Source organism: Miniopterus schreibersii (assembly GCF_964146895.1).
Source record: "Miniopterus schreibersii genome assembly, chromosome: 4".
Taxonomy (NCBI): Eukaryota; Metazoa; Chordata; class Mammalia; order Chiroptera; family Miniopteridae; genus Miniopterus; species Miniopterus schreibersii.
In genome coordinates, this window is record NC_138105.1 from 62,284,122 (window position 1) to 62,413,584 (window position 129,463).

General features: G+C 46.5%; 1 protein-coding gene across 3 annotated transcripts; it reads left to right on the top strand.

Annotated features, from left to right (window-relative positions):
• Positions 1–5,720: 5,720 nt before the first annotated feature.
• On the top strand, positions 5,721–102,671 carry SCARA5 (scavenger receptor class A member 5). Of its 3 annotated transcripts, XM_081135677.1 has the most exons (10): positions 5,741–6,087; positions 12,755–12,872; positions 36,600–36,728; positions 67,615–68,289; positions 77,714–77,794; positions 80,322–80,420; positions 82,602–82,658; positions 96,842–97,036; positions 100,549–100,702; positions 101,972–102,671. In XM_081135677.1, the coding sequence occupies exons 2-9, from the start codon at positions 12,761–12,763 to the stop codon at positions 100,683–100,685; spliced, it is 1,485 nt and encodes a 494-aa protein (XP_080991803.1). In that variant the 5' UTR covers positions 5,741–6,087; positions 12,755–12,760; the 3' UTR covers positions 100,686–100,702; positions 101,972–102,671. The 3 variants fall into 3 exon arrangements, with proteins under 3 accessions (XP_080991801.1, XP_080991802.1, XP_080991803.1); XM_081135675.1 differs by having other exon boundaries at positions 5,721–6,087; positions 100,549–102,671; XM_081135676.1 differs by having other exon boundaries at positions 5,735–5,824; positions 100,549–102,671.
• The last annotated feature ends 26,792 nt before the right edge of the window (positions 102,672–129,463 follow it).

Sequence of the window (129,463 nt, forward strand, 5' to 3'; positions counted from 1 at the left end):
AGAATTTTATACCTAGAGAAACTATCAGTCAAGGGTGAAGGTAACATAAAGGCATTTTCAGACATGCAAGGCCTTTATAAATGCATTCCACCGTTAATGTGCTTCACCCAAACAAGGAAGTATGTTAAAAAAGAGAAAGGCAGGATAGTAAGAAAGCAGAGGCTCCCACCTAAGACAGGATTAAGGTAAAGAAATATCTCTACATAATAGGCATGAAGCAAATCAGAAAATTTGGGAGAGATGTCTACAGAAATAGAAATAGATAGAATATCTGATGTATTTGAATATATATCAAGAGGAGATGGATGCCAATGGTGTAAGGGGTGGGGGAATTGGGAAAGAGTGAAACTACACAAACAGAAAATAAGACCATTAATAACTCTAGGGAAAACAAAATGCTGTAGAAGAAAATATTCTGCATGCTTGGCTGTGAATAGTATTGATATAGTCATAATAAATCAAACTGAAAAATGATTAAAATGAAAGCATGATATAGCTGTACAAGGAGGACATGGAGGGGAAAGTTAATTCTTTTCTCATTAGTGGGAATGGCTAATGCATAAAACAAACCAAAATATCAAGAAATAGTAACATAACAGTATTATTTAGAAATGTGAACATAAATATAAAAAATAACTCTTTAAGGATTGAAAATAGGTGCCTATGGGAATTAGGATATGGATATGAGAGGTTAGGAAGTCGTTGCTTCCATAAAAAGCCTTGTAGAACTATTTGATTATTTTTTAAAGATTATTAGAATATATGCATATCTTTGATAAATGTAAAATCTAAATTAAAAAAAGAAAAATCTACATTTTGCACTAGCCATGATGTGTATCCTGTGATATGTGTCCAACGCTTCAGGAGGAAAGAGAAAGAGAAATATTATATCACTTTATACTCTCTCTGATTCCCTCATTCTTTCCCTTCCTCTCCCGCCTCCCTCTTCCTCTCTTTTTCCATTTATTGTCTTCTATTTTATCTCCATCATTCTTTACCTTTTTCCCTTATTTCTTCTTTTCTCTCTTCCTGGCATTGTATATACCCAAAGTAGCTTTATTATTAATATTACTTAGTTATTGAATATAATGTTGCCTGTTCTTAGTTCTTAATATTAAAGCATGCATGGAATGTTCTTTCTTTCCCCAGCCAAAGCAATCTAAACAGCAAAATCAGTTGTAACTACTTTTTATCAAGGTGAAGAAATTTTTCATGTAAAGGCTCTCTTAGACTTGGAGAAGATATCAGAGGTCATTGGGCTCAACCAGTCACATGCTGCAGGAGACCCCCCTGCATTTCTCTGTCCAGACATTTTCCAGGCTCTGATTAAACAATGAGTGTGGGGAATATTGAGCCAACAGCCAGGACACTCAGATCTAGACAGCTCAACTGTGCCTATGAGTTTCTATATGTTGAGTGGAAGTCAGCCTCTCTCTCTCAGAAAATTAAAAAATAACCTAACCCGGCTCCCCATGACAGCTCCTGATGTATCTACAAATAGAAATCATGTCCTCTTGAGTGGTTTCTGCTTCGTGCTAATCATTGCTCTTTCCTGTGGGTTGCTGGACACTTCACCACCCTAGTCATCTGCATGAGCACCCTTTAAGCTGTGACTTCATCTTTCAATTAGAGGCACCTAGAACTGAATATACTTTACCAAGTATGAGCTCATTGATGCAGACTGCAGGATTTCTGTCACCTCCATTTTCTGTTCACCATGCTTCTATTAATGCAGATAAAATTTTGAAGTAGCTGTTTCTCTCAACTCTTGCTGGCTTACATCAATCTCAAAGTCATCTAAAATCTTAGGTTTTTTTCTTTTTTTCTTATGTGTCCCTAAAAAGCCTGGTATCCCATATCTTGTATGTGGGCAGGTGAGTTTCCCTAACATTGCTGTCTGTCTTGTATTTATCTCATGAAATCTCTTCTGAGTTTTGGCCCTAATTCTCACCCTGTTTTGACAGTTTCTTATGATTTGCTTAAATGAACATGCTTGGCTACCAGTTATAAATGCCTCATATTAAAATTACTTCATCACCCAATTCCCAAATAAAATTTATATCATCTCAGCTCCAAGAATGATCCTCTTAGAGCCCCTCACTATGTGACCCATTTCGGGTTTCCTGGGCCATTGAGTTTGACAATAGAAGAAGTTCCAGGCAAGCCCTACTTTTGGGTCTCCGGCCTGTACACATGACTGGGAGGGGGCCTGTCACCTTGACTGCCTAAAACCCTGGGCCAGTGTCAGAAAACCTGGGCTGTCTCCTGTAATCCATTATTCCCATACCTTCTGGGAAATGAATGAAAATGAACTGAGACATGGAGTCAAAGCAGATGGTTGGGCAGATTCCATGATGGATGAAGAACAGGGAACTCCACAAGGCGGAGGCTCCTGATCCCACTGTGTTGGACTCAGTGCCAGCTGTCAACAGCTGGACACTAAAGAAAGAGCCACATTGTGATTAATACACCATCTGTCAGGGACTGTCAACTCTAAAAAATAATAAAAATGGCTAACATTTGTGAAGTGTTTTGAGTTTTCAACATTCCTTTCCCTTGTAATAACTCTTAAGATGGGAAGGCCAGGAGGTAGCAACACAGTTTTATAGACATGGAAGTGAATGTTCAAAGAGGTTTGGTGACTTGCTCATACCCACAGCTCTTGGGAGAGTGGAGCTGGGAGTCCAGGCTGGGTGTCCTGGCTTGGAATCCAGTCCTCTCTGCAAGGCGTCTCTGAAGCTTACTGCCCAGGTCACCAATTAGTAAATGCTGATCTACCGCCTGCTTTGGGCCTGTCACTGGGCTAACTGCTGGGGCGCGGGGCACAGAAGAGTATAACACATGAACCTTGACTGCAGTAAGCTCAGAGCAACCTAGAGCACTTTGTTCAGGCACCTGAGCAGGTGGAACAGCCCCTGAGCACTATGGCCATCAAAAATAGAGGTGACTCAGTCAGTGGAGAAAGCTTCAGGGAGGGACAGGGCTGGGTGAACTGTGTTGGAAAGCCTGGGAAGGTAGTGGTGGAGGGTGGGTGGTGGGCAAAGTCTCAGTAGGTGGGTGTGGGTGTAGAGGGGTAAGAAGGGACTTGCCTAAGTGCCGACAGAAGGGGGTGTGAGGGTCAAGGTGAAAGAAAACAGGATGGAGAAGGTGAGCTGATGGCAACGGGCAGCCATTGACCTTGAGCAAGGAGGTGAAACCCATACTTTAGGTATCCAGTTGACATTTATGGGGCTATGCTGCAGGATGGGGAGACAATGACAAGTGGGATCCTCTCAGGAAGGTCACAAGTGGCATTGCCTTGTTTTCCTCTCAGAATGAATGGCTCCTCATCACACTCCAGTAGCATGAGACATCTTTCGCTCTTTGGCACTCAGAGGAATAAGCCTACCAGTTTTCTAAAGCTCGTTTTTGTTTAAATTGTAAACAAGTCTGTTTACTACCTTAGCTCATAATTTTTGTCAGTGTATCCTATGGAACACTAGCCCTGTTCTCTGTTCAGTTAAGAATGAAGAAGCCTTAATACTCATCCTCCTTTTGGAGAATCATAGTGCTCAGTGGCATCTTAAAGGCTCTGATAAGTCCTGAAATTAAAGAACACCTTTTGTTTTGACCAGAGAACCCTGTCTCAAGAAACTCCAGGAACATCTCATGAAACTAGTGGACTCACAGTCACTGCCTTATCCCGCTCAATCCTTGCAACTGCCCTGTGATACGGGGTTATTATCTCTATGTCCAGTGAGAATACTGAGACCGAGAAGTGTAGTGATTCGCCCAAAGGCATGCAACTAGGAATGGCCAGATTAAGGCCCAGGACTCGACACTATAAATCTGCGGCTTTGCCCCTAATTCAGCCTTACTATGTCTGAATGATCTCTTGAAGATGGTATTGTACTTCTCTTAATTAACAAAGAATACCTAATTATTTTGAGGGAAGATACAGAAACTTACGGAGGAATGACTTCAAGGTGATGAGGCATAGACACTCCCAGAGTCCTGGGCCGCCTTCTATTTGGAGAAGCTCCTTTCCTTGGATCCATCTGCCCTCCCTCAGAGGAAGCTCCGACTGGTGGGGGGTAGTGAGGCTGGTGGCTGGAGGTGGTTATGGGTTTCAGTGAAGATCCGACGGGTGCTTTGAGATAAACAATGAGATGACAAATCCGAAAACACTTACGCTATCGATCAAGCAAATTTTATAAAAACCATACAAGCTAAATTCCTCTATTGTTTTGCATGTACAATAATTAATTTTTACCAAAACTATCTCCTGAACAAGGCCTAAATTGATGAAATTCATGGTATAATTAAACAATAATTACTTTTTTAAAACAGTAAATACAAATTCAAGATTTTGAGAGATGACACGCTTTCCGCCAGCATGTTCCTACAAAGCTGAAGAACAGCAGTACAAGATAAACACTGGTCTGTGAACAGTGCATAAAAAATATTCTTGAAATATTTATATTTGACGTAGAATAGGTTAAAAACTAACAAAAATACTTATAGGCTGCTTGACCTTGGGCAAGTTACTTAGTTCCTTCGTCTCTGTAAAGTGGGAATAATAACAGTACCTACGTCACAGGGTTGTTGTCAAGGTTAAATGAGTTAACACAAGAAAAGCACTTGGAATTGCTTAGCACATGGTATATATTATAAAGGTTTCCTGCTCTCTTTCTCCTTTCCCTTCTCCCCCTTTCCATTTTCCTCTTCTCTCTCCTCCTATTATTATTATTATTACCGATATAATTATCATCATCATTGTATCATTACTATTTCCCCCCTGTAATACAGAGCCTGGCACTGGAGCTGCCTTCAGGGGCTGTCAGGAGGCGCGGTCACCGAAGGGATCCCAGGCATTTCTGACTCAGCTGTGGGTTGGCAGCTGTACTGTGAAGAGAGCTGAGCCTTGGCAAACTCTTCTCATGTACGAGATCCGGCTCTCAAGTATCGAGGCTGCATTTTTAACCAATAATCGGGAGCCTATTCATAAACGTTACCTTCAGAGCTCTGGCCTCGGGGGGCCGTCCGCATAAATGGACAGTACTGCCATGGCTCAAACTATTTTTGGAATTTCCTTAATGCGTTTCCCCATCTCCACCCCAGTCAGAATGTAATTGCTCTCTTAGTGTTTTGGTTAGCTCGCCTTTTCTAAATGTAATCAGTCATGCTTAGGGTTATAGTTATTTCTGCCTGAGCCCACCTCTCATCCTGGACGGCAACCCCCTTGAGGACAGTGAGCTCGTCTTGCTCACTCCTGTATCCCCTGCCCTTTTGCAATGTCAGTGCTCCATAAATGCTGGCTTTATTGCTGAGTCAGGTTGAGATTGACTTTGGAAATCATGGGGCATGCTTCTGATTATCCTCACTCAGGCCAATCTGTGTCCTTTGGGGGTGGATGTGACTTTAGGAAAACACAAAGTAATTCTAAGCCAAGTTTGGTGAATGCATTAAACAATGCCAATTCTGTCCTATAAATAAGTTTACAAGGCTGGTTTCCTTGTATGGCTTGTAAGCCCTTGTCCATTCTCTTAGAAGATTTCCAAAAAGTGCTTTGAGCTTGGCCCTTAGAGTAGGCACATGAAGACCAAGGCTGACTGCCCTGCTCCGGACCTAGCGGCCATGCCTGTGTGGGGCTGTAATGCCGAAGTTGGCCACCAGAGGGGGAGCGTGTTCCAGGCCCCAAGGTGGGCCTCCACAACTCCTCCAAAAACTTTGCATTTAAAGACTGCCGGCCGGAGCAGCTGCAGTTCACATCTCAGTCAGTACCTAGCAGAGCTGCCGGTGCCTCCATAGAACATCTCCTGAGCACTGCCCCTGGCTGAACAAGGTGAGGCACCAAGACAGGGACTCCCCAGCCCCAGGCCCCTGCTACGGCACAAAGGAGCCTGTGGAGAAGTGACCCTCAAGACGAGTCACTGGGCACCCCTACAGCCTCTTTCTATGACTCCATCTGGATTTGGCTGGCTGTGGGGACAAGCTCCAAAGGACCGCCTGGGTCTCAGTGTGGTGGTAGCAGCCAGCTTTCCAGCCACCATGGTGGATGCCGGGAACTGAGGGGACAGCCTCTGCAGCCTCCGTGGAGGCACCAAGGTGAGCCTTTATCACTTTGACACTTTGACACTGACTTTGTCCCGGCACTTGGGGTTGGCGTCCTGAGATGTGGCAGGTGGAGGAGGGCACGGTTTGGGGATCCTCAGGCTGTGGAGCATGGAGGTGCCAGTGGCAGCCTGTGGAGATCCAGGTGGGAAGGTCCCAGTGGCAGCCTGTGGAGATCCGGGTGGGAAGGTCCCAGAGGCAGCCTGTGGAGATCCACAGGCCCTTGTCCAGCTGCCTGGGCTGGCGAGTGTGAGTCTGCGCTTGGGGTGCCAGAGGAAGCTATTGCCTTAGTGACAACTATTCCTGGCTTGCATCACTGCTCCAGAGCCTATTCAGGGAGCATATGGTATAGGTAACACGTGCCCAGGAGTGGAATATGTGAAGGGAGAGCTTATTTATAAAACATCTATACCTCTCCAGCTTTGGGTTATGATTTAGGTTAACTAAGTACAGTTAGGGGAGGAAAGGGCTTAAAACCTCCTTAGTGATTCTCTCCAGAGAGGGCCACATTAAAGCTAGGCAATGCAAAGAAAAGCTATGATCCCTGCAGAATTAGGTGTTGGACCCCAGAGACACCGTCTTTGCAGCAACAAGTAAGGCTCATGCCACCCCCTTGACAGGAAGAATTGATTGAGTCCTTCTGCTGCCCAGAGAGGGACTTTGAGAGTCGGGGTCTGGATCTTAGCTCTGATCTGCATTCAAAATCGCCTTTTCAAAGGGCCCCCAAACAGCATTGTTTCTGGCACTGTCAAGGCAGGAGGGAGGCCTCAGGAACCTGCAGACCCTCCTACCTGGCTACTTGGCAGAATCAGAAGATGCTGGGGGGTGCTGGTTCTCACCAGCCTCAGCCACCAGCTTCCTGTGTGCCCTTGTTCATAAAGCCCTTCCACGTTCACTACCCCGCTGAAGCTCTTGAAAACTGAGTGGCTGGCAGATGTGCTTCTCCCCATCACAAAAATGATGGCCTGAGGCTGCAGGGGCTCAGCTGATTCGGCCAAGTTCCCAAGTAATAAGAAGTGGAGCCAGGATAAGACCCCATGCTTGTCGGCCTGCATGCAGTGTCTGGGGTGGGGCTGTGGATGGCTGGGAGCTTCAGCTCTAAAATGCACCCTCAAGACACTCTAAGGGGTCAGTTAAGTGTCTCTCGGCAGGGGAAGAAGCCCCCACTCTGACTTGAAACCCAGAAGTCCAGGCTCCTTGGGCTTCCGCTACAGGGCACCTAGGTGTCCACACTCTGCCTATGTTTCTGTGGCCCTCGTCCCCTCCCTCCCTCCCAGCTTTCAGAGACTCTCCTTGGCCCCAGAGCCCCTACCTGGCCGTCTTTACTGACTCATCTTGGACCCTAAAGGTGGTCACCGAAAGGGATGGATACACCCTTCCTGGACAAAGCAACCTAGTGGCTGAGCAAGTGCCCCGGTGGGAAGCATTTGCGTAGCACCTCACCCCCTCTCCAACATCCATTGGTTCTTGTCTCTTTGTGCCTCGGTTGGCTTATCTTTAAAATGGAAATGACAGACTGACACCACCTGCCCCCCTCACAGTGCTCGAGGGATGGCAGAGAAATCCCGGATGGGAAACGGTCTGTGCTTCGTGGGATGTATGCACACATGAGGGGTTTCACTCTATTATCAGTGTACTCGGCAGTTAGTTGTACCTTGCCTGAGAGCACAAACTTGGCCCAAAGGCTGTAAGACCAATGATTGAAGGGTTCAAAATAAAACTTGGGGCAGAAAGAACATTCTTAGGTCTCATTCCCAAGTAACAAACATTAGCAGAGCTGGCTGAGCATTTGCAATCTCATCTCACATCTGGCCTCCTGCTCGGCCGGCCCCTCTCCCCAACAAGCTCCCCAGGGCTCCTGCTCCACCAGCTGAGGGGTATGGGGGGAGCAGAGATGGGGCCGCCCTACAGACACATTCCAGAGAACAAGCAGTGCATCCTAGCTCTGGTTCAGGAGCCATCAGCAGAGGAGGAAGGTGAAAACGAAGGTGGGGCTACGCCAACTCAAGCCTGTCTCAGCACCTCCATGCCCAGCATGGCAGCTCTGGCTCTCTGCGACCCTGGACAGCAGCGCCTGTTGCCTTTGGCAAGGAGAGGGTTAGCACATGCAGAAGACACTGGCCTCCTGCTTTGCAGCTTTTCAGGATGCCATGGAGGCCAGAGGGAGGGGCGCTGCACACAGTGCTGTGAAACTAGGGAGGGTCCCCTGCAGCTTAGCAGCAGTGGAGCTGTGCAGGGCCCCACCTAGAGGCCCTCACTGGGTGGAGGAAGGGTATTAGGAGAGTAGCAAACTGGACACAACTGCAGCACGGAGAAGCTGGGGTGGGAGTTGTCTCAGGGCTCTGGGAAACCCTGGGGCAGGGAGGAAAGATCTTGGCTGAACCATGGGCTCTCCTCTGCTCCTCCCTCCCACAGGCTGGAAGAAAGGCCTGCAGACACTGTGAACACCCTGATTGTGTGTGCATGTGTGTGCATGCATGTGTGTATGTGTGTGCATGCATGTGTGTATGCATGTGATGCATGTGTGTTGCATGCATGCACGGGTATGCAGGAGATGTGACATCTCATTACTTGGAAAGACAAGAGCAGAATCTACTATCCATCCCTTCTAGTTGTCAGAAGGACAGTTGCTTGGCAACTGGTCATTTATGGCCTCTTCTCAGCCCTGTAGTCAGACGTCTCTGGAGGCAAAGGTGAAGTCATGAAACAGGGGTTTACTTTTGCTCTGCCAGGAAGAGCCATTCAGCTGGCTTCCCCTTCACTATCCCTGTTTATTGAAATGGTCCTGATGCCACCTTTCCCACTTGCCTCTGAAGAGGGACTCATTGGATGGCTGCTCCTTGCAACCAGCAGGCATTGTCCCCCTACTGCCACCTGCTGATCCCTGTCACCTCCTTCCAGGTGGTAGAGCCCTGGCTGGCACACGGGGCCTCAGAATTGAGTGTGCTCCACGTTGGGCCTGGGACTCATCCATCTACCCAGGGGCTTTTATCTTCCAAAGAATTCACATTTTTAAAAAATCTTTATTGTTGAAAGTATTACAGGTGTCCCATTTTCCCCCCAATTGACCCCCTCCACCTTGCTCCCACCCCCTCCCCAGGCCTTTACCCTGTCATTGTCTGTGTCCATGGGTTATGCATATATGCATATAACTTCTTTGGTTAATCTCTTCCCACCCTCCACCCCTCTTCCCTCTGAAATATGATCGTCTGTTATATGCGTCACTGTCTCTGGATCTATTTAGTTCATCAGATTCTTTTGTTCATTAGCTTCTTGTTAAAGACCCTTCAACATTTCCTGTAGTGCTGGTCTGGTGGTGATGAACTCCTTTAGCTTTTCCTTGTCTGAGAAGCTCTTTATCTGACCTTCAGTTCTAAATGATAGCTTTGCTGGGTAGAGTAATCTTGGTTGTAGTTCCATGTTTTTCATCACTTCTTTGCCTCCACATTATGGCTGCTTCCAGGTGTTCGTTTGAATATTTCTTGTCACACCCTTCTGGCCTGCAAAGTTTCTGTTGAGAAATCAGCTGACAGTCGAATGGGTGCTCCCTTGTTTCTCTTGCGGCTTTTAAGATTCTCTCTTTGTCTTTAACCTTTGGCATTTTAATGATGATGTGTCTTGCTCTGGGCCTCTTTGGGTTCCTTTGTTTAGGACCCTCTGTGCTTCCTGGACTTGTAAGTCTATGTCTTTCCCCAGGTAGTGGAAGTTTTCTGTAATTATTTTTTCAAATAGGTTTTCAATTCCTTGGTCTCTCTCCTCTCCTTCTGGCACCCCAATACAAATGTTGGGCCTCTTAAAGTTGTCCCAGAGGCTCCATATGCTATCTTCATGTTTCTGGATTCTTTTTTCTTTTTGCTCTTCTGGTTGGGTGTTTTTTGTTTTTTCATGTTCCAAATTGCTGATTTGATTCTCAGCATCTTCTACTCTACTATTGATTCCATGTAAATTATTCTTCATTTCAGTTCGTGTAGCCTTCATTTCAAATTGGTACTTTATTATGTCATCGATTTTCTCAATTATTTTTGTCATACTCTTACTAATATCCTTGAGCATCCTTATAACCATTATTCTGAACTCTGTGTCTGTTAGCTTGCTTGGATCTATTTCATTTAGTTCCTCTTCTAGAGATTTCTTCTGTTCTTTCCTTTGTGACATGTTTCTTTGCCTCCACATTATGGCTGCTTCCAGGTGTTCGTTTCTATGTATTAGGTAGAGCTGCTATGCGTCCTGGAATTTGTAGAGTGGCTTTGTGTAGTAGGTGTCCTGTAGGGTCCAGTGGCTCAGTCTCCCCAGTCACCTGAGCTGGGCCTTCTAGGTGCTCCCCTGTGTGGGCTGTGTGCACTGTCCTGTTGTAGTTGAGCCTTGGTTGCTGTTGGCGTCACTGGGAGGAACTGACCCCCAGGCCAATCGGCTGTGAGGACCAGCTGCAACTATGGCCAGAGAGCTGCTGTGCTGGAGACACCCCTATGGAGCAGGAGTTACTTCAGTGGAGCTTTGGTGTTCACCAAGTGCGCCCCTTGAGTGTGTCACTCATGGATGTGGTAGGGTTGTAATCCAGCGTGGTCAAGTCTGACCACCAGGTGCACTGTCTCTGGGGCCTCCTGGGAGGTGCAAAGTCAGCCTCTACCAGTGCCTTGCCCAGAGCCACCCAGCATGAGCTACACAGCAAACCGTAGTTGGTTGCTACTTGTGCTGGGCTTGGAGGTGTCCAGGAGAGGCCAAGCCATGAGCCAATGCCGGCTTCCGCTAGTGCCAGGCCCGGGGGCACTTATCAAGCTGTATGGGGCCTGCTGCTGCTTGTTTGAGAGATTTTTGGAAAGTCCTAAGCATGAGGCTCAAGAGGCCACTTGGACAGAAAAGCCCCTGGAAATGGCCTGGATGAGCTGCAGGTGGGGAGGGGCGGGGCCTCTGGGAATCACGGGGCCAGAGGTGGGAGTCAGGTGCTGGCGATTCAAACATGGCGCCTGCCTGCCGGCTGTGCGGGGAGGACTCGCCGAAGGAGCCATGGCCTCCGCCAGCTCTTCTTCCCGGGAGGAAGCCGCCCTCCACTTCTCACCCGGATCTCAGGCAGGTTAGTTCCTCCCCGAGTGTCCCGGGTCCTTTCAGGCTGCTGCCCGGCGCTGGGCTCAGAGGGAGCGTCCGAGTGAGTCCGTGCCGGGCCCTTTAGAGGAGCTGCTGGGGCTCCCGCGGCCTCCGCCACCCTCAGGGACAGTCCCGGCTGGGTTCACAGCTTGAAGGTGTGGGGACGTCTCTTCCCAGCCTGGAGCCCTGGCTGGGGGCCTGTGTGGGGCTGGGACCCCTCCCTCCTCCGGGAAACCCCACCGCCGAGATGCCCTCCCGGGTGTGGGCCCGCGGCCGCGTCTCCGCGATTCAGCCCCGATCCGCCCGCGTCTCCGCCCCTCCTACTGTCTCGGTGCTTCTTCAGCTCTCTGGATGTGGGGCTTCTGTTCAGCCGGATCTCAGGAGGCTCTGGGTGACGGTGGTTCTGTATTTTAGCTGTAATTCTGATGTGGCTGCGGGAGGCGGCGGGTGCAGCTGGTACCTACGCCGCCATCTTGTTTCTCCAAGAATTCACTTTTTACAAGTGGATTTTTGGGAGTCAATATTCATAGAGCCAAAGAACATCAGAACAAAGGTCAAGCTAAACTAATGGCTAAAGTAAAGAGTAATTTATAAAATCATTGAGCGTATGTGTGAGAAAAGAATATCAAGTATTTTATGTAAATAAATTCTTTGTAATTTGGCTTGAAAAAATAAATTTTCTCATTATACAAAGAATGCATCTTAGAAAACCCAGGAAATCCAGCAAACGAAAAGAGGCACGATTCCCACCAGAGTCCTATAACACACCTCGAACAACCAGGTCTCACGTGGAACAACCAGAACATCCCACAAATGGGCTGTCCTGTCACATCTGCAGGATGTGTGTATATTACTGGGGAAAATAGCAGAGCATTTTCCCCAGTCGATGGGCACGTTCCTGGGACACCATGGGTGGGACCTCAAGCCCTCATGATCCAGCCTCAGGAGGCCATTCAGGACCAGGGCCCTTCCTAGATGTGAGGCCGTCCAGGTCTTCGTGTCTGGGGGGCCCCACTGAGCCCACCTATTCCTCAGGCCCCTGTGGGAATAAATCCCTGCTGTGGTCCCACTGAACCCAGCTTCTCTAACCACCAGCCTGGCTGGGTCTTAACTTTGTACCTGCCTTTGTATCTAGTTTCCCTCGTTTCAACACAGAGTAGAAACCCAAGTCTCTCTGACATGCTCAGGGCTCCAGAGGCTCAGAAAATGCTCCATTTGAATCAGAAGAGTTGGCTCCTCCAGGCCCCACCCAGCATGGCTCTTGATGCTCTCCCAGCTCGGGTTGCCAGCCCCATCGAGAGCTGTTGAAAGAAAGAAGCCAGATCCCATGATCAGAAAGGCCAAAAGGGCCTTGGCCTTCCGAAGCACTGAGGGAACTGGGGAGGGAGAATTGGAGCCCTATGGACCCAGTAGATGTCACCTGCTGATGAGGACAGGGTCTCAGCATTCAGGTTCAGGGCCACAGGGTGGACACCTTGGTCTATGCATTCATTTCTGTTTCCACCTACAGTTTATTCTCTCTCTCCCCTGCCTCTTTCCTCCCCCTCTTCTCTTGCTGTCTCTCCCGCTGCTGCTGCAGGACAGGATGGAAAACAAAGCCATGTACCTGAACACCGTGAGCGAACGAGACACCAGCTCCATCTTCGAGGAGCCCTTTGATGGCAGGAGCCTGTCCAAGCTGAACCTATGCGAGGATGGTAAGTGCCTCTGGCTGGGTCTTGGGGTGAGAGATCTGCCCTGAGCCCCACACCCAACCTTGGCATTGCCCCAGGGTGCTGGTGACCTCTCTCCTAATATTGCACATGTTGAACTTCATGCTTTGAAAGGTTTTTCCATCTGTCTTCTCATTCATGCAGCTCAATAAATCTTTGTGATCAGCAAGATGAATACCCATTTTACAGAAGAACTAGTGGAGGCTGTGAAAAGCATTAGGGATAATTCAGCTCATCAGTCATAGAGATCTCCTGACTCCTTTTGCCTCTCTCCTCTGAGTGAGTGAGGCTGGGGTCAGACAAAGACATCTGAAACAATTAGCCTGGACCCTCTCAGGTGACGAGCCAACAATCCATTTCCACAACCCTGCTTCTGTGTATCCAGCACAGAGCTCAACACTTAGTAGGTGCTTTTAATAAATGATTGCTGCATGAATGCACACACTTCTCTTTGCATTGAGTGTAAGAGTGGAGAGCATCGTCCCTACTTCAAAGGTGAACAGAATGAAGCTCACAGAAGGGTCTGGTAAAGACTTATGATCAGCAAGATAGAGATAGTCTGTATTAGTCAGGGTTCTCCAGACAAACAGAACCGGTTTGATATATATGTACATATAGTATAAAGAAATATACATGCAGAATTGACTCATGTGATTATGGAGGCTAAGTCCCACGATCTGCAGTCTGCAGGCTGGAGACTCAGGAGAGTTGGGATGTAATTCAGTTCAAGTCAGAAGGCCTGACAACCCAAGGAGTCAATGGTGCAAATAGCAGTTTGAGGGCTAGAGAAGATGAGATGTCCCAACTCAAGCAGTCGGGAACAAAAACAAAAAGCAAATACCCCCACCTTTTGTTCTATTCGGGCCCTCAACTGATTGGATGGGGCCCACCCACATGGGGAGAGCAATCTGCTTTACTGAGTTCACCAGTTCAAAAGCTAATCTCATTCAGAAACACCCTCCAAGACATACCCGGAAATGTGTTTAACCTGGACACTGTCGTGGCACAATCAGGTTAATATATAAAGTTAACCATCACGCAGGCCTTTTTCCAAGCACAGGTTCTGTTGTGCTCCACTCTGCTGGCTCCCTCTGTTGTGAAATTACTCAAAATGAGACATGACTGTCCCTCATGCTCCAACGCTGCTTTTCTCCCACAAGATGCTAAGTGTAGGAAGGGAAGCTGGGTGGCTTAGAAAGGCAGGGATTGAGGACAGTCTCAGCAGGGAGAGGATAAAGGTAAATTTGGGCTTGTGACCAATACACCTCCTCATGCTGCCCTAGTAAACTGCCCAACATTACATCTCTTCCTCTGGATCCCAGTTAACAAACATTTTGAGAACCTATAATGTGTCAGGTTATTGGTTAGGTGCCAGGGATATTCCAAAGAGAAATCAAACCATTCTTGCCCTCAAAAGGCTTATGATCCCAGTAGAAGGGACTGGCATGGGGACCCACTATATAAAGTAGGCAAAATATGTGTGATTATTGAAGTCAAGCAGGGAGGCACCTTTCTGGAAAAGGCCTTAAAAACTGAATACAATTTTGTAAGAGAAGAGGTGGGCAGATAAAGGTATGACCAGCTGAGCTGCCCTAAGCCAGGCCACTGTTTCTGTCAAGTTAATGCCACCTGGGAAGAGGGGAAGGACTCTGGGGCACTTGGTCACTGGCCAGGGCTTAGCACGTCCCACCAGCACATCAGCAAAGGCCAAGCTGGCTATTGTATCCTTGCTCCAGCCCTCTTCCCACCAGCCCATCAGTGGGGAGGCCTGGTTTAGCAAGAGAGAACTGGGATCCAGCACAGTGGGGGTGACTAAAGGGCCACCAGGTCCAGCTTGGATGCCAGTATGGGAAGGGCAGGGTGAGGGGCCTCCAGGGTGAGAAGCCGGGGTGGGAGGAGCCACTGGGCCATCACATCCTTTTCCTCTTACCTTATCTTACTCTCCCTTTTTCTGAACCCCTAATTTTTAAAAAAAAGATTATTGAGACCAGAAGGTAACAGTAACCCCAGACACTGTGCTTTCTAGGTCCCCCAGCCATGGGGAGATCTGATCAGTGCAAGTATCCTTGGGCCTCACCTGAGGCCTAGCACCCCTTAAAATATGGACAGTAGAGGTTGGAAGGTGTGGGATCAAGGTTGACTCACCCCTCCCAGAGCTTGTGGCCTGACCAGGGTGCATCTCATCTCTGGGCCTCAGTGTTTCTATCTGCCAAATGGGGGCAGAGGGGGTGTCTCTGAAGTCCTGTTCAGTTCTAAAGTTTTGTATATAGTAACAGATTTGGTCATTGCATTCAGGGTGTGGTCCTTTTAAAACCTATGCAAGGATGTTCCAAAGAGAAACCAAACCATCCTTGCCTTCAGAGGGCATGACGCTACCCTAAGCAAAGCCAGGCAAAGGCTTCCACTTCAATGGGAGCAAAAAACCCAGGCACTGACCTGGCTGAGGAAGCTGGTTTTCATGTTGAACCTATTGGCATGCTCCCTGGGGGCTCTGCTCCCCAGAAGATTTCTCTTCCTACTGGCTCAACTCCCTCCCTCACCTCCTTTCGGTCTTTGCTCAAATTTCACCTTCCCCAGTAGGCCTTCCTGCCTCCCCTGCACTCCTGACCCCCTTTTCCCAGCTTCTCTTTTTGCTTTTTCCCATAGTTCTATGTCTTTCTAAAATTACATATATAATTTTCTTATTATGTTTATTATTCACTGTCTGTTTCTCATGGGAGGAACAGACAGGGAAAGGGCAGCATCTCTCTTGTTCACTGATGTCTCCCAGCCTGACAGGTAGTAAGTGCTCACTAAGTATTTGTTGAATGAATGAATGAATGAATGAATGAACACAGGGGTCCTTGAAATCGAGAAATGGCAAAACAAATGTATTCTAAATCTGGTTTCAGAATCATCTGCATCTCCCCCATTCTTCATTCTTGGATGCCAGGTGTGAGATTGGGGGGTGGGGGCACAAGGAACACAAAAAGACTAGAATGTTGAGGTGCAGCCAGCTATCTAAAAGCTCGTGGGTTTCTGGTTTGATTTTTTTCCTTCCCTTTCATTTTGAAGAGGAAAATTATGAGCTCTGACTTGGGGAGATTCTAGCCAGATTCGATATGTTTCCCCAGAATTTTGCTTTTCCTTGATCCTCAGCTCTGCAGAGTATAACAGGAGAGGAAAGGAAGGGTGGGGCTGGCAGGAAGCGGAGGTGTAAGTTGATAGGAAAGAAGACAGAGGGCAGAGGTGGGGAGGGAGGGAGACCCAAGCCATTAGTGGACCTTGAGTAAATTAAAACAGTACCGTCTGGTATGCCTCACAGGGGCTCCAAGTCCTTTCCAGGTTTTTTCTTTTGAAGGTAGGGAGATGGGGAGGAGAGGTGGTGCCTTCTCTTGACCCTGGGGATACTGGGATCTGGCCAAGCAAAGTTGCAAAAACGCAGCCCAGATATTGGGGTGTGACTTGGACTTTAATGCAGGTGGGCCTTTAAAGAGGTCAGGGGGTAAACATGTTATTTCACAGGCCATGTGCTGACGACTTCCCCACCCCTCTCTTCTGCTCTCCTTTCTTTTCTTGCCTTTTCTCCTCCCGCCTTGCCTTTATCCCTCCCCTTCTTTCCAATTACCAGGTGAGAAGGGAAGGTGAGGACTGTTAACTGCCTTGGTTCCTCTGTCCCCTCCATGAGAAACTGCCTTGCACCACTCCCACACCCCACTCTGTGACATCACCTCTCCTTTGCCTGTACCCCTTGGATGGGGCACCTCTCAGGACCACCCCCTTCCTTGTGTCTCAGCTTTCAGAATCCTGATTGGAGCCCCAGCCGATGGGAAGGGCAGGGACCTCCTCACCTCCATGACTACACCTGGCAATAGCATTGGTTCCACCTGCTTTGCTGGACTAACATGGAAGGAGTAACTGCAGAATCCGACCTCCAAGGTCCTTTAGCCAAGCCTCCTCTGACCTCGGTGCCCACTTACACCTCTCTTGGAACAGAAACCCAAACAAGGGCCAGCTGGGCCTGCTCACCCTCTCCCCCTTCCTCTCTCCTCTCCCCCTTCCTCCCTGTCCTCTCTCACCTTCCCCGGTCCCTTCTTTTCTCGCCTGTACAGCTGTTGGCCTCTCCAGTCTGGCGCCAGGAGGCAGAGGAGGCGGAGGCCTGGGCGGGGGTTGTGTTTGGCTGGGTCTGGCCCTTTCTGAGGGTCAGAGGGAGGTGTTAGTGTCAGAAAAATATTGCAGTCAGCTCACCCCGCAGCCTCAGACCCTCCACCACACTATAGCATCATCCACCGGCCACAAATGGAGGTTCTCCGAGGTAATGAGTTACACATGTTCCTAGCTGGCCTGGATGCCTGCTTGCTGAGTTTAGGGCCCAAGCTCCCCATTCCGGTGTTCCTTCCCTATAAAATTAAATTATTCTCCTAGGGGAACCCCCTCATCTACTTTCTCATCAATCAAATCTTCCCAGTTCATCTGGTGGAGCTGAGGGCTGCTGGGCAGCTGCCCAAGGGCAGGAGTGGATTTCCTGGGAGGGTCTCCTGGGGCCTCATGGAAGGTCACCGCCCTCTACAGGTTGGAGAACTGGGCTCTGAAGCAGGAGAGGAGCAGAGATATTAACTCATGCAGCACCAAGGTGCTCCTAGGTTCTGTCCCTGCTAAACCAGAGCAGAGAGCAAAGTGCTGCTGGATGAATGTGTGGCCACTGGGGGTGGGTCCTGGGTCTCTCTTGCCCACAGGACGGTCCTACCACAAGATGGGGAACAGCTGGGGAGGTGACAGCAGCCTGGACTTTGAAGTTTGACAGGTCTGGGCCGAATCCATAGACCATACTGGCTGTGTGGCCTTGGACTCAGGGCAGGGTCTCCTCTGCTTGCCCCTCCATTCCTACTCACCACCACCCACCTCGCTCGCTGCCTTGCCGGGGTTGGCAGTTGGGGAGCTTCCCTGAAGGGAGAAGAGAGGATGGAAGAAGGGGAGTTGAGGCATTCATTCGCCCAGCTCCTGCTCTATGGAGTCACCTTAGGCTTCTGCGTCCTTCCACCCAAGGTTATAGCTCCTTATAAGCCACCCTTCTCCACAATGGCTTTCTCCACCCTGGTTCCAGTAACTGCCCCCTGCTTGACTCTGGGGGCCAGGAGTGGTTACAGCCCAAGGACACTACTCCAGCCCGTGTGGGCATCTTGCACTCTGACCGCTCCCTTTGCTAAATCCTGGGAAGTTTCCTAGTTTGAGTGGGCCATCGGTTCCCCTGACCCTCTAATCTTCAGTGTCCCCATCTGCAAAATGGGAATATTGTTACTCACTTCCCGGAAGCAGTGGGGAAATCAGGTGACATAACCCATGTAAAGCACCTCGTGCCCAGTCGACCTCAATACACATGAATTTCAGCTCCCTGACCTTTGGGGAGTCCCTGCCAACCTTGGGAACAAGGGGAGGAAGGAGAGAGAGAGACGAGGTCATGAGCAGCTGCTGCCACCCAGGGTCTCCTGGGAAACACCCGCGCCACTTCTCAGGGACCCCTGGCCTAGGTAGCATTTTAGGGCTGGTTCTTACCTTCTGTTCAAGAAAGCAGTGTTTCAGCCCCGGCCAGTGTGGCTCAGATGGTTGAGCGTCATCCCATGCACTCAAGGGTCACCAGTTCGATTCTCTTTCTCTCTCCCTCTCCCTTCCTCTCTAAAATCAATAAAAACATATTTTCAAAAAAGAAAAGAAAGAAAATACTGTTTCAGTTAATGGACTTCCTTGTGAAGCCTTAGATACTCAAGGAAACCGAGCAAGTACTTTTAGTCCAATTTCTCAAATAGTAGAATCTTTAAGGGATTTTTTTTTAAGGGGTATTCTGGGTCCCGAGTGTTCCCGGTTCTGTGGGGTGCACGAGGCTGGCCATTCCCACACCCCTGCCCCAATTAGAGCAGTTGGCTCCCAGATGCCTTCCTGAGGTTGCTACCAGAAGGGTTGAGGGATGTGTTTTATTGTCCCCAGGTGGAGGCTGGTGTCTTGCGTAGGGGACAGGGAAGAAAGAGGAGCCCAGACACCCCCAGGGCTCCTTCCCACATTGATGGGGTAACAGGAGCCTTTTCCCCTCCCCAAGCCCTCATTGTGAAACTATGCATGTCCTGTGTGGCATCACTCCGGGGGGTGGGGGCTGTGCGGGTGGCTCTGGGGGCGATGCTGCTGGCCTGGTACACCCTGGGTGGGCTGAGAGGAGGACTCAGTGACAGCGGGACCATAGTGGGGAAAGGGCTTCAGGAGATACCCTGAGTGGAGAGGTGCCGAGTCAGGTCCTGATTATTCTTCAGTTTCACCCACTTCTCCCCACCCAAGGACCTTGCTCATCTGGCTCCTGCCCTTTGTTCCCTTGCTCATTCATTCCTTCAATTTTCCGTCTTTGTCTTTCAATAAGAAAGGAGCTTCCCAGGCACCCTGCACTGGCCACGTGCCCCCCAGGACCGCAAGGGGACATGAGACAAGGCCCGCCCTCTGCCATGCCACCATCACTCCTGCTGGCCTGTCCCCCTCTCCTCCTGCCCTCCCCACTGCTGACCAGCTTAAGGTTGGTCCAAACACAAAGCTGACCCACAGGTGGTCCAGCGTGAAGCACATTCAGGATTTGGACCACATGGTTGGTGCAGACCACATACAGCCTCACTCGCCCCAGGTACCTGTGTCCAAACTTAATATTAACATCTTGAACAGTCTCGCCCTCTCTGTGGTGGGGATGGCATTGCACAATGGCAAAAAAACCCAGGTTTCAGAGCCAGGCAGGCTGGGCTCTGACTCTGGCTCTGCTGCTTGCACTCTCACTGCGAGCCCCCGAGCAAGTTCTCAGCCTCCGCTTCCCCTCCTCTGTAATAGGTCTCTCACAGCCCTTGACAAGGGGTTGCTGCAAGGGCTGCACCAGTTATTCTACATTAAGTCCTTCCCACAGTGCCTGGTATGTACCAAGCACCCATAAATGTGAGATCTTAGCATGAGTATCGCCGCAGCCCTCGGTCTGGCTCTACCCTGGGCACACCCATGGCGGTCTAGCTCCTCCACATTCTGTTTTTTGTCTCTAGGACAGTTAGCTCCGCTCTCACCTCCTTCCTAGATTTGTTCATTCCTGGTGTCAGATGATAAGCAGCATGACTGATGCCCCTTGAGTCTGAAAGCCCTGGCTTCTCTCTGTCTCTTCCCCAGGCCTCTGGTGCAGCCTCCCTGGCCCTTGTCAGCTGTCTATTCACATTTAGGTTGCAGCTTGTGGACCTGAGTCCCCTGTGGACTCTAAGTCCTTAAGAGCAAACACTGTCCACCCTTGGGTTCATCTCATGTCCTCAACACCTAGCACTGTGTCTTTGCTTGTGGAATGACAACATATTCTTGTCCACCAGGATGAAGGAAGGCTTAGAAACATAGCTTAAGACAAATCAAAGGAAACTGTGACTTCATTTACCCAAAGATTACAGGGCTTTACCGTGCTGCTGGTGCATGCAGAATAAAAGGTCATGGTTCCTGCCCTCAAGGGGCTTAAAGTCCCCTGAAGACACAGGCATGTGAACAGACATTGCATTATAATTTGATTAATACTCTGATGTAAGTACAAGCCAAGTGCAGCTAGAGGGGAAAGGACTCCTCAGTCTGCCTTGGGGAGGAAGGAAGGCCTCCTGCAGGGATAGACATGGGAACAAAATATCAAAGGGCAGGCTGTAGCATGCCTGTTAGAAAGGGCAGGGGAAAATTTTCCAAGCCAAGGGAAGGAGCGCTCAGGCTGGGGAAGGATAGTGGTGGGAGTAGTAAACACTCACTTACCGAGCTCCTAGGCCAGGCACTGTTTTAAACATTTTACAAGTATGAGCTCATTTGATCCTCACATCAACCCAGTGAGATGAGTCTCATTTTTATACCCAAGTGACATATGAAGAAACCAAGGCACAGAGACCTGGTAACTTGCCCAAGATCACAGCGTTAGGAAGGGTTGGTGTCTCAGTCCATTCAGGCTGTTGTAACAATACCGTAGACTGGGTGGCTGATAAACAACAGACATTTATTTCTCACAGTTCTGGAGGCTGGGAAGCCCAAGATCAAGGTGCCAGAAGATTTGGTGTCTGGTGAGAGCCCGTGTTCAGCTTTATAGAAAGCTGTCTTCTCACTGTGTGCTCACATAGTGGAAGTGGAGAGGGAGCTCTCTGGGATCTCTTTTATAAAGGGACTAATCCCATTCATGAGGGCTCCACCCTCATGACCTAATCACTCCACAGAGGCCCCACCTCCTAATACCTTCACACTGGGTGTTCGGTTTCAACATATGAATTTGGTGGGACAGGAACATTCAATCTATAGCAATTGGAGTCAGATTCCCTGACTCTACAGCTCATACTCTTAGTTACATGAAGCTAAAGCCATGTCGTGGAAGGTCTCCTGTACCATCCATAGGCATCCGGGTTCTGGAGGCAAGGGGCAGGCAGCAAATGGTTTCAAGGCAGTGAAAGGACACAGTCCCATTTGCATTTTGGAATGGTTACTCTGGCTGCAGCAGGACGTTGGATTTTCTGGGAGGAAAGTCACCAGTGACCTCTGCAGAGCCATGTCTGTGGAGTGGGTGGAGAGAAGCCAGAGTGCAGTGGGTTAAATCTGACTTAAAAGAGAGGGAGAGGACCCTTGTGCCTTGAATGCGGACTCTGATTTTAAGGCTGTGAGGTTGGAAAAAGAATCAGTGGACTGGAGGAGAGGATATGGGGCTGAGTCTAGGTAGGATAATCCAGGTGAGAAATGCTGGTGCCTCAGCAGAAGTGGAAGAGGTGAGAGGGGACCCAGTTCTGGTCATATACTTTTAGATGAGAGCCTACAGGTTGGTGGGGTGTGTGAAAACAAGAAAAGAACCAGGGAAAGAGCTCTGGCTAATGCCATGCCGAGAGGTGTGAAAGGTTAGGAGATAAGGAGGAGCAGTAAAGGAGCCTCAGAGGGAGCGACCAGTGCAAGAAAAAGCAAGAGTGGTGAGCTCTGGGAGTATATTAGGAGGAAGGGGTGACCAGCTGTGCCAGCGCTGCTGGAAGGGCAAGCTGGAAGAGCAGTGAGCACTGGCCATCGGACCCAGCCATTGGAGGTCAGTGGTGACCTGGTATATTAGTCAGCTCAGGCTGTGTAACAAAATACCACACAGACTGTGTGGCTTCAACAACAGACATTATTTTCTCATAGTTCTGGAGGCTGGAAGTTCAACATCAATGTGTCATCAGGGTTGGTTTCTTCTGAGGCCTCTCTCCCTGGCTTGCAGATGGCTGCCTTCTTGCTATATCTTCATATGGTCTTTTCTCTGTGCACACGTGCCCCTGGTGTCTCTCTGTGTCCAAATTTCCTCTTCTTATAAGGGCACCCATCAAAGTAGATCAGAGCCCACTCATTTTAACTTAATCATCCTTTTAAATGCCCCATCTCCAATTCTAGTCACATTCTGAGGTCCCGGGGGTTAGGGCTTCAACATAGGGATTTGGGGGTGGGGCACAGTTCAGCCCATAAAACCTGGCAAGAGCAGTTTCAGTGAATTTGGGTGGGAGGAGGCTGATTGGAGTGGGTTCAGGAGTGAATGTGAGGAGAGGAATTGGATGCAGAGTGTACCTGCAATTCTTTTGAGAAATTTTGTACAAGAGGATAAACATGGAGGAGGAAGGAAGGACAGAGAGATTTTTTAAATATATATATTTTATTGATTTTACAGAGCGAGAAAGGGAGAGGGATAGAGAAATAGAAACATCAGTGAGAGAGCGACATCAATCGGCTGCCTCCTGCACACCCCCTAAGGGGATCTAGCCCACAACCTGGGCATGTACCCTGACCGGAATCCAACCGGGGAATCTCTTGGTTCATAGGTCAATGCTCAACCACTGAGCCACACTGGCTGGGCTGTTTTATTTTTTAAGATGGAAGAACTAGCAGTATGGTTTATGCTGATGGAGTGATTCCATATGGAAGGAAACGTTGGCCAAGCAGAATTGCTGGAGTTAGGTCCCTGAATTAGGAGAAGAAGGAATCTGCTGTGCAGTTGGGGTGTTGGCTCAGCCAAGAGCACAAACAGTTCGACTACAGTGATAAAAGGGAAGGCAAAGTGTGAGGCCCTGGACGCAGGTCAATGGTTCCATTGTGGTGGGAACTTAAGGAAGCTATTTCCTTGTTGCTTCTGTGACTTCAGTCAAATAGGAAACTGAGAGTGAAGCACAAAGAGGAGGTTTGGGACAAGCCTCTGGGAGATGAGTGTGTGGATGGACTGGGAACAGGTAGCAAGCCCGCTGGACAGCCTACTGGGCCCACTTGGGTTTAGTGGTCATGAGCTTAAAGTCAGGCCGATCAGCATGGCGGTGCGTTTTTTCCTTTCTCCAGCTGAGCTCAGCTACGTGATGGGAGTGCAGAGTGGCAGAGTTGAATCTAACCAGGGTTAGAGTGTTGCCACAGGAGTATGAGGAAGCCAGAGAGGGGCAAGGGAGTGGAGAGTGGGTGTAGAGAGTGAATAACTTATATTATAGAATGTATATCGGGCCTTGGCCGGTGGCTCGGTTGGTTGGAGTGTCATCCCGTATGCCAAAAGGTTGAAGGTTCGACTCCTGGTCAGGGCACATACGTAGATTTCTGGTTCAATCCCTGTTTGGGGCATGTACGGGAGGCAACCCAGGTGAAGGTTAAAAACAACAACAAAAAATGTACATAGGATTAGAAGGGAAGGAAGGATGTGAGGGGGAGAGATGGAGGGAAGGCAGCAGGACCCATGGTTTGGCCCTGGTGAGGTCAGGCAGTGCCAGAGTCGGAGTTCTTGAGGGAGTGCAGCAGGAGAGGTGGCTATACCATGAGACTTTGAAATCGGGGTTAAGAAAGAGTCCTGATTATTGGTAAAGCCAATAGAAATGTAATGTGAGCCCCTTGTGCAGTTTTCTAGCAGCCACGTGAAAAGGTAAACAGGCACAGATGAAACAAATTTAAAGACAGTCATACATTTTATTTAATCTAATATATCCAAAATATTATCCTTTTGATAGGTAATCACTATAAAAAATAAGGGAGGTATTTATATATATTTTTTCTCATGCTGAGCCTTCAAAATCCAGTGTGTATTTTGCATTTGGAGCCCATCCCATTTTTGGACTCATTTCAAGCGTGCCCTGCTGGAGATAAAGTCAGGAGAGGAGGTCAGAAGGACTTAGAACTGGAAACTGAAAGCTACAGTGGGGGGGGGGGGGCAGGTGTCCCTTAGAAAGGAGGAGAAATGTACAGTTTTGTGATGTGAGACCCCCAAGCTGGGGAGTTTTAGGGAGGAGAGAGAGGGAAAGTTCTGAAAGTAGCAAGAAGTAGCAAAGTAAAACACCTTCTGCACCCTTAGGCTGCTGGTATGAGCAGGAGAGCCAGAAATCCACACTTGGGAAGACAAAGGAGCAGGTTTCAGTGAGAACAAGAAAGTAAAAGAAATGTTTCGTGGGTGGGGGGGAGGTTGAAGAAATCAGGCATTTTGCGGAAGGCTGACTGGGAGGTCCAGGGGTCACTGTGGGAAGGTTTCAGCAGTTGGAAAGGGAGATGGGGGTCAAAGGGGTATATGAGGCTGTTTGGGGTTTAGGGTGGGTGATGGGGAATCCTGGGGCTTCTGTGGGCCTGATGTAAGCCAGGACTGAGGACTCTCAGTGGGTTGCTCAGGCTGATTCTGGGGCAGAAACTGATGGTGGAGCTGAGTTTGTGATAGGGGTCTTGCCAAGAGCACACAAAGTCCTACGGACCCCCACTCCCTCCAGACAGTGATATGCGGGCCCGGGGGTAGGGGAGGGGGTTGTCATAAGCACCAGGAGCTCTGGGATTCACTTTGGTTTTTGTGAGGCAAGGAGGCCAGCAGAGGTGGTGGGAGGGGTGGCTGGGTCCTTTAGAAGTGATTATAACAGAAATGATAATACACGGCTCCCCTTGATTGAGCCAGCGGCACAGCAGGCACTGTGCTCAGCGCTTCAATAAAATTTTTCCGTTAAACCTCATCATATATTATTGTCCCCAGTTTGTCCATGAGAAGAGGAAGTCTTAGGTGAAGTAAATTGACCAAGGTCACCTGGCTAGTCAGAGGCAGAGCCTGAATTCAAAGCCACACCTGCCTGCTCCTCACACCTCACCCCCTCCGTCCAGCTCGTGGCTGCTCCTCGGAGCAAGGCCCTGGAGTCCCTGGTGACCATGAGGGGCTATGAGAGTGGATTCTTGGAGTTTAGGCTTTCAGGGGTGGAGACAGTCTGGCTGATGATAAAGCTAGGGTGCAGCTGTGGGTGGGAATAAATGGCTAAAACGCAGGGGGCAGACAGAATGAATTATTCTCAAGAAGTGCCTCTGGCAGGAAATAGATAGAAAGACAAATAGGTTTGGATAGGAGCTCAATGGCAAGGTCTTAAATGGCTGCTGGGAGAAGCAGGCAACACTAACCTCAAGACGGACTTCAGGTCAGAGACATGGTCTACCCTCCTGGTGACCCTGCCCCTACCACCTCTTGGGGCTCTGGCCTGAAGTCTAAGTCCACATGCAGAGGTCAGCCCTAGGAACACAGCGATGAAGAACGGGCCCAGCCAGGTAGGACTGGCCTGGTCCCCCGCCCCGAAGACCTGACTGCTAGTTAACAGGAAGGCCCAGCCACAGAGCTGAGGGGGCCCATGATAGCACAGAGTCCCAAAGCTTGCCGGCTCCTTGGTGCCACCTCACTTCCTGCAGCCTGGCTTGAGATTCAGTTCAAATCTCAATAACCCAAGGTGTTCATAGCAGGCAGAAAAAGGTTTGTCTTTAGACAGTCCTGTTATGATGGTTACTCAACTTATCGTGGTGATCACCTTGTAAGGCCTATAAATGTAAAATCACTATGTTGTACACCTGAAACTAATACGATATTGTATTCCAACTACACTATAATAAAATAAATAGATTACTCCTCTTGGAGGCTGCAGGGAAGGGGCTGACCTCTTGCCTCCTCTCTTGACACCTCACAGAAGGTTAGAGCTTCGATCATCCACAGGTCTCCTTGGGGAGCACAGGGAATCTAACTGATGGAGGAGGGACTAGGAAAACAGGAAACTCAAAGGGGGTAGATGATAGCAATCAGATCAGGAGCGGCAGATTGAAGAAGACTAATGAGGACAGGGGGAAACTGAGGACACTCTTCCCCAGTGGAAGCCACACCTCCCAGTTTGCAGGTTTATGCCTGCTCTCCGATTGTTGCTTAACAGAGCGCTATTCACTCTTAAAAGTGTCTCTGTTTGAAAATGATCTCATAGTTTGTCCTGGAGTAAAGATGTGCTTGATGTTGTCCCCTCCCTGGGGAGTTTTATGCCAGCATCTTTGTTCTCCAGTGCCATTAGGACCTCAGGGTATTCTTCCAACTGCAGGAATGGAAGTGTAATGTCATAAGTATTCTAAACATTTCCAGGGTGTCCAGGGGAGTTGCCTTAAACCTCTAGGTGTATATTGGGGATCGGCACCTGAAGGGTGTTTACAGACTAAAGGTAAGAAGGGGCTGTTTTGCCAGTGGGTGGAGCTGAGAAGAGCCTGCCTGCTTCATGGGCACAAGGGGGGCAGCCTCAGGGACCCTTGGCTTGCTGGGTGTGCCCCTCCCCCCTTCTGCCAATGGCCCCCCTAGTAAGGCTGTTCTGTTTGTGATCGGAAATATAAAAATGGTTGCTCTTGCTACTCTATTCCTAGATAAGTTTTCAAAGTTGCAAAGTCTTATTTAGGGCCTAAATTTTAGGAGACAATGAGCCTGTATTTGGCAAAATTCCATCGCCACAGGAAACCTAGAAATGGAATAGCACCTGGATACAAAGGTAAACTGTGGTTAAGAGGAGGATGCTTCCCACCCCTTGCTCCCTGGCTGCAGTTCCTTATCGTGATAAAGCAGAGATAAAGCAACAGCCATGGGTTCTCCTCTGGGTGACCCTTAAGCAGCATCACTGGTCTTGGGACTGGGTGCCTGAGGGAGAGGGAGAGGGAGCTGCCCTTTTCTTGGCTGCCCTGCCTGGGCATAGAGATGGAGTTTGGAAGTCAGCACTGATAACCACTACATCTTGCTCAAGAATCGGTTGCTGGGTGAATGAAAACTCTCCTGTGACATTTCTTCCCCTCCTTTCCCATTATCACACCAGCATCCCTTCTCCAGACCTCGCATCTCTTCCTTCCTGCAAGGCTGCCATTAAAAAGATAGTTTCTTACTCACAGAGGCAGAGGGAGTGAGGGGAAACCATAGGCAAGAGTTTTCACTGTGGTTTCCTTGGGAAGGAACAGGTGAGGCAGGGTAAACAGGCTTGGCATTGGCTAGTTTGGATTATTTCAGGGTGCTCTGGGCACAGGGGCTGTCCCCAGTTCTGATACCTGGTGGCCCTGTGGTGAAGGAGGCAGTGGGGTTGTGAGGACTCTGGATTGATAGTTTTTCATATGAACGGCTTGTTGAAGATAAGGTCCTTTGTGATCTGGCCAGCCTGGCAGGGGCAGTCTCCCCAGAGGCAGCAAGGCCCTAAGGTGTTGAAGCATCAAATAGAAACCAGAAAAAGTGGTTAACAGAAGCCTAAACATTGGCTTGGAGTGCCCAGTAAATCTGTGTTTAGTTATTAGTCTCATTTACCTACAAACAGCCAACAGATGTTAATTGAGCACCTGCTACATGCCAGGACCTGTGGGATCCAGAGATGAATCACAGGCCCTACCCTCTGGGAGGTGACCCTCAACAAATCTGTATTTTTCTTGGTTTATGGGTGCAATTCTATTCACATTATTAGCTATATCATCATTGCCACAATTTTTCAACAAAGCTCCATACATGATAACTGTTGGTTCCAGGCCTTACCAGGTGACAGAGGTCCATCATCTTCACTCAGATCCACTGAAATACCTTCTGTGGCTCAGTCTGCTCTGCTTTCTGTGCAGAGGCCACTGAGCTGGAGGCTTCTGAGCCTGGAGGCTTCAGGGACACTTCCAGCTCATTCCCATGCAGGTGGCAGGGGTTGAGATCTTAGACTGCCTGTCTTCAAAACCAGATACCCCGATGGCCCTTCCAACTCAGTGGTAGAAGTTCCTGCCCTGAGGATGGACCAATTTATCAAACCAGGACATGGCAGGGAGGTGGCACTAGCAGCTTGGAAAGAGTAGGATATAAAAATGGAAATAGCTGAGCCCTGGCTGCCACACTGCAAACACGTCATTAGATGATTTATTTCCTCTGACAAGGAGCCAGGAGAGGAATTGGGAATTTTTTTCAGAGGCATCCAGGGCCACTCTGAGGAGAAGGGTCTTTTGGCCTTAATTTAGGCAGAACCCTTAGCCTGCTGCCACTTGAGTCTCTCTGCATTGACACAGCATTTCTTCCAATTCATGCACTGCCCGTATTGGGCAAGTATGGGCATCTTCTGCCAGCTCCAGGACCCACTTCTTCCTGGGGACTCCCTGGTTCTCCGTCCCTGCTAGGTGGCAGGGATGGGCCAGCTCACCTTGGCTGCCCTCCTCTCCCCTCCCGCCTGGCTTTGTCACCATCCTTCAACCTCAGCCTCAACATGATCTGCACAACACCCAGAGTCCCTTCCTCCTCCCCCTCTCCTCCTGCGGAAAATAAACAGGCAAGCCCTTGATAACAAATATTGCAGGGAAGTTACAAAATTACAAGATATCTCTAGAAGTGCTAGGAGAAACTGTTCTAGGTCATCATAACATCTAAAATGAATGAGCTCTGGCCATCCCTTGTTCCACCCGCACCCCTTTTTTAGAACTGGACGTAGAAGGTTCAGACTCATTTGTTCTTGCAGAAAAGACTGTCACCTCCCTTGTCCTGCACCCTTATCGGGCCGTCTGCCTGGAAGACTCGGGTACGTGATCCAACAAGGCAGAGGTGGCTGGCGGTTGCTGCGCCCCAGCGGGCGGTTCTGGACCCTCCCACGCTCGGTCGATGAAACTGCGTGTGGGTGGCTGTCCTCTGCAGTGTCCCTGCCTCGCACCCCCCTCTTCCCTTATTGAGAGAAAGTAAACAGAGGTCCCCATTAAAACCAGAAAGGGACGGCAGCTTCAAAGACAGAGGTTATTTGGGTCTATTTCAATGGACAGTGTGAGTGGTGAGTAACCAGCGTGAGGATAATGAAGTCAGCCTCCAGTGGTTAGGATCCGGGGATGGGATGAGCTCTGTGGTCCCTTCCAGAAATAAAACCGTATCTCCACCTGCTGTTTACCAGCTGTGGGATCAAAGAGAACAAAAAGAAAACGACTGTTTGTCCTTGGTAAAACTCAATTAGGTGACAATTGAATCACTGCGTCCTGGGTTTTTTTTATCTTGTATAGACCCGGGTTCTTTGGAAATAAGTAAATACTCAGATATAATTTGTGAGGTGTTGTTGTTTTTTTTAATGAGAAGAAAATAAATTCAAAGAGATTAAGAAATTGAAAAATTAGTTTGTCAAGGAAGGCTAAATTAATGAAGGGGATAGCTCATGGTCTCCCAGTTCGTATATGACAGAGGCAGGCTTTGAATCTACCTCCACAGAGCCCCAAATCCATGCTAGTCCCCCTGTGGGAGTGTTAGGGAAACTGGGACCCAGTTTCTGAGGCTCCCACCTTAGTGTGGCATTGACATTGGTGGGGTAGGGGGAACTTCTCCTGACTCATCCTCAGCTCAACTGTCTGGGACTGAGTGGTTTTCATATAAACTTTCCTTTTCTGACCTTAAATCCTTGCTCCCAAGCACCTCCCCACCCTCTGCAGACAACATTTTAGCAAAAGCTCTTTAGGGAGCAATCTTGTTCCCATAATTAACAGGAACTCTTTGCAATTTTAGCCTCTGGGAATAATAAAATAGTTTGAGATAACTCCATTTTGAACGTGTCCTATTAAAAAGAAATAAAAATTTAAAAAAATAAACCAAACTCTGATAATAGCAAGACTTTTCATTGCTTTTCCAAGAATGTGTCTTCACATTCTCTTTTGATATGACACATGCCTTGTTCCAGAGCTGTGTACCTCTGTGCCATAGAAGTGTGATTGCATCATTGGATCAAAATCAGAACGTCCAGGGGTGGGGCTCAGGCCTCAAGATGTCAAAGAAGTTCCAGCGTGTGATTATGCTTCCCAGCCAGGATTCAAGTGTCGATTCAGTCCCAATGACTTGCTCCCACAGTTTACCTATTTGGGCACTAAGTGGCAATCTGAAGTCATGGGTGAGCGAGCAAAGCCAAGATTTTGTTTATTTTTTTCAGACCAAAATTTTGCACAAAAGCATGGTTTTACAGCCAACAAAAATGTGTCAACTATTTGCGTAAGACGAATGTAAGAGATGATCTTTGCAGCAAAAATAAATGCCTTACACATGTCTTTGTTCTTGCAAAGAACATTATTGCGGTTCTGCTGTGTGCTGGTTGATGGGGTGAGAGAGATCAGTGAGACACACACTGCCCCAGAGGACCTTTTAGACGCGTGGGGCGGCCGGAGATGTAAATAGAGAGTTGTGACTAATGAAGTTACTGCTAGGTAACAAGGTGTGTGCAAGGTGTGTGCAAGGTTCTGACACGGTTTGTTCAGTGGGACTTAATCCTTAATGTTCTACCTTCTAGCATATTCTAAATCTTGAACATCTAAAAAGTTTGGTTTTGTTTCTCTATAAATAAAATCTCCTTGGAGTACATCAACTTTTTTCTTGCCATTTGTCATTGAGCTGTGATTTCATTACTTTTACTAAAGTCGGTGTTCCTCCAATGTTTCTCACTACACACAATCCAGTGGTACTCAAGAGGATGTGAAGTGATGCATGGGTGCAAATTTGTTATTTTAGTGGTGAGGTATTTATTTTAATGTGTGATAACTAAGTTTCCACTTATGATGACACTATTAAATTTCCTTCTCAAATAAATTCAAGTTTTAAAAACGTGGAGTGACAAAGAAAATAATAGCCCGGGGATACGCAGCTATGGTAAAATTGCACAGGCCAGATGCAGATGGGTGCCCAGAGGTGGGAACGCCATCTATCTGACAGCTTCCAGCCCATCAGGAAGCATGCGCTCCATGCTGAGATAAACAACATCTCCCTGCCTGGCACTGGGGACTTGTTCTGCACGTCACTTTGCTTTGCTTTTTTTAGTTTCCATTTACTCGCTTGGAGCCACTAGTTTTACCCTCTCCAGGCCTTTAGAGCCCTCTTCTCTTGGCTTTCTGATCTTCTGAGATGCCACCCTCATTTCTGGAGGCCACTGCAAGATAGAATCAAGTTTCCCTTGATTCTCTTACGTCTTGGAAGAGTTTTGTTTTTGTTTCTGTTTTGTCTTTTTATGCCATTTTCTCTCTTGATCTGGTCTTGTGTGTGGCCATATCTACAAACAACTATCTTTAATAACTAACAGCTTTGTCTGGTATTTTCTCCAGCTTCCCACATGGAGAAAGACAGTTTTCTTCTTAAAGTCACAGTTTTTCAATATATAGCTGTAAATCAGATGATAAAGCTGGAGAGGAGAGATAATGGATTTCAGCCCATCTCAAAAGATCTATCCTTCAAAGGCCTGCTGTGCTGTGGCCTCCTCTGTGCAGGTTCTGGGACCACCTCCCAACACAGAATGAATCACTGCCTCTGCAATGCGACACTTGTCTTGTACCATACCTCTCTTAAATATATATGTCACTCACACCTGTCTAATAGTTACCTGTTTGCACGTCTTCTTCCCCTCGGCTGTGAGTGTCTGAAGAGCAGTAGTCATATTTTAATTTCTTGTTCATCAAATATTTTCTGAGTGCCTACTATGTGTCAGACACTGGTCTAGGCTCTGGGAATCTGCAAGTGAACAATGCTGACAAAATCTCTCCTGCATGTGGCTTGTTATTTTTGCATTTCCTAATGTCTAACATAAATGCATTTGTTGTTAATTGCCACATAACAAATTAGCCCCAAACCAAGCAGTTTAAAACAACAAAAACTTATTGTCTTACCCAGTTTTTGAGGAAGCCATGGGTGTGCAAGGAAAGCCAAGATTTTTATTTTTTCACATCAAAATTTTGCTCAGAAATATATTTATGTATAATACAATCTGACAGGAAACTGGGAGCAGCTTAGCTAGGTAATTCTGGCTCAGCATCTCTCATGAGACTGCTGTCAAGATCTCAGACAGGGTGGAGTCATCTGAAGACTTCATTTGGCTGGAGCATCTGCTTCCAGGCTCACTCACATGGCTGTTGGCTGAAGGCCTCAGTTCCTTATCATATAGCCTCTCCGCAGAGCATTCATAACATAGCAGCTGGCTTCCCTCCAAATAATTGTTCCAAGAAAGAGAAAGAGTGAGCAAAAGGAAGTTACAGTGTCTTCTGTCTAATCTCAGAAGTGACACACCATCACTTCTGCCACAGTCCATTGGTCACACAAACCAATCCTGATGCTATGCAGAAGGAGACTACACGAGAGGTCTGGGACCATCCAGGGCCCTTGAAGGCTGCCTTCCACTGTAGGGCAATAGGTGGTGGGTGTTCAATAAACGCTTGTTAAAGTATTACCCAAACAATCCGTAGGCCAAAACCTCTACTTTTTAAAAAATAAACTTTATTTTTAAAGCAGTTTCAGGTTTACATCAAAATTAGTGGAAAGTGCAGAAAGTTCCCATATACCCAGTGTCCCCCTCCACAGCCTCCCCCACTATCAGCATCTTTCAACACAGTGGTGTATTTGTCACAATTTATGGACCTACATTGACACGGCATTATCATCCAAAGACCATAGTTTACATGAGGATTCACTCACTGTGTTGTACATTCTGTGGGGCTGGGCAAATGTATAAGGACATGTGTGCGTTATTAGAGCGCCATACGGAATCGTTTCACTGTACTCAACGTCCTCTGTGCTCCCCGGTTGTCCCTCCCCACTCCCAGTCCCCGACAGCCTCTATCTTACTGTCTTCATAGTTTTGCCTTTTCCAGAATGTCATATAGTTGGACTCAGCCAGTATTTAGCCTTTTCCGATTGACTTCTTTTACTTAGCAATACGCATTTAAGGCTTGATGGCTCATTTCTTTTACTTTTTTTTTTTTTAAACAAATAAGTGAACATGCTTTGTGCCCTGGCTTTACTGACTGTATCATTTTGGAGTGTTTTTAATCTTCCACTCAGCTTAAATAATTTGAATGGTTTACCCAGCTAACATGCTGCTGCCATATTAAATTAAAAAGTCAATAAATGTGTTTTGGACAGACTTAGTAACTTGTCTTTCCCTTAAATTGTCTTCTTTCCCTTACAGTCATATTCTGTAGCCACCTTGCCAGACCCTTCATGTTTTGCTTGTCTAATGATCCGTGGAAAATATCTATTTGAAACCCTTATTATGTTTTATTTAAAATAGATTTTGTTTAATGTACAAAGTAATCGAGTCTTGCTAAAAGAACTAAGCTCTCTCAGAGGAAGGTCTAAGTCGTGTGTGTGTGTGTGTGTGTGTGTATGTGTGTGTGTGTGTGTTAGGCAAGAAAGGGACCTATCACCAAAGGGTGCTTTCTATTAAATTGCAGCCTCAGTAGAGGGGAAGGGAAGCACTTCTTTGACGAGAATAAAATAGAGCTGTACCGCTGCGGTGCGCCCCACTCTTACAGTGAACTAGCAATGCACAGACAGAGGGCAAAGGGAGATTCCAGTTAGTGTACTGTGGGCTGTGTGATTTTCCTCTTCGCGTTCTGCCAAGATTGAAAATCAGTACAGACGTTACATAAAAGGATGGTGTTCTAATTAGTAGGATTAAAGAAAAAAAATAGTCCTTGACTTTGTGACGAGTTTAGGAAAATGTCTTCATTTCTAGAGGAACAAAGAGGGCCTTACGTTTTTGTTTTCCTCCACAAGGTGAAAAAGTTCAAGTTGAATGAAAATTAGCACTAATCTGGCGCTTTATAAATTGTGATGTAGTCAAGCTGTGACTGTATATTGTTTGCACTTAACCCTTAACCTTTAACATTCAATTTACTAAACTGACTGCCTCAAGTTCAGGCAAATTCTAGTACCTTGTGCCTCAATAAAAATGTTCCATGCAAGAAAACACATCAACTTTTTTTGAGAGAGAGAGAATGCTTTCATGTTATAGTGAGCCAGAGAAACAAGGTTCTACTGGAACTAGAACAGTGAACAGAATATAGTTTAACTTAATTAGATCTCCAAAGGAAATAAGAAGAGGGTCCCCCGGCGGCATGGCTTGGTGGTTGAGCATCGACCCATGGACCAAGACTTCACTGGTCCAATTCCTGGTTAGGGCACATGCTCAGGCTGCAGGCTCAATCCCCAGTAGGAGGCAGCTGATTGATGTTGCTCTCTCATCAATTTTTCTATCTCTCTCTCCCTCTCCCTTCCTCTCTCTCTCAAATCAATAAAAACATATTTTTTTTAAAAAAAAGGAAGAAGAGGGTCAAAGAAAGCCGATAAACAGAGAAGCCCAGGTTGGTTGGGATAAATATATGAATAATAGCGTTTAAGCACGGGTATCTCCTGACCCATCCCAGCAGTTGCTCTGCCATCATTCTCATCGTCATCGAAAGAGGAAGCTGGGCCTAGTGCAGGAGAGCTGGAACAACCATCATGATCATAACTCATATTTGTATAACAGGCAATGCTATGCCCACCATTCTGACTCTCAAAGGAAGTAGACTTTAATATGTTCCAACCAGACAGCCAGCAACTCTCACAAGAAAGAAAGAAAGAAAAAAAAAGATGAAATGATACAAGCCTACATATTTAGGAATGAAACAGGTTATAGATCCTAATGTGTGGAAAGGGGTGAAAAATTCTGGCAAAGATGTAGGGCGAGTTAGAAAGTTGTACTCTGTGAGAGTCTTAGTGGAAAATCAGGTTAACGCTTCAAAAATTGCTAATATTTAAAAGTTGACGAGAATTCGTTTTTCTTGACAACTTGCTTCAAATTATATCCAGTGTTTTATGGAAATGTCATGTTAAAAGAGCTAAGTTTTCTACTTAGCTCTTTTAACAGCAGTGTTTTCGATAAAATGGGGTAAATGAGTGGGAAAATGTTCCTCACCTGACAATACCTCTGGGGAGCCAGGGACCCAACGTAATCACCACCATTTCTCTCATGGTCACCAAACCTCCTGAAGGCCACAGAGGTGCTAGTGATACCTGAGAGGTAATAAGCAGCCCTGCAAGACCTCCCTTGTAAACCCAGAGATACCAAGGAATTGTAAACATCACACCATCTTTAAAAACATTTTCTGAGTATCAGGTATTTCAACATGTTATTGTCAACTTTTCTCTGCTCCCCACTGTCCTATAGGCACAACACACTCCAGGTGCTAACTTTGAGGATGAGCGTAATAAGGGCATGTATATTTCAAAAAACACCTTCCAGTGGTTCTTACCTGCCCTGCTGGGGACCAAGGTGGGTGAGCATCCCTTCCTTTTCACAGTCAGTTGACATAGGAGGTGAAGGTTAGTGACTGCATGGCTCTCAGAGAAGGAGAAGTCCCCCTGAAAGGTGACCAGAAGTCAGAGCACCTGGATCTCACCTACAGTTTGCCACTAACACAACATCCTCTATCCTCACCTAAGGGGTTGGGCTAAACTACTCATAAGACCCAGTAGAATGCTGATATTTTGCTGTTCCATTTGGACCAGACTCTGGTGAGCCTTGTGTAGTTTCACAGAATGAAGTTACTATGTTTTCCTGTAAATCTAAACCCAAGGTTGCAAACCAGTGGTCAGATCCAGCATGTTAATGTGTTTGGTTTATACTCCCCAGTGTTCTTTGCTTTTTGTCTTGTTTGTTGTTGTTTTAAATTAGCTGTTAACACTTAAAAACAGGGAGATTTCTCTAAATTACTTCTGGCTTGTCTTGAAAATCTGGCAACAGCCAGCCCTCATTCCTACACCATAACCTCTTCCAGGCCGGGCATGCACTGTTGGGTTCCCCAGGCCCACCTGGCCCACTTGGCTCATTTCCATCCCTTCCCGGCCACTGTGGAAGTTGGAGTTTGCAACTCCTGTTTTACATTCTCTCCATCGTCTCCAGATCACGTGGGACAATGATGTTTTATAAAAGACGCATATTCTAGCCTATTTGAGCTTTCTCTGGTGCTTGGACTGGCTCCAGGAGGGTGGGTTTGTGTGGGCACGTGAGCAGTGGACCTGCCTATCTGGCTTGTTCGAGAGCACAGAGGGTGGCCATATGATTTCACTTATATGTGGAATCTAGAGAGCAAAAAAGGGGAACAAACCAAATTGAAACAGACTCATAGCTACAGAGAACAGACTGATGGTCGCCTGGGGGGGAGGGGGGGGAGGGGCGGGGGTTGGGGAGCTGTATGAAAAAGGTAAAGGAATTCAGAAGTACAAATTGGTAGTTACAAAATAGTCACAGGGATGTAAAGTACAGCATAGCCAATATAGTCAATAATATTGTTAGTAACTATGTAGGGTGCCAGGTGGGTGCTGGAAATATGGGGGGAGCACTTTGTGAAGTATATGATTGTCTGACCACTATGCTGTACACGTGAAAATAATACAAAATAATACTGAATGTAAACTGTAATAAGAAAATAATAAAATTTTATAAAAGAGTGCAGAGAGTGGGAGGAGAGCTCGAAGCTGAAAAGCTTGTCATGGTTCTGAAGATCTCATTGTTACAGCTGTATTGCAGATGTATGAGTGGCTTGCTCCATATGGACATGTGCATGCACCAGGGAGAGATGGGACCAAGGAGAGAAAAAGCTTATGAGGTTTTCAAGTGTGCCTTTCCTTTCCCTCCTCTTCTTACCCTTGTTGTTTAGGTCCATGCCACAAACGAAGGACAGGCGGCTGCTGCACCCAGCTGGGCTCCCTGTCGGCCCTGAAGCATGCCGTCCTCGGGCTCTACCTGCTGGTCTTCCTGATCCTTGTGGGCATCTTCATCTTAGCAGGTAGGAGCACCCTTTTCTGTCCTGGCCTTGAAAGGTGTGGGAGGAGCTACGTCGGAAGTGAGAGCAGATAGGAACTGGAGCTGGAGCCTCCGCTCTTTAGTCTCACAGTCGTGAGCCCGAACGCTGCCCTTCTTGCCATGGCAACTGTGAAGGAGGAGAGGCAGTCTGCTCTTGCCCCCCAGGCACCACTCTTAGCAGCATTGCCTGTTTCATTTGGGATGACTCGTTGTCAGGGGCTATGTGAGTTTGGGAAATCTGAGTCCGGGAACAGAGCCCTGGTTGCTCTGAGTGTCTTCTGACTTTGCTTGAATTGTTGTGTGACACAGTGCTTTCTACTGGGCCTCCCTGGAGCTCTGTACTGTGGTTCACACAGAGCGGGCTGGACCTCTTGTCCTGGGGTGTGATGAAAATAGTCATGAGAGTCTTTGTTGCTGAGCCTAATCAGGGTCATGGTCAGCCTGCTGCCCTTTTGCTATTACTGGGGGTAGGGTGGGTTTGCCCCAATTCAGTCGGGCTCTTCTCCCCAGTTTCTGTCTGCAGGACAGGCTGGTGGTGATAGGCTGGAGTTTGGGGCACATTCTCTAGTCAGGAAGGAGCAGAGCATAGGCATAGGAAGGGATCAGATGGAGGACCCCATGCTATGAGCAGCCCACAGATCATCCCACCATGATGGAGATAGTGAAGGGATAGAGGCTGTGGTGGTCTCTCCTGACTCCCACCCAAAAGGAGGGACACTCAGTGCCTGCCTTTCTCAGTGGAGGTAGGTAATGCTTGACAAAGTAAGCCAACGGGTCAGTTTATTTCAACCTCACTTGTCCTACACGAGTGCCTACTTTGTGCCAGGTTCCATGCTAGGATGAGAGACACAGTTAAATAAGACCCAGGGGTTTCCTCTAAGGAACTCCCAGTCTAAGGGATGAGGCAGGGACATATAGATAGAGTCCTGCAATGGGGACTATGATGGGGACTGTATGTTGACACATGAGCTGTGGTAATCTGGAGGAGGCACACACAGCAGAAGTGTGGGTGTGGCATGTGGGGGATTGGTCAGAGGAAGGCTGCTGGCCAGGCAGAGGGAGCTTGGAGTGCTGAGGGCAGGGTCCTTGAGTTAACTCTAGTGAAGGAATCTGGAGGTTAAGCCCTTACAGATGACCCTTCACTAGCAATCCTGAGGCAGATGCTTAGGACCTCCCTGATCTGGTCTCACTTTCAGTCAAGTCAAAGCAGTCACCTGGGCTCTGTGATGGGATGTTCAGTGCTGCCTTTGCCCACACTCAGGGCAAAGGGCATCATTAGGGGTGGTGTCTGTCCCACCAATCATTAACTTGGGGGCCAGCCAACAGCAATAATGAGGGAAACTTGTGATTCATTCCAGGGATGACGTCCAGCCAGAGGATGATTTGAATATGCTCTTGGGCTGTTCAGTGAGAGATTGGGATTTGGGTTTTGTGGGCTTAGCAGCAACAACTATAACAAATTTCCATAATTTTTGGAAAGTGGTTAGCCCAGCAGGAAAACTAGGCTATGGTATCACAACTTATCTGGGGAATGGGAACTTTTCCGTGACAGAAGTTGGTCTAGAGGAGAGAGTCAGGCTGGTGGGGACCCAGGGGCAGGTCTCTGGAGGCCCGGAGGGCTGGAAGGGTGCCATTCTTGGAAGGAGAAGCCTCACAGAGGGATGAAAGTTCTCTTCTGGTGCCTCAAGAGCTGCCATGTTGAAATGACATATATTCTCTGTGGCCTCCAAGGGTAGAAATAGACAAACGGTGGATTTTATGAATAGATTTCCATTTGAAATGGAGGAGAGTTTCTAACAAGTAGTGCTGGAAGGAAAACTTTTCTCCTGGCTTGGAGTTTGAATGGGATTTATGATGATATCCTGGAAGTTTCAGAAAGGAGGGAGGAACATTTATCAACCTAATGAAAACATTGCCGCACTTTGTTGGTCGATGTGGAAACTAGAGGAGGATTTTGATCACTGTCACCTTTGAACCTGAAGTTCCTGGGTGCCAGACTGCCTGTGTGGAATAAAAATTTGGGTTGTATTAGAACTTATCTATAAAAAAAAATCATACTTTATCTCTTGGCTCTGTGGCATAGCCACTGTCACCTGCCCAGGTTCTTGTCTGGAAAATCATGGCCTCTGGGGAGGATTAGGTGAGGGTAGCCAATGAAAGAATATAGACGCCAGCTGACTCTCCCTGAAGGAGGGGACCTAGGAATGCAGTGGAAAAGTCTGGGCTTTTTCAAGGAGGCCTTGCCTGACTTTAGGTAGAAAGGAAGTTTTCTCATATCACCCTGATTGAAGACCTCCAGTGAGGCTTCCAGTATGAAGGGGAGATCCATGGTTCAGAGTAAGCCAGAGCTTGCCTGGCCTTCAGTAAATGTCCTGCTGTGGCTCTTTCCCTGTCTTGGGCAGGACATGCTCTCCAGTGTCCTGCTGAGGTCACCTTGCACAGGATGTGCTATGGGCTGAATTGTGTTGCCCCCTCCCCATTTATATATTGAAGCCCTAACCTCCAGAGTGATGGCATTTGGAGGTGGGGTCTTTGGGAAATAATTAGGTTATGAAGATGGGGCCTAATGATGGGATTAGTGCCCTTATAAGAGAGATGAGAGAGAGAGGAGAGAGCGAGATCTCCACCAAGTGAGGGTACAGTGAGAAAGAGCCATCTGCAAGCCAAGAAGAGTGCCCTCAAATCTCCCCACACCTTGATCTTAGACTTCTTAGCCTCCATTGTGACAAATAAATGTTTGTTGTCTGAGCCACCTGGTCTGTGGCATTTTGTTTTAGCAGCCCTAGCTGACTGAGACAGGAGTTCTGTTTGAACCACTCTTAGACTTCAAAACCTCCTCGTCAATAAAAAGCTCATGCATCTTACAACTGGATGACAAAATTATTCCCTGCAACCCAGTGCCATGTCTAAATATCTGATCAGTAGCATCTGATTGCAGTACAAATGCTTGCTCTTACTATTTTTCAATATTACAAAATCATAATCTAATTACACAAAAATATTACTCTATAAAACCTGGCATGGATTTTTCTCAATTCACCTCTGTATCCAAGGATTCAAAATAAAAGGCAAATACTGTACCTTGTGCTTATGCATCATCCTAGCTTCCCCTGTCAGAAGGTTAAGTCCAACCGTCGCACAAACTATTTCAACAATTGGGCTTTCTACCCACCATCTAACTGTTCATTCCTGACCAGCATCCTCTTGGGATCTTTGCTCTGACATTTCCACATCGTCACTGGTGTCTATAACCACAGCTGTCCATCACCCAAGGCGGTTGTGCCAGTCCCTCCTTTCTATCTCTTCAACCCATTTTGTTTATTACCTGGGTTTATATTCTTGTTCTGTTCCAGATTCATCTTTGGACAGCATAGACTATGGGGCCTAACTTAATGAACAAGGGAACTGAGATTGAATGATCATGTGGTTAGGAGGTCCTCAGTCTAGCACTTTCGGGAAGATGTTCTCTGATGGAGTTCAAGGGTGGGAGGAGGTTCAATCTTACCCATGACTATTCTGGGACCCCTCTGTGATGACAAAGGGTGGTAATCAGGAACCGCCTCTTCCTCGCCTTTCTTGTCATTGAGGAAATTGAATTCCCATGTTGAAATTGAAACATCAGAAAAGGGAAATGCAAACATCTGGGGGTCTAATTTGGTGGGCAGCTGAAGTATTACACCAATGTAGACCACAGACTTCGACCAGGGAGAATTCCCTGGTGAGATATGGGCTCCTCTCATTACTTAATTTAGTTGTTTCTTAACAGCAGCAGTCAGATGTCACCATCATCCTTAGTAAGTACTTCACTTACGCATGAGTATTTAGCGGGTACAGGGCAATGGAACAAACCCGGGTGTTTTAGTCCATTCGGGCTGCTATAACAAATTGCCTTAGACTAGAGGCTTAAACAACAAACATTTATTTCTCACAGTTCTGGAGACTGAGAGGCCTGAGAGCAAGGTGCTGGCAGATTTGGTGTGTGGTGAGGGTCCTCCTCCTGGTTCATAAACAGCCATCTTCTCCCTGAGCCCTCGCATGGTGGAAGAGGCAAGGGATCTCTCTGGGGTCTCTTTTATAAAGGCACTAATTCCATAATGAAGGCTCCACCCTCCTGACCTGATCACCTCCCAAAGGCCCCACCTCTTAATTCCATCACCTTTTGGGTTAGGATTTCAACATCTGAATTTGGGTGGGGCTCGAACATTCAGTCTATAGCAGGGGAATAAAAAGAATCATGAGATAGATGTGGTTCCCGCTCTGGGAGCGTTTAAAATTATAAACGCACATACACATTAGGGCAGTATGACGCCACTATGCTACGTGCCAAATTGTGCAAAGGAAAGCCTGATTCCTGAGAGCTGGAGTGCTTGGGGTGGGCTCAGCCTGGGGAGAGCTGAGCACCAAGTGATCCACAAGCTGTTCGAACTGAGCACCCCTTTCTTTGGCTACCTTGTTTCAGGCTGGTGTGTCCCTGACTCCACAATCAGAGGACAGTGTGCTCAGAGTGCATATCCATTTATATGGCAGATTACCGATCCCGTTGTGCATCTTGGGATTGAGAACAGGATGCCCTTGGCCTTGACTGGAGCACTGTCAGAAACGGTGCTGTGAAATTCCGTCCCGTGCTTGTCATAAGGAACAGTGTTTATTCCACACATATGTCAGCTAAGAGGACCCGTGGAGAGGTCATTTTCTGTCTCAGGAGAGTGCTTTCCTTGAGGAATTAGGTTGTTTTCACCTTAAGGAGCTTGTGAATCTGAGAGTAATTAAAATTGCTTTCAAGGAGGTAATTAATGCAAACGGGGAGTTAGTTGTCAGCCCACTGTAAGATGTGTGAATTTGAAGGTAATTAAAATGAAAACCTGGAGGCAGATCTGTGGTCCACCCATAGCAACTTGCGGACTTTACGGAAAGCATTTTTCTATTTGTCTCATTCCTGCCTCCTTTAGCTGACCTTACTTGTTCTGCCTTTACCTCCTTCTTGCCTACTGTCACCTTAGTGTATTTTATGTCTCCTTATAAATTACCTTAATCTTTTTTGGAATAAGAAAGGGTGTTATGCACAGTTTTGTCATTTAAAAAAACAAAAACAACTCTGCCTACTCTCTTTAATTCTGCAAGTGCGTGATATTTATTATTTATTTATTTATTTATTTATTTATTTATTTATTTATATATCTTTATTGATTTCAGAGAGACGAAGGGAGAGGGAGAGACACAGAAACATCAATGATGAGAGTCTCTGATCGGCTGCCTCCTGCACGCCCCCTGCTGGGGATTGAGCCCAAAACCCAGGCATGTGCCCTGACCGGGAATTGAACCTCGATCTCCTGGATCCTAAGTTGATCCACGCCTGGCCGGGCAGTGCATGATTTTTAAAATATATGAATGGATAAATGAATGAAAGAGACAAGGAAGCTTGGACGGGATCTTATTTGTGGGGAAAGGATGATTATTTCAGTTTTACCCAAGTATCTAAATATACATAGATATAGAATCACCATTCAAGGGCATGTGCTAATAGAAGAAGTAGTTGCATAATTAATTATATTAATACATACACCATCATATATACTGTGTTGGCATTATAGCATTCAGGGAGAATATTAAGATAGGCAAGATTACGCATTACCTTACACTGCTTAACACCGTGGACCTTTCAAGTCAGCCTGTCTGGGTTTGAATCCGCTACCCACCCCCCTGTTACCAACTGTGTGACGTCGGCCAAGCTACTTGACCTTTTTGTACTTGAGTTTCCTCATCTGAAAATGGAAGAAATAAGCATGCCTGCCTCATTGGGTTATTTTCACAGTAAGCAAGATAAAAATAGTAGCTGTTATTACTGTTGTTATTATGGTATTAGTACTACCAGTACTGTTAGTATTATTACTCCTTTTCTCTTGGCTTTCTTTGCAGTCAGTTAAGCTTGATGATGTGAACTGAGAGTTAGAAAAACTTGGGTTTAGTCCCAGCTCATCCATTAACGCTCTGTAATCTTGGGGGAAAATCACTTCTCTGTCTGAACCTTAGTACACTCATTTGTAAAATGAGCAGATTGGACTAGATCACCGTTTCTCAAACATTTTGATCATGACCTACATTAAGAAATATATTTTACCTTACAACTAATTCACACATGTTCACACATATGCACAAGGAATAGTCTTAAATGTGTGATGCACGCTGATGATTTTCTGTTCTCTTCTATTCATTCCTAAAATAGTGGTCACAACCCCTACATTTATTTCATGATTCATAAATGGGATATAAGCCATAGTCTGAAAAACAATGGGCTAAATGATAGCTCTATTATTCTATGTGTCTTTATATTCTAAGAGAATAGTTATATTATCTTTAGGATATGGGCCTGGAGGGTAAACTTCTGGATTCAAATCTGGGCTGTACCACTGAATGGTTCTATAATCTTGGGACAGTTTATTTAACCTCTCAAATTCTCAGTTTTCTCATCTATCAAATGGAATTCTAACCGTGCCTACACCATAGGGCTGTTGTGAGGGCTAAATGAATTAATACATAAAAACTCTTAGTGCCCGGCACATAAAAGTACTCAATCAATATTAGATGCTATTATTATTATCATTATTGGAATCATCAGAGATTTTGCTCTCAGAAGAACAAAGGATTAGAAACCCACTCACTTAGCCTGAGCACCTCGTGGTTTTGCTTATAAACAGAGAGTGCTCAGGGTGTTCTGTGAGGTGGGAGCGGATGCTCCCCACAGCCCACACATTTCTAATAAACACAGGGGAAGCCTAGAGACCTTGTCTGAGGGACCCCGGGCTTGCTGTGAGAGTGCAGGGCTCAGGATGTCAGGAAACAGACAGTGTTTCCAGCAATGTGGCTCCTCAGTGGAGAGAGTGGGTCAACGAGCCAGCTCTGTGGTGCTGGTCCCACTCGCGACCCTCAGGAGCTTAGCCATGGAAGGGGTCTCAGAGGACATCGTGTACAACCTCCCTCCAAGGGCAGGAACCTCGCCCCCCCTTTCTCAGCTGAGGTATTGGGTTTCTGCTGAAGAACAGCCACAAATGACAGGAACTTTTGCCTAATCTTCCTTGACTATCCCATATACACGGTTTCCAGTTCCTCTTGCAGGAACAGCTCATAATAAGGCTTTCTCTGCATCCTCATGTTCTTGGTGAGTTGAAAACACCAGTTCCTTCAACAGCAGCTCGTTAGACCTGGTTTGGAGACCTCTGTGTGTGGGTGCCCCTATCTGCGCACTTGTTACATTATATTGAGGTTATCAATGTATGTGCTTACCCTCTTCTAGCCCAAAACAAAGCTCTTTCATGATAAGGCGCTGTGTCTTGTTCACCTGTGTGCTCCCAGAGCCTAGCATAATGCCCTGCACATAGTAGGTGCTCAGTTAGTGTTTGGCCTAAACTGAACGCTTCAATGTAATGGCCACCCCCCAGCCTCACCCAACAAGCTCCAGGTTTGAGTGGTAAGTTGAATGAGACACAGTAAAGCCGGTGTGGTCTGGCCAGGGCAGGGTGTGCTGGGCTGTGACCAACTTTGATCTCGACACGCACGTATGCCGTGGTAACCCACGGGAACACATGAGACCACATCCAAAGGATGGAATACTACGCAACCATTTAATGATCGCATCCATTCTCCACCCCACCCGAACACGGGAGCTCTTTCAAAGGAAACGCTGCCCAGTGAGGGCTCCTTCGTCCTGTGTCAGTACAATGGGCTTTTGTTGGTTTTGTTGTTGCTTTAACTTCAATGTGGCTCTTGTTAGAAATCGTAGTTATATGTCATCACTCTGGTTTCTGCCAAGTATTGCAGCCTGTTGGATCAGCTTCAATCTGGATTTGGACATCTGTCATTTAGCTTTTCCTTTCAGCCTGTGTCAACATGTCTGAACACGTCTGAACCAGTCTTCCAGCCCCAACCGGCCATGTGTACGGTTTCCCGGAGGACGTGACCAAGGGCACGTCAGCCCATACAACACACTTACTGTCCTGTGAGGTGAGGTGGGGTCACCTCAAAGACCCTCCACCAGTGTTCTTCCTTAAACCTTGACCTCGCTCACCTGGGACGCTGGCTTTCCCTCTGCTCCCCACCTTGGCTGGGTGGACCTTTCTGAGCTATCAGAGCTTTCCCAGCACAAGGCGACCCAGTCTCACCTTAGTTCCAGGGAAGTGGGAGGAAAAAGGAAGAAGAGAATTTTGACACCTTGTCTTCTCCACAAAAGAGTCCACTGCCCAGGATAAGGGACCTTTCCTATCTCTGTGATTTCAATGGATGCCTCCAACCACCCCTCTGGTAAGAAAAATGGGCATGGGGGGAAGGTAACCTGCAGACTTGACAATACGCTCTCTGGGTCTTTGTTCAAATCGTTACAATAATTAGATAGGACAAGGCAGAGGCCCAATCTCAGCTATATCCTGCTGGAATCCCTCCTCTAGAAAAAGGGCCAAATCTGGCCACTGCCTGTTTTTGTCAATAAAGCTTTATTGGCACACAGCCATGCTCACTCATCTATGTGTTTTCTATGGCTGCTTTGTGCTACGGTGGGAGAGCTGAGTAGCTATAGCAGAGGCCATATGGTTTGCAGAGCTTAACATAGTTACTCCCTGGTCCTTTATAGAAAAAGTTTGCCAAACCCTTCCCCTCCCCTAGGCTTATATGGACCATTCATTAGCCCTTTATCTTTTACCTCTGGCTCGTGCTTCATAGTTTTCAAAGAACTTTCATATACGTGATGTAGTCTCTCCAACAATTGAAGGGATCCAGAGAGGAGTCTGCAGCACAAGGATGAAGAAGCAGGCTCAGAGGCGTTGCCGGTGTGGCCCACGGTCCCACAGGCTCCTGTCGGAACAGCACCTCGCTCCCAGTAGCGAAGTTACCGGGCACTGTCCGACGGCCAGGGTCCAAACCTTGGCTTTGCCACTTACTGCATGACCTTGGGTGAGTTATTGAGGCTCCCTGAGCCTTAGTATCCTCACCCATAAAGCAGAAGTGGTAACACTCCCCACTTGGAAGCACTGTGGTGAAGATTAAACTGATCCATGCATGTAAACTGCCTGCAATATCTGTGGCGTGCCGTTAAGCGACACTGGTGCTTGTTAGGTGATTATCACTGAGTATAGCTTCCACCAACCGTACCATAACCCAGCCCTCACTTAACCATGCTACATAGGAAATAAGAAATACTTACCAGTTGCTTCCACTTCTATCCCAGGAGTCAGGATTGGAGGAAACTTTAGAGGCACTGTGAACGCAGCACCCAGATCTTGCTAAGAAAAGGAGATTTCTTATTTAAGAAAAATAAAAATAAGAGATGGGAATGGGCTAGAGTTGGTCTCTTGTTTTCTGCAGCTTGCATCTTCCTCTTTATGGCTCAGCCTTTGTATTTTCAAAACCTACCTTTCCTCCTGCTCTCTGGTTCTGTCCTATGCTGCGTGTACCAGAGCTATCAAGTAGATTTTGTTACTAGCTGGTGGTTTTGAGTTTGGACTGGGATTGAAGCTGAGCAACTAATAAGCTGTTGTTTCCTTTGGGAAAGAAGACGTGACGTTATAAACTCTTGGAACTTCTGCAACCATCCTGTAGGCATCGTGCCTTGTCTGCCCCCACCCGAGGGTCTGGCGCTGTGTTAGACACAGCGAGATAAGAGGAGAAATAATGAGAGGCCCCGGCCGGAAACACTGCACCAACTAGATAGCAGGTATGCAAAACACAAACTATAGTACAGTGCAGAGAAAAGAACAGACGCCTGGGACCAGGCAAACCTGAGTTCAGATGTCAGCTTGATCATTTACGAGTTGCAATCTGGGGGAATTATTTAAGTCTCTCTCTTTAAAAAAAAAAAATATATTAAAATGAGGATAATATGATCACTATCAGTATTGAGACAACTCAGTGAGGTAACACATAAAGTGCCTGCATAATACTTGTCTTGTACCAGGGGCTCCATAAATGTTTCTCTGTAAATCTCAAACTGGAGGCACTACAACATTCTGAGAAGTTCCATGTAATTTAGTGAAGCAATTGAATGGTCTTCATTGCTGCCCCCACCTGCTTCACCTCTAAATCTTTGAGTAAGTAAGAGTTCAGTCTTTTGTCGCCTTCTCTTCTTTAACTGAACTCTGTTCCTGGTGACCTTCATCAAATTCCATCATATTCCACCTCTGACTTTTGCCCTGAATTCCATACTAATACGTTCAGCTACCTACTTGTGTCATCTCCACTTGGTCATTTAATAAGCATCTTAGAATCAACATGTGAACCCAACTCTTGATTTTCCCTCACCCATTTTTCTCCATCTCTATAAATGACACCACAATCTACCCAGTTGTATTGACCAAGAACCAAGGAACCATCCTAGATTTATCTCACCTGCCTCCCATGTTCACTTCATCAGCAGACCCTAACAGGCTTCATCATCTGTCACCTGGACCCCTCCAATTGCCCCCCGCCCCCCCCCCCCAGTAGGGCTGCCACTGTTAGCAAATAAAAATATAGGATGCCCTGGTCAAGTTGAATTTCAGATAAACGATGAATAATTTTCTAGTAGAAGCATGTCTCAAATACGCAGTGGGAGGGCCCTGGAGGAAGGAAGACAAAGCCAAGAGCTTCTCACATAACTAGCCAGTCTCAACTTGGTGATGGTGGGCTCCAATGCTGCGGCCTCCAGGCAGATGGTCTTTTAGGATACTGTCCCCATGCCTTTCATCTCTGAGGAGCCCCTCAGCGATGGAAAACCCATCTTCTTGCTCTTTCAGCTGGCAGCCCAGTGTGGCCTGATGGCCAGCAGGCATCCCCTGGGCTTCTGCCTTCTCTGTGCTCCTGTGTGAGAGCCCCACATTCCCTGAGGTCCTTTATGGGTCAATACAAGGGATGCAGGGAATTGGGACAGGGACTGGGGATGGGCACTTCCTGTATTCCAATCTCACCCTACCACTGTGGTCCCAATCCATAGCCTCCCCTTCTCAGGAAGTCCCAGAAGAGATATGAGCCCTGGCTCTGCTCCAGCTCAAGGGACGTGAGTGGCCTCTCTCAAAGGTCCCACACCAAGCTTCTCTCTGAGGAGAGCGACAATGTGAGCTCACCTGTCATCTAGTGGGGCTACCTGGAGCCAGCACCCCCTGCCCCATGTTGCAGAGATCCTATCTCTATGAGGGGTCCTTGGAGTCCCCTCTCCCACTTAGCACCTGCATGAACATGGAGGAGGCAGTGAAAGTGTCCCAAAGTGACTTGCTGGAGGCAACAGTGCCAGTTCCCAGGGTGGGAAATGGGGGAATCTCAGAGCCCTGGCCACGCTGACTCACTGTGGGAGGGTTTCCTTCTGCAAAATGCTTTGTTTCTCCTTCTTGCTGTTGTTAACAACAGTGGGATCTGGCCAGTTGTCCTCTGTGAAACATATTATCTGCCAGGATTTTGGAAAAACTGCATCTTTCTGGGACGGGAGGAGTCAAGGAAAAGAGTCTCCTACCCATTAACACTCATCCCCAGACCATTAGCTGTGGCCACTGAGCAAGAATAAACAAGCAGATGGGCTTAAGGAAGTCCATGTCCTTCCAGCATCTATAAAAGCCCTTTGTACCCTTGAGTTCAAAAATCCTATGCCATTGGTCTCAAGGACCTGATTACAAAGGAGTAAGACAGGCATGTGTACAAAATTCTTAGCATTTTTCATGATCACTCAAAACTGGACAAAAACATAAATGTCCAACCTTAGGGGGTTTAGCTAAATTATGGTAAATCCACACAAAGGAATATTACACAGCCTTTCCAAATGATAATTGTGAAGCAACGTAGGGAAATATTTATGAAATAATATTAAGGGAAGAAAGACTGCCCCGTTGCGTGTGTGCACTCTGAGTGCAATTATGCAAGCAGATATACAGACAAAGGGAGGGAGGGTGGAAGGGAACTTGGGGAAAGGAAAACAACTGTGGTCAATTTCCTCTAATGTTCTTGGTGTTTTAATAAAACCGCCCTTTTAATAAGCCACGGGAATCCTCCTCTAACCCTGAGCACACAGCGCCCTGTGTGATGCCCTGGAGCCACCAGCACCCCCCCAGGTGGGCAAGCGGTGGTCCCTAACTCCCTCTCCAAACCCGTGATTGTGCTGCCACCATCTGGTTTCAGATGCTGCCAACAGAGGCTCCCTGGAGCCACAGGGACTAGAGGACACTCCTGCCACAGACAAGAAACTGGGCAAGAACCCCAAGGGCACCCAGCAAGGGAGAGGCTGAATGACAAATAAAACCAGAGCTGGGAGGGATTTGTCCTGGCCTCAATGGTTGTAAATGAAACCTAGGCCCAGGGCGGGGATGTGTCCTGCTCAGAGTTTCTCATGCCTCTCTGGCCAAATGGGAGCTTGTAATCAAAGGCTCCAGATCCCCTTAAACTCCCGATCCCCAGGGAAGGCCTGTCTTCCTGTGCACCCTCCTCAGGGGTCCCAGATGTCATTCAGACCCAGGCGTGTGCCCTCTGGAGCCTCCCTTGGTTCTTGAAGCTCACGGCTTTGCTAAGGTTTTTTTCATTTGTTTGTTTTTTATAACTTTTACCTTCTTTGGGAATAAAGTCATTATTGGGGAGTAAAGGGAGTAAGTCAGATGCTCCAAGTTTCCCTTTAAACTGTTTTTCTTTTATCTTTCTCCCCACAGCTCTATAGAGGTATTATTGACAAGTAAAAATTGTGTATATTTATGGTGCACAATGTGATGTTTTGATATATGTATACATTGTAAAGTAATCACCACAATCAAGCTAATTAACATAACTATCACATCACATGTGGTTTGGTGGTGAGAACATGTAAGATCTATTGTCTTAGCAGATTTCAAGAATACAATACAGTGCAGTCACGCACCGCTTAATGACGGGAATACAGTCAGAAATGGGTCACTAGGTGATTTCATTGTGCGGACATGACAGTGCACTTACACAAACCTAGATGCACTCACACTCTAGATTGGACTCTTTCTCCTGCCTCACCATGTGGCTGTAAGTCAGCAGCTGCACCAGAGAGAACAGGTCGCCACACTGGTGGTTTGGTGCTTGGCTCAACCTCCCAGCACTGCCACTGGCTGTGTGACCTTGGAGAAGAGGCCTTGTTCCTAAGTGCCCTGGGACCTGATCATTTGTCATGTCAATAATTACTGGTGGTTCTATCTGGAAAACCCATTTCTACTTTGGGGCACTTAAGGGACTCCAGGGTGACAATGAAAATTGGACTAGGCCTTCGAAATCCCATCAGCTCTGAAAAGTTCTAGGTCTCAGAAAATAACCATGGCACCTGCTCTCACAGTGCTCCCCTTTTGCATTCATTTCTCACATCTTTCATCTTGCTCTTGTACTGACGTTTCTATGTCTGATTCCTCATTAAAATGACCTCTGGCAGGGCAGGGCCCGTATTTGAATACCTTTGTACTGTCCACGTTAGCCTAGATTTGGGGATCACCCAGACTTGGGTTCCAGTCCCATTCTGTGCCATTCTCACTCTGTGACTTTGAGCAAATTACTTAACCTCTTTGAGCTGCAGTTTGCTCATCTGTAATGTGGGGATCCTAGTGCCATCCTCTGAGTAGTGTAGCCCTAAAACGAGACAGTGCTTCTAAGCACCCACCTTTCCTCTTGGGGAGGCGTCACAGTACATGATAATACTATGCTAATTCTTGGTGTGGTCTGTAAACTAAGCTGCTTAGTCCACTTTAAGCTGTTTTGTTTTCTCCTGGAGCTAAGCACTCAAATAAGCATTTTATCACAGATCTCAATGGGATTAACTGAATGGGTGGTATCTCTTAATATATATTCAAGGGGGGAAAATCAGCCTCGGGATTCCTGGGCAATGCTGAGAACAGACAAGATTAGTGCCACCTTGAGACCCAGGTGTCTGGACTGGAGCCTTTGCCCTGTCCCCATACTTTAGAGGGCCCCACTCGGTCCCTCATCTGGCTACGTCCCACCCCATAAGGCAAAGAGTCCTTGGGACTAAGAGAACATGCCCAGCTGGAGCCCATGAGCCCTTCCTTCTGGGCCCAGCTTTCTTCCAGGCCCACTGGATCATCCTGCTGAGGGCAAATCACATTGCTGGCCAGAGAGTGGCAAAGTAGGAGCTGCTTGTAGGTGCTGGGGAAGATGGAAGGATAGAATTTGGCTGCGCAAGCTGGAGTGTCCCCAAGCATGGGCGTAAGGTCCACTGTGGCACAGGACTGCATAGGAGGCGAGGGGGCAAGGCTTTCCTCGCGAGGCTGGGCCTGGACCAGGTTCTCAGTGGGCAATGTGATCCTGGCACCTGCAAGTTCTGGCTCTCATCAAAGTCCAGACATGGGTAATTTAATGGCAATGAATGTGTTGGTGTCACTGCCTCAGACCCAGGGTTGGCCTCCAATAGGCAGTGACAGCGTGCTAAGCCCTCCCCTCCTTGCTGGCTCTGGGCCTCCCCTTGTTGCAAGGACTCAGCTCAGAGGCAGCCAGTGGGTAGCGTTGCTCTCAGCACAGGTCTCACCATGAGGACAAGTTGAACGTATTTCCTGTGCCTTCCCGGGTCTCTGCTCAGGACCCTGTTGGTGTGCTCAGGCCTGCCCGGGACCCGCCTGCTTGTTCATGCAGCAGTCCCACCCCCCACCCCTCACTCAGCTCCACCGCCTCCTGCAGTGCCCTTCGTCCCTCATCCCTTGTGTGTGTGTGGGGGGGGGAGAGGGGGACAGCGTCCCACCCACTGCAGCCCCCAGGTCCTCTTTGGAGCCACACGCATGTCCCCCACCCCATCTCTTCCAGGCTGTCTGCAGTGGAGAATGCAGACCTGAAACACTGTCAGGCAGGGTGTTTTCCCACCCAGCTCCAGTCCCAGTGAGCAAAACAGTTTCCACAGGGAAAAGCTCTTTTAATGGGATGTGGTCACGGCAGGAGGTTAGTTGGGGGTGAGTTATATATGACTGCTGATCTGCAATCCTCTTGCCTCCTTCACACTCTGAGTTATCCCAGGGCAACCGTGGCCTGATTCCCAAGCTGCCCCATTTATAGTGCCCAAGGCCCCCACCTTGCCACCCAGGCCACCAATGCCACCATTACATCATAGCAGTATTGCATTTCACATCTTATTCCACCTGATCTTCACACTATGCTATAAGGTAGGTACCACCATCCCTATTTATAGGTAAGACCAGGCCCGGTGAGACTGATAGTTCTCACAGGTGAATAGATGTTCATTGAATTTAAATGGCACTGGTGGTAAGGGTCTGAGCTGGACTCAGATTCTGTTTCCTAGTCAAGTTCATTCCACAAATGCCCGCTGCTCACACATGGTTTCCACCTGGCCCCACTGGGGGAATGCAGATCAGCTGGGAACGAGAGCTCTGAGTCAGGTAGGAAGGGCTCTGCTCACATGTGATCAGAACAGTCCTGGGACTGCATCTGCCCAAGTTCACTGTTGTGTCCACCAAACTGCATGGCCTCTGGGCAAGAAGTCAATAGGGAAACTGAGGCACCTGGTGGGGAGGGAGAAGGAGGATGATTTTCCACAAAGAAGACTAGTTCTGAGCCAGTTCTCCATTCCTCCCACTGTGTCAGTTCAGACAGCCTGGACGTGTGGGTTTTCATGATGTCTGCGGTTGTAGTCCATAGTATACAAACAGATCTACGAAAAGGGCTGTAAAACCACATTGCAAATTATGAAGTAAAACACATGAACTCTCAAGGATGGAGTTAAATTTTCTTGATAAAACTGAAGGTTATGGAGAAGTTGCCATTCTTTTCGGCAGCGATTGCTTTCTACTTAACTAGGCGTTTGGAGCTGGAATAATTTTTTTTCCCCTCTCAGTCTTGGAAAGCATCCCACAGCTGGAGCCGCCTGCTCTCAGCTGTTTGTTTTTCCTCCTTAGAGAGGGACTTGGCAGCGTTATCCACCAAACCCCAGAGGAATGGGCAGTTTTAAGAGGTCCCAAATCCACAAGATGCAAACCCCAAGCACATGCGCCCCAGGCTGCACTCTTCTCCAAGTGGGCCGAAAGGCTGGCTGACAGTCCTGACCGCCCTGAGGAGCTGGGCCAGCCCCAGTCCCCTCCACCACTACAGTTGAGGGCAGAGAAGATGGAGGAAGGGAAAGAAGATTCCAGCCCACGGGCCTCAGGCCAGGTCCTAAAACTTCAGTTGTGAAAGCTGAGCTGGGCCTGCATCTAGTGGCTCCCAGGTGGCCCATTTATCCTCTGGCCTTGGGTGGGACTGGGCAGAGCCTGAGTAATGCTTGCCTGGAGGCTCGCTTGGACCCCTCCAGACTCTCCCCTAAGTCCCACCCTCACCCCAGGGGGTCAGTCCCCTGGCCCAGGGAGGCTTAGTCCATCTTCCTGCCTTACTCCACCCCAGCTCTCCTCTTTAGTTCCCCTTTAGAAATGTTTTTAATTGTGGTAAATCAGATATAATGTAAAACTTACCATCTTAACCATTTTAAGTATACACATCGGTGATGTTAAGTACATTCACACTGTTGTACGACCATCACCACCATCCATCTCCAGAACTCTTGCCGTCTTCCCAAATGTAAACTCTGTAGCCGTTAAATACTCACTCCCCACTCCCCTCACTCCCAGCCTTGGAAACCACCATTCTGCTTTCTGTCTCTATGAATCTGACGACTCTAGGAACCTCATTTAAGTAGAACCATACAGTACTTGTCCTTTTGTGACTGGCTTATTTCACTTAACATACAGTCCTCAAGGTTCATCCACGTTGTAGTATGTGATAGGTCTTTTCCTTCCCTTTTAAGGCTGAATAATATTCCTTTGCATGTCTATACAACTTTCTGTTTACCCATTCATGCATTAATGGACACTTGGGTTGCATCTACTCTTTGGCTGTTATGAACAACACTGCTATGAAGATGGGTGGACAAATATCTATTCAAGTCCCTACTTTCAGTTCTTTGGGTAGATATCCAGAAGTGGAACTGCTTGCCCTTTGGATGTTTAAACCAGATTGGATTTGAAGGTCCAACAGGACATTCTGACCACCTGGGATGTCTGTTTTCTGGGAGAGACAGAAGAAGTTAAAGGAGAATAGAGAAGAAACCCAAAAGCTAAGGGGAAAATAAACTTTAATCATCCTGCAGCTCTCACACGACTGTATCATTAAAACAGAACTGGAGCAAGATTGTGATTAGAAATGCAGCCCCCAGGGCCTCCCCATTTCTGAATCAGAATCTCTAGGCTCTAAGCTCAAAATTAGAAAGTTTTAGAACAGCTCCCTGACATTCCACTCACTGGGCTGAAGATGGCAAAAGGATCCTCCTTAGATTCTCTGTGGTCCTGGGGACACTTGGGTGTGTCGATGATGATCGGCCCAGTGCACCCAGTCTTCTTGTTATCAGGTCCTTGGATATAGTCATTAGCCTTGCCTGGCTGGGTTGTCTGTTGCAGTCTGTATTAGTTTCCTAGAGCTGCCATAATAAAGTACCACGTACTGGGTGGCTTAAATAATAGACATTTACTTTTTCTTACAATTCTGGAGACTGACAGTCCAAGATCAGGGTGCTGGCAGGGTTGGTTTTTCCTGAGGCCTCTCTCCTTGGCATGTAGATGGCCACCCTCTTGCTGCCCCTTGATGAGACTGTCCCTCTGCTTATGCATGTGCTTGGTGTCTTTTCCTCTTCTTACAAGGACGCCAGGCATATTGTACTGGGCCCACCCTAATAGCCTCATTTTAACTTAATTACTGCTTTGAAGACCTTATCTCCATATACAGTTAACATGCTAAGGTACTGGGGGTTGGGATTTCAACATAGGAATGGGGGGGGGGACATAATTTAGCCCCATAACACTCTCCTTTTCTCCTTCTTTCAATAGATGATTCCTTCAAATTCTTTATGTTGCTCAAACATAATAATGCCATCAGGAAACAGAATAACGTTACTCATAATTTCACTATTCTAAAAAATCAATTCTTTTCTTTTTTTTTCTTCTTTTTAAAATTATTTTCAATAATCCAGTTTTATTTTAATACTCACATTTATTTGTGTGGGTTTGCTTAATATTACAGCACATGCATTCCCCACAGTGTTATATAATAGACCTCATAGCTGTCATTTTTAGGGCTTCATCCAAGTCCATCTAGTTGGATGCACTATGATTTAATTATTCTCAAATTGTTCATTCATGACGCTCCAGTTTTTCATGCTACAAATAAGAGGGCAATGAGTTTCTTTGTGCTATAGCATTTCTCTTCGTTTGGATGATTTCCTTAGGCTTAATTCCCGGGGGCGAGATTATTGAACAGAGGATGCGAACATTTTTATGGCTCGTGATACATTTTGCCAAATTGCTTTTCAAGAGTATTTTACAATGTCATCAGCAATGTATAAACACACTAGTTTTCACCATAGTCTTGCCAACATGATGTAGCACTTACCTCATTATTTTTAGAGAGATTTCATTTTATTTTATTCTGCATTTTTTATATAAAGTTGTTCATACATTTGATTATTAATTATGTCATCTCTTAAGAAAACTGGCTCTTTAAACCTTTTGCCTGCTCACCTATGTGAGGCCAAATCAGATATTTATTGAGCATCTACTACATGCTAACTACCACAGGGTGCTATGGGGTGACCTAAGAAGTACAAGGCCTAGTTCTTATTTTCCAGAAGCCTACAATCAACAATCACATTGCTTTTAGTTATCGCTGATTTCTTTGTAGCCAATCTATTGCTTTGCACATTGTGTGTGCTGAATAAATTTTGTTAAATGAAGGTCAATCTCAGAGAGCATGTTTATGTTTCTTGTGGTTTACCAAGAGCATTCAATTCAAAAGCATGCAGACCAGAATCCAAAATGAGCCTGAAATCCAAAGAATGAGCCTGGACCTGAGAATCTAATATGAATGAGCATGAGATCCTGTGCTTGAGCATTAAGGAAGATGCACTTGACAGCAATTTTAAAGCAAAGTTTGGGGTTTGAGATTGGCAACATGAGTAACTGCATGATGCGCTGCCCACCAAAAGCTATTGCAATCAAAGTTATATTAATAGAGGTGTAGAATGTAGAATAAGGGAGATGACAGTCCCATTTAGCTCCATGCAGATTAGACAATTCCATAACTCCTCAATATTGGTCTTTTTTTTCTTTTCAATTTTTTTTTTATTTTAAAAATATTAAAACTTACAGAGAAGTTGGAAACATTATATAACGAACACCCATATATCCTTCATCTTGGTTCATCAATTGTCAACATTTTGCTACATACTCTCTCCCCCCATTGTAATTACTACTTTTTTTATTGTTGTGAAAGCATTCGAAAGTCAGTTTCAAACTTCACCCCTAAATATTTTAGTATGTATTTCCAAGAACAAGAATATTCTCTTATATCAACACTTAGAGCTATTAAATTCAGGAAATTTAATGTTAATACAATACAATTATATATATATAGTCCATAATTTATTTTATTCCATTGCTCCAGTAATGTCCTTTATAACAATTTTTTTTACTCTGATGTAAGATGTAATCCAGAATCACATATTCACTTGTCCTGCCTCTTTAGTCTTCTTTGATCTAGAATGGCTTCTAGTGTTCATTGTTTTTTATGACATCAGTATTTTTGAAGAACACAGATCAGTTGCTTAATGGGAGTTTGTTTAATTGCTTCCACATGATTAGACATAGTTAAACATTTTTGGCAGAAATACTTAATAAATCCCACTCAGAGCATCACATCAGGGGGCATACGGTGTCACTTTGTTCCTTTATTGGTGATGTTAAATTCGATCCCTAGGTTCAGGTCTTCATCTACTGTAAATGTATCTTTTGTTCCCTTTCTAATGAAGAAGTGATCTGCGGGAGACACTTTGATACTTTGCAGAGATAAGCTGTTTTCTAATCTTTCACTCAATGATGTTAGCATCCACTGATAATTTATGGCCTCAATCAGTTATGACAAAGCTGGTCATAAAATGGTGTTTTCTTCTAACCCTGCTTGGTGGAAATGGTTGAAAAGAGAGGAGTCAGCATTCTGCATCTCTTTGGAAAGTACCAAATAATTACCAGGTCCTAGGGAGAGCAGGGCTGGGAGGTCACTGGGGTGAAGAGACTGAAGAGCTGTGTGTTCAGGTTGCCAGAAGGTCACAAACAGGAGGAAGATGAGGCAAAAGGGTCTCAAGGGTCTTAAGACTGAGTCTCAAGGCCTGGCTGCTACTAGCTAGTGGTGAAAAATGATTTCCTCTCACTGCCCTCAGTTCTTTATCTAGTGTAAGTGAGGATTAAATGCTGGTCCAGAATTTAAAAGTGGATACTGTACATAACAGTGCTGCATAAAATTTAAAGCGCTATACAACTGTAAGATGTGGCGTTAGTGTTAATGCAAGCAAACCTGATAATGAGGAAAGGAAAGGCATCTTGAGTAGACAATATCCATGAATACCAATGGTATGAATTTGAGCAGGGCTTTGCCATATATATGGGTTTTCTTCTCACATATTTGATTCCCTCAAACGAGATAACACCTGCAAAAAACATAACAATGCCTGGCCCATAGTAAGTGCTCAATTACTCCTTCCTTTAGTCCTCACAACAATCCTGAGGTAGATATTGTTAATTCTGTCTTTAGATGAAAAGGGGTAGACTCAAAAATGACGAATTCCCTTGTCAAGAGGAGCAAGTGAAGTGGTGGGCAGGACTTGAACCCAGGCCTTAGGAGTCTAACTTCATTACTCCTTCCTCTCTAATCTATGTCTAAGGATCCATGTAATTCTCAGCCTATGAAATTCTAAAATCTACTCTCTTTGTATAATCTTCTGCATTTCACACATGCTGTCAGTTTTTGAAAAATTGGAAACATGAGATGCACACAGCTTTTTATTACAGTATGTTAAAAGTTGTTATTAAAATTTTTTCCTTTTGTAGAAAAGATTCTGAACCCACAGAATACCATATGGTGATTGATGACTATCACTGGCACAATTTCATATTACCCTTTTGCAATACTAAATATTTGTGCAATACTAAAGATATCCAAACTAATAATGCAAGATACTCTGGGGACCAACTAACATTTCAAAATAACTCTCACTTTTAGTGTCAGTGTTTTCAATTGGAAAAACTCTGCTTGTTGGGGTGGAATGATTTTTGCATTATTGTCAATAATGATTCATATGGATGGATGGATGGATGGATGGATGGATGGATGGATGGATGGATGGATGGATGGATTAAGTGGGTGGGTAGATGGATGGATGGATGATGGATGGGTGGGTGGATGGATGGGTGGATGGATGGATGGATGGATGGATGGATGGATGGATGGATGGATTAAGTGGGTGGGTAGATGGATGGATGGATGATGGATGGGTGGGTGGATGGATGGGTGGATGGATGGATGGATGGATGGATGGATGGATGGATGATGGATGGGATGGATGGATGGATGGATGGATGGGTAGATGGATGGGTGGGGTGGGTGAATGGATAGATGGATGGATACCTAATTCTGGTTTCCTAAACAGTATGTGATATAGTAGAAAGAGAGATGAACTAGATTTCAAGAAATATGAGTGCCAGCCCTGGCTCTGCCACCAACAATCTAGATGACCTGGGACACTTTTCACTTTTCTCAACCTTTGTTTTCTCATCTGAAAATAAGATATAAATTATTATTAAGGTCAATTTCAGCTCCAAACATCTATGACCTTACTTCATGATGAGTCCACTTTTTGAAGAACAGCAATGTGAGGATTTGACACATAGGCTGCAAGCCTCATGTTCTGAAAGAGGAAACGCAGTAAGTGCCTAGATTCTTGACAAGTCTGGCCCAGATTCCTTATATGCTTATTAGTGAGAATAATTTCCAACCTTTTTAAAGTACTTTATGACAGGATCAAGAAGTGAAGAAAGATGGGTCTGAAAAAACTGACCACTGGGAGAGCTCACACCACTCCAAGCCATGTGGAAACTCTTGGGGACTGATACTGAGCTGTTTGAAAACAAGCAGTTATGGAACAATGTGTCCAGAAAGATAGATACAGAGAAACATGCTCACCACCTTCATTGATTTTAGATTGCATCCTCATGTGATTCTGCCAGGAGGCATACTGGAGAGATGGAGGGGGCTCCTCTAACCCAGCCTCAGTGGACTCCTGCTAGATCAAGAGGGACAGACTGTGAACTGGGATAGAGCAGATAGTCTGTGGTTTACATCTGGACTGGCCATTCACAAGTAGTGTTGTCTTGAACAAACTGCTCAATCTCTCTAAGCCTCATCTATAAAGCTGAACACAGGAACATGCTCTTTATTTTTTCATAAAATGATCAGTCAAGTGGGACCACAGAGGAGGCAGAGGAGAGGCTCAGGAAACAAAATTTATAGCACTAACAGGTCCTAGAGACAGGCGGTGTGGCACACCATGCAGGGCCACAGGGAGATGCATCAGGGTGGTCAGGAGGCAGAAGACAGGAGTGAGGGACTTAGGTCATGACCTTTATTGGAGTTTGTGTAAGAAAGGCAAGGCAGGGTGGAGTAAACAATTTAGAGTTGGCTAGTTTGCATTATTTGAGTGGACTTTAGACTACAGAGGTGGTCTCTAGTTGCCGGGTACCTGGCCCTGGGATGATTAAGGCAAAGGAATATTGCCCCTTGGGGCCTGATAGAGGAGGTATGGCTTTGGATTGAATATCAAAGGCATGCTCCTGGCTGGACTGTTTGCTGTCTCTAAGAAATGGCTAGCCCAGGATGAGCCATCGAAGCTTGGCAGGGTGATTTCAGGTACAGTATTAGAATAACCACAAGCAGTCGTCTTATTTACAACACCTTCATACCACTTTGCTTTCATGGTGTGTGTTTGGTATTTTTAACCCTCCCCACCACCACCACCCACCCCCATGATGTGAAGCCAAGAGGAGAGTCTGGTGGAGAGATGCTGGAGTTGAGGTTGGAAGTTTATGATGATGATAAGTTTATCCTGAGAAGCAGGAATAGGGGTTTGGGGAGATCAGAAAGGAGGAAAAGCAAAAACAAGGACATGTCCTTGAGTTGGTTTCCACTGTGGTCTCTGGAGCTCAGTCCTGCCAGGACCCTCTAAGGGGCTTTGTATTAAGAGCTGCGGAATTGCCTTTCTGTGGAGAGTGTTTATCCACCAGTTCCTGCCCACATAGGCTGGGGTTTCTCGAGGGTCAAGGCCATGCATGAATGAGGTCCAGTTGGATCCCACAATCCCAAGAAATCACAGAAGCTCTAGATGAAGTGAGGGGCTGCCAGTTATACCCACTCAAAGCTGGTCATTGTAACCCTGGCTATGATATAAAGTGGGCTGAGAGAGTGTAAGGCAGGACCAGGGGCTGGCCTATCCATCTCTACAATTCCAAGCTCTTCTATTCCTAAGAAGCAATGCAGGCACTTCTGTGCCTCATAACACTCTCCATTTTCAGTCATTCACTTATTCACCTGACAACTCTTTATTGACCACCTACCAGGGTTCAAGGTTCTGTGTTGGGCACTGTGTTAGTCACAGTGCCCAAGTTAGCAAGTTCCCAATTTCACTTGTGAATTCACAAAGAATTTTTCTCTTCCCTATCAGATTTATGCACTCTATCGAAATGCTGGGTTTCCTGATGTTGCTGGGAATGATTTCAAATACTGTAGCCTCTGAAATGGGAATCATGGGGACAGTCTCCTCAATAGGAGCCTTTTGATTTATAATTCATCTTGGATGCCATTCCCACAATAATCACTGTGAATTATCAAAGACTCCGTCTGCTTGGTCCACCAAAGGGAACACTTGTGCCAAGAGCACTGAAGATCGAGCCACACCTCTGAGGAAAGTAATAAACATAGTAGTGGGATTTTCTTCCTCTGAGGTTGTGCCAGGCATCCTAATGTGGATATTACGGCTGGCAGCTGGCCACCAGGCAGTGTGTGCTCTGTGCATTCTCCAGTTCACAGCTTTGCCCATCGATGTGCCAGAGGCAGGGTCTGTTTGTAAAGCATAGGCATCTGGGTTGCAGCCAACCCTCCATTTCTGGGGGCAGGCAGTCCTTGGCCTGTTTGTTGGACCCTGCCTGTAAGACCTGGGACTGACCACCTTTGCTTGCTCACTCAGAGAGCCCTACAGCCTCCGAACTGACAAAGGCCACTGCAGGTGGGCATCCAGGATACCATACCCACACAGGTGAAACTTGTGGCCCTGGGACTCACTGTGGGTGAGTCTTCAGACCAGGGGTGGGGAACATCTGGCCCGAGGGCCACATATGGGCCACAAAATCATTTGGGGTGGCCTTGCCAAGGCAACCGCAGGCTGGACTCAAAATTCAATAAATCTAGGAGTTTTTTTCATAGCTAATTTTGAAGTTGATAATTTTGTATGGCTCTCGAATGATGTTATAAATATCCAAATGGACCTTGGCAGAAAAAAGGTTCCCACCCCTGCTCCAGACTGACAGGGCACCAAAAAGCACAGGCCACCTGTGCAAAGATGGAGAGTCTGTCTGGTTTCTTCAAGGGGCCCCTTCTAATCCAGTTGCTGAGAGCTCCCGGCTCCCTCCTGTGTATGCGCGGGGGCTGATGGGGCCACAGACAGAGAAGGCCGTCTCCAGTTTGTAAATGTTTGTCCGGGACATTCCGCTCAGCTAGAGACGGGGGCAGGTGGTATACCTCTTTATTGTGCAATTCTAAATGAACATTATGCTCCACTTTTACATCAATCTCCGATTAAAGTCCCATGTCTCCAGATCTCAGTGGAGTCGGCCCAGGTTTGCAGAGCACCTGCGAGAAGCCCCTCGTGCCCCTTTGTCTTCTTCTTGGTGCTGATTGAGGTGCTGTCTTTGCAGCTTCATTTCAGCCCATCCGTTCCCACGCCCTGCCCTTCACGTGATGCTCTGTGAATTCTGACGCCGGCCTTCCTTCCTGCAGCGTTACTGGCCCGCGTGAGACACTGAAATAAGCATGGCCTTAGAGCCAGGCAGGTCCACCTCCTACTAGCAGGATGGCCTTGAGCTAGTTAATTGCTCTGGTTTCATTTTTTCCTTCTATAAAATGGCAAGGCTATCTGCCCGCAGGCTTGGGAGGACCCCATGAGCACTATAACACACTTGGCAGCGTCCTAGCCGCTGCCTCCCAGTGGGTACCTCTGTCAGACTTCTCAGATGCCACTTCTTCATACTCTCCCAAACCTCTAACAAGTCCCTCCTGCTTCCAGGGCTGGTGCAGGGCCTCTGCCCGGTGGCTGCTGCTGTACCCCACCAGTGCCCCCCCGGAAGGAAAGGGGAGTGAGTTTGTCTATGCTGTTTGGGGCAACGGGGGGAGAGTGGTGGGCCAGCAGGGTTTTCAGATTCTGAGCATCTGAGCCCGTTTTCATGCTCTGCCACCTGCTTGAGCTTTTTCATCTGAAAATGGGCTTCGTAATTCCCACTTCACAAGATGATGAGAGGAGGAAAGGAAGCAACTTCTAATAAGAGACTAGGACTGAGTTTGGCATGTAGTAGGTGCTTAATAAATATCATCTCCTGCCCTGCTTCCCTGTATAGATTTTGGAGTTCAGCATGCGCCTGACTATCCCAGCAGCGGGTGTACAGTGTGGATTAAGGGACAGATGACCCAGTCCATCCTTATTTTATGCTTCTGACCCATCTGTTGACTTCTCTGAACCTCTGTTTTCACCCTTAAATGAGATTATGATAGGTACTTGCCCTGCCAATGTCGCAAAGTTAGTTATGTTGAAAAGTGAGGCAGTAGATGTAAACTTTCATACACATGTAAAGGGTTACTAACACCAATGCCCCAGGTTTATGTCACTAAACATCAAATAGAACACTTTGCTTTCTCCCTCCCAGCCCAAACACTGATGTGCCTCGCTGGCATCGTGGGTATGCTCGGTGTGTTTGAGGAAGATGGCCTCTCTGGTCAGCCACATCTGGAGCACCTTGACTTAACCAGCACATGATTATTTTTTTCATGAACATGCAGGACAATTATGGAATAGGAAGCTGACTCGGGATCAGGGTGTGGGTGGGAAGGTGATGCCGTGCAGATGAGAAGGCTGCTGGGGATATGTGTGTATAAGCCACTTAACCCAGGGCATGGCCTGAGGCCGACATTAATACATTACTCATCTATTACTACAAATTATATATATTAACACATTAATTAGTAGTCAGCAATTAATACTGAATCAGAATCCAAATTTGAATCTTTACATGATTCCTGCCAAGTAACCTGACTCCAGCTTAAGCTTATGATGGGGAACTCACTACTTTCATAGCTCATGAGATATTTGTGTGTCTCTTAAAAATTTTGTTCTGTGCCTTCCACCCTTTCAGCCGTTTCCCATAGTGCTTAAGAGCTGGAAGCTCTGGAACCAAACTGCCTTGGCTCGGTCAGTCTCCTCTACCTGGTTGTGTGACCTTGTGAGTTACTTAACCTCTGTGTGCCTCAGTTTCTTCATTTGGAATAAGAAAATAATAATAATAATAATACTTATCTCATAGAGTGGTTATGGGATTAAATGTAGGAACAGAGAAAGCACTTAGGACAGTGCCTGGCACATAGCAAGGGTTCAGGAAATTCCAGTAAGTATTGTCAGTCTCTGATTTATTTTCCCCTTTGTGAAAGTATAAAAGTTGAAGAATAATTAAAGCACATTAAAAGTAAATACACCCGGCAGAGAGATAAATGAAGTGTTTGCATAAATATGAATTAAGAGAGTCACACTAAAAAAAAAATTGTTCCCTGTTGAGAACAGCAAGCATCTGGAAGAAATTAAAGGGGGAAGACGGTGGGTGGCATGGTGATGTAGGCTGAGAACACACTGTGACTGTTAGAAGGAGATCATTCGTTTCTGGGGTGAGTAAGTGATCCCCCAAAAGGGAGGCTGCTCTGGGCTTATACAGCACGATTTAATGCTGGAAGAGTTTTTACCCCTCCGGATAATTTCTGTTCTGATTAGCCTGGGTACCTAAAATGTCTATATCATTCCTTTGAGCTAATGCATTGCCTTGAAAAGGCCACTTCCCAAATACAAATACAATTACAAAAAAATAACAAGGTACCGTTCTATATCTGTGAAATTCACAATATGAAAATTATAATACTCAGTGCACTGAGGTCTCACTGAAACTGGCACATTTCAAAATCCTGAATGTACACATAACTTCTATCATGTAGGTATAACTTTTTGGAAAGTGATTTAGCTAGAGTTTTTGAATCATAAAAATGTCTATACTTTTTGATAGTAGATCAGTAGGTCCAACTTCTGGGAACTTATGGTTAGGAAAAATTTCAAAAGAAGCAGAGACCTTTCTGTATTTCTTTTCCATGATAGAAAAAAATTCCATAGTAAGAGAATAGGTAAATTACAACACAGCTCTACATAGACTCTCATGCAATCATCAAAATTATAATTATAAAAGACAGAAGGATAGGAAAATGCTTATGAAATAGTCAGGTTTAAAAAAACACCCAGAAATCAAACTGTAAAGATTGGGTATGCATATGGATGAAGCTAGAAAATGAAAACAGGCCTCGGCCAGTGTGGCTCAGTGGGTTGGGCGTCGTCCTGTGCACCAAAAGGTTGCTGGTTCAATTCCCAGTCAGGGCGCATGCCTGTGTTGCAGGCTCGATCCCTGGGAGGGGGCAAAGCAGGAGGCAGCCGATCGATGCTTCTGTCTTTCTCTTCTCCCTTCCTCTCTCTCTAAAAATCAATTAAAAATCTGAAAGAAAGAAAGCAAGAAAGCAAGAAAACAGAAAGAAACCAATGTGCTTTGTTGGAGGTTGTGGGATTGTAGAATAATTTTTTCTTTCTTTTATTTGGATTCATAGTTATATTGGTTGTGCAATAAACAATAATGAAAGACCCAACTGAGCTCTCTAGGAAGGGGTGTTGTGCTCGCGGGACGCGAAGAAAACTCGAGACACGGAGAATGTAGAATTTAGGTGGAGATGCAGAGGGTTGAGGCTCTGGAGGCGCTGCAACTACCCTCCCACCATCCAGCGATTTTTATTGTGAGTTACAGAAAGGCAGGTGTGAGAGATAGTGATCAGCAGAAACCATAAAATGCGCAAGAACAAATGGCTTTGTGCTAATGCTTCACATTTGTTCTTAAGGCCATAACTCTCCTGGGGGCAAGCTTCCCAGAAAGATAAGGATCTGTTTTCAGTTCCTGGCAGAAATGTCTCCCCGGTTTTCAAGGGGATTTCTGCGATTCTGGGGAAGCTTGCTACCCAGCTCCTTCAGTTTGTTTGTTCTTTGCTGGCCTTTTCCTACAAGGGGTAGCTGATTGTCAGCCATCACTGTGTAGGCAAGTCTCAGTTCAGTTTCCTGGACGGAGAGAAGGGCCCTAGAGCTGGTAGGTTCTCAGAGGAAGGGGCCTATGGGCAAGGCCAGGGACCTCCAAGAGCACAGGGTACCAGTCAGGTGTGGGGACCACCTGAAGGGGGAAGGAGGGATTGGTGGGAGCTGGAAGAGAGTCAGAGTAAGGGAAGTGGCCACTTCATAGTGCTGCCTCTGGTAGGACTGGGAAAATGGAGCCTTAAATCAGTCCTGGGACTTAATTCAAGTAGGTTGCACTGTTTCTCTTAGTCACTCACAATCCCGATTTGAAAACCAGAATTGACAAAAACTCGGAGTATTCTCACTAGTTCTGATACGCTGCAGTTTCTCTTTGAACTCCAGGGACACTGTGAGCAGAGACTGGCACAACAATATCAGACTTGCTGTTTTCCAACTGCCCTTTTTCTAAACTTATCCACCAATCTGGGTCAAATACTGGACACACACGCTGGCTTTAAAATCGAATTGCGGCCTATGATAATTTCTTAAGCAGACATTTCCTGTGGTTACTTGGGTTGTGATTCAGTCATGGATCCATTTCCCCAGAACTTTTACTTGTATTGACAACTCTGGTTAACTTTCCAGAGTGGCAGAGCAGTGGAGTGAATCACCAGACCAGGAATCAGGAAGCAGGCCATTGACAGATCACATACACTCTCCTGGCCTCAGTTTCTTCATCTGTAAATTGGGGAAAATTTTCACCAAAAACTGCATAGACCCAAATCCAATGGTGAAAGTCTGAAAAACCCAGATGAAGTGAAACAGAGCTCAATTTTGGCCACAGTAATAGAAGTATCATGTCCAGAATGAAGGAGCTGATCCTTCCACCATACTTTGCCCAGTCTGTCCACATCTTGGAAAACCACATTTGGATTGAATGCCACCTTTTATAAAGGGATATTGACATACTGGAGTATGTGCAGAAGAGAGCAGCCAGGATATATGGAAGCTTAGAGCCTAGTCATGAGAGAACAGTGTAGGAACTGCAGTTTTTAAACCAGAAACTTATCACATAGCAAGGACATGATAACTGTTTTTGAAATTCTAAATAGCTACCTTATGAGAAAAATTTTTTGCTAGCCCTACATGACCCCAGAAGGCAGGATCATAGGATAAAAACTATAGGGAGACAAATTTCAAGTGTGAATAGAATGCAGGATGTTCTAATTGAACCAACTAAAGGTGGAGGGACAGTTATAAGCAGAGCCTGGGTGACCATTGGCAGTATGATCTTCTTGGAGAGAGAAAAGTTGCAGTGGTCCCATCTGGCCCAATGAGTCTCTGAATCTAACCTGAAATGACTTATCTCCTCCAGAGTGTCCTCCATAACTGCTTCTGCTTCTGGAAGCATCACTGAAGGATTGTCATGCTGGTCTTCATGTGGCCCAAGCACCCTCACAAACAATCTTCTCCCCTCCCAACCTGAGGTTCTGGAAGAATGCTGTTTTACCTTATTGTTTGAATAAGCTGTATACCTAGTACTCCGGCTCTCTCTATTTCAAGATTTCCAAGGCAGAATTCCCTCCATGCCTCTTCTGCCCCACCACCCACTCTGGTTGTCATTTCTCTAGTGTGCAGACTAGAAAGGAAGACAGCTATGGACAGCACACAGCAAACAGATAGCAAGGATCCCTAGAGATCCCAGTCCCAGTGTATCTGAGCCAGTGCAGCCCATGAGCTTCCAGGAGATACTGGATGCTAGATTCTAGTGCTTAAGTTGCACATCCCTCCCCTTAGAATTGTGAAATACCTGCTTACAACAAAGAAACCTCTCCATAAGGAAGGGTGGGAAGTCTCTGACATGATGTGTTTGCCTGAGGGAAATACAGGATCTAGAAGAAGGGTAGGAGGAGGCAGAGAAGTGAGGCTATCAATATAAAAGCATGTGTACCCATCTAGAGGTCCTTGCTGCAGTAGGTGAGCAAGAGGAAAAGGGACCCTGAACTCAGGAGGCCGGGAAATAAGCAGTGTTGCCCAGATCCTGGCCGAGTCTACTGCAGGCATGGTTCTTGCAGGCAGTTCTGGAACAGACTTGTGAGGAAGCACCCGGGTTCTGGAGCAAGCAAGTTGTCCGGCTCCACGACTTACTTGCTGGGCTACTGTGGGCCACTTTAACAGGACAGTAATGAGACCTGCCTTCTCGACTTGAGAGGATATCAACACACAGTATTGTAGTCTTAGCCACATGAAACGGCTGATATCTGACCACTTCCAACATATAGAAATGACCATTTCATATGGATCAACCTCATACATATAGTTAAATGAATACAGTGGTTCCCAAACTAGTCTGCACCTTAGAATTATTTCGGGCTCTTAAAAATTCCAAAGCCCAGGTCATACCCAGACCAATTCAAGCACAATTTCTGAAGATGGGAAAACTGGCCAAGTGATTCTAATGGGCGGACAAGTTTGGGGACCATTGGCTTAGCACAGTGCTTGGTTTCTAACCATAGCCACCTCTGCTTTCCCTTCATCTGTTGTTTACTGAGCACCTATTGCATGCCAGGTTCTGGCTGGGCCTGCCTCTGGGGACCCTAGGATCTCCCTCGTGGCACTCATTTCTCACCCTCCTCATTCTCAGTGTCCAGGCCCCGGAGCTCCCCCGATGACCTGAAGGTGCTGACTCTCAATGTCAACCGGCTGAACGAGAGCTTCAGGGACTTGCAGCTGCGGCTACTGCAGGCTCCGCTGCAGGTGGACCTGACCGAGCAGGTGTGGAAGGTGCAGGACGCGCTCCAGAACCAGTCGGACTCGCTGCTGGCGCTGGCGGGCGTGGTGCAGCGGCTGGAGGGCGCTCTGTGGGGGCTGCAGGCACAGGCGGTTCAGACGGAGCAGGCGGTGGCCCTGCTGCGCGACCACACGGGCCAGCAGAGCGACACCGCGCAGCTGGAGCTCTACCAGCTGCAGGTGGAGAGCAACCAAAGCCAGCTGCTGCTCCGGCGCCACGCCGGCCTGCTTGACGGGCTGGCGCGCAGGGTGGGCGTCCTGGGCGAGGAGCTGGCCGACGTGGGTGGCGCGCTGCGCGGCCTCAACTACAGCCTGTCCTACGACGTGGCCCTCCACAGCACGCGGCTGCAGGACCTGCAGGTGCTGGTGAGCAACGCCAGCGAGGACACGCGCCGCATGCGCCTGGCGCACATGGGCATGGAGCTGCAGCTCAAGCAGGAGCTGGCCGTGCTCAACACCATCACAGAGGACCTGCGCCTCAAGGACTGGGAGCACTCCATCGCTCTGAGGAATATCTCCCTCGCCAAAGGTAGGGAGCCCGCAGTGCCTGCTTGGGCCCCTCCTGCTCAGGACCTCTCCCTGTGTACCCCGGGAGTCCCCTAGCTCCCCAAGCTGACTTGACCTTGGGAGCCCATACCGCCTTTATTAAGTCTTGCCCTACAGGACCCTGGAAATTTCTGCCCAAATGACCTACGCTCATTTCCAGGCCTGTGCCTGTGCCTGCACACCCCGTCTCGCAGAGAGTGCACTCGATGTCCACTCCCCTAGGCATGAGAATGGCCAATGGTGGCTAATGGGGAACTGGGTAGTCAGAGCTTGTATGTGCCATCTGGGACCTCCAGGAGCTTGGGGCTGGGGGTCAGGCTGCAGGCTCAGGCTGGGAAGAGGGAGGTGCTCCTCCCGTGTCATGCTGTTCCAATGGGTAGAGCTACAAGGAGCTGGAATTCCAAATTTGAACCTAAAACAATACAGGGTGGGGCAAAAGTAAGTTTACACTTGTTTGTATGGAAAATAATACAATAATTAATAAATGATACAAGAATAAACTCTGTACTCACAACTGTAAACCTACTTTTGCCCCACCCTGTATTCAGCCAGGTAGAAGAACATATTTTACTTAACAATTTGTCGGTTTCATTTATACCCCTTAAATAGAAAGGCAAAAAATTGTGCAGGCTTTCATTTGTACACTTGCTTGGGGCTCACGGACGTTAGAGCCTTCTGAAGTAATTTCCCTTCTTCCACTTCTGTGTCACTAGTCCCCACACCTCTCTCTCCCATGCCTTCCTGTTTCTGTCCACTCTGCACATCGCTGTCAGAGGCAGCTTGTGTGAAATGCACTTTTCCTGCATCATCCCCAGCTCAGAACTCACCATGGATCCCCAAGTACTGCCAAATTCATTGCTGAACACCACCTATGTTAGGTACGGTGCCGAGTCTCTCATATAATGTCTTCTAAAAACAAGGGCACTGAGATTCAGAGTTGCAGGCTGGGAGGTCATGGTGCCAGGATTTGGACCGAGGCCCTTCTGATCCCAGAGAGGGTGAGCTTTCCATCGCATACCTGTCCCCAGCCTATCCTTCCTGCCTTCTCCTCCAGCTGTCCCCCTAATGCAGGGGTTGCAAATAGAACTGTCTGCAGGGGCCAGTGGAGCCATGTCAGTGAGTAAAGTGACCTCAGTGTCAGGGGAGTGGTAGGGGCTATGGCAGGTCCAGCCCATTTGGGCCAGGCTGGCATTGACAAGTTCTTCCCATTTTCTAAGAGAAACCAGAAACAGAATGTTCTAGAAAGTTTTTAATTATTTAACACTGTGGGCCAAATGCAACACATCTGGGGGCCATATATGGTCCATAGATGGCCAGCTTGCATCCCCTGTCCTGTGTAAAGCATCCAGTCCGGTGGGATAGGTCTTGTCACCGGCCCAGAGACACAGCGGCCTTTCCCACTGCCATGGCTTTGCCGCAGCTGTGCCTTCTACTGTAGTGCCTCCTTCCTCCTCCTCTTCCTCCCCCAAATCCTTCAGATCTCACTCCATCCCCTGCTCCAAGAGCCCTGCTGCCCTCTCCAGCTCACCCAAGTCTCCCTCCTCTGAGTTTCTACGTTGATCAGAGCAGAAAATAGTAATGATGGGGCCTCCTGTTTGCATAGTATTTTCCAGTTCACAGAGTGTTTGGTGGTACATTATTTTATTTTAAAGCGGATCCCGCCCATCCGGGTGTGGCTCAGCTGTTGAGCGTCGACCTAGGATCCAGGTGATCGCGGTTCAATTCCCGGTCAGGGCACATGCCTTGGTTGTGGGCTCAATCAATGACTCTCTCATCATTGATGTTTCTATCTCTCTCCCTCTTCTTTCCTCTCTCTGAAATCAATAAAGATGTATTAAAAAAAAAAAAAAAAGCGGATCCCCATGACTAGCTGTGAGGTTGGTGGAAGGCAGGTTTCATTATTGAGGGTAGGGTAGGATTCCTGCAGAAAAACAACTGAGGCTCCAGGAGGAAATAGCTGATTTACTCGGGGCTACAACAGCTGGTAATGATCCGACCCAGGACTTTTGTTTTCAACAGCTTTAATAAGGCATAATTTAAATGCTGTGAGATTCACCCATTTAAGTACATAACTTAATGTCCAAGCCAGGACTTTTAGCCCAACGCCCAGTGCTCATTCTGCTACACCACAGGCCACCCCCATCTGTTCATCCCTGAATCCCCCAGCGCCTTACAGTGCAATACATGTTACTAGGACTCAATAAGTGTTTGTGCAACAACCAGTAAATCTCAAACTTGGGCAATCAGAGGGTTGGTTTTCTTGTCCTGGGTCATTTTGGGTTTCAACTCTCAGAAATCACAGGAGGGATGGAGGTAGAATTTCTTCTTTCAAATCCACACCACTGTGATCTTAGCTTTTCCTTGACCTCCCCTGTCCATAGCAGGTACTTAGTAATAATAGCAGCTACAGCGGATCATGACCTACTATGAACCAGACATTTTGTCTACATTAATTCTCTAAATTCTCTAAGATATTAAAGACCACTAATCCTCTCATTTGGCAAAAGGTTATTATTGCCCCCATTTCATGGATGAAAAATATTAATAACTTCCCTACTGTTTATTAAGCAATTGGCAAGTGGCAAAGCCAAGGTCTGAAAGTGGGCCGTTCTGGCTCAGAAACCATGTTCTTGTCACTGACCATCCTGCCTTCCCCATGGAGAGAAGGGAGCATGGCCTCTTGGGCTCCATTCCTGTACTCAGGGGATAGTTCTTCCCAGGCTCTCCCCTGTTTCTTCCTCTCCTAGTCAACAGACATCACCATGCTTCCTCTGGCACATCCTCCTGGGCCTCTCTGAATATTTTACATCCTGGTTCTTTGATTTCCAAGTCCACTCTCCTTGGCTCCAACTGAAACTGCTCTGGGTCATTCATTTGCCAAGGTTCTTCAAGTAGTCTTCCTTTGATTCTTAAAGTAAGTTTCACACTTGATTCTCTTGAACTAAAAGTTTCATTTCAGTCCTTCCCAGGCCTGCCTCCCAGTCTTCAAGCTTTGCATTCTTGATGGGCTACTGGCTCTTCAGAGGTGACCACCAATTAGCCCCTCTGGCTCTCAGGATCACCACTAAGTCTAGATCTCCCTTTCCCATTTCCCTCTCTCATGGTTGCCAGGGACCCAACTGGTATGAGTAAAGAGAATTCTGTCAGGCATATTCGAATGTAATTACCATTCAGCTTATTGAGACAAAGCTCTACCCAGGCTTTTGGATAAGCCCAGCTTTTTATCAGAAAAGAATTTCTAGACTGCTGTCTAGAATGGCCTTTCTGCCCTAGCTTTTCCAGTTCCTCTTAGTCTACACACACACACACACACACACACTTTGCTCTTCCTGGCTCGGAATCCACAAATATTCAGCTATGTATATTTTTCAAATATGAGCTTATTTATGTTATTCTTGAGCTTGACCCCAAATGGTTTTCATTCTCTCACTTTGTTATACAGTTTTCCATAAATTTTGTCTCCAGTTTCTCTTTTGTATACATTCACAGCGATGCTTTCTGTTTTCTGCTTAGGGTTTTCAGCATTAATCGGGTCTGTTGAAATCTGTCTGTGGCTTTGAAAACAGATGATCAGAGAGAAGAGGCACACCAGGATGGGGAAGGTAACCAGAGAGAGGAAGCACACCAGGAGGGGGAAAGGTGATCAGAGAGAGGAGGCACACCAGGATGGGGGAAGGTAACCAGAGAGAGGAGACACAGCAGGAGGGGGAAGGTGAGAGCAAAGGCCTGAAGGCAGAACTCTCCAGCCAGATTCAGATGGTCCTTTTATAGAATCACATAACAGGTCTTCAAAATCATCTAGTCCATTCCTCTTGTTGAGGACCCTAAGGCTCAGAGAGGGGAAATGACTTGCCCAAGTCAAATCCTGAGGCAGTGGCCCAGCTGGAACTAGAAAACACATCCCTTGATTCATGAAAACAAGTTGGCAAAGCAAATTTATCTGCAGGTTGCTTTTTTTGGGGGAAAAACGCCATCTAGTAGGGAGTCTAGTTCAACAAATGTTTATAAAGGGATGGCGTAATGTTGTGGAGCCATGGCTTCCAGCCTTGGACATTGGGACTTTGGCCTTGAGTGAAGAGGGATGTGTTGGAGGTGTTGTGTATCTCTGATCAGAGCAACATGGAGATGGTGTTTCTCCTAACTGAGGACTGGGAAGCATGGGCTGGGCAGCGACTCCCTGGGAGGGCTGTGTGGCACTCTGTCCTTTCACCTTCTGTGTCTGACTGCTGGGAAGGAAACGGAGAGCGGACTGTGAAAATTAGCACTTGTATCCAGCCCCACCCACCACCCCCTCTGCCCTTAAGGTTCAGAGGAGAACTGGCCCTGCAGGACCACCTGCACTTCTGGGTACGAGTTTCCTCAGTGGTGAAATGGGGCTGACAATCCCTTCCCGTCTGCATGCCCAGGGTGGTGAGAGGATGCCGGGGATGAGGGAAGTGAGAGAGCATGCAAGAGTATGAAGGTGATAGCACGGACTGGAGAATCCAGTGTCCCGGCGACATCAGGGACATGGAAGTGGAGTAATTAATAGAGGAGCTCCACCCCCATGAGCCGCCCCGGAATTAGCATGCTTCTGGGGTGGTATTTACATTATGATTTGGGTCACTGCTGTGCTGGCGTCGGGCCCACTTTATCAGCTATCATGAGAACTTGTTTTTGGCAGGTTGCTGTCCAGATTCCGGCACACGCACGTCCCCCGCCCCATCGCTAGTTCCAGGATCCGGGAAGGGGGAGCAGGCTGCTTTTCCCTCCCTGTGGGCTGGTTCCCAGAAGAGTCCTGGTGTTTCTCCCAAATGCTGGGTCACATATTCTTTGTTTTGTTCTGGAGATGCTTCCAGCTGGAGTGGCTCACAGGCAGCTGGGTGAGGGCAGAACGGCCCTGGGGCAGTGTGGGGGAGTGGACAAGCTCTGAGAGGGGACCCCAGGCACAGGTGTCCCACTCCCCATGCCCCTCTAGGAGGCAGGCAGGAAGGAGAAGCTGGCGCAGCGGACCAGAAGCATAGTAGAGGGGGCTCTGGGCCCATTTCCATGATTGAGGAGAAATAGACCCCGTTCCTCCTCATCCCAGCTCACTTCCATGCTCTGGCCTGCTCCAGGGGTAGAAAAGTGACATGTATAAAGTTGAGAAGTTAAAAGGCTTATCTGGGTACTATTGGGACCATGGATACTGAAATGGCTTTTATGACTGTCCAGAAGCCATTCTTGAGTCCCTGCTGTGTGCCAGGTGCTATGTGAGGCACAGGGCCACAGAGAGGGGAGCTCTAGCCCTATAGAAAGACCAGTCCTCTTTGGAGACCACTGTTGGAGGTGAGTGGCTGTGCCCAGCGAGTGAGCACAGGATGACCTGGCCAGGCTCCAAGCTGCCCCCGTGGGGAGCTTGTGCACAGTAGTGTCTGGTGTTCTTTCCAGCTCTGAAATGTGGGGGCTCTGCTCTCGTGCCCTAAGAGACCAGAAGGGTGTGCGTAAAGGTGAGCTCCAGGGCTAAGAGGGACAGGACGCTTAGAAAGGAAAGGATTGGGGGGCATCGTGAGGAGAATATTTTTGCTGAGGTGGGAGAAAGTTTGTGTCCAGAAGCATCAGACTGTAGGTGTGCAGAAGCATGGATCAGTTGGGAGTGACCTGTGGGGTACCGAGGTCATTTGATTTGATGAGATTAATGAACAGAATGAGCATGAACAGGGTTGCAGAGAGAACGTGGAGACAAAGGTCTCACAAAAGGCTGGGAGCGAGGCCAGGAGGACCCAACGAGCCTGGTGCCCATGAGGAAGGAGAGAGAGAGACAGATGTGGGAATCTCCTCAAGGACGAGCCTTGAAGAGTAACAGCCTCAGAAGGCAGAGCAAAGGCAGGAGTGACAAAGCAAGCTCAAGACTTTTAGCCTGGATTCCTGAGCAAATGATAAAAAGTGGGGTCCCAGGAGTGCATTACACATGAGCAGCAATGACTTGAAGAGGCGTTTTATTCCACAGAGCACTAAGCAGCCTGGCTCATGAGACTCAGACTGGCCACGTTTTAGGCTCCTCAGTCTGCTGGGCCAGCACCACCTAAGGAGGTGACTCAGGTTTGGAAACAGGCAGTCGCCTTTCCCTTCCACCCCAACTTCTTCCCAATTAATCTTTAGTACAGGCCTCACTAATCCCTTATTTGTGTCTTAAAAACCATGTTCAAGTGAAGGATGTTTTTCAGACCTGACTCTCTGAATGACCCAGCCAAGCTTGACAGGGTGACTTCAGGTGCAGGTTAGAATCCTCACACGCAGTCATCTTAGAATCATTCTGATAAAGGGTTGTGAAAAGTGGGGTACAGACTGTCAAGGATGACCTTGTCTCTCAATAGTTACCAAGCCCTTTTATATCCGTTACACCATTTAATCTACTTACTCATCACTACAAATGCCCATGAAAGGAATTTTTACTTAGATCTTCTAGGACCAGCACCTGGAACTCAAGAGGCTCTGTATCCATAATCAACCCCTACCTTCTAAATTATCTCTGCCACCCTGATGCCCCACCATCAGGGTCATTCTGCTGGGCAGTGTCCTCCCTTTGTGAGAATCACTCTAGGGAAGGTCCATATGTTGAGTCTCACCCATTGGAGTGAAGAGAACAAATTGGAATGTCTGGTCCATTGCAGCCTTGACCTGCTCAATTCCTGGAGCTCTGGGTTCCACGTGAGGAGGGGTGGAGGGAGCAGAGGAGAGTGAAAAGGGTTGGGGTGTGCTGGGGCCAGGGGAAGGGAGTCCACCCCTGTGGCAGCTGAAGGAGTGCAGAGACCCAGGGACCTCTCTCTGTCCCCTTTCTTCAGCCCTGCCCTGGCCAGAGGCTGCTGGGATGGGCGTTGGGAAGCTGATCTGATTTTTTGCTATGTCTCCTTTGCTCTATAATCTTAGTTGTGTTCTAAACAGGTTCTGTGTCTCAACTCTGTCACCTGAAAACTGGGATCAATATGGCCCAGTCTGACTTTGCTTTTCTTCATAGAAAATAGGAAGAGGGCTCCAAAACCCAGTCCTCAAACGACTTGTGTAACTCGTGCATTTTTAAATTGTTGATTACTCTTTCTCTGTGCCTGTGCCATTGAATTATTAAACAGCTGTCTACTTTTGGTTAGGGTCTGAGGACAGTGCCAACTTTTGGAATGTATCAGTACATCTTGATCTTGGCCTCCTGGTTGTTTTGTATGTATTAACACCCTCTGATCTCATATACCCATTCATTCATCAAATATTTATTGTGCAAGATACTACTGCTATGCTGCGAGTATACATGTTTTGGTTTCCTAGGACTGCCATAACAAAGTACCACAGACTGGTAGCTTAAAACAACAGAAGTTTATTCTCTCACAGTTCTGGAGGCTGGAGGTCTGAAATCAAGTGGTGCACAGAGCCATACTCCCTCTGAAAGCTTGAGGATCCTTCTTGGCCTCTTCTAACTTCGATGCTGCCAGAAACCGTGGCGTTGCAAGGCTTGTAGACACATCACTCCAGTGTCTGCTTCCATCATCACATGGCATTCTCCCTGTGTGTCTGTCTGTGCTTTCTCTCCTTATAAGGACACCAGTCATTGGGTTAAGGACCTCCCTACTCCGGTGTGACCTTATATTAACTAATTACATCTGCAAAGACCCTGTTTCCAAGTAAGGCCATATTCTGAAGTTCTGGGTGGACGTGAATTTTGAGGGGTACTCTTCAACCCTGTAAAATATGGTTGACCATTTTCTTCACTCCTCTACTTTTCTCACAAAGCAGCAAGAGTGGGGAGCTTAGAATCTGAGCCTTCCCAGCTGGAACAGGGATGTCAAGGACGTAGTCCTGTCTCAGGGAGCTGGCCACTGGTTAGGAAAAAGAGAACACATACACCTATGACTACAGGACAAGGCATTGTGAGGAAAATGTCACATGGCACCAAGTACATGCATTCCAACAGGCCGTGCCCACTTTCAGCAGAAGTGATGGATCAGAGAAGGTCTGGTAAAGAGGGTGGCAGTGAGCAGCCCCTGGGGTGTGGGGGGCAGGTAGTGATGACAGATGGACAGGGAGGGCTCCAGGGCTCGCCAGCCTGGGAGCAGCAGTCTGCGGTGGTGGGAAGGGTCACTGTGTTCTGGGAATGGCGAGATGTCTAGCACCATGAGTGAGGCAGACGGGGGGCCAGACAGCCCTGAGTTGAAACCGTGGCTCCTTCACTCACTAGCTGGCTGTGTGGCCTCAGGCCACCAAGCTTTCTTGTGGAGACTGGGTCCAATCATGGACGCTAGAATGCCTGCCACGCTGGAGTATCGCCCTGGAGGGAAGCCCTGCTCAGGAACCATTAGAAAGCCCTTCTCCCATCCAGGTGCTTCAGCCAGAAATCTGAACGTGATCCTGGCTGCCTCCCCTACCTTCTCCTACGTTTAGCCAAGTTCTGTCTCTTCTACTTCCAACCAGCTGCTCACATCCCTTCCGATCGCCACTAATTCGTGGCTCTGCCACCTATCACCTGGGGTATAGCCCCCTCCTGTCCCCCCTTTTCCAACACTGCAGCCTGAGTGGTCTTTTCTGTGCGCAGACCTGATCATGCTCTTCTCTCAGCCCCTCCTGTGGGGTCTTGTGCCCTCAGGGTCAAGTCCAGCACTTAGGCCTGGCCTCCCAGGACCCTCCACTTCCTCACCCTTCTTATCCCATCATGTGCCCCCCAACTTCTAATCTCATCATGGCTCACAGGTCTCCTTCTTATCTTTAAGTTCTTAAAGGGACTGTTCCCTCGGCCTGGAAATACCCCCTTTCACTCTGACTTAATCTGTTCTGGCTGCTATAACAAGGCACCATAGACTGGGTGGTTTAAAGAGCAGATATTTCTTTCTCACAGCTTTGGGGCTGGAAGTCTGAGATTGGGGTGCTGGCATGGATAGGTGCTGATGAGAGTCCTGTTCCTAGCTTGCAGATGGACGCCTTCCTGCTGTATTCTCACATGGCAGAGAAAGCATGCTCACCAGCGAGAAGGAAGGAGGGAGTGAGAGGAGTCTCTGGTGTCTCTTCTTACAAGGGCACTAATCCCGTCGTGAGAGCTCCACCCTCTCTAACCCTAATCACTTCCCAAAAGCCCCATCTCCTAATGCCATCACACTGAGGGTCAGGGCTTCAACATATGCATTTGGGGGGCAAAGACATTCAGTTCCTCACACACACACCCCTCCTTCTTTTACTTAGCCACTTTCTGTTCTGCCTTGAAATTTTATTTTGGATGTTACTTCTTCCAGGAAGTTTTCTCTGATTCCCCCACCCACACCTGCAAGACTGGGCAAGGTGGAGCTCTGGACCCTTCAAAAGCATCATGCTGACCCTTTCTCTTTTCAGCAGGGAGTTTATGTTTCCTCTGTAGGGGGCCTGTTCCAGAAGCCACCCTTTAATCTTGGTGCTGTTTGAAACCGTTTCAGGACCACCAGGCCCCAAAGGTGATCAAGGCGATGAAGGGAAGGAAGGCGAGCCTGGAATCCCTGGATTACCTGGACTTCGAGGTAATGGGGAAGCCCCTGGGGGGCACCTGCGCATATAGGAAGGGGAGGGGCTCCCTATCCATTCCTGACCTGTCCTTTCTCATTGGTATTTGTTGCGGGGCTCCCTGGGAGAGTGCACAATCAACTCAGCCTCAAATGGTCTGTTCTGTTAAGAGACTGATAGGTTATTGGTGTAACAATAGGACAGAGCAAATATTTTTTCATAGAAAATACCAGGATTTGAAGGAAAAGGGTACATGAGAGGCTCACAGCTCCCTGAAGCCACTTTCCACCCCAGGAGTCAGGGTCCATGTAATCAGGGCCTTCAGAAGGAATTGAGGGTGTTCTGCGATCCAGACCAACCCTCCAATGATGCGGTGCCCCCTCAATGAATCACCAGGCACCTGACACCCCCACCTCCTGCTGAACCTGCGCAGGTCAATAAACACCTGCTCCTCTCCTACCTCTCTCTCTCTCCTGCTACGTACACTAGTGACAGCTCTGGAGATCCAGTGGCTGGTAGGGAGGGTGCTTTCTGGCCTTCTGGAGAGAATACAGTAAGTCATCACTTAATGTCATCAATGGGTTCTGTGATTTTAAGTGAAGCAACGTATACTGAACCAATTTCACCATAGGCTAATTGATATAAATGCATTAAGTTCCTACGGCATCCTGTCAATGTTATAACGAAATGACATTGAATGAAGTGATGTTATTCAAGGATGTGCTGTATGTTCTTAGTCTTATTGTCTCAGAAGTTCCTGTTCCATTACTTTATCAAACTTTGAGTCCCAGTCTGTCCATTCCTGAGCCTCTACTGTGAGCAACATTTTTCTAGGAGAGTGTAAAATCTTCTGCATAACATAAGAAAAGGAGTTTGTCTGGGGAAAGGTGTCTGCTTATTTATACCAGGAATCATACCTCCAAACCATCTCCTTTCTAAATCTCTAAGGAAGTTGCAAGCAGGAGTGGAGGCAGGGCTGGTGGAGGGAGAGCCCATGGCCTGGCCTCCACGCCCTGCCTCCTCCTCTCAAGGGAGCTCCCTACGCTCAAAATTGGGGATGCCCAGGGCTCCCAGTGCTGCGGCACCCCTTTTCCAGCTTTAGTAAATTATAGGATGGGGAGCCCTGGGCACATCCTGCAGTAGAGTCGCATTCTGTGGCATCAGGGCCATTGGACTCTAAGAGCATTGTGTTAGGAAGGAAAAAAAAAAATTAAGCCCTTCTCTGAGGTCCTGCCACCCTCTTGGGACCACCTGCCCTCTTCCAGCCATTTGAAATTAACTCTAGAGAAATAATTAGTGGGAGACAGGTTTTTCCACATCAGAGAAAAAGCCCAAAGAAAACCAGCTAACATTCAATGCAGCAAAGAACAGTTAATCAATTAATGAAGGCTTCTTTCCTTTGCAGAGATAACTGTGAGCGTAGGTCGGGCCACTGGGTGAGAGTGTTTGTTGATTCTGGCTCTCCCTGGTGGCATGCGGGCAGTGGCTGTGGGGCCTCCTGCTCAGGAGCCCTAGGGCCTGCTCTACCAGCAGGCCATCCGTCCCATTTACTGACCTTGCTGACTTTACCCCTCCTCCTCAGCCTACAATCCCTGTCCCTAGACTTCCCTGTGTTTACCACAGGAAAGGACCTTTTGATTTTTTTCTTAAATCTGATGGGAGCTATTTCATCTTCCACCCACCCTAAGTACCAGTAAATCTTTTTCATCAGTGTGAGATGAAGTCGACCAACCCTGAGCTTTTAGTTCAGAAAGACCAGGGCTCAGATCCAGCCTCATGGTCACTCTGCTGTGTGACCATGAGCAGGTTACTTAATCTCTCTGGGCCTCAGTTTCCTCATTCGTGACACAAGTGAAAAAATACTTACCTTAGTTTATCGTGAGAGTTAAATAAGATACTTTATACAAAGCATCCAGAGCAGTGCCTGGCACATAAAAAATACTCCAAAGTGAGCCCAGCTGGCATGGCTCAGTGGTTGAGCATTGACCTAGGGTCCAGGAGATTTCAGTTCGATTCCCAGTCAGGGCACATGCCTGGGTAGTGGGCTCAATCCCCTACAGGGGGCATGTGGGAGGTAGCCGATCAATGACTCTCATCATTGATGTTTCTATCTCTCTCTTTCTTCCTCTCTCTGAAATCAATAAAGACATTAAATATATATATATATATATATATATATATATATATATATATATATACATATATATATATATATGCTCCAAAAAATGCTCAAAAAGAAAAACTTGGCCAAATCTAAATCTCTAGCACAGTTAAAGATAAAGGGACACCTCCCAAATGGGGTTGGCACCACCACCATCACTCACAGTAGAATTGGATTTTTTGGGGGGAAGTGTCCAGCCTAACTGGATAAAAGGTGTCGATGGGGCAGGTTTACACTGACCTTTGGGACACCACCTCTCCAGCATCTTTAAGATACTTGAGAGGAATCAAGAAGCAGAGGCAACGGGAGGGTTAATGGTTAAAGTCAACTGCTGAGCCAAACAATGACCTCTAAGGGCCCCAACTTGTCTCTTGTCTCCCCAGGTCTACCAGGGGAGAGAGGAACTCCAGGACTGCCTGGCCCCAAGGGTGATGATGGGAGGCCCGGAGCCACAGGAGTGATGGGCATGCGCGGGTTCAAAGGTAATAATGAATCTCAGCACCCTTGCTCAGGTTGGCCCCTGGGCACCAGCATGAGCATTGCAGTAGGTGGACTGGCTCTGAATTCTGGCTCTGCCACTCACCAGCTGAGTGAATTTGAGCAAGTCATTTACTCTCATCATTCACCATCAGTTTCTTTATCCCCAAACCAGAAATTCTCATGATGCCATATTTCACAGAGCTGTCATGAGGATTCAGTGGGATGTATACATGTGAAAACACTTTGTAAGCTCTGAAGTGCTGTCGAAATGCACAGGAGAACCAGCATTACTACTGGTTGCAGCTCAGAGGAAGCCAAGCCAGGAGAGAGCCTGCAGGAGAAACAGAGGCTGCAGACCCAGGATTTCCACCTCCTCTCCAGTGCTGCCACCTTCCTCACAGTCCATCATCATCTTTGTGTTCCCCAAATATGTCAAATTTTAATCCATTCTCAGCTTTACATTGCCGATAGTGTTTCTTCTGATTTTTCTTCCTATTGATAGCCACCTTGTTTGTTTTCAAGGGAGCCCACTTTTTAGTCAGTCCCTGTCTTTCCACATTTATTTCGAGAGTGTCCAAACCTCCCTCATTACAGAAGACAATGAAGAAATATGCTTTTTCCCCAGGTTCGATCTCCTCACTTGTTAAGATGAAATCTAAGAAAAACGTGCTGTTATTCATTCCCACCCCATGTCTAGGATAGTCTCTTAATCTTGCATCACTGGGAACTTTTTTTCTACTTTCTGGTTGGTGATTAAAGAGGCTGAGGTTTTCCTTCCTTTTATGATCCACATTTTTTAAAATTGATTTTGAAACAAAGTACCAAAGCAAAACATGCTTGTTGAAAAAAAATTAACAAAACAGAAACATGGACTATAAAGTCGAAAGTCAGCCCCCTCTCCCTTGGTCCCTTATGCTCTTACTATAAACAGTTTGGAGCATATCCTGCCAGACCTTTTTCTAACCACATTCATATTTACATATATGGTTGCCTTTGTTTTTTTCAAAACTTGGGTCATACTTGGTATCCTCCCCTGGAACTTGCTGGCTTGCATATTTTCACCAGACACCATGCCATGGGCCAAATTAAAATTTGTAGATTGCTTTCTGAAGGAAGAATTACCTCATCATTGTAACACCTGTTTGAGTGGTGTCAGGACCTACTACTTCTTTGTAGGGTGAGATGCTACCTGGGAAAAGAGCTCTGTTCTTCTGACTGTTTCCTGGGAAGGAGATGGCACAATTCCCTGGGAACTCTCCCTCGTGTTTTATAGCCTCCCCCACTAGTGAATCTGCCTAACACAGAACTGGAGAACCTGAGTCTCTCTCTAGGTAACTGAAGACCCTTCTTCCTTCCCTCTTCTTATTGCTTATTAGCACAAACTTGGATGTGAACTTCTAAAACCTTGAGTGTTTAATAGAAATATCTTTGCTTTGTCTTCTTTCTGCTGAATACCATGTACTCTTTTTTTTTAATTTATAAGAAGAATGTGTTTATTCAGTCCACAAATATTTATTGAGTGCCAGGTACCAGCTAAGAATAATTAGCATCACTAGGAATGTAACAATGAAAAAGACATATGACCCCTGCATTTTAAAATAATTCAAATTTACTTTCTTTTGTTTAGGCATCTTTTATTTATTTATTTTTATATATTTTTATTGTTGACAGTATTATAGATGTCCCCCATTTCCTACCCCCTCAGCCCCGCCCCTCTTCCCACTCCCCCTAGGCCTTCACCACACTTTTGTCTGTGTCCATGGGCTCTGGATCTGGAGAGTATTATGCTAAGTAAAACAAGCCAGTCAGAGAAAGACAAATATCACATGATCTCACTTATCTGTGGAATCTAATGGACAAAATAAATTGACCAATAAAATAAGTCCCAAGACATGGAAGAAACGGATATATCTCAGAGTGGGAAGTGGGCCGAGGAGATGAGAAAAACCAAAGACCCCTTTAGTCTGTGCTGGTTTTCGAGGCTTTAATGAGGAGGAAACGAAACTCCTCAGCTGGGCGCCTCCTCCCTCCCAGGGTGACCAGGACCAGCGGCCCTCTCCTGCCATGCCCTGCCCTCCTAAGGCTCTCCCTGGTCCTAGGTTAATATGTCTCCTGCAGAGAGTACGTTAATTACCATTAGGACTGATTTCCGTTTCCAATGCCAGTTTTCTCCTCTGTTTCAGGTGACCGAGGACCAAAAGGAGAGAAAGGAGATAAAGGAGACAGAGCGGGGGATGCCAGTAAGGAAATTTTATTGGGGGTCACTGGATTTTGTGTCAGCATAAGAGTATCTGTCACCCAGGAAGCCCCACAAGTTTGGGGGTCCAGGGGCTGGATCCAGGGGCAGGGCTTTGGTGTCAAAGGAGCCCCCTACCTGTGTCAGGGCTCCAGCAAGGGACAGGTATACTCCAGGGGCACAGGCCACGTTCCCAGGTGTGGTATAAGCCCAGTGATTTTGTGGAAGGGCCTGGAGGCAGACTGCCTGGGCTCCCCCCTGGCTGCCTCACTAGCTAGCTATGTAATCTCTGGGCCTCAGTTTTCTCATCTATAGAATGAGCATAAAAGAGCCCATACATCATAGGATCACTGTGAGCATTAAATGACTTAATCCACATAAAGTGCATATTACAGTGCCTGAGCAGGCGGTTAGGACTCTGTAAGTGTTCATTATTATTCTATGTAATATACCAATTCAGACATACTTCCTGAAATCATTGAAGATGCTTGCTAAAATTCAGTTACTGACCTCGTTAGAAATGCATGACTTCCCTGGGTACTTAATGTGGGGAAAGGCATGGAGGCAAAGCAGAATCCCTTCGTTTTCCTCCTTTGCCACTAACTGAGCAGAGGTGTGAGGGATCTCAGTATCTGGCAGACCACTGAGTCTAGGGAAGGGTGTCTTTCTGACAAGGGTCCTTCCTAAAATGTTTACAAGGCGAGCCCGCTTATCTAGGTAACACCCTTTTCTAGGGTTTAGTCTCCCCGCTACATGTAGAACCTTGGAGAGATTGCCAGAAGAGAATGAGTCTCCTAGCCAAGTCTCAATGAATAGTGTCTCCTAACCAAGTTGCCAAAAAATGCCGACATCTAGTATTTGCTGGGCTCTGAAATGCTGCCACCCCGTGTGAGGCGTAAACGGATTGCCCCCTTCCAGGGATCTGTACTGCAGTCTTGGCTCTCCAGGGAGATAGCTGGGAAAGTGCCTGCCTCCAGATTCTACTCTAGACACTCAGGGACATACACTTCTGCAGATTCACACTTTGGACCCAGATTGAGAGTTTCCCTAAGGCCCATCTTTGGTTTCAGTAGGTCCTAAAATGACACTTTCATCCCAGTCATGCATGACCAGAAGACCTCACTCCTTAACAGTGCGCTTTTCCAAGGTGTCCTGAAACTTCAACTTGCCTCCTACTTCCACAGCCTTTCCCTTTCTGGGGGCAGTAATTAAGGATCAAACAGAGGAAATGTTTGTGACAGCACTTTGTCACTAAAGTGATGGACATACCTGAGGACAATGTATGCCTACACTTACCCTGGACTCCACACACCCACCTTACCTTAGGTGCTGTAACCCACAAAGCAATCTATATGTTTCAGAGTCTTTCTAGCATTATCTAGCGTCCCTTTCAAGGGCAGCCAAAGGCTAAGCTAGGAGTGTCCTGGCCAGATGAGGAGATCTGTTGGACCCTGCAGAAGCCAAAAGGAAAGTTTTGATGGCAAAGGAAGGGAGTCTGGATATGATCTAGAACATCTGTGACATATCAGTCACATTTATGAATTGGGCTGGGCACCATACTTTGTCTTTGGGTTGCTGCCTTCTCCTGCTCTCTTTGTTGACTGCGCTCTGATGGAGTGCCGCCAAGGTAGCTGAGAAGGACCATGGCATTTAGCTGTGTGAAATAAACAACTCCTGATGGGGTGGCAGGAAGGGAGGAACTGTGGAAAGATGACCTTTAGAAGGAAATCAGAAACGCTGCCCACATACCAGAGGGGTGCTGGTCAAGAACTCTTTGGCAACTGTTGTTCAGCTGGTTTGAGAGGCGAGAGGAAGTCTGTGCTCGCCAAGCCCGGGGAGAGGTGGTGGTCATCAGTCACCACTAATCCCAAGGATGCTTTTGTCACTGTTTAACTTACCTTTGTGGGCCCAGCTGGCTGGGCTCTGCACTTGGATTGGGCTCGGAGGCTGGGGGCACAGTATGGGAGGTGGGAGCTGAGCCACAGTGGTGTGGGGTTCCCCTGGGCATGGGTGGGGAGCTTGGGGGAAGGACGTCTAATCCACTTGGCCCTGGAGCCTATTGACTGCACTGAAAGAGGCTGATGTAAGCTCTGGACAGCCCCTCCTCAGGGACTGCTGGCATTCTTTCCTGCCGTGAGGAGGCTACACCCTCACTGGAACCCAGAGGTCAGACAACAGCCCTTGCACAAAGCTCTAAGTCTCTCCTTCCTGTCCAGTGATGAAACCCAAAAATGTCACCATCGGTGATAGAGCAGGGAAGTGAAGTGGCTCAGCAGAGACAGCTCCATCAATGAGAGGCTTTGTATAGCATGCAGAGAAATGTAGGAGACATAGAGGAATTGTAAGACAACAAAAATAAAGACCATTCATCCAGCTCCCTGTTTTCAGACTCCCCAAGTGTGGAACTGACTCTTCTAAGGCAAGGCCAGAGGCAGAACCAAGAACCTAGGCCTCTGACTTATCTGACTCTGGAATGAGAGCTAGGCCCCTGGTCTTGAAGGGTAGGGTTGGGCTCCTTAAAATCCCCTCACCTGGACATACAGAATTTAGGCTGAAAGGGGCCAGTGCAGCAATTCAGAGCTAAGATCTATGTCTTCTCACGGCCTCCACCCCCTGGCCTGCCTCTGACCACATAAAACCCATGCTGTGTTGAGACTCCTGGTTATGTTTCCAAGGAGCTCCAATCCCAGAGGCATTAACTATATCCCTGGGACTGAGGGTCTGAGGAAGAAGCCAAGGATCATCTTTCAGAAGAGTACAGAAATTCTGACCCACACTGACTGCCCACTTCCGGGGGTTGTTACTCATTCCCTGGGCCCAGCCCCCCCCCCCCCCATAAGGCCTTATGGGTGGGAAGAAGGAGTTCTCAGCATCAGAGCTCTACCCTCCTTCAGAAAGGAATACAGTGGAGGAGGGACTCTCTTCTGGTACCCTGGTTTGTGCTGAGGCCATGGAACCTTTACCAAACACCTCTCACCTTTAGCAGCAGGTGGGGATGTTGCTACATGAAAGGGATTGATGAGAAAAATAAGATTGACACTCCTCAGGTCAAAATCAGAAATCAGGGGTTTCCTTTTAAGAGGGCATTGCAGAGAAGACTTCTTGCAATGTTTTAAGTCAATATTACAATGTATTTGTACAAGGTCTTGCGATTGTTTGAATATGTTTTGATCTGGAGTCATAGGATTTTAGAGTTGGGTGGGATTTCAGATCAACTCCTCTCCCATTCCCAAGCCCACCCCACGCGTTCACTAAACAGGGAGAAAGAACAGAGAGCTGGAGAGACAACAGCCCCCAGGCTAGGTCATGGCCAAACTGGGTCTAGAATCTAGATCTCCTGATTTCTGCTTGATGAGAGCTAAAGGTTTTTTTGTTTTTTGTTTTTTTTTTTCAGGCAAGGGTGATATTAGTCATTCTGTTAGATGTTTGGCTTTGGGGAGTTTGGCCAGGAAAGATATATACATCTCAAGACAGAAAGACATTTGTTTTACCCTCGTATATGGTCCATTTGCAAGAAAAATAAATAGTATTTTTGCAGCTAGGGGGTGGGTAAAGGATTCAGTTTTGTTTAAGCCCCACAGCATGAATTTAAAGCAGGATATAAACTCAGATTGTTTAAAATATTTTCCTCAATTTGGTTTCACATGGAAAATATATGCAGGATGACCTAGGGTTAATTCTAAGCCAGCGCGTGTTGATACTTATCATTGGCATCTCAGAAAACTTGAAAAATGTCCAACATCTTGTGTGTGTTTTTAATATTTAGAGACGTAAGTTTGAGGAGGGGACAGTGGGCACCTCAGTGTGCAGTATAGGCTCAAAATAAATGTTCAGGATAGTGGCTCCTAGACAGTTTCCCCCCAGCTGCTGAGATGTTTCTATCTGTTTTAGAATAAGGGGTGTAAAGAGGGTCCTTAGGCGCCCCTGAACTCTCCCCCTGCCCTCCCTGCACAGCCGGCTGCAGGCAGTGCCCCAGGCCAGGAGCGACAGAGCTTCTGGACCTTTTGTATACAATCCTATTTCTTTATTCACTTGGTGCATAGGCATCCTGTTTTCCTCATGCAACTTGAATAGCCCAACCACAACATGATTAAAAGTAAACCACACTCCTAAGAAAAATGAGCCGCTCGCAGAAACACTACCAACAGGCTTGCACCTCGCACTATGGGAGTAAAGCTTCTGTGTTTATCAGTTCACTCAGTTCTCACAGTGATGTTCGGGGGCACAGTTAGGTGCATGTGGGAGAGAGGGGAGGCCCGCCTGAAGTCACCGAGGTCCATAAGGTGCGAAGATGGCACGGATCGGGGCTGGCCCGGGGTCCTTCTGCCGCCATCCTGAGTTATCTTTTATCCTCCGGGCCTTCGACAGTGTGGGGTCCCTATGGGCCACTCTGTCTGTTCTTAGTGGTTTAGTATGAAGGTGCTAATTCCCTCTTTAGCGATTCTTGGTTACTTTTAAGGTACTCTTCCCTGTCTCCGTGTTTGCTCTTTATTTCAGCAAGCCTCGGCTGCCTTACCCACCTCTGTGGCTCTGAGATAGGCCAGAGTGTGCTTTTCACAGTGGGTGCAGGGGTGAGGGGGTGCAGCTGCCCGCAAAGCCCTTCCCAGAGAGGTGTGTGGGGACCAATGGTCAGGAGTTCAGGCTTGACCTCTGGGCACTGGGAGGCCAGGATGGGCTGTAAGCAGGGAATGACTTGGCAGCGACTGACGGGGGAGAGAACTAGACTGGGACCCAGACCAAGGGGTAACAAAGCCTCAGCTTCCCTGATGGCCCTCAATACCGCGACCAGTGCGGGGCACAGGGTGGGCAGACCCTTCCTCCCCCTGGAAAATCTATATTCCAAGTTCATGTTTCTCTGCTGCTCCTGTTCCTCCTCTTGTCTGAGCAGCTTCCCCTTTAGAAAGTCCTGCTTTTCAGAAACAGTTCGTGGGAAGATGACATGTGAGCTCTGGGGAGCAGCACAGGCCATGGAGTAGCAATCCTGAGACCTGAGTCCCCTTCTGACCCAGCCCTGAGGCCAGTGCCTCGGCCTCCCCCGGCCGCAATTTCCTTTTCCCCAGTTCTGTGCAGAGAATAGGATCTGGCCTTCTGAGCATTCTGGTTTGCCAAGAGCCTATCTTAAGCCTTCCAAAAACAAATCCAGTGCCTTTTCCTGAAAGCTTCCTAGTGACCCCCTCCAGGAAAGCTTTTACATGGCTGTGTCCAGAAAACGTTTCCGTTCAGATTAATGCTAACCTTGGTGCAATAGCTTCAAACAGATTCGAGAGAGCTGGAAAAGCAGAAGTCCTGGCTCCTTGAAGATACCAGGTGGTAAAATGTGGGTGTGCGGTGGGGACGCCCAAGAAATAGTGTCAAACCCAATATAAGAAATAGTGTTCCTGTTTCTAGGAACAGCTGAGCTATCGAACCCTGTTACATTCATGTCTTATAAAAGGGCAGAGAGAAGAGCTGCGGCATGGGCCCTAGTGAGGAAAAACAGCTCAGGCAGGAGAAAGAAGCCCCCTTGGGAATCAGTGCTGTAGCGGTGCTAAGAGGTCACTAACAGGACCGCTAATGCTTGTTTTCTAAATACATGCTAAGTGAGAGTAGGAACCAACTGAAAGCCAAAGCTGAGGTCTAGCTGGGAGAAAATAAACATGCCAGTGTTTGGAGTTTATGTTAAGAATTAGCAGCCAAGCATGTAAGTGGAACTTGAGAAGGTTTGCACTTTCAACTGTCTAGTGGGGTATTTCATGCTTGCAAGTGGAGGTAACCAGTTTGTTCCCTAAACACCTATCATGAGTGAGCTAGGGGGTCTGTCACATGCTGTCTCCATCTTCCCCCTTACCTGTGTTTAGCTGGCACGCTGTGCCCATCCTTCCAAGAAGGGCCTGGAGGCAGTTCCTGCTGAGACTGGCATTCCCACCCCCCTGGCAAACATGTGGTGGTCTCTAGGATTTTCCCTGCAAGAAAACTCCTTTAGGAACACAAACTTTCAGACTGAAGGTGAGCAAGGAACTTTCTCCAAAAACAATGCCTCAGCACCACTGAAGAATTGGAGTTCTGGTCTTTGATGTGGGTTTTGTACAAAGAAAGTTTAAAGTTGAGACGTACTTTAAAACCAGGAATGGTTAAACTGCTTATGTAGAAAGCAATTCAAATAAACTCAGGAATTGTTCTTAATCCCCATGACCCTGCGCCCTCTCCTCTGAGGATGGGAGGAAGGAAGGCATGCTGAAGGCACTGCAGATTCCATCTGGGAGGTCCTGCAGTGTCTTTTTGATATAACTGAATCAGCTTTAGCTGTGCTGTATGAACTTCACAGCCCCACCTTGACAATGGGGAACACCCTGGGGCTGTACTTGGAACCAGTTATCTAGACGGACTTGTTTCCCCTGGCCAGGATTTCAGCCTTTCTTCTAAAGGGCCTGTTGTAGAGTTCTGATAGAAGAAAGAAGGTGAAAGAGGGAGGCACAGCCTGTGGATATCGCGGGGGTCTTGTGGGTGCTGTGATAGGAGGGGGTCATGGCTGGTTTCCTCACTGACTCAAAAGCTGGTGAGTTCCTCATCACAGTCCCTCAGTCCCTCAGTCACTCAGTATAATCCTTGGAGCCTATATTGAGTTCAACACTATTTCTTGAGAACCGACCACCCCAGTCGCTCGCTGAGCTCATGTATATTTCAGAGTAACCCCCTAGCAAGGGTGGGGAATGCCAGGCCCGCGTTTGGTCTGGCCCTGCCAAGGCAACTGCAGGCAGAACTCGAAATTCAATAAATATAGGAGCTTTTTTCATGGCTAACTTTTAAGTTGATAATTTTGTATTGCCCATGAATAATGTTATAAATATCCAAATGGCCCTTGGCAGAAAAAAGTTTCCCCACCCCTATGAGTCTAAGGTATGTGTGGTTATCCCAGATGAGTAAACTATTCTGAGAGGTTAGTTAATTACTTGCCCAAGGTCATAGAGCTAGAAAGTGGTCAACATGGTGCTAAAGGAAGGTCCTGTTTCAAGGACTGAAAGTAGTGGGGATGGAGAAGCATTCCAGCAAGGGGTCTCAGGCTTTGAACTTGAAAGAGAGTAGAACTCAGAGAAGAAACAGGACAAGGTGGGGACTGCATGTGAGTGAAGGCAGAGGGTGTGAAAGAGCCTTCTTAGGAAAGGCCACTAGTTCTAGACATTGGACTCAGAGGTCTAGGCAGTGGGTCCACGAAGCCTTCAAAGGGCTTCCATATAAGCATCATACTTCCTCACAGCTATATGTCAAATGAGAGCTCAGCATCATTGACTTTCTCCTGGCTCTACAGCATTTCTGTCTAGTACTAAAGGCCTGATGACTCTCACTGCCTTTTGAGAGGCCCCAGGAGCAAAAGCAAGACCAAGGACTCACCTCTGCACTGAGCTGCCCAGTAACTTCCTATAAATCCAGCTGTGAGCAGAACTTCTGGGCCTTAGAGACATCCTGCCACTGTGATGTGGAGAGCTCCTGGCTCCGGGCTGGGCAGGAAAAATGCTTCACTTACTACTTGAACAGACACGTTTTCCTTGAACGCCTACTAGGAGCCAGGCAGCATGATCAGGGCATTGAAGAAGTAAAATCAGCCAAGACTAACTCCCAGTTTCCAAAGAACCTGCAGTAGAACTGGGAAGACCAACGGGTGAGTCAACAGTTAAACCTATCCAGCATGATTAGTGCAGTGTTAACTTGGGAGACATTTCTGTTACATCTTTTACGCAGAGATGCCCAAACACCCAGTGTGATGCACAATCAAAGACACACTACAGTGGCCCCATGGGCTGTGGGTCTGGAGACTCAGGTGTGGCCACTTTGTCCTGTGACCTTGAGAAAGTCACTTTCCTTCTCTGAGTCTCAGCTTCCTCGCCTGTTAAATGGGTATGATACCACCCACCTTAGAGGAGGACTGAAAAGATCAAATGAGACCATCTAACAAAATTTCTTTGAAGAGGCACAGAGCACCATATTAAGAGCATATTAAGTTTCCTAATTACCATTAGGAAATAGCATTTTATAAAGCACACCCACAGGCCAGACCACATTTTAAAAGTGATGCCTTCCAGCAGAACCTGACCAGAAATTCCTTAGTTTGCTTGTGGGATGGCTGCTGTCCTTCCATAAGAACCACATTTCCTGTGGATATCAGGGGGGAAAAGAAATATCATGTCTACAGAAGGACGCAGCCCAACTTTCTCCACCTCAGGGAGGTGGGGCTCGGAGGCCCAGGCTGCAGGAGGCTGAGGGCATGGGGAGTTCTTTCTTCACAGAGAATAAAAGTTCAACTTCCTTAGTGGGCAGCTGGTCCAGATTATGGCCTGGGCTCTACTCTGCAGCTGCAGAAAATCAGAGCCTGTTTTCCCAGCCCCATGTGTTTATTTCTGTTCTCCACAACCTCCTTTCTTTTGACTTGTTTTGCTTTGGCAGAGGCCTGGAAGTCAGGATAAACAAACCTAAAGGAGCTGTGATGTTTTGGGCTCAGACTGGGTTTCCCTCCTCTCCTTTTCTTTAGAAGCAAAGTTCTCTGGGCTTTGGGGCCCTCCTGATGCACAGCAAAGCGGGTTCTAAGCCTTTTTAGGCATCAGTTATGTTCCTAGAGCCCCTCCAAAGGCCTGTGAATCCCATTCATTCATTCACTCACTCACTCACTCCCTCACTCGCCCATTCAGTACAGTTTGTTGAGCACTGACGTGTGCCAGGCTCCCTGCCTGCAAGTAGGGCTGCAGTGGTGAACCACAGGGGTGCTATGGTGGTGGCTTTCACGGGGCTTACACTGGTGAGCGAAGAAAGACTTGGAAGAAGGAATGGCAGTGTAACATTTCTCATATCTGGAGAGCACTTCCTGGGGCCACAGGTCAGGGAAACCCTCCCAGAGGGGGTGGCATCTATATGCCTTACTCACAAGGCCTGACAGCTGTGTAGCTGGGACTTGATCCCAAATCGATCCCTTCAAACAGTGCTCTCAGCCCTGGCAGTGCATTTACATCACTGTGAACTATTGGAAACTATCCTCGCCCCCCCTTGGTAAATTTCAAAGTGTCCCAGGAGATTCTTCCATGAACCCAGGGCCAAGAACCAAGAATCCAAGGCTCTTTTCCTTGCTTTTAAAGACACTAATTACTGTAGATCCTGTAAGGCTGTTTGGAGATAGGTGAAAGGTATCTTATGCGGGGGGGGGGGGGGGGGGGCGGCTACTATGAAATATTTGTCTTAAGTATTCAGTCTGACAGTCATGTGTGTGGTTTGAAAATGAAAGGACTTTGCTCTTCTCCCTGGCTCCACCTTGTAGTGGCTGTGCGACCATCAGCAAATTACTTGACTTCTCTGGGCTCATTTTCTTTTCCGTTAAGTGGGAGCCGTAACAACTAACTCACGGACCTGTTGTGAAGAATAATGGGAAAATGCGTGCTGAGGCACTTCGCACATGCCTGACACGTAGGAGGAGCTGAGTATACGTTAGTTCCTTTCACTGTCCATCCTTGACTTGAAATCTCTCCTGGGTAGCACCCAGGACCTGGCTTTGTTGAGATTGGGTTTGAGGGTGGCTCTGAGCCAGGTGTGGACAAGCCCAGCCCTGGAAACCAGCTCTTGAGCTGGTAACCACTGGCCATTCAGCTGTCCTCCTAGACCCACTGAGGGGCTGAGTAATGAAGCCACCCCCTCGGTTGTGCTCCCACCAGTTGATGGAGAAAGAGGAAGATATTTCACATCTCACTCTCCTATTATAAGCACAAAACCAAAACCCAAAGCATAGAGAGTAAAACAAAGGTAGGGACTAATTAGATGAAGAAACACTGGAGCCATTTGGAGATACCAGCACCCTGTGAGTAAAATCAGATGCTGGTTTTAAAATCCTGGAATGGATTCCCAAGAGATACTGTCAAGTTCCCTTCCATTCCCAGGGGCAGGATGAGCAGCTGTTAGGCGTGGCGCAGAGCGGAGAGGATTCCTGTGTTTGAAGTGGGAGGGGGTCGCTCAAGCCCCTTCCAGCTCTGTAACTCAATAGTCAAAGCCAGGGAGTCTGGGGCAGACCCAGCCTGCTTTGTCTAGGACCTTGCTTTTCCTATACGTGTATTTACAAGACAAAGAGAACAAAGATACACTCATTTTGAGAAGTAGATCCCCACATATGATATTTGTAAAGGTCTGTGCTGGGAGCTCCACAGTGGCCTCAGCCCTAGCGCCACATTCCAAGGCCATTCCAGAGCTGCCTTGCCTAAGGACTCACGTTCAGCTCACATTAGAGAGCAGAAAGTTGCTGACAGCAGGAGCCGGTCTTCTGCCAAAGCCCCGGGCCCCTCCCCTAACATGCTAAGGAGCCAGGAACTGTGCCCTGGGGAGAGCAGAGGAAGTTAGGAGGAGAGTAACCCGATTGGAAGGGTGAGCCTCCTTTTGCCCCCCCCTCACCATGCAGCAGGGTTGCTTTGCAAAGAGGGTTTCAAGGATATACTCCTGCTCTGGGCCGCTGTATCCAAGCCATCCTCAGCAACTCATGAAGACCCCTCAGAGCTGACCCATGTGTTGCTGGGCAACAAGCTGACCGGCTAGGGGTGGGAGCTCACAGTGCGAGGTGCCCATAACGTGCCACATACTACTGCTCCCAACCGCCCCTGAGAGGTCACATCTGGCCAGTAGTGGAGCCAGAATTCAAACCTGTGCCTAAATACAGACCCAGCCTCTCTTCCCTGTTGCCTCCCCACAGGGATCACCCCCACCATGTTTTCCTCCATCCAAATTCCCAAATCCACCCAGGGCCCAAGAGACAAGTAGCTAAGCCCTTAGATTGGCGTGTTGGATTCACAGGTGCTCTCTTTGGGTATTTTTGCTGGCAAGGACCAAGGACTCATTGGGTCACTTCAAGTAATGAGGGCTTATGGTAAGGACACCGCCTATAGAAGATCAGGATTCATAATATAAGTGGGCCTTGCAGAGCCTGGAAGGGGAAGGTGATTCCGACCCAAGGCAGTTCTGGGGCCTCGGCACTAGGGGTTCATGTCTTCACTGCAGTGTCTCATCTTCAACAGGGCTCATTAATTCCTGGCCCTGCCTCTTTTTGCTTCTGCTTCTGCTCAGCTCTCTCCATTTCCCCCAGCTCAGACTCCTAAGGGAATCTAGGTGGTCCTGCCAATTATCATCATGGTGGTTTAGACAGAACTTTTGAGCTAGACCAAGCACTCATGGCCTTACCCATGTGTAAGGAAATGGGCAGCGAGCATGGCTTGCACCTTGACCAGCTTGTCTAATGCGTCTTGTCACATCTGATGTTAAAGATAAACAAAGCCAGATAATAGTTAAAGTGGTCAGGACGGATTTTAATCAGTAATATACAATTGCAATAAGAAAACTGAACTCAATTTTGATTTGTACAGAGGTGACTGGGCATTTGAAAGGGACAATGAGGAGATTGGGAAGGGGGTGAGTGGGGGCTCAGTAGAGTCAGGGAAGTGAAAAATCACAAAAAGCAGGAAGGGGGTTGGTCCCTATGAAACCCAAAGAGGCTAAGAGGCAGGGCCCTATCTTCAGATGTTGGCTGGACAAATAGTAGATTCTTTTGATAACCTTGAGTTTTCTCAGGCAGGGACTTTAAGGGAGGCTAGGGCCATCCAAGGGATGTGGCTTTGAGCTGTTAAAAATTATGTTAGTGTAGCCCTAGTCAATTTTGCTCAGTGGTTAGAGAGTTGGCCCTCAGACTGAAGAGTCTCAGGTTCGATTCTGGTCAGGGGCACATACCTCGGTCGCAGGCTTGATCCCTGGCCCTGGTGGCTTGGGTAGCGGGCAGGGTGGGTAGAGCAGGTCAGGAAATGAGGAGGTGGGTTCTATGGTTGGTGCTGCAGCTGGGCAGAAAGCTCCACACAGTGGTTAGAACTACCAATGCTCCAGAAAACTTGAGGTGAAATAATCAAACTTCTGACCTGAGAGGAAACAGGGAGGAAGCCCAGCTAGAAAAGGCTAGTTCCCTGGGCTCCTTACATCAGCTTCCTCCCATATGGTTACATAGTAAGGCAAGGAAGCGCTGATTCCGGTCTCGGCTTTGATTTGAAGGGATTCTTCTCTGTCTGCTTCTTTGTGTAAAAGTGAGGGACCTGTAACCCCAAATCTTGGGCAACAGGAAAAAAACAGAGGCCATGCCCTATGAATATCTGGCTGTCTGTGCTGTGGGGGTGCAAGGAGAAGCCCACCCAGGTCTCCCCATCCAAGATGGGGCCTCCACTCCTCTCCATTCCTTCCTCTGTTTCTGTTCCCAGCGATGCACTCATCAGTCCTTGAGCATAGTTGTATTTGTTTTTTAGCTTTACTGTTAATCTTTCCCACTAAAACAGCAGACCATGAAGGCAGAGACTTTGTTCCTGGATGTGCCCACAGTTCCTAGAACAGGACCAGGCCCCTAAGGGATGGTTAGTCACTGACTTCACTACACAAAGAAGCGAAGGGAGTGAGCTCAGGCTGGCCAGAGCGGAGAGGACAAGGGAGAGTCTCAACGTCAGTCCTGGCTGCCCACCCTGCACCAGCCTCTTCCTATTATTTTGGCCCGACGCCTTGAACTCTGCCTGGGCTGCTTGGACCCACAGCATCGTCCTTCCACTTTCCTGCTACTATGACCCCCACCAAGACTTCTGTTGGAGGCCTCCTTGGCAGGGTGCTGACAGAGGTGAGCAGGTCTGTGAGAAATCAAGGCTGACGTCTCAGCCTCGACAGCCTACCCAGGGCCAAGCCCCCAGCCAGCCAGAGGCCAGGCCTCATTTGCTGCTGCTGGCCCAGGTTAGTGCGTTATTACCTTTGGGGGGGTTTCTCTGTCTCAGACCTGGCCTCTGCCTTCCGGCTTCTCTCCAGGTTTTCCATCTCTCGATTTTGTGTGTTCTCTTGCTCATCCTCACAAACCTAGTGGGAGTTTGTGTTTTTAATAAATTTGAATGGAGAGAATGGTGAGAGACGCGGGATGCACAGAAAATGGCATTGAACACTTTGAGGAGCCTCTGAAAGTCTTTGCCCTGTAATTTTTCAGCATCTTGGGAGTGGTACGCTTTCCTGGTGGCTCATTTGGTTCCCCTGTGCAGAATATTCTGGGGTTTCCCCAACCCCACTTGTCACTGTGTCACAGTACAGTGTCCCCACCTCTACCCTATATGTCCCAGGTGATTTCTGGCTGCAAAAAAAAAAAAAATACAACTCTGACATCTTCCCTGGTATTGGAACCATGAACACTGGAACTGAATGGAGCATTACAGAGCATCTGAGCCTGGCACTCCCGGTACCATCCACACACATGTATGACCTCAAAATCATTTGGGACACGTGAAAAATATAGATCCCTGATCACTGCCACCAAGATTATGACCCAGTAGGTCTGAGTGGGCCCAGGAATCTGCATTTTCACAGGCAGAGCACAGTGGATTTTTTTAGGGCAGTGAAACTAATCTATATGATACTATATGGGTGGATACATTTGTCCGAACACATAGAACATACACCACCAAAGAGTGAACCATAACGTAAACTATGGACTTTGGGTGATTATGATGTGTTAATGTAGGTTTATTGATTGCAACTAATGTACCACTTTGGGGGGAATGTTGATAATGGGGGAGGCTGTGCAAGTGTAGGGGTCCAAGAGGGTGTATGGGAAACCTCTGTATCCGCCTGTCAATTTTCCTGTGAACCTAAAACTGCTCTAAAAAAGTAAAGTCTATTCTCATAGATACAGACAACAGATGCTGGTCACCAGAGAGGGGGGCGGGTGAGGGTGAGGTGCAGAAGGTGAAGGGATTAAGAAGTACAAATTGGAAATTACAAAACAGTCACGGGGATGTAAAGTGCGGCATAGGAAATAGAGTCAATAATATTGTAGTAACTATGCAGGGTGCCAGGTGGGTGCTGGAAATATGGGGGGAGCACTCTGTGAAGTGCATGGTTGTCTGACCACTGTGCTATACAGTGGAAACTAATACAAAATAATACTGAATGTAAACTGTAATTTTCAAAAAAAAGAAAAGAAATTCTATTAAGAGAAAGTAAGAGAGAGAGAGAGAAGGCTGATAAGGGCAGTGGTGCCATGGCGTCTGCTGGCCACAGCTTCGGTTGTGGCTGTAGCCCTAGCCCCCCTTCCCTGTGCAGGAGGGGATTGGTAGAGGGGAATCAGGGAAGACCCGGGGGCGCGGTATCCAGAGCAGAGCAGTGACTGTGGGCTGCTCCCAACAGGTGGCTTGGAAGCGCTAATGATCCGACTGGTGAATGGCTCGGGCCCACACGAGGGCCGGGTGGAGGTGTACCATGACCGGCGCTGGGGCACCGTGTGCGATGATGGCTGGGACAAGAAGGATGGGGACGTGGTGTGCCGCATGCTGGGCTTTCGTGGCGCAGAGGAGGTGTCCCGGACTGCTCGATTCGGGCAAGGTAAGGTACACCGGAGGAAAAATACACAGGGAAAAGTCCCAGGAGTCCTAGGAGTGGTCTCCTCTCCAAAGCTCAAGTCCCCTCTGCAGCAATCCTGCCATGTGTCACCTGGCCTCTGCCCAGATACTCCCTGCAACCAGGAGCTCACTGTCCCCCAGGCAAGCCGGGCCTGTCTTTGGACAATTCTGACCGTGCTGAATGACTACAGCGACTTGTGGTATGGCATGAGAGGAGGCCCACATGTCCTGTCCAGATAGGGAAATGGAGCCAGGCCACATCCAGACTGGTCACTGCTCACAGCTGCCTTTCTCCCCATCCCAACTATGGGCTGCTGCAGTTCTTGCTCAGAATCTTGTCCCTTAGATCTCAGTCACTGCTATGGACTGAATATTTGTATCTCCCCCAAATTCATGTGCTGAAATCTTCTTTTTTTTTTTCTTTTTCTTTTTTTAAATATATCTTTATTGATTTCAGAGAGAGGAAAGGAGAGGGGGAGAGAGAGACAGAAACATCAATGATGAGAGAGTCACTGATCAAGCCCACAACCGGGCATGTGCCCTGACTGGGAATCGAACCCTGATCGCCTGGATCCCAGGTCGACGCTCAACCACTGAGCCACGCCCGGCCAGGCCATGTGCTGAAATCTTCAACGTGGCATTAGGAGAGGGGGAAGTGATCAGGTCACCAGTGGACCCTTGTGACGGGATTAGTGCCCTTATAAGAGGGACCCCTATGAGCTCCCTTATCACCCTTCTGTGAGGAGACAGAGAAGTCTAAACCTGAAAGGTGGCCCTCACCTGACCGTGCTGGCACCCTGGTCTCAGACTTCCAGCATCTGGAACCATGAGAAATAAATGCTTATTGTTTGTAAGCCACCCAGTCTGTGGTGCTTTGTTACAGCAGCCCAGGCAGACCAAGACAATCGCATTGACCAAAAGTGACTCTTGGTGAAATCTGTTGTGACAGCTGGCGGAGAGTGGCCACTTGACCCCACACATACTGGCCTCTCTACTTCAAAGGCCAGAGTGCACAAAGGGCTCAAAGGGCCCAGCTCCAGGAGGGCAGCCCACCGGGGCAGAGCACTTGCCTCCCACGTAACATCTTGGACTGGATTTCAGCCTATTTTCTTCAAGAAAAACCTCCATTTCTGTTTGCATGAGGAACAGAAACGGTGGGAACAGTCCTCACTTTCAGTGTTTGAATCCAATGAAGACTTCTTCCTAATAAGTGGAAGTAAAAACTTTTTTGGTGGGCGGGGGGGGCGGAATCATGAACTCTTTTAAAGAAGCCAAAATGGGCCCTTTCAATGTCATGGGCAGTGTTAGCCTAAAACTGAGACTTTGTGGCCTTTTTCATTTCCCCTTGATTTTTATATCGTATGACAGGTGGAGAAGTTCTAAAATTGCAACTTGATTCTGTAAACCAGTCAGTGGGAAGCTGGACTTGCTTCCATGTCACATCAAATTTGCACCACGTTTTCGCCCATCATGATCCTCTATTCACATTTGGACTGTTAACCTGGGGCCTGTTCAGTACTTTATTTGTTTTGGGTGTGACGAATCCCACATCGCTCTTGGGCCTGCAGCCTTTTCCTGGGTAATTTGTAAACTGATGTGTTTTCCAGGAGACATTTAATCTGCAAGTTATTGCTCGGCCTAAAGGGTTTATTGTGTAAGAGGCACAGGGTATCTGGCCAGGGAAGAGGTTCTGCTGAAGAAACAGCATCTGAGAGGACAGCGGAAGGAGGCCTCTCCTCCCACCTCTCCCCAGTTCACTGCTCGGCAGTCCTGTGACAACAGATACTGCAGATCTCTGCATAACAGAAATATTAGTTCATGAGATTGATTTAGGGTTCCCCCCATGCAGTTCGAGAGTGACAGTTCTAAGGTTTTAACTGTCAGTGCTGACAATTCCTCTAAAAGGTGAGGTTGTCTGGCTGCTGAGAGAGGGGAGGAGGCAAGGCCAGCATCAGAATGTAGGGACGATTTATGATCTCATTTGACTTGCTCAGGTTGACACAGCCAGTAACATTGAAACCCACTTCATAACCTTTAACCTCATGCTTTTGGGTGTTGGCTCATAGACCTAACAAGCTAGAGTGCTGGAGTGACCAACCATCCCAGTTTCCCAAGACTTGAATCGAGGTCTGTCCCGTATTGCAAAGCCCTAATTCTGTGTCCCAGTGCTTCTCATACTTTAACGCAGAACCACTTGGTTAAAAGGTAGAGTCTAGTTCAGTAGGTCCAGGGCGGGACCCGAGATTTTACATTTCTAACAAGCTCTAGGTGATGCCCATGCTGTGGGCCAGGACCACACTTTGAGTAGCGAAGCTCTAAGCATTGCTTCCATGGCAGCCCCGAAGCTCAGCCATCCTTGCAGAGAGCCCCCAAATGGGCTCCCCACTATGTAGGGTCTGATACAGTCATCAGCCCAGAGAGCCCACCAGAACCATGGGGTGGTGGTCCTGCCAGTTCATCAGTGGAGACTCCAGGTGACTTCTGGTGCAGCCCACTCTCCTCTCCACTGACCCCTCTGACCTCAGACAAGCCCTCTCCATTTCCTCTTGGAGCCTCACCAAGCTGCCCTATTTCCCTGACATTTTTGAGGGACCTCAATGCCAAGTTTATGTCCCTTAAGGCTCAAATACAATCCTGGAAAAGCCATCGAACGGCTCCTCTGCATGGGCACTTACAGATCTGCAGTTAATCCCCTTAAGATCTGGGTGAACAGAGCTGACTGCAGACAAAACTCATATAGTTTGTCTTAGGGACCTTATATTTGAGGAGCTGACCTAAGTACTATGGTTAGGGATGCTTCTGCCTGCCATCAAATATATGTCTGGTTATATTGTTACATTTTGGGGTGCTCTGCCATTCCAGTACCATTGTTTGGGGCTCATAGAATAGGAACCATCTAGGTTAAACTTCAAAAGATTGAAGATAATTATTGGCACTGAAATACTTGGTAATGGGACATTGGATCTGTCCAATCAGGATCTGCCTGACATTGTCTGATCTGGCTCTGCCTGAGTATTCATCAACAAAGACTGCAACGTGTCATATCTCAAAATTATGCAGTGTCTCATATAAAGTGTGGGCCTGGAAAGTGACTTGGGCTTGAGTTCAGACTCTGCCACTTACAAGCTGAGAAGCCTTGCATCAAGTGCTTTCTGAGCCTCAGTTTTCCCATCTATGAAATGGGTTTGTTAATACCTGTCCCACAGCATTGTGGTGGGAATGGACGAAGATCATATGTGTAAGATGCCTGACACATAGGAAATAGAAAATACGACCATCACTACTATCAATTATTGTTATTCTGCCCTCAAGAAACTGAGCCCAGAAAATAAGTATTTGGTCTTGATGGGGTGGAAAGGGCAGGTGGGAGCCACTAGAGTTGCCAGCACAGCCTAGGAGAGCTTGGTCGAGGACAGACACAGCAGTGCTCCCGTTTCTCTTCTGTCCTGCTCTCCTGCATATCTGTTAAGAAACCGTGTTGACTTGTCTCCGCAGGCACAGGGAGGATTTGGATGGATGATGTCGCCTGCAAGGGCACAGAGGATGCCATCTTCCGCTGCAACTTCTCCAAGTGGGGGGTGACAAACTGTGGACATGCTGAGGATGCCGGGGTGACATGCATCAGACCCTGAAAGTGGACACAGCCAAGGTCCGGGCCCTGCTGCCCAGCCCCCTTCCTGCATTCCTGGGGGGGGGGGTTCACTGGGGTTCCCCTGACCACACCTCTGCCCTGCCCAGTCCAGCATCCCCCTGCCCTTCACCCCTATCCCAGGACCGCAGTGGCCTGTCCTCATTCTCCTCTTGGACACCTGCTCCAAACTGTAACTCTGGGGTCCACTGCCTGTCTGTCCCTTCCTCCAGAGCTCCGGAATGCGGAGTCCCGGTCCATTGGATCACCATTTTGCCGAGCTTTCTAAGCACCATCATCAGGCCTCGATATCCATGTTCCCTTTGGTCTGTTAGTCACAGGTGACTGCTGAGACTATGTTAGAGACGAATGCCGCAGTGGAGATGGAGGGAGGTATAACAGATCGTTCACTCTTCAGATGATTCCCAAACCTCGGTTCAGCCAAAAGCTTTGACATCTTCCTTCCCAGCAAGAGACAATTCTGGATGATTCATTTTCCCCTCTCTGCACTGCCGCCACATCCTTTTGTTAGTTTGGGGAAGGGACAGCTATAGGAGTGAGAGGAAAATGCAAGTCACCTGCAGGAATTAACTTGATTTCGGAGAAGGGGAGTGAAACTAGCATGTGTTGAGTGACCACCCTGTGTACTACATAGTACCTTGGGTGGAGAATTTATTTATCCACTTTGCAGCATTTCTGCAAGGCATGTCAGCTTAGGTAAGTAAGATCTTACCTGCATTCATCTGGCCCATAAGTCCTAAAATCGAGAATGACTACAACCATTGTTTCCGCCTGAACCTCTGGGTGTCTTTGCTAGGCTTGAGCAAGAAGCTTGGGTGTGAGACCTGTGTGCCTAGAAGGTTACATACTCCTAAGCCTGTGAAGTATGGGTGCAAGATCAGACATGACTGGCTTCTAGGCCAACCATCCACATAGAAGGAAGGATGGTTTGGAGGGTGACATGGGGCTATCAGTGTTAAACAGAGACCAACACTCAGTCATCGGGCAGTCAGGGTTAAAGCCAAGTCTCCTGTGTCTCAGAGCTCTTAGGAGGTAATGATATTGAACCTTTCAGGCCTCTTTGGGTGTGATCCTGTGGTCAGGAGAACATGTGTCCTGATGGGTCCTATATGAGTAGAAGGAAATGAGGACTCCTTATAATCTCCAGGGGAAGAAGGGGCCCTGGGCTTCTGCAAATCCTCAATCTGTACCCCTCTCCTGGTGACGGGGGTATCATATTCTGCTTTTGACAAAAGAGGGAGGTCAAACCGAGCCATCGATGTGTTCTAGGACTAGGAGAGCTACGTGGTAGCGAGGGAGCACAGACCCACCGCACTTGGGGAAGCCGCAGACTCACAGTCAGGCCTTGGACACACAGCCACCTGTTAGATCCGGTGAGCATCAGCCTGCCTGGGCAAGGTGGCACCTGGGACCCTCCAGGTGCGGGCCCAACAAAGCTCCTGGCTGACAACTGAACTAATATGTGCTGTTGGCTGCTCTTTGCTTACCATGTGCTTCTGATTCATCAATGTCCTAATGATCAGAGACTCTCCTTCTGACCAATTGCTATGTTTACATAACTCGCATGTACTCATGCATTTTTTCCAGAGCCAATATATGTATGCATATATAAACATGGCACTGTTTACGTCATAGCTCAGCACATTGCAAAGTTTGTATTAAAAAAACACTACAGGTGGAAAGATGTCACATTGAATGAAGTAGATTCCCAGTTATCCCTCCGTAGAAGACACTTAGTTGGTCTTTTCATTTGGGAAAACACAAGTCTTGTTTTACATCAAATAAAAATGATGGTGATAAGTGTTTGAACCTTAAAATAAAAGTCTACTAGTTTACATACCTACTTAAGAGGACATGGAAATCCCCATGGACCTGTATTTCAGGGACTAAAGGAAATTAGGCCTGGCCTAAAATACATCAGACCTTTTGTAAGAAAAAATTTCAATAAAGCTAAGAACATGTCACTGACAAGCTTCGTATCACCTTTTTTTTCCTCTCATGAAAACCCAGTGAGATGGTGGGGTCATTTCTCAGTGGGACTGTGGTGGAATGGACATCTTATAAGAAGGTGCCTTATTACTTCTGGAGGACAGTAAACAACACAGACCAAGGACATGGTGGAGCATGATGTCTGAAGCCTTGTTTGATCACCTAAGGAAAGGGTCCCAAGCAACAGAACAATAATCAAGGCCTGGCCTATAAGACAATTGCTTTTGTAGTCAGTAAAGGAAAAAACACTTGTCTCTTTCCTCACATCTCCAGAGTTTTTACCTAGGGATGTGCTTCCACCTGGAGATCTTTCACATGTAAGAAGATCGTCCAGATTTAGGTACAAGGTCTGTGAAGTCGCTGAGCCTACTCACCTGATGAGAGGCAGGACCTCCCAGGCTAGGACCTGAGCAGTGCATGGGGATGGCCCAGGCCACTGCATAGCCCTGGCCATGTGCTCATAACTGGCATCTCTGGGAATATCTATCTAATGGCCCCAAGCTTGCTATGGGCCCTGATATTTGGTAAAGGGAGTCAACAGAGAAAAGTTGACTTCTGGAAATCCACAGAGGAGGCGTCCTGGTTTTCTCCTCTAAAAACCAGGCGATACCCACCCCCAAGTCACTGTGTTTCCTATTCTGTAAACAGCCCCCATGGGAAAGGGCAGCAGCCTGTCTTGTCCTGCCCTCTCTGACGTCTACAAGGCACACTGATGCCCTCATCTCAAACGCCTGGGAGGGACAACCTTCGGGGCCTACGTATGCTGTGGTTAAACCATCCACTCTAGGGGGCTTGATTCACGGAAAGATGTTAGAGCTTTCCCCACCATCGGCACCCCTTGGTTTCTTCAGCCACATTGTTTTATGACAGTTATTCTCACATTTCTGTAAAATGTCCAATGAGCGAATCACTTGTCTTTATCTTTTTAAACCTGCTCTCCCTTCAACCCTTCATAGAATACCCCTCTCCCCCCTCTCCCCCCTCTCCCCCCTCTCCCCCCTCTCCCCCCTCTCCCCCCTCTCTCCCCTCTCCCCTCCTCCCCCCTCCTTCCCCCCCATCTGGAGCTTTCTGGAGCTGAGACGGGGTTCTGACTGACTGGAACTTTGTCGTCTGTCCCTCTCCACCAGCCCACCTCCAATTTGAACGCGCTAAGGAGCTTCTACGAGGGCCTTTCAGTCCCCTGGGCCACGCCCCACCTGGCTGCAGGGAGGGAGCTTGAACTAGCCTCAGTCGTGCATGAGCTCGGTCATCTCGGTCGTGGCGCGTCCTCGGAAGCTGTTCTAGCAGACCCCTGGGCTTCACACAGATTCGCGTTCAGCCACCAACTCCTGGGAACCCTGTGTATCTTTCTAGACCTTTCTCCGCATAGCCCCCTACTTTCAGATACTGTGCCCTGCAAATTCCAGCCACCTTGGGCTCCCCTCTCTCTAACCTTTGTCCCCTTGGTGAGGAGGCTGGACCCTGGGTTCCCCTCACTGTCACCGCTGGACAGAAAGCCTGGCCAGGGGGGGCTCACCTCGCTGGTTGCCTTTTCCCAGGGATCACAGTCTTGTGCTCCCTGCTGTCCAATGTCTGAAATTACATTTCAAGTATTTTGGACAACTTTCTGGTTATGACAGAGGAAGGATACCTCTGTTAAATACTCTCTCGTGGCCTGATGCCAAGTTCTTCCCATGGGTATTTTCTGGTCAGACGGAATCATAAGAGAAGAGTCTCCATTGCTAAGCGCAGCGCGGGGCGAGGGTTCGGCAGGCTCGCTGTGGAAAGGGCAGCTTCCTGGGGGGGGCTCCCCGTCACACTCGCTCAGCGCCCCCCCACTCAGGCTCCTCTCAGAGGTCAGCCCAGGCCTCTTGCTCATTTCTCCCTAGTACTAGCTGAGTTAACCTGAGGATGAGCAAGAAAATAATATCAGAAAATACCAACTGCTTTAAAGCAGACAAGTCTCTCCCTAGCCTGTTTGCTCAGTGGTTAAAGCATCAGCCCATGGACTGAAGGGCCCGGTGTTGGGGTTCAGTTCCAGCCAAGGGCACATACCTTGGTTGCAGGCTCGATCCCCAGCCCTGGTTGGGGCTCGTGCGGGAGGCAACCAATTGATGTGTCTCTCTCACATCAATGTTTCTCTCTCCCTCCTCCTCTCTGAAAAGCAATGGAAAAATATCCTCAGGTGAGAATTAAAAAAAAAAATCAGATGAGTCTCCAAGACAGAAATCTTACACCCTTCAACAACTACTTGACTCGTGGTCCCGAAGAGCTGGTAAAAATGCCCTGACTCCCTGCCTGGCCCACTTCCCTCTCAGCCCCTCCTATGTCCACACTACGGGTCTTATTTCCCATCTTGTGTTCTCCTCAAGTAGAAAAGAGTGTGCTGACTCTGCCCTCCTCCGGGGCTCTGATCATTGATTGAGAACATGTTCTGGGTCTGAGGGATTAGACCTCAGGTCAGTTTTAATGGACACACTGACTCACTTTTCTACCCTGTGGAAACCCATACCCTGTCCCCACAGGGCAATAGTTTTGACAAAATTCTTGCCCTTCTTTCATTTATCTGGTCATTTAATAAGTATTATTGAGCGTCTATTCTGTGTAAGGCCCATACTTGGTACAGGAACTACAGTGGTGGACCAGCCTAACTTGGTCCCTGCCCTCATGGAGCTCTTATCTTCTTCACAGGGTTTCAGTACAACATTAGCCACACAAGAGCAATAATCTACAACAACAGGAAATATACAGGTGAAGGGGACAGTGGACAGTGGCTGCTTGCTAACCCACTCATGCACAACACAAATAACTCAGTTGTTTAAAAAATTTTTAAACACCATCTTTCTCGCTGAGTTAACAGTAGCACAGGTGGCTCTGGTTTTACAAATAATCAACAGAGGAAGTGATCAAACACTGAAAATATAAGCCCATTCATTCAAAAGGGCAGTAGTAAGCTCATGTGAAAACAATAGCTAACATCCCCTGAGCATTTACTGTGTGACAGGCTCCCAGGCTTTACAAGGCTGAACTCCCTGAATCTTGATAACCACTGGTTCTGTTCTAATCATCCCAGTTCCGTGGGGGGTGGAAGGGACACTTGGGCACCGAGATCATGCAGTAAATGGAGAAATTAGGACTTGAATTCAAGAAATTTTAAACACTACTCTATGTAACACAAGCAGTGATAATACAAGAATTCTCAAAGGTTAACTCTAAGGACGGTGGAAATGGAGATCATGAATCAATTGTGGTAGAAGACAAAATATTTGAGCCCTTGAGTCCTGTTAACGTGCTTGTGGACATTAACAGCTCTGCAGTCAGTTCCCGACACTCAATGCATCGCCTAGAGAGAACCCACAGGGCGCTCTCACACTAGGACCAAGCCACACAGAGCAATCACAGGCTTCTCGGGTCCCCCCAGGACACTCTCGCTAACGAGCCCGGAGACGGCTCCTTCCTGGCCAGTCCTGGAAGATCTCAGCTTTTTTTTTTTTTCACAGCATTTAAAGGGGTCAGGCAAAGGTCAAGTTATGCAGCTTCTAGGATCTGTTCATCTGCTACATCATAAAAGGATCCACCCACGATCCAAAATATTTTGGGTTTCCTTTTTTCTTTTCCCATATTCCTCAATACCTTTGGTCTTTCTGAAGTTATTCCTAAAATCTTCTCTCTTGGCAGAAGAAAATTTCAACACAAATCATTTTGAGTATAATTCTTCCCTCTCTAAAACCATTGGACATATTTATTCTTGAATCACAAGTTTGATTGAGGAGAACGGTGTTTGACATTCAGAGCTGTATAACTTTATGCAACGAAGAATGTGAAGCAGGCCCCACCACAACACTAATATACTAATCATAGCAAATGGGGTAACATTTCCTGAATCATCATAATATTATTTATGCTGAACTTATTTCCTAAGTTATCTAGTTATAACCAGACTAATATTTTAGTCCTTCCATGTGCCTCTGAGACATAGTGATACTTGAACAAAGAGAGCCAGAAAGTTAAGAAACATAAAAGATTATGTTTTGAGACCCTTCTTGGCAGTTTAGCGCTGGGCAGCAGAAGGCAAAGGGCAGGTGTGGCATCTCTGCATTTACACAGGGAGGGCTGTGCCCGAGGGAGTGGGTTCAGGCTGGGATACGAGGTTGAATGATAGGGAAAGAGATAGTTTACTAGAAAAATTAAGACAGAAGTTGGGTTTGTTAGAAACCGAAGAGACCAAATTTTTTTTTTGGAGCTTTCTAGGAGGATTCAGAGTTTCAAGTTGGGGACCAGAAACTTCAGATTCTGTTATATTCACAAAACCAGAAAAAGGTGAATAGAATCAGGGATCTTATGAATAGTGGGAACCCTCTTCTACTGTCACCTTCTTATCTATCATTCGGGGCAGTAGTGTCTTCGGGGCAGACAGGTTCAACTGTCTAAGGAACAGAGTGTTTGGGTGGGACCTGGTGTGGTTCCTGCATGTACTTAGTTGATGAATTTTCTTGAACACTGTGCTTTCATTTAGGGTCACCTCCATCAGGTGGCCAGTGCTACTGTTGTTGAAATGACACTGCCAATATAAAACCCAGAACCATTCATTTTCTACCCGTTCTAATAAATGTCAAACCAGAAGTCTTTATTAAAACAGTTACACAGTGACATTTGCTATTTTACTGAAAGATTATATAATGAGCGAGATCTGATGAAATACCCAGCCGAGTACTGACTTCTCTCTGTGTGTTTTAATGCCTGCTCGAACCCTATCCTTTCACAAAAGCTGGATTCGAAGAGTCCACTGTAATTCCTTGCATCTGTATGGCCCTGGAGCATCAGAACAGCTTGGCATCCAAAACCTTTTGCTACTTTGCAATGGGGGCTCTGAACATTTGTGTCCGTTATTAAGTCATTGTCTCTCAGCCCCAAACCCTCAGCTTGTGATATTTTGTGATACCCTGCAAATGGCACTTCTGTTTTGGGCTCCCTGTTGGGCTCTACACTTAGGCAGCCCTAGAGGAAAACTGTGAGGCTGAGGACGGGGGAAGGGCTTAATCTTAACTATCTGCTCCTCTCTGCTGTTGCAGGGACAAGGCTTGTCCCTCTGTGAGCTTTTCCTGTTTGCTTGAGGTTTCTGTAACCATCACCCCAGCAAGACGCCTTCCTGGAGCAGCTGAGGTGCCTTCCTGTAGCATCAGCTGGATCTAGTCTGCAATTTTCCTGACACTGTGGAACAAGTCTCATCACATCCTCTCAGAGACACCTGCACCACTGCAGGCACCCCCCCCGCACCCCCAAGCTCTGCAGGCCCCCTCCTCTACATTCTTCCCTTAGTTTTCTTGGTTCTTTCAACTACAGGAATTATAGTTGCTTCTTGCAGTTCCTGCCACCATGACCTCGTAGAGTTCCTCTGTGCCCTTTCAGTTATCTAGTTAACAGTTTTTTTTAGAGTAAATTTTCTCTCAAATAACTATTATGGTCCTGCCTTCTGGCTAAGTCCTGACTGATACAGCGTCAAAGCTTGTCAAGTAGTTGCCAGGGACTCCCTCGTTCAAAGATAGCCGCCAAAGGTCAGCATACCTTCCAGACCAAGTTATATTTTTAAACACTTAAGCAAATAAGCAAAAAACTCAAGGTTTTGAAAAACATCAATAAGTAAAATTGGCTCTTCCTCATTGAGAGTCAAAGATAAGAAATGAAAATTTAGTAAGTACTTACAACAGAGCCATAAGCCTTAAAACAATTCTGTAGGTTAGTTTTCCCATTTTATCGATAAGGAAAGTGACCTCAGAAAGGATAGTAAGTAACCTAGAGTGACACAACCAGTAAGTGGCAGAGTTGAGACTTAAGATCAGATCTAAACCTCAAGCTGTACCATGTGGCCCCCACAAGCTGGATGGCATGAGTCCATTCCTTCTCAGAGTAAAGAGAATGAATTAACTCAAACTGAATACATATGCTACAGTCCTAGAACGTGGGAAAGTGAGTATTAAAAGTTAAGAAAGCAGCATTCTTTGCCTCCAGGAAGCTCTCAATCTAGTGGGAAAGCCACGATCATGACAATGTGGTATTAATTAGTGCAAACCAGAAGAGTGGAATAAACTGCAGTGGGGTAAGGACCGACTCTTCTATGGCTGGTGTTATGAACAGTGACCCTGGACAAACATCATTACTGCTAGATCTTCTTTAGCAGTAATTGACTCTGCTATGGGGTATCAAGGATGTGGAATGGGAGGGAAGGAAGGAAGGAAGGAAGGAAGGAAGGAAGGAAGGAAGGAAGGAAGGAAGGAAGGAAGGAAGGAAGGAAGGAAGGAAGGAAGGAAGGAAGGAAGGAGGGGCACATGCCCCAGTAGGGGGTGTGCAGGAGGCAGCCGGTCGATGTTTCTCTCTCATCCATGTTTCTATTTCTCTATCCCTCTCTCTTCCTCTCTCTCTAAAACCAATTTAAAAAAACATATTAAAAAAAAGTTTGCTGTAAAACAATATGCCCGTTACACCAGCAGCAGCCTCACACATCTCGTGTTTACCTCATCTCTAGTCTGCATCATTTTCTCTTGTGCTTGATTTAATCTCATGTTGTTTTGTTCACCGTGGCCCCGAAGCATATAAAATCCAGTGCTCCTGTTGCCAGTAAGAGGCCACCTTGAGTGATTGCCCTGGGAACAAATTTAAAGCGGTTAAGGACCACGGCGGTGGAAAGTCAGTGATGGTTGTGGCTCACCAGTGGGGTATGGCCCATCCCCCCGTAGCTACGACCTTGAAGGACAGGAGCAAAGCCACAGAAGCTGTTAGAGACCAGCTTCGCTGAAAACCGAGATTAACAAAAATTAGAGAAGGGCCTACATCAGATGTGGAGAAACTTCTAATGGCCTGGATTGAAGGCCAGACGCAGAAGTGTGTCCCTCTCAGCACCATGATGATCACAACCAAAACAATAACATTGTTTGCGATGTTGAAAGAAAAGGCTGGACCGGACTACAGTGTTGAATGTCCTGCTAGCTCTGGGTGGTTTCAATGACTCAAGAATCGTTATTTATTACATAATGTAAAAATGGAAGCGCTGATGTGAAGGCAGCTGAAGAATTTTTGGAAACTCTAGATAAGCTGGTTGTGGAGGAAAATTACATGCCAGAGCAAATATTCACGATGGACAAAGCCTCCTTATTCTAGAAGCAAATGCACAAAAGGACTTTCACCCATAAGGAGGCCAAGTCAAAGCCCCGGTTTCAAGGCTTTTAAGGACAGGATAACAGTCTTGATTGGGGGCGATGTTGCAGACTACAAATTGGCACCCAGGGCGTTCAGGACACGCGGCCAGTGCACCACAGGAGCAACAGGAAGTCATGGGTGACCCAGCTCCTCTTCCAAGAGGCCCTCCTGAATTGCTGGGCCAGCAAAATGGAGAAGCACTGTTTGGAGAATAGCACACCTTTCAAGATTTTGCTTACTGTTGATAATGCTCCTGACCACCCTCCTTTCACCGGTGTTCTTTATCCCAGTATCAAAGTGGTGTTTCTCCCTCCAAGCACCGCCTCTTTGATTGAACCAATAAATTAAGGAGTTACAGCAGCTTTTAAGGCCTACTATCTGAGGAGGACCTTCGCCCAGGCTAGTGGTACAACACAGGAAGACACTAATGCTATTCTGGAAGGATTACAACATCTATGACTCCGTCAAGAACCTTGCTTGGGCTTGGGGTGATACCACCAAAGGAAGCGTGAATGGCATCTGCAAGAAGACACTCAGGAGGTTTATCCACGACTTCAAAGGGTTTGCCAGTGACGAAGAGGCTGAAAAACTCTAAAGGCTGTGGTAGAGACGGCCACCAACTTTAGCCTGGGTGTGGGTGCGGGTGACAGTGAGGAAGCCCTAGAGGCGGTTCCTGAGGACTTCACTAACGAGGGGCTGTTGGAACTGGAACAGGGACACATAGCAAGAGAAAAGGAAACTGCAAGAGAATAAAAAGAACCCCCAAGAAAATGTATGGTGAAGTGTTTAGGAAGCTTTTACAAGCTTCTTAAAAAGTTAGAAACATGGACCTCAACACCAAAAGGTTTTCATTAATAGAGGAATGTTCATGGTGCATTATCTGCTTACAAGGAAATCTATGAAGAAAAACAGAAACAAACCAAGCAAACCACCATGGACCTCTTTCTGGAAAGAGCGACACCTCTTCAAGGAGAGCCTCAGGCAGGTCCTTCAGGAGGTGTTCCAGGAGAGGCAGTGTTGTCCCGGGAGATGGCAGCTCCGTGTGTGCTATCGCCCCTGACGGCCATCCAGTGGGACAGACGTGGAGGTGGAAGACAGTGAGAGTGATGATCCTGACCCTGCGGAGGCCTCAGCTAATGTGTTTGTTTGTATCTTAGTTTTTAATTAAAAAAAAGTTTAAGTAAAAAAAAATTAATAGAGAAGTGTTTATAGAATAAAGATATAAAGAAAACATTATTGTACAGCTGTACAATGTGTTTATGTTTTACACTAGTTTTATTATAAAAGATAAAAAATCAAAAAGTTTAGCCCGGCCGGGAGTGGCTCAGCGGTTGAGCGTCGACCTGGGATCCAGGGGGTCGGGGCTCGATTCCCGGTCAGGGCACATGCCCGGGTTGCGGGCTCGATCAATGACTCTCTCATCATTGATGTTTCTATCTCTCTCTCCCTCTCCTTTCCTCTCTCTGAAATCAATAAAGATATATTTTTTAAAAAAATCTAAAAGTTTATAAGTAAAAAAAGTTACAGTATGCTAAGGTTAATTTATTATTGAAGAAAGAAAATTATTTTTTATAAATTCAGCGTAGCCTGAGTGTACAGCATTTATGAAGTCTACAGTAGTGTACCGTAATATCCTAAGGCCTTACATTCACCCGCCACTCACTCACCCAGAGCCACCGCCAATCCTGCAAACTCTACTCAGGGTAAGAGCTCTATATAGGTGTACCATTTTTTATTTTTTATACCATATGTTTGCTAAACGTTTTTACTAAGCATTTGTCTAGGTTTAGATATGTTTAGATACACAAATGCTTACCACTGTGTTGCAGTTGCCCTCGGCATTCAGTGCAGTAACCTGCTGTACAAGCTGGTGGCCTGGGGGCACTGGGCTCTGCCGCTCAGCCTAGGTGAGTAGCGGGCTGTGCCGTCCAGGCTTGCGTGAGTGCACTCTGTATCGTCGGAACAACAACGAGATCGCCTCATGACCCGTTTCTCAGAACATATCGCCACCATTAAGCGACACGTGACTACTGCTGCAAAACCTGCCTTCACTCTTCTTGTCAGGCTCTCTTTTGGTCTACGGAGTCCAGCTTAGATGAGCATCCAGAAGCCCCCTCCTTTTAGGTCTTCTTTTCTTCCTTCTTTACCCCTTTGCCCAACCTCCCGGGTCCCAGCTCCATGGACCGAGGTTCTGTCCTGGATGGCGATGGTCAGTCTTTATGTTCTGCAGGGAATGCACATACGATACCAACAAACCTATATTATTTCTCCCGATTGCCTCTCTGCACAATGTTAGTGTGACGCTAAATGATCCCTTCCCCTCCAGAAGGGAGACTAGGAGGAATGAAGGGGACTTGAGGGACTGAACGCCCCATCCTGCCATAGAAACATTTTCTGAATGACGACCTGTTTTTAAGTTTCTTAATTTGTGCAATGACAGAAAGTAACACATTTAAATGTTTATTGCGCCCCTTTTTTAAATTTTTTATTTTTTATTATTTTTTTTATTTTTGTTTTTAAATATATCTTTATTGATTTCAGAGAGAGGAAAGGAGAAGGAGACAGAGAGGCAGAAACATCAGTGATGAGAGAGTCATTGATCGAGCCCGCAACCGGGGCATGTGCCCTGACCGGGAATCGAACCCCGATCGCTTGGATCCTAGGTTGACGCTCAACTGCTGAGCTATGCCCGGCCAGGCTGAGCCCCCCCTTTTTTTTTAAAGAGAATTTTGTTTTTTTTGTGTTTTTTTAAATACATCTTTATTGATTTCAGAGAAAGGAAGGGAGAAGGAAAGAGAGAGAGAAGCATCAATGATGAGAGAGTCATTGATCCGCTGCCTCCTGCACGCCCCCCACTGGGGATGGCGCCCACAACCCAGGTATGTGCCCTGACCGGGAATCAAACAACGATCTCCTGGATCCTAGGTCCACACTCAACCACTGAGCCACACCTGGCCAGCCAAGCCCTTTACTTACACCAGGCACACTACTGGGTGCTGGAAACACAGGTTACAAAAGACAGTCTATTTAGGTCTCAAATGATTGCAAGGAAGAGACCTACTCAAACTGGCCCACCTCAAGAATTTTGTGCAAGCCCCTCACTACCTGGGCTAACCAGCTGTGGCCCAGCCAGAGGAGTCCATGAGAGACCACAGCCACATGGCAGAGACTCCCTGCTTTTGCATTAGGGGTTGTGCGAGGGATGTTCATCTTAGGAGCAATGGAAAGTAGGCAATACTAGCATCTCTGGACACAGTCCCTGCCCTCAAGGTGCCCTTGATTTAATAGAAAGATGGACAATGAAACCGGCAATAGCAAAGTTTGCTAACTGCAATGGCCAAGTTAATTATGGGTGTTACAAAAGCACAGAGGAAGGCCCATCTAACTCAGATGGAGGGATGAAAAAAACGTTTTTTAAGAGTGCTAACCCCTGAGGTGAATCCTGAGGGTAAGCTCAAATAGCTACACCAGCAGTGCAAACCTAAACATGCGGAGGATGCCAAGTGTGAACGAGGCTATGGAAGACAGGAGCTTCTGTGCACGCCCTCATGAGTGCTGATACAGCTGTTCTGATTAACATTCTGACAGTATTTAGTAAAATTAATTATGGTTAAGCCTATGGCTGAGCAATCCCACTCTTAGGAATGCATGTCAGAGAAATATATGTCAAGGAATCAGATAAGTAAAATGTGGTGGGCACATAGTTTAGAATATCACATAAAGGAAACAATGAAATATATATGTGTGTATGTGTAAATATATATACATATACACATACATACATACATACATACATACATATAGCAATGTGGAAAGAGCTCAAAATAATATTAAATGAAAAAAGATATAAAATGAAAATTATAATACTACTTCTGTTTCTAGCCAAGATGGTCAGACATGGGTAAATATAACCGGCTTTCCTTGGCATTTAAATCTCTTTGAAAGATAATGAACTGGGATTGGGAGGGGTGTTGTAAAGGGGAAAGGGAACTAAATACGTGGTGATGGAAGATAATTTGACTTTGAGTGGTGGGCACACAATGCAATATACGGATGATGCACCATAGAATTGTACACTTGAAACCTATAGGATCTTATTAACAGATGTCACCTCAATACATTTAATGAAAAAGAAAGATAATAAACTGTTCAAAACAAACAAAAAAATAACAACAATGCCTAGTGTTGGAATGAATGTGAAGCAGAGGAACCCTCATACACTGCTGGAGGGAACATAAAATGATAAAATCACTTTGGAAAACAATCTGGCAGCCTCTTAAAAAGTAAAACATACACGTACCATACCACACAGACATTTCGATCCTGGGTGTTTACCTAAGGGAAATAAAAGCACATGTTTGCACAAAGACTTATATACAAATGGTCATAGTGGCTTTAGTTGTAATACACAAACTTTGGAACAACCTAAACGCCCAACAACAGATGAAATATAGACCAATTGCAGTGTATTTGTACAATGGCCATAACTGTGGGTGAGCAAAGCCAGAAGTTGGAAATTTAAAAGGACCAATAATATTGACAGATCTGAAGCAAAACTGATCAAGAAGGAAAAGAGAAGACAAATGAAAAGTCTTAGGAATGTAAATGAGGTCAAAGTAGAGATGCAGCAGAGAATAAAAAGAAAGTAAGAGAATATTATAAATAACTTCATGCCAATGTATTTTTTAAAACACAGATAAAATTTAGATAAAAATTGAAATGAGAGAGGATCCCTAGGGTCCCGTTCTCTGGAAGGGCAGACACTGAGGAATCTGTAGTGTGTGTGGACAGTTTCAAAATACACTTCGTAGCCCATTTTTCTGTCGCTTCACTGGGTAACAGGCCAAGGAGCTTAAGGGAACTTGAAGGTCAGGAGAGAAGTAGACATCAAGTAAATGGAGGAAGAAAGCTTTCGGCAGCATTTTCCGCCTCTTCAGGAAGACCAAGACCCCTGCTGGCTCTCTGGTGACATCTGCAGGCTAATGAGACAATGAATGGGAACTGCAAGCCCTGGGCCAGGGAAAGAACAAAATGTCTAGGCCCAAAATCAACTAGATTTCTACGCCTATGACATGCACAGGAATCACCTGAAGATTTTATACAAATGCAGATCCCCATTCAGCAGGTCTGGGGCAAGACCCAAGATTTTGCAGGCGTGTCCCAAGCGACGCTGCAAGTCTGCCTGGTCACCACCACTTGAGTGGCAAGGCTGTAAGGGACTGTCCGAGTAGGAAAGGTCAGAGGTGGAAAGGATCTTAGAAGTCATCTTGTTCAACCTCCTTATTTCACAAGTGAGGAAGCTGAGAGCAGAGAGAGAAATCAGGAGCCCCCACGAACGTAAATCATGTAAGATGTTTCATTTCTCTAAACCTAGCTTTCTTGTCTGCACTAGCAAACTATGGGATCTCAGAAGAGCTTCCCGCCTCTAACATTTATTTTTTGAAAATATTTTTTATTGATATTAAGAGAGAAAGGAAGGGAGAGGGAGAGAGAGAAACATCGGTCAGCTGCCTCCTGCACGCCCCCAACCAGGACGGAGCCTGCAACCCAGGCATGTGGCCTCCTGGGGAATGAACCGGCAAACCTTTGGTGCAAGGGACAACGCCTAACCAACTGAGCCCCACTCACCAGGGCATCCACCTCTAATATTTAATGATGATATCACTTGCCCAAGGCCCTTCTGCTCAGAGAGAAGAGCACAGGTCTACCTCAGTCTCCTCTGATGACCTCAAGAGATCAGGTTGAATGGCAGAGGCCACCAGAAATTAATCAGATCACCAAACGCCCTGGGCATGACAATGGCTGTTTTGTATCATGGATAACATTTTTTTTTTCTGTTCCTGCTTAACATGCTGCTGACTGGGGAAGTAACCGGTTCTAAGTGAGGTAGAAGATGCTCCTGGTTTCCAAATAAAATTGATATTTCCCAGAGGGTAAGAGCCCAGTCCAAATTGCTGAAGGGAAATCAAGGTCAGAAATGACCATAGGTTCTTCCTACTGCCATCTCCGGCTGCAATAACAAGAAAAGGCCAACTCCCAAAGCAGTGGCTCTAGAACATCACGCTTCAGGTTATAGCAGGGTCGCCTCAGGCCTGACCCTTACATTTCCCAGAATAGCCACTTCCTCAGGTTCTGTGGAAACCCACCCTCCCCCGGGCCACAATCGCTCCCTGCAGCAAGGCTATGAGGGAAACAAGCAGGACTAGTGATTCTAATTCAAGGACATTTAGAGACAAGGTCAGCTAGCCCTCAACTATATTAGGTGTAATTGGCCAAAGATTTGGAATGAATTACCTTGAAAAACTAGCTGACACTGTACTTTGTAATCCAGGGCCTTGGAATGAATTACCCCCCTAAACCACAATTAATTGGCAGAATATGGAAATAAGCACTCACTTATGGAATTCATTAACATAACCATTTAAAGTAATGGTTAAGCTATATGAATTTAGAAACACAGAAATTGACACTTGTACGTATGATCTGGCACGGGGTAGTGGAAAATTCCCTGAACTGGGAAGCAGAAGATAAGGGCTTTATCCCTGAGTCTGCCACTTACTAAATGTGTGTCCTTGGGCAAGCTACTTAGCCTCTCTGGGGCTCAAATTCCTGTTTGTTAGATGAAGGGGCTGCATTAGATGATTTCTCAGTTCCCTTCCAGCTCCAAAATTTGAGACCTTTTTTTTACATCATAAATATTTTTATTTTTAAAAACTGAATTGTACACTTTGCATATAAAAGATGTGCTGTTCTAAAAAAATAAATACATGTGCTAATACTAGCCTAGGAGAAAATTTGCAATTCCTACAGAAGAAAATGCTGCTAGTAAGTCATCTCTTGTATCTCAGAGTCATATGCAGAAGTGTCTGCTTGGCTTGGGAACTGTATACACGCTAGCTGCTTGTCACCTGGGACCTCAAGCATATCCTGCGTTGCTTCTTCAGCAAATACCACTGTGTTTGGCACACAGCAGGACCTCATAAGTGTCAAGTAAGTGGATGAAAAAAGTCGAGTCATCATTTAGAAATTCTAAAATTCTGGCAAGGCTTAAGAACATAATGTCCTTGATCTTACTTCCAGTTACTATCTTATCTGTCTCCTCTCTAAAGCCAGCTCTGGAGAGATGACCTACTGACTCCATTTCCTTAGTTCCCACCCCCTCCTCAGCATGTTACAATCTTGCATCTTCCCCTTTAGGGACACTGAGATAGCCTCAGGCTTACCAATGACTTCTGCCTTGGTGCGATGATGGGGGATAGGTATATTTGGTCTTGGTCCCTGGTTCCTGGGACAGAGCTCCTAAAACCCTGTAATTTCCCGAGTAATAAAGGTGAGAGGGGGCATCTTTTGGTACTCAAAATAAGTCCCTTTCAACCATACCTAAGCTCATTATGCTAATGAGGTGACTCCAGGAGGATGGGGGCTGGTTACCAGAGGAACCAACCATTTAATTAGAGGGTTGGAACTTTCAGCCTCTGATCTCTGGGGAAGGGAGAGGAGATGGAGATTTAGTTAACCACCAATGGCTAAAAATTTAATCAAGGATGGCTACATAATGAAACCTCTATAAAAATCCTAAACAGTGGGTTGGATTGGGGGAGCTTCTGGGGTGGTGAGCACATGGAGGTCCTGGGAGGGTGGTGCGCCTGGAGAGGGCATGGAGGCTCCTTGCTATTTCACACGCCTTGCCCATGCATCTCTTCCAATTCGCTGTTCCTGAGTTATAGCCTTTATAATAAACTGGTAATAGTAAGTAAAATGTTTCCTTGAGTTCTGTGAGCCATTCTAGCAAATTACCAAACCAGAAGAGGGAGTCATGGGAACCTCTGACTCCTGACTCCCTAGACGGTCAATCAGAAATATGGGAGGCTCGGACTTGTGACTGGCATCTGAAGTGGGGGCAGTATTGTGGGACTGAGCCCTTAACCTGTGGGGTCTGTACTAACTCCAGGTAGTTAGTGTCAGAATTGAATTAAATTGTGGGACACCCAGTTGGTGTCCACAGAGAATTGGAAAAATGCTTCGTGTGGAAAACCCACATATTTGGTGTCAGAAGTGTTGTGAGTGAAGAAACAGTTTTTCTTTATTGGGTAAACCAAATGGGCCTTTTGTAGTTTTTATTGTGATGGTCTGAATATTTTTGCTACCCCCTCCCTAATTCATGTGTTGCATCTTAATGCCCACTGTGATATTATTAGAAGATGAGGCCTTTGGAAAGTGATTAGGTTATGAGGGTGGAGCCCTCATGAACGGGATTAGTAATCTCTTAAACGATATCCCTCAGAGCTCCCTAGCCCCTTTCACCCTGTGAGGATACAGTAAGAAGTCTACAGCCTGAAAGAGGGCCTTCACCCAACCATGCTGGCACCCTGATTTTGGGCTTCTGATCTCCAGAACTGTAAGAAAGAATTTTTTGTTGTTTATAAGCCATCCAGTCTGTGGCATTTTGTTATAGTAGCCCAAAGGGACTGAGATGGTTGGTAAATGACAAAATTAGAATAAAAGATTTGTGACTTCTAATCTAATACCCTACCTTAGCCTGTTCAGGCTGCTATATAACAGAATACCATATGCTGATCGTGGGAAGTCCAAGATCAAAAAGCCAGCAGATTTGGCATCTGGTGAGGGCCCATTTCCCGGCTTGTAGACAGCCACTTTCTTGCTGTGCTCACATTGCCTTTCCTAAGGTGTGTGCTCAGAGAGGTTGCTCCCTCTCCTCTTCTTCAACATGTAGCTAGGGCCGATGAAAAATTCTGGTTGCCTGCCCCTCCCAGGAAGACACCACATCCCTTGAGTGAGAGCTGGGAGCGGAGGAAGCCCTGTGTTCCTGGCTTCACCTGCCTGGAACGGAGCTTCTGTCGCTTTGAGCAGGAAGTGGGGAGGGAAGGAATGAGTCATGGTTCAAATGCTACAGACTCTCACTGTTCTTACCAAGTTTTACTAGATTTTCTTGAGTAAATATTTCTTTATTTGCTATATGCCCTAAGGACATTTTCCAGAGACTTAAAAAATCATTTTCATGAGGTATGCTTGTTTTGCCGGAGACTGCAAAGCTCCTGTTGCTGTCATTCCAAAAGTCGACATCTAAATGTTTGTGTTCAAAGCCGCTGAGATTGTGGTAATTTGTTGTGCACCATAGAAAACTATTATACAGAGAAGCAGAGCTCTATAAAATTTACTTTAAGAAACACTAATGTAGGCCAATCAAGCACTGGAATAAATTAAGAATTAGATTAAGTAGAAAGTGATAATGATTACTGGAAAATATGTTGATTGCACCTATTTCAACAGTGAGATATTTTTATTTATGATTTTAAAAGGAAGAGCATATTTTCTCATTCGATAAATTATGCACGACCAAAGCAAATACATTTTAGAAGATTATGTCAGCCAGTGGATTCCATACTTTTGAGTTTCGCTGATCAGTTAATTTACAAAAAATATTGGGAGACTGTTGTAAGTTTACCTACTTTTAATATTTTCCATATAAGGACATCTTTAAAAAAACATCTACTCAAGCCACCTTCATTTCAGATCTGAGAAGGCATTTAAGCATCAATAAAGAAAGAAGGTCACAATCTTAGGATTATGAAGGGTAATCTTAATTAAATGCATTTAGTCTTCTAAAATGACATTTCTTCCCCTTATTTTACTCCTGTTATGGTGGACTGCTGTTAAAGACTGATCAGAAAATTGGCATTTTGGAACCATCAAAATTTGCAAGCAAAACAAATAAAAATGACAAACTTAATGGGCTCCCTTGTTTTGGCAAGGCGCCCCTCCCCCATTTGTACATTTTGGATGAAGCCAAGAATTAATTTCTGTCAACATATAAAAATCAACCAAAATATTTAACAAACACTTCTCTGAATACATAGCTATCATGGTATACTATATTTATATTTTTTATGCTCAACTACTTGTTAAAGAAACTTGGCGAAGTAGCGGAATTAAAAAGATAACAGTGTATACATTGACATTCAGCCATAAATGAAGATTAAGGATTTTTGAAATTATAATGTATTGAATGGGGAAGTAGGATCCAGTACGAAATGTCAGATTTACACAACATTTTTCAGGACACAGTTATTTTGTAAAATAAGGAACACTTAAGTTCAGTATTAACATAATTTAGGGTTAAATCCCAGGATACTCTTCTGTTATCATAATATATCTCTGAGAAATTCTCCTGAACTTGAAGAGCAGTGCAGCTGCTCTGGGCTTCATCCAACTGAGGCTAATTTCTCTAAAATTCTTTATATAGCCAATGAAGTCTCTGGAGCCTTCTTACTGTGATTAAACGCTAGCAAAGGCCTTGCCAAAGCCACTTAGCAAATAATTGGCACTGTAGGTTTCCAGAAACAGAGTGGCCACAGGCAGTCACAGCAAAGATCAGAATCAAATCCTGTGGAAAATATGTTGCTTTTGAAAATAGGAGTCTGCTTTGGGTTCTGGCTTTGCGGAGCCAGCGGTCAGGGCGTCCCCTACAGGGTGTTTGCTGGAGGTGAATGGAATGTATCGCCGGCCTCCTTTTCCATGTTTAACTCCATGTCGCTCCTCCAGAGAATTATAGGAGTTATTTTTCTCTCCCTTTCTTCCTCTTCACAAGGAAAATCAGGTAATGCACTCATCCCACAAATTATTTGGAAGATGAAGAGTAACCAGGGCAAAGCAAAACATATTCCAAACAAACAACGTGTCTCCCCCCCCTTCCTCACGATATAACATGCTTTGAAATAAATCATAATTCTGGCAGAAAAGTCTCCCCGCTAGAACTTAGGGTGGGGAGAAAGGCTCAGATTCCATTAAGCCAAAGGGAGATCTGGGTTGATGACATTCCTTGCTTCTTAGACCAAAATGGTCTTTTCCTGCGGCTTTCTTCCTGTTGGAGGAGGGCTACGGGCCTAGAGTCAGCAGATTCGGGGCGCAGCTTAGGGCGGACAGTGAAGTCACCTGGGCATCGGAGCTTCGGGTCAAGTTTTGGTGACCAGTCGGTAGCAAGGTTAACAACCAAGACAGGATCAGAAAGTCTAGACCAGTCAGTCATGTGTTGAAACTAGGGGTCCTCAGGGTTGAACAGGTTCAAGACTTAAAGCCTAAACGATGAGGGAATTGCCAGGGAATCTGCACGGCCAAGGCAGGGCCTGGGGTGCAAGGAAAAGCATTATCCCAGCGCGCCCCGGCCTCACCCATCCTGTCACAAGCAAGACTAAGAGAGGGCAGTTCTCTTCCATAAATACATATATTTTTATAATCCTTACCCGAGGATATTTTTTCCATTGCTTTTCAGAGGGTGGGAGAAGGGGGGGGGGAGAGAAACATTGATGTGAGAGACACACATCGATTGGTTGTCTCTGGACCAGGCTGGGGGATCGAGACTCCAACCGAGGCATGTGCCCTTGGCCAGACTCAAACCCAGGACCCTTCAGTCCGCGGGCCGACACTTTAACCACTGAGCCAAACTGGCCAGGGCTCTTCCATAAATATTTACTAAGAAGTAACCAATTCTACACTTGGAAAAGAAATGCAAAGATAAAGGAAAGGCTTTTAGAGCTAAAAATGGTAGATTGGACATATGTACCTTCTTTCACTCCCTCCCCAAGCCCCGGTGAAACAAGAATAGGGTGATGTTTGTCTTTTACAGGCGTAAAGCTGTAAGAATGGGCTAACAGAAGAAAAGGGGAAAAGCAGCCTTTGTGAAACAGGAAAGCTGGTGACCAGCGGTGAAGGAGTGAGCGCGACGAGGCGATGTGAGGCCTGAAGCGAAGGCGGCTGCCGGCTCCTGGAGGCGGGTGCAGACGAGCCTGACGCTGCGCGATCAGCGGAAAGTCCGCTTCAGAAACAGCATCCGAACCAGCATCCGGACCATGCCGCCCAGACTGTGGTCCTCAAGTATCATTTCCCACTTTAAAAAGAAAAAAGGGGGAGCTTTTTGAAGAAATGGCTGCTACCAAGTCTGGATCAAGAAATGTACAAGTCGGAAATATCTTGTCTTATCAATAAAAAACGAAGCTATCAAAAACCATTACGATCATGGAAACGAGACTCAGGAGCCAGTTCGAAGAGGCTCCCGCTGGCCAGAGATGTTATACCATGAGTGCCAGTAAGGGCAATAGTTGTAATGAATGAAAATCCATCCAACCTGTTGAAACATAAAAATGTTTTTATAAGGATGTTTTTGGAAAATTTTAAGTAGTCACCTTTGGAGGATGATTGGCAAGCAATTCATTATTTTGAAAACTGAAGTGTTTGAGAGGAAACTAATAAATGAAAAATGACTGTTACAATTAAAATACCACCCTCTTATTTACACAGTGGAATACTACTAGGACATAAAAAAGAAGGAAATCTTAATGAACAAAACAAACAAACAAAATAGAAATAGACTCATAAATACAGGAAGCAGAGGGGAGAGGGGCTGGGTGAAAAAGGTGAAGGGGTTAAGGAAAAAAAAAGGAAACTCATAGACAAAGACAACATTATGGTGATTACCAGCGGGACACAGGGGCAGGGAAGGTAGAAGGGTGAAGGGGATAAGTGACTTGACTTGGGGTGGTGAACGCACAGTACAATATACAGATGATGTATTAGAGAATGAAACCTGTATAATTTTATTAACCAATGTTTATTAGCCCAAATAAATTCAATAAAAATTTTAAAATAAATAAATTAAAAATCACCATTTTGTGACCTCCAATAAATTAATGGATCTAGGGACTGAGCATCAACAAATACATCATAGAAAGAGAGACAACCAGACAAGTGCCTCCTGATGAAAAAAACATGCCACCATCTAGGATTTAATACACACGAAGCAAAAACTAGCAGAACTACAAGAAGAAAGAGCACTCTATAATCATAATTCAAGAGTTCAGCCCCCTTCTTTAAATAATCAATAGAACAAGTAGAGAGAAAATCAGTAAGTATATAGAAGACACTATATACATAGAATATACATTGTTCTATTTATATGTAGAATAACTCCGCTGATCAACTTATCTAACAGACATGTATAGGCTAATCCATTCCAAACTGCAGAATATACCTTTTCTATACATGCACATGGAAACTTCTCTAATATAGACCAGTATTGGGTCATAAAAATAAGTCTCAATAACTTTAAAAATAAATTTCAAACAAAAACCTTAGAGAGCATTTTCTCTGACTAAATGGAATTAAGTTAGAAATCAATACTAAGATATAAAAAAAACACAAAACTCCAAATGTTTGGAAATTAAAAATCATACTTCAATGAAGAATAAAATACTAGAAATGTGACAATATTTTGAACTAAAATATAATGAAACTGCAATATGTCATAATCTGTGTGATATAACTAAAGCAACGTTTAGAGGGAATGCCTAGATTTAAATACTTACCTTATAAAAGAAAGAAGGTTTAAACTCAGTTATCTAAATTTCTCCCTTAAGAAGTTAGGAGAAGCTCGGGTCATTGTGGCTCGGCTGGTTGGAGCATCACCCCATATACCAAAAGGTAGAGGGTTCAATTCCCGGGCAGGGCACGCACCCAGATTGCAGGTTCGATTACCATTCGGGGCTTTTGGGGAGGCAATCGACTGATGTTTCTCTCTCTCTTGCCCTTTCTCTCTCTCTCTCCCTCTCTCTCTTTTTCTTGCCCTTTCTCTCTCTAAAATCAATAAGAAAAGAAAAATTGGAAAAACAGTTAGGAGAAAAAAATTTAAATTCAAAGCAAGTGGAAGGAAGGAAATAAAAAAGATAAGTGCAATAATTAATGCAACATAGTACAGACAAGCAACAGAGAAAGTGAGCAAAGCCAAAAGTTTATTCTTTGAAAAGATTTATAAAATTAATTATATCCTAGCAAGACTGGTCCAAAAAAAAGAGGGAAACATAAATTACTAAAATCAGGAATGAAAGAAGGGTATCACTACAGATACTACAAATATAAAACGACAATAAGGGAATATAATAAGTAACTTTATGTCAATAAATTTGAGGACTTAGATAAAATAGGCAAATTCCTTGAAAGGCACACTTATCAAACTTGACTCAGAAAGAAATAGAAAATTAAAGTAATCAAATTTTTAAATCACAGGGAGATTCTATTACATATTTATGGACAAATAGTACAAATTTTAAACTCCGAAAATAGAAAAGGAGGGACTACTTCCCCAATATATTATAGAGTCAGCATAACTTTGATATCAAAACCTAATATGGATGTTATGGGAAAAGAATATTATAGGCCAGAGTTCTTCATAAATATAGATACAAAAATTCTTAATAAATTATTGGCAAATTAAATCCTAAAACATATGTATGATTATTTATATAAAGTCCAAAAAATTAACTAGAACTAATAAATAAAGTACATGGCAGGATATAAGCTTAACATACAAAATCAATTGCATTGTTTATATTAAAAGCAAAAAATGGAGACTAAGGTGGAAAACAAGACTGTTTATAATAGTATCAAAAACATAAAATACTTAAGAATATATTTAACAAAATATATGCAAAACCTCTACACAAAAAAACTATAAAGCCATTGCTAAGAAGGCCTAAATAAATGGAGAGATATACTTTGTTAGTGAATGTGAAAGCTCAGTATTGCTAAGATGTCAAATTGACAAGATAATTCAGAAATTTTTATGGCAAAATCAAAGAACCTGAAATAGTCAAACCAAAATCAAAAGCAAAGAACACAGTTGGAAGACTTCTGCTACCTGATTTAAAGAAGTGCTATAATATTATACTAACCCAGATAATGTGATTTTGGTATAAAAACAGATTGATAAAATACAAATTGTAAGCTTCAGAAATAGGCCCACATATATACTGTCCATTGATTTTCAACAAAGTCACCAAGGTAATTCAATAGGGGGGAGTCTTTTCAATAAACAATGCTGGAAGAAGTAGACATATATGTGGGGAAATGGACCTTGACCCCCTACTTCACACCACACACAAAAATTGAGATGACCATAAGTCTAAATTAAAAGCTAAAACTATCAAGCTTCTAGAAAAAAATGGGAGAATATCTTTGCACTTTATAAAGGAAGTAATATGAATGATCAACAGGCACATGAAAGGATGCTCAACATCATTAGCATCAGGAAATAGAAAGTAAAACCACAATAAGATACCACATTGCACCCATTAGAAATAAAAGCAGACGTTGTTAGTGGAGTATAAAATGGCACAATTTTGGAAAAGCAGTTTGGCAGCTCCTTATGAAGTTAATATACACCTACCCCATGACCCAGAAATTCCACTTTTAATATTTACCCATAACTAATGAAGAAATATATTCACAAAACGACTTTTACAGTAATGTTTAGAGCAGTTACATTCATAATATTCCCAATTTGGAAACAGCTCTAATATCCATCAACAGAAGAGAGAAATAAATTGTGGTATATACGTGCAGACACAAAAAGCCCATATGGTATGATTTCTTTTATATGAAATTGAAGAACAGATAAGTCATATGATAGAAAGCAGAGCAATAATTATCCACGGGCAGTGGGGATTATCTGGAATGGGCTAAGAGGAAACTTTCTGGATGATGGAAATGTGTGTTATTTTTATTGTAGTGTTTATTACCTTGCATATGTTTGTGTTTTTTATGTGAGATAAGTCCAACTTACCACTGTGCACTTAAAATCTATGCATTTCATTGTATGTGAATTTTGATTCAATACAAATTAAAATAAATACATTTTTAAAGTAGATTTTTAATGAGGAACTTACAGAAGATGCAAAAAGGCGTGCCTTCAGTCTTGATTTGGTCTGGAATTTTTTTTTTTATATTCAATTTCGAATTTTAGTCCAAAACCACATGTGAATTCAATGTGATGTCAGATCAGCTTGGTGGATGCCTTTCCCGGCTTCCGTTCCTTCTAGTCTTTGCCTCTCCTTGCGGCAGGGGAGCAGTATCTGGGAAAGCCCTTTTGGTGTTTCTCTTTAACCATGTTCCATACTCTTCGTGAGTGACTGGGCTCCTTTTGTTTTGGCACTAGGTCTCTAACGGCCTCCCAGGTCCTGCAGGCTGATTCTACCCCGTAAGCACCGCCCCCATCAGGTTTGTCCTTCCCAGCCCACTGCCACTGGCCAGCCTAACCCCGGGTGGTTTCTCACCAGGATTTCACAACAACCTCCCATTGTCTGCCCTCTAATACATAACCAAGATCTCTTCATCTCACACATGATTCTGTTCCTGTCACTCTCCTTCTTAAAGTCCTTCTGTGGCTCTCTAATACTTACAAAACAAAATTCAAATTCCTACCACTGGAAGAGCCTGATCTGGCCTCTACCTCTTTTCCCAGTCACTTTTTTTTTGTTTCTATTTATTGCTCAAAAACTATGCATCCTTTCTCTTGCATCTGCACATTCTATCCTTGGGAGAGCCCTGCCTCTCCCTCTGCCCTCCATCAGGATGCTCATGCAAACTCCCCATCCACCGAGACCCACGTCGATGAAATCCTTCTCACACTTCAAGCACAGTCAGGCTCTCACTGCCTACTCACCACATTGTATTGTATCTATTTGTTAACTAGTCTGTATGCTCCCCAAAGCAGGCTGGTTTATATATACATATCTTTTCATTTGTTTAACCTTCAGCTCCTGGCTCAGGATCAATGAATAAATAAGAGAGGAAGGAAGGAGTGAATGAGTTCACCCCCTGTGGGAGTTTTCAAGAGCAATTTCTTAAAGTGTAATCCCTCTTCCCACACACTGGGAAGAATCTTATCAACGTCCACTTAGTTCAGGTTTACATTTAAATCTATCATCTATCACCTATCTATCTATCTATCTATCTATCTATCTATCTATCTATCTATCTATCTATCTATCTATCTATCATCTATCTATCTTTCTATTTATCTATCATTTATCATCATCTCTCTAATCTATCTCCCATTCATTATAGCAGTCAGGTCTAATAAGCTACATACCTAGCTCAGGACTGTTCTTTGGTTCAGGATTGCTGAATGTGTGCTGATAATACTAATAGGTACATAAAAGGGCATAGGTATTGGGCCCTTAGGAGAGGGGCTTCCCTTCTGATATCCACCTAGCTCTTCAGGGTGCTTGGGGAGCATTTATTCAAAAAATCTGGGTGTATCATTGTTGCTGAAAAAGTGACCTCTGGTTAAGGGTGGCCTGCTGGTAACTAGGGTGCTCTAGGCTTATGCTTCATGCGTTTTAATATACAGCACATGTGTGTACAGTTCACTCAGCTTCTCTAGTTAACTACCGTCTTAGAGGAAAGGGCCTGACCTATGATTTTCATATGCCCTGAGAATATCCAGTTTATTTCCCTGCACATATGTGTTCAGTGAATGTCATTCCTAACTGGCAGGATCATTTCCAACAGCATGCAGTAAGCAAGACTTACATTCCCACTAAGCCTTCGGGCCTCCCCTATACATTCCAAGCGGGTACTGAGTAGTTCAAAGGTAAACCATCAGAAACCTTTTCCTATTACTTACTATATAGATTCACCCTAAGAAGCTGAGAGTCAAGAAAATGTTTTCTGGCTGGATTAGAAAGCAAAGAACACAGTGGAGCAAAAACAAGGCCAGGGTGTTGAAATTGCGGCCAGATGTTGGGCCAGCCCAGAAGTCTTACACAATCTCAGAGGATGGAACACTCATCTTTGTGAGGCATTAAGTAGGCGTCTTCCCCGAGGGAGGGTTAGAATTCCCTGTCACATCTTCCCAGCTCACTGGACCACAGTGGAGGAAGGAACTCATCAATTATAGGCCACTCAGATCCCAGCTCATTTTCCAAAGCACTTTTTGTTTTTCAAGCCCCATATTCCCCAAACCAGCAAAATTTCTCTTCTTACTGGGACGTAGGAAAAGTCAAAGAGCTGCAAGTGGAAATCTTTTAGCCATTGAGTATTACGAGTAAAGGCTGGTAGAGTCCAGCCTTCCTGACAGGCGAGCTTCCCAGCTCCTGCTTTGCTCCGAGGCTGCACTGCACCCGCCTCCCAGATCCCCAGCATCAGGAAACTGCACCAGGCAAGCAGAGGACCTGCAAGAGTTCACGGATGTTCCCAGTCCTGTTTTCTCGTTTCTATCTCATGGTCACCACCCATCTAAACTGTCCCTAGGGAGGAAGGAGCAGTAGGAAGCCAAAAGTAATTAAACTATGATAAGGTGTTATGTTTGCCTAGTGGTTTACCACTTCCCTACCTCACTTAGGTGAACACATGAAGAGGTTCGCCTAACCTCTTTGTGAGGTTAGTGGAAAGGGCAAACAGGACAGTCACACTGCCTGAGAGGCAGCAGCAAGCTTTAGCAGGTGTTAGGAACCAGGCGGGATGAAGGGTGTGAGTGAGGAGACCGAGGGATGATGTATTCTTTGCCTCTTCCAGTTGCTGGTGACTGCCAGCATCCCTTGGTTGGTGGCCACGGGCCACATCTTCAAGGCCAGTATCTTCAAATCTCTCTCAGCTCATCTTCACATTGTCTTCTCCTTTGTGTGTCTGTGTTAAATCTCTTAGAAGGACACCTGTGATTGAATTTAGGGCTCACCGGATAATCCAGGATCATCTCTCTATTTCAATATCCTTTAACTTAGTCCCATCTGCAAAGACTATTTCCAAATGAGCTGACATTTACAGATTCTAAAGATTAGAACCTGATGTTTGTGGGGCCCATTATTCAGCCTATTACAATGTCTTTTGCTCATTTGCTGTCTGGATTGTTTGTTTTCTCTACTGTTGAATTTTGAGAAATTTTATATAATAGTCTAGATACAAATCCTTTGTAGGTTTGTTGTTCACCAATATTTTCTCCTAGTCTGCTTCTTGTCTTTTCACCCTCTTCACAGGGTATTTTGCAGAACAGAAGTTTTTCATTGTGATGAAGTTCAGTTTATCAATTTTTCTTTTTATAGAGCATGCTTTTAGCATCAAGTTCATGAACTCTTCACCTAGTCCTTTGTTCTGAAGTTCTTCCCCAAATAGCACCAGTCTGTTTCTAAAAGTTTTATAGTTTTACTTTTCTCTAAAAGTTTTATAGTTTATGTTTTACTTTTCTTTCTGAAAGTTTTATGGCTCTGTATTTTACGTTTTACATTTGAATCCATGTTTTTCCTGTTTTGTTTTGGGTTTTTTTGCCATGATGAGCTTTTACATAGTTGTAAAAACTTCTAGGATACTGTGGTAGACTGTATTATTCATGCTCTCTTTTCCCTTTATGAAGATTATATATCTGTGCCCATTGCCAGGCAGGAGACTGAGGCTGAAAATGTCAGGTCCAAGGATACATACTGTAGCTATGATCCAGGAGTCAAGAGACCATCACTGCCACTTTAGATGTCTTTCAATACCCACAAAGTGAGGGACTAAGCACTAGAACACAGCTGTGGACACCCCCACACCCCCCTACACACACACACACACACACACACACACACACACACACACACTCTGCTTGCCAGGGGTCATAGGTAAGGGGCAGGAAGGTGGTTTCATCTCACTTCTGCCTTGCAAATTGCACCAAGTGCCTCTCATTGGCAGAATCAAATTCGCAGCCAGAGCCCATTGACTATGTCCACGCTACAGGTTACTAACCTTCCCAGGTGCACCTTCCATCACATACTC

Bases quoted from the DNA above. Each gene is read 5' to 3' on its own strand.
- SCARA5 (XM_081135675.1), top strand. From the start codon at position 12,761: ATGGAAAACAAAGCCATGTACCTGAACACCGTGAGCGAACGAGACACC. The intron at 80,421-82,601 runs GTAATAATGAAT...CCTCTGTTTCAG, and splicing joins GGGCATGCGCGGGTTCAAAG to GTGACCGAGGACCAAAAGGA. The intron at 97,037-100,548 runs GTAAGGTACACC...TTGTCTCCGCAG, and splicing joins GACTGCTCGATTCGGGCAAG to GCACAGGGAGGATTTGGATG.